Source organism: Caenorhabditis remanei, chromosome X, assembly GCF_010183535.1.
Source record: "Caenorhabditis remanei strain PX506 chromosome X, whole genome shotgun sequence".
NCBI classification, from domain to species: domain Eukaryota; kingdom Metazoa; phylum Nematoda; class Chromadorea; order Rhabditida; family Rhabditidae; genus Caenorhabditis; species Caenorhabditis remanei.
Window position 1 is genome coordinate 14,536,050 of NC_071333.1, and position 135,227 is coordinate 14,671,276.

Genomic DNA, 135,227 nt, shown 5'->3' on the forward strand with positions numbered 1-135,227 from the left:
TTTACATCAATTATTCCATAACCAAGCTGAATTCCAATGTCAAACTGTCTCATCAACTATTTGTTGGTTCACGTTTCTTATTCATTCGTTTTTATCTCTGTTTTCTTCATAATGATTGTTGCAGGAATGAATCCTTCTGTTGTTATTTTAATTATGTGATGTTAAATGAGAAGGCGAGAAAACGTTTAAGTTTATTTATTTATCTATCGCAGCCTCTCGAACCTTTACAAACTCCTTTTTTTGAAATTGGCTCTTGAATTTTCGTTTCTTCTCATGGCTGCTCACAGACTTTTCCTTTTTGAGTTGTTGGTTTTTTATCATTCATGTTTGGTCTAGTGAACATGAACAAAGATAAAGACCTTCCATGAGGTCACAAAATAATTTTCAGTTATAAATCTTAGTTAATTATATTCTGAACACAGCAGAATTGAAAAGGAAACCGTGATATGGCTCGCCAAACTGTGTTGTATCCAAAAAATCCCGAACGTTTTTCACCTCTCCATTTTTTAGGAATACATATCAAGTGGTTTTAACGCATCGTTGATAAGTTTCTGCTTCTAATTTATTAATCTGAACATCTAGAAGATTTCCAAACGCCTCCCCATTTCAGGTCTGCTCTCCTGCCACCATTTTATAATTATACCTTCTTTTTTGCATGCTGACTAATTTATTCACAAGGTTAACCTCCTGAGCCTCAAATTTCCAAATTCTGCGCCGCGATGTCTAATTCGTTCTCCAGGTGTCCGGTTCTTTCCATTCCACATATTGTTGCTCATCCATTCAGCATCTATCTGCTTCATATTATTGGGACTTTCTTTTCCTCCAAACTATTAATTCTTCTAAAAAACTCTACAACATGTCTTGCATATGCCACTTCATATCAATTATTCTATAACCAAGCTGAATTCTAATGTCAAATTGTCTCATCAATTATTTTTTTGGTTCTCGTTTCTTACCCATTCGTTTGCATCCATGTTTTCTTCATAAAAAGCATGTTATTTCTGAATTTATGTCTTTTTAGGGTTTTTCAAACAACCTTTTTTGGCAAATACTCATTTACTACCTACTCATTTACTACCGATTCCTCATTTACTACCTTACTCATTTACTACCATTACTCATTTACTACCATTTAGTCATTTACTACCGTATGCTCATTTACTACTTTTGCTCATTTACTACTTTTTACTCATTTGCTACTTTTTACTCATTTACTTCCTTTACTCATTTACTACCATTTGCTCATTTACTACTTTTTCCATTGCAATTGAGTAGTCGATGATGTTGAGTATTCCGGAGCATCGTTGGTAGTAAATGAGCAAACGGTAGTAAATGAGTAAAGGTAGTAAATGAGCAAACGGTAGTAAATGAGTAACACGGTAGTAAATGAGCAAAAGTAGTAAATGAGCATACGGTAGTAAATGAGTAAATGGTAGTAAATGAGTAATGGTAGTAAATGAGTAAGGTAGTAAATGAGGAATCGGTAGTAAATGAGTAGGTAGTAAATGAGTATTTGCCACCTTTTTGAATATTCAACTTTCTGATACCAATACAGATAAAGTATAACACTTTTTTCCAGTCCGTTTCATCTCAGTTGCTCCTTATTGTTCCTTTGGTTAGTCCCCTCATTTCCCCTTTTTGTTACTATTAGGTTGGCAAGAAAGTTTTTGTGCATGACTCAAGTTGTTTTTACTCAAACAGGAAGCATTCCAAATACCAAACATAGTAACCATCTTACTTATACATATGTCTCACTAGGGAAGGATCCTGAGGCGAGATGGAGTTACGGGTCGAGACCTATATGGTTGGAAAGCTTGAGTTTTGAAACTTCCAGAACAGTTTTCAAATTTTGCTGAACGCTTCTAGGAATCGAGAAAAATGAGCTCAAAGTTCAGCTCTGATCTCGATTCTTAACCATATGAATCGTCCGAGTAGAGGGTGAAGGAGAGCTACTTTCCTCACTCCCCAGATAATCCACGTTTTTCAACGGTTGGATGGTCGAGTGGGTAAGAGGTTGGGTTGGGAGGCAAGAGGTCGGGGTTCGGTTCCTCTGGACGCTATTTGTTTTTTTTGTTTTTTGTTTTTTTGATTTTTTCCTTTCTGGATATGGATTTTATCTATTTTCGATTTTCTTCATGAGATTTTAACAAAAATACACGAAAGTAATCTTCGCAAAATTATCAGCAAATTTCAGAAATAAGCTTTTTCGTATCTTTCACTGGTCAAAAAAGAGAAACAAACTTACTTTTTCACAAAGAACCATAAAAAATAGATAAAATCCATATCCAGAAAAGAAAAAATCAAAAAAGAAAAAAGAAAAAAAACAAATAGCGTCCAGAGGAACCGAACCCCGACCTCTTGCCTCCCAACCCAACCTCTTACCCACTCGACCATCCAACCGTTGAAAAACGTGGATTATCTGGGGAGTGAGGAAAGTAGCTCCCCTTCACCCTCTACTCGGACGATTCATATGGTTAAGTATCGAGATCAGAGCTGAACTTTGAGCTCATTTTTCTCCATTCCTAGAAGCGTTCAGCAAAATTTGAAAACTGTTTTGGAAGTTTCAAAACTCAAGCTTTCCAACCATATAGGTCTCGACCCGTAACTCCATCTCGCCTCAGGATCCTTCCCTAGTTAGTCCACAACTGTCTCCAATTTACTGGATAGGTTCCCGATATCGTCCTGGCAGATCTCCGGTTGTTTCAAAGCAAAATAGACTTCCACCCATTTTTCGACTTGACTTCAAGTATCGAAGTCCTGTTCAGCGGCAGAGCACTGAATTACCCCTAATTTATAGTAATTCGTTAGAAGAAGGTCCGAGCTCTAATTTGCATAATTAAAAACTATTTTCCAATAATAGGTGAGAAAATATTTTGTCGGGTATGCAACTAGCGGATATGCAACATTATGGAGGTGGCAGACTTTTTGACCGTGTGGAGCTGAAGACTCACGTATAGTTTTGATTTTTTGCACACAAAAAGAACAGAAGTAGACAATTATTTTTTCACATTTTCCAATCATATACGTTGTGTTGGGTCCTCCACATTAGGGTCATTATTTTCTTCGGGTATGATTCCCTTTTGATGATGTCTACCAGCGTTTGATCAACGACAAGTCGGTGGGTTTCCCTGGGGTAGTTTATGTGCAATACCCACTCTCTATCAGTGATACCCAAATGGTTAAGTCGATTGAAGTTTGAAAGAGGAGATAGAATTCGAAGCCGCATGTCTACCTTTCACTGAACGCGGATCTTAGCCAAAATATGACTGTTCAATGTCTCTTTTTTTATTGTTGCCGACACATTTCAAAAAGTTTCCAATTGTGTTATAAGTAGTAGTGATTATCATTGTTAATTCACAGGAAGATTGAGATGGAAACTCTCCTTCTACAGCTCACAGCATGTACAAATCCTATTCATATGCACTTTTAGTACGTGGAACTTCGACCACAGAAAAATCGCATTTCTCAAAGTTTGTAACTTAATTACTTATAGTGTGCCAAAAGAAGAATTCATCCTTGTAAACTTTTCCTGTTGGTTGCACAAATTTTGAAATTTTGGTATTAGATGGAAAGCGGAAATAAAATTATTGCTGTAAGAGTTGTCGGTCAAGAATAAAGATAGACATGCTCTTGCAGAAGAGAAGCGTCGGGGGGAATTCCTGACTGCTATCAGAATCACAGAGAGTTTATCTAACAAAGGGTATGCGTAGTTGGTTTTGATTCTTGTCGATTGACTGGCAGCATTCGAAACAAAACATGCACAAAAACTTTCTTGCCAACCTAATAGTTTCTATCTGACAAGAGGATTTCGGGCGGTTATAGTATAATTTCCGGAGTTCAAAATTTCAGTAGAATTCGAGAAACGGTTAGATGAAAAATGCTGAACGGAAGGATCTTGAGGGAATTAAGTATGCCAAACTGTTTCTCCTTATGAACTTTTTAATTCTTATCACAGAATGGAATATTTGTAGTCGTGTTATGTTTTTGAATTTGTGAAAAAATGCTAACTGTTACCTCTCTCAATCCATCTTGACGATTTTTCTTTTAAACCTCATATATTTCTTTCACTCCACTTTTGGATAGGTATAATTATACATTACACTCTTCTACTTTCCCCCAGTCTAGCTTATGTTGCTCCACATTTCCTCTACTTCATTTTTACGTTATCTCAGATTTTCCCCACTGTTGATTTCCTTTTTCAAACCATGTCGTGTATACTTCAACCTAACAGTGGAACTGTGCAGAATCAGATAATCTACTTTTGACTTAAGTCTAACAAGACACTATTTCAAACAAGAGGCTCCCATTTCCTGGTTTTAACATCTTAATGATCTTGATAGTGATACAGAGCCATACTCGGGAAAGTGCACTGCTGCGGACCGCTTGACTCCAGCTATCTTGCTCCTCTATCTTCATTACCTCACGTTTTTCCAATTCACAGTTGTTTCTTTTCGGAGGATGACGATATATTGTACTCCGCTGTATGAACAGAAAATGTGAAATACTATAAACTGCAGTTTGTTTTCGTGATGACAACCAAAGCAGCTTCTCATTCAATTTCATTTTTTGTGCAAGAAATTTTTGATTTTATGTTCAGGCTCCATTTCTACATTTTGGAAAAATAGAGCATTTCGCCCGAATAGAGTAGACGCAGACGCTAAAAAGTTGTGGCATTTTTCGCAGTAGCAAAAGTTCAGGGTTAGCTGGATTGGGCTTTTTTTCAGCCGTGTCACATTAAGTTTGACAAAAACTGAAAAGAAAAAAATGAAGAAGAATCATGTGACGAAAAAAAATAGTGCTTATTCGCACGGTATTTCTAGACTGAGCTAGACACCAATGTGCTAAAATTTATCTTATTTCAATAGTAAAAAGTTTCGACCACGGCAGGATTCGAACCTACAATCTTCTGCTCCGTAGGCAGACGCGTTATCCATTGCGCCACGCGGCCACGCAAAAGACGCAGAAGTCAGTCTAGTATATATATAGCAAGATGACGTCCTCCCTCTCTCTGTAGCAGTCGTTTTTTTTTCTGAATTCCCTTCTGCCATCTCTAAAAGGAGACGGAGAGACTTTCTCTTTGGGCTGAAAAGGGGCAAGGCTGAAAATGCACGAGATAATATGTGTATTTTCAGCAAATGCTTCATAAGAAACTATCAGATGGACTCTTGAAAACTTCCGCTGCAATACAAAATTAAAACAGTATGATAAGAAAAATGAACTCATAAATCTTTCAAATAAAAGTAGTTCCATATTTCAAAGAGCCGGCACAAGATTCGCGAAAGACCCTAAACTTTGCCCGTTATGTTTTTGTTACTTTTTTCCAACTTTTTAGAGTGTGTCAGGGTAATTCTGATTGTCACAGGTAGAAGTTTCTGATGCACTATACAGATCAAAAGTAGATATTAATTTTGTAGTTAACAACTTTTTGTACGGGCATTCCCTAGAGAGTTAAAGCGGCAAAAGTCATTTTCTGACCGGTACTCTACGATATTGTTTAAAAAATTGTGAACACTTGTTTTTTTCAAAACTTGAAATCGATTGACTTTGAGAGGGTGTGAGGACAATTTTAATACCCCCAATATGCTTGTTTCTTGGGAGTATGTAGACAAAAAATAGAGGTATATTTTTGTGGTTGACAACGTTTTGGCACAGACTCTTGTTGATCCGCTTCAGTCCAGCAAGGTATAAATTTGAAAAAGATTGCTTGTTTCATCTAAATAATTGAAGAGCGAGATAACCCTGCGGATCTATAACTTTTATGAGACACTTGTACAAAACAATTATCAACTACAAAAAGAAACTCTAAACTTGATCTGCATACCCTCTAACTTTTCCGATTTGTTGATGATTCACTTCTAAAGAACAGGCTCTCAAAGTTTGTAATTCATCAAAGTTAACCGGTATTACCTTAGAATTTCTTCAATTGCGATTTAGACTATTAGATTAATTTGAATCAAACCTTCAGAAGCCCGTAGCTCACCAATTGTTTCGAATACGGGGCACCATCTTCCAGGACCACCCACTAAGAAAACCCCCCTTCCCCCTTCTCACTCTCGGTCTCCTCGTTTCACAAACTATTTCTTTTCTTGTTTCGTTTCTCTCCTCTAAATCGAACACCTTCTATACTCTATTGTGATCGTTTGCACTTTAATTGTTTATTTTTTCAGTTCTTCGACAGTTACAGTATGAATGCTAATATAAAACTTTCAATTTATGAAAACCTGCAAAAAGGAGACCAGCTGCCTCCGTTTCAGTGAGTTACTAATGCTTGAGAATTGTATTCCAATTTATAAACTATTGCAGATGTATCGAGAAATTCAAAAATACCGGAAAATTAACTGGAACTGGAATGGCTCCGCACGTTTTAAACTTAGCTGAAATCAGCTGCTTGGTAAGTTTTTAAAAATGAGTAATTTTTATGAACACCTTTTTTCCAGTCCGTAAATAAGTTGTGCATTGCTAGCACACAAGTTCTCGATGATAAAGAACCACGAAACGCGAACGATCATGAAGTTTTGATAAATTATTATGATTGTACGGGAAGTACACGCGTTATGATCAATCAGCTTCTGGAAAAACTGCAGCTGAAGCATGTCTATACTATCTCAATCACTAACGAGGTGAGTCTTGAATTCCATACTTAAAACATTAAAACATGGTTTCATTTCAGAGAGACTACAATGGACAAATTGGACATTTCACGATGTTGGCAGCCATCTGGAAAAGTTTGTCGACTTTCGAAGAAGGCGGCGCTGTTGGAAATGATGAAGATAATATATGTAAGTTTGAAAACTAGTGAAACATTTTAAAATTATCAAAACTTCAGGGTTAAAGGACAACTTCCAAAGATATTTGATTCATAACGATTTCCAAATGCAATATAAGGAAATGGTGGTGTCTGCCATCTTCGACGGGAGCTCCACTGATGCGTTTTTGCTTCCGATCCCTGGCGTGGAAGAAACCGTCAGAAGGTATTTGTCAATTACCAAGAAAAATCGATGAACTAACGATTTTTACAGAACAAGCAGTGTGAACTTCTGGAAGAAATGCGATTTGATGTTCGCGAGCACCAACCTCCACAACGAATGCTTCCGCACCAACAGCCTGTTTTCTGGAAAGAATAAATGCGAAGAACAGTCCTCCACCATCAGGAGACAGCTCGGAGAGAGGAACAATCGGCTTGCTCTTGATGAAGATCTTGTTCCGAAGCTGATGATGTTGAATTCATCCTATCGCACATCTGGAAATTCTAGTGAGAAACACGAGCGGCGGTGCTATGAAACTATGAAAAATCTCGAGAAAAGACACCCCGAGAAAATTTGTGGATTCGAAATCGTTCAGGGAGGAATATTGATCGTTTTGAAGAAGGAAAACTTGAACAAGAAAGAGTTCGCAAAGACGATCATGGTTAGTTTTAGTTTTCAAATTTTAATATTTAGTATTCCAAAATATCGGTAATATCTAAAATCACAACTACTAAAGTTCAAACTGCTCCTAATAGAAACCAGCAGTTTTCTTTCAATCTTGCATATATTCGATGACTACAATATCAGCGAGCTGATTTTTATACAGATATTTTTTCAGACGAACATTATCCAAAACTTGAGTGGAATCACAGAAGTAAGAATTGATTACATCTATCCTTCTCGCGAACCTCGCTCTTTTTCGTTTGGAGGAGATATGGAATGGAACACCGATGTGGAAAGTGATTGTTCGGATATCGGAGAAGAATATGGCAAACGACGGAAGGCGGAGAAGCCCTCAAGAAATAAAAAATTGGTCCATGAGGACTCATCTGATGAAGGTTCCGTTGAGTTAAATTGAACGTGAAGTGTTAAATGTCTGGAAAACGCCAAATTTTTCTCATATAACGTGTTCTCGGTAAGCCTCGAGCAACGTTTGGCATAGGAACAGGTTTTTGAAGTAAAGTATTGGTTATCTATTATCATGGTGTCTACCTACCGGTCCCTGGGTTACTGTAGGTGCGCGAAGGTGCAGACCTTACATTTTTCTTTCAAGTCGTAAAGAGCTAATTTTTTAGTGCACTCTGTAAACGTTCATGATTGTTTTTCCAGAAAGTTTCAAAACTTTTTTTCAACTTTTTTGAAACCTTTGAGCACTTACTTAAAAGTTTGTGAAAAAAAACTATGATAAACGTTTATAAAGTGACTTAAAAATAGGGTCTCTACGACTTTAAAGAAAAATATAAGTTCTGCACCTTTGAGCACCTACAGTAACCCAGGGACCGGTAGGTGGATACCAGGAGTATGCACATGGATTAGCCAAGTTCCATTGAATATGCACTCAAACTGGGTGAACACTATCTTACCTGTAGGCTCTCTTCTCCTACATACATGTGTGTTGCTCGAGTCTTACGGAGAACGCGTAATATGCGTTTTGTTTTAAAAATTGCTTGTTCAGTTTATGTTGTGTTGTTTTATTTCCAAATTGTTGCTTTTCTAAAGTTCTAACCGTCCAGTTTTTGAACAATTTTAGAGTTTATTTCCTTTTTGCCTCAGTAATTTTTTCACCCCATACTCCAAAACTATGCAAATTCATTTTTCCTGAATAGAATAGAATTTTCAGGTTTTTACTTGCAGCCACTAGTAGATTAACTCAAAATCCTAGATTGTCATCCTTGTTTCGTTTGTTTGTGTGCCTGCATGTTTTAATTTGATAATATAGGACTTGTTATTTTTCATTTTTGTATATTTTTGTTTCCCTTTCATTGTGTTATTCAAAACCTTGAAACTTCATTTACCCCAAGAGATGATTAATGATCTCTTCCAATCATAAGCAGTATGTCATTATAGTTTCCGTTATGTACCCTCCACAAACCCAATTCTCATCTTTCTGCTGAAATTTGCCACAATTGTTCTTCTCACATGTTTCGAGTTCTACACTTTTCCATTTCGGTTGAATATTCTTCAAACTCCGTAAGCATTTTTATTTGATGGTCTCATTCCTTTTAATCCCGGCTTGTTTTATAACAGCGTGTGATTCTTTTCTTTTTTTCTTTTTGATACTTCGTTTTACAACTGTGTAGTCTAAATAACTTAAAGTTCACTAAATATCAGTGTTTCCTTTTTTAAATTCTGGGTTCTTGTCAACCCGCAACATGTACCTCAATAATGCTTTAAATTTTCATGATTTTTTGCATCCAAACTGTTTCACACGTATTTTTTCTGTCATTTCAATCTAACTTTTGAATTTCCTATCTCAAAATACAGTTCTCGAATTATTAACTTTTACAAAATACTATCCCATCAAACTCATCTTCTCACCTGCCAGTAACGTTTTTTATCTTCTTCTTTTGTCCTATTTTCATCAGTTCTCTTTCTTTCTTTGAATTCACACTCGTTTCATTAGATCATCAAAAGTTTATTCTTTTTTATTTTCAGATTCTTTCAAACCGAAATGGAAGCTGAACTGAAAGAATGGAGAAAAATATACATGGTAAAGGTTCTAAAGGACATCCGTCATCCAGAGAATAAGTGAGTTGAATTGCATTTCAATCAGATGTGCGACATTACTGGTAATTTTTTCAGTGTGTTTCCTGATTTTCAATTTACTAAGGATGTGGCAATTGGAGTGGCCCCACACGTTGTGGAATTGGCTGGTTGTAGTCGCCTGGTAAGTATTAGATTGTTAACTAAATGTTTTAAGTTCTTACTTTTAAGGCCGTTACCAGGAGTTGCCTTGTTTTATCGAAAGTGTTATTCAAACGGAAACCGAAAGATGTTCATGAACACAAGTGTCGTATACAACTAGGAGAAGAACCCCCTCTGTGTCGCCAATTGTTCGAAAGATTGAATTTGAAAAACAATGTATACGACATAGAGGTTTGCTGTGAGGTGAGACCTTTTTCACTCTTTATTAAGGACTCAACGGGTTTGGAAAACTGAATACCGCGGTATTTCCTGTCGAATATACAAAATTATGGGGAACATCGATAATATTGTCTTCCAAACTTTTTTTTGATCCTACAGGTATGTTTTCAACTCGAAAACAGATAGAATGAAAAATTTGACAAACTCTCAATTCATTTCTAACAAAAGCTATTTCCGGATAATTACGACGATCGAAAGGCCATCGTTCCAATGCTGACAGCAATATGGAAAAGCTTGTCATGTTTTGAGCAAGACAATCATCATAAAGAAGACTTTGAAAGTATATGTAAGAAATTGTGCAAAAATTTGAGTATATAGAATGCAACTTTACAGGAAATGCTGAGACCTTTGAAAAGTATTTGAATAGTATTGAACTCGATATCAAAGAGAAATCTTCAATGATTTCTGCCGTAATTTTTGGGAGCTTATCTGAGGCGCGTTTGCCAACGTTCACTAACGATGGAGAACAATGCAACTTGTAAGATCAGATAATCAGAGACATGTGGATAACGTATTTTTGCAGAGTTCGACTTACAGGCTTCAAAACAAACTACGACCTGGTCTATTTTCGTTTTTCCAATCATTTGAGGTGTTCAAGGTCGGAAAACAATGACGTTGTGAATTTTGAAATTGTATGAAAGGAATTCGATAAGTGCGAATCGTATGAAAAAGGAATTCGATAAGTTGGAGGCACCTGGAGACGTTGCGAGTCTCATGAAGAAAACTTCAGAAAAGCGCACTGAAGAGAAAGACAGCACTTTTTACGAGTTTGACCTTCAAGGTAAAAACGCTATGGTTGAATTTGATGAGATCTACCCTGGAATGATCAACGGATGGGAGATCCAACATGGAGGAGTTATGTTGGTCCTCAATAAAGGAGATTACAACAATAGTGAGTTATTAATGCTTATTTTCGTGAGTTTTTTTTGTAAAATGAAAAAAAAAACTTTGTGATGAAAGGCAGGAGCAATGTTCGTCAAACTAGCTTGAAGGAATTGAGATCAAATTTTTGTACATTTTACAGAAATACATATGGGATCAAGACAAGAAACCAGGTTATTACCCAGCATGGACCGATCTGATAGTGCCATCTGGTGGAGCTAGAAGCATCAGAAGTTTTGGAGAGATCACAGAAATGTTGCATAAAGGCATTATTTGCGACAATTTCAACAAAATACCAGGACGTCCTCAATTTCGTCCTTTGAGGTTTACTAACACACAAATGCCCAAATCAAGAAAAAGGAAACGGAGAAATAATTAGAAAGACGAGGAAAGCCTAATATTCTCTCAAAAATTGATTTTTCTGTTCTGTTGTTGTTCCAACATTAATTTTTCTTTTCACCAATCTACGCAATGCGTTCCTTTCTGACTGTCTGTTTCTTGCTTTTTTATATTCACAGAAGGTTTTTATTCACTGTTCACAACTTGTTTCTTACTTCCTATTAATAAACATTGACAATCAACTGGGTTTTAAATTTTGAAACTCGTGGTTTTGATTTACCCGCTATAATTACTTAATATTGTTTTCTTGCATTTCAATTCAAACCAACTCACATTCATTTTCCCCTAATAAATGGTTCATTTTCAGATATTCTTCAATATCAAAATGGCACGTGAAGGAAATCTCTGGGATTCACGTCTATCAAAAGAAATCACTTGTCCACGTTTAGAGTAAGTTGTGTTGCTTCACAATAGAATGTGAAATTTTGGTACAAATTTTTGTGTTTTCAGAAATATCTACGGAGAAAAAAACGACGAAAACACTGGAATTGGAATAGCCCCTCATGTTGTGCAACTGGCAGGATGTACTTATCTGGTATGTTATCGGATGCGTGTTAAAATAGTTTTAACTGGAAAAATTATTTTTCAAGGCTGTCACCAAAAGTTGTATCGCAAAAGCGACAGTGTTACATGATCGAGAGCCAGTACATGTCAACGAACATCAATTTCTGATCGGTTTGGATAAAAGAATCACCCCATATAGCGAATTCTTTTACCCATTACTCAATTTGTTGGAGTTGAAAAAGAGAGTGTACAAAATATGGGTTATTTATCAGGTAAGATTAAGGGATAAATACATAAACGCAAGCTTTGACCAGTTTAAGATATTTTTCTTTTTTATTTATACACTACTCAATTTCAACACAAATCATTGTATTCTTTTAGAAAGACCACAACGAGCAAGAATCGACATATTCTATGCTTGCCGCTATTTGGAAGAGCTTGTCGTACTTTGAGAGAGGAAATGTGTATCAAGAAAGCAAAGACAGCATCTGTAAGTAATTTTGAAAACCCATTTGTTACTGTGTAATCTACTCTACAGGGCGAATCGAAAATTTTGAGAAGCGTTTGAATGAATTTGAAACCGGAATCCATCGAAAGGAAGCAATTATTTTAGCAGTGTTGCATGGGAATTCAGTTTCAGTGCGAGTACCGAAACCCATTCACACTGGAGAGGGATACACCACGTAAAATCTGTTGATCGAAAACAAATAAGAAACAATATTTTCGCAGAATACCCTGTTCTGGATTCTACCACAGTTACGATTTGGTGTTTGCTCGCTCTTCTAACCACCAATCTCGAGCGGCTCGTTGTGAAAATTTTGAGTTGGATCCAATCTTGAGAGATGACCAAGAATTACATGCAAGAGTCGAGGAATTCGAAAACAGCATCGAGATTGAACATACCTCTAACTTGGCGATTGAAGAAGTGCCCAATATTATGAAGAAAACATCTGCGGAACGTATTCTGTCAGAGAAAAACGACGAGACTTATTATGAGCTGGATTCGAAGTGTGAACAGGCTATGATTCCCTCGACAGAAAAAACCCAGGAAACATTAAAGGATGGGAAGTTCAACGAGGAGGAATCTTGTTGGTCTTACAGAAAGGAGACTTCCACCGCGACCACAAATTGCTGACACTTGTTGCAGTAAGTAATTTCATCTCAACTGAAACATTTTGTGGTAAAAATAACTCTTTTAGAATCGGGGACCGTGATAAAAAACGATGGCCCAAAAAATCAGGGGTCAAAATTCAAGCTCGGAAAAAATAAAGGTACCTTTTTTTCTTCCGAACTCATCTAAAGTTTGATTATTCTCGTAGACATAACCGAATATGGCTTTTTCACCCAACTTTCATTTGGAAACAGGTGAAGAAGTTCATCACTTACGTTCCGATTTCGGATGAAAATAAAATAGTAAATTGTGAATAGAACATAGTTCATCGCGTCATTTGAAACTATATTCAGATGTTTCAAAAAGTTTAGATAGCAAGTAACATGCGGTAGAACTTGATTTTTATAGTTGTAAACTACTTTGTCGATATGTAACTTGCTAGGGAGTGCTTGTACAATAATGTTGTCCACTACAAAATAATGCTCTACCTTTGTTCTGTGTGATTTATCCATACTTTACTTTGTGGGACAATCATTGATACCGTAACACTCTCTCAAAGCTGGTTTCAACTGGAAGAGGTCAAATTGTATATCGTACTGTACGGTACTGTAATTGAAAAAAAACACTTGGATCCCTTTTTTCAACGTCTTATCCGGGCCCCAGATTTTTTGGCCACTGGATTTTTTAACTTCTGATTCTGCGACCCTAATTTTTTGCACTTGATTTCTCGGCTCCTTATTATTTTTGGTCCTCCCTATGTTTTTAGGTCGGCTGCTGAATCTAAAAGAGCAGTGTGCTTCACCGGGATTTTAAAACTAGTGAAACCCGGTTTTTCATGAAAAAACCGGTGAAAATATTCACCGGATTTCACTGAAATTCACCGGTGTTTCAACGGGGAAAACCCGGAGAAAATCGGTGATCACCGGTGTTTCCCCGGTTTCCACCGGTTTTCGCCGGAGTTTTTTTTTAATTGGTAACACACAACCAGACTTTTCAAAACTGGACATTTCGTAACCGGGCATTTTGAAGCCGGACATTTCGCAACCGGACGTTTTGCAACAGAAAACTTCGAAACCGGACGTTTCCCAACCGGGCACTTTGCGACCGGAGATTTCGCAATTGGACGTTTCGCAACCGAATGACACTTCGAAACAAAATAATGCCGGTTGCAAAACGTCCGGTTTTGAAGTGTCGGGTTTCGAAATGCCCTGTTTCAAAATGTCCGACTGCAAAATGGCCGGTTTCTTCACCGGTGGAGCACTGTAAAAGAGTGCCAAAAATTATCGAAAAATCAATGTTGAATTTCAAATTGAAATAATCCTTAATTCATAATACAGAATTACATCATGGTTCATGCAAGCTCAAAAACCGCGGAACGACTCAGGATTGATTACCAATTGATGGTGCCATCTGTTGGTGCTCGAAGCATCAGAACCGTCAATGAAATCACGGAAGTATTCTCTAAAACACTCCACTGTCGCCCTCGCAAAAGATCACCTAGCCCCCCACGAATTGAGTTCACCATGACGAATGTACCCGTACCAAAAAGTAGAACAAGAGACGTGCGTGAGAAAATAAAAATAAAAGGAAATGCACAAGCAGGAACCAGAAAAAGCGCAAGATTAAATGCTGGGAATCAAGCGCCTTCATTGTGAACAGTCTTTACTTGTTTCAGTGTTTCTTAATTCATATCATTCCTCTTCTCGTCTTGACATGTAAGAATTATCAAAAATTCATTTTTCTCTTCTGTTGTTGTCTCAATGTTGTTGTTTTAACCTATATATTCCATGGAGTTATTCATAGAGAAATAATTGTATTATGACTTTTCATGCACATTTTGCTAACTCACAACACTTCGCCTAATGTTTAAAACTTTGCCACTCATTTCAATACGTTCCTTTCTGACTGTCTGTTTCTTGCTTCTTTATCTTTGCAATTTCCATTTACTGTTCACAACGTGATTCTTTCGTCCAATTAATAAACTTTGATAATCAACTGATTTTTAAATTTTGTGACTCGTGGTTTTGATTTACCCGCTATAATTACTGATAAATTGCTTTCTTGCATATCAATTCGAACCAATTCATTTCTGACTAATAAATAATTCACTTTCAGATATTCTTCAATATCAAAATGAACGATCGATTAGAAGTTAAACATGTACAAAAAAGGGTCGCTTATTCAAGTTTAGAGTGAGTTGTGTTGTTTTTCAATAAGATGTGAAATTTTGGTACAAATTGTGTTTTCAGAAATATCAATGGAAAAAGAAGCGACGAGAACACTGGAATTGGAATAGCTCCTCATGTTGTGCAACTGGCAGGATGTACTTATCTGGTATGTTATCGGATGCGTATTAAAAGGTTTTTAACTGGAAAAATTATTTTTCAAGGCTGTCACCAAAAGTTGCATTGCAAAAGCGATAGTGTTACATGATCGAGAGCCAGTAAATATCAACGAACATCAATTTCTGATCGGTATGGATAAACGAATCACCCCATATAGCGAATTCTTTTACCCATTACTCAATATGTTGGAGTTGAAAAAAAGAGTGTACAAAATATGGATTAATGGTCAGGTAAAACTTGAATACAAACACACTTACGCTAATTTTGAACACTTTACATGATATTGTTAAGATAATTTATGATTAGTGAAGGAATTAGCATATAGCATATTATTCTCTTGAATAATTTTAGAGAGACCACAACCAGCAAGAATCAATATATACTACATATTCTATGCTTGCCGCTATTTGGAAGAGCTTGTCGTACTTTGAGAGAGGAAATGTGTATCAAGAAAGCAAAGACAGCATCTGTAAGTAATTTTGAAAACACATTTGTTACTGTGTAATCTACTCTACAGGGCGGATCGAAAATTTTGCGAAGCGTTTGAATGAATTTGAAACCGGAATCGATCGAAAGGAAGCAATTATTTCAGCAGTGTTGTGTGGAACCTCATTTTCACTGCAAGTACCGAATTTTCCGTGCGTGTACCACCTTAACACAGGAAGTCGATACACAACGTAAAATCTGTTGATCGAAAACAGAAAGAAACAATGTTTTTACAGAGTACCCTGTGCTGAATTTTACCACAATTACGATTTGGTTTTTGTTGCATCTATTTATCACTATCTTCGTGCCACTCGTTGTGATAATTTTGAGCCGAATCCAATCTTGAGTGATAGTCAACAATTACATGCAAGAGTCGTGGATTTTGAAAAAAGCATTTGGATGGAAAGTAACAACAGGACACCAACTGGTGCGATGGCCAGTTTAATGAAGAAAACATCTGCGGAACGTATTCTCTCAGAGAAAAACAATGAGACTTATTATGAGCTCGATTCGGAGTGTGAACAGGCTATGATTGATTTCGATAAAGAGAACCCAGGGAAGATTAAAGGATGGGAGGTTCAACGAGGAGGAATCTTGTTGGCGTTGCAAAAAGGAGACATCCAACGAAATAACGACGATTTCCTGGTACTTATTGCAGTGAGTACTTTATTGAAGAATACAACAACAATGATTAAAATACCCGTCAAAATTCAAAAAAATCAACGCTGCCAATGTCGAATTTCAAGACCTCCGCCCCAATTTTCTTCAGGCGTTTTAATAACTTTTCGACAAAATAAAAAATTCTTGAAGTATGAAAATGAACTCGCCGAAATGCGTGCATCGTAATATGAAAATATCATAACTGACAACAATACGCCATTAACCGACTGTATAATTTGAGAAAACATCTGGTTCTCTTTTGTTTATTCGGGTCCCCGGTTTTTTCTGGCAGCTGATTTTTTGAAACCTGACTTCTAGGCTTCTGATAACTTTTGAGCCGCCGATTTTTTTCGGCCAGCCGCTGATTCTAAAGGACTGCCAAAAAATTGGAAAAATCAACTCAGCTTTTAAATTGAAAGAATCCTAAATTCATATTACAGGAATACATGGTGAATCATATTAAGTCAATTGCCACTGAATCGATCAAGATACATTTCCACTTGATGGTGCCATCTGTTGGAGCTCGAAGCATCAGAAGCATCAATGAAATCATGGACGAATTCTCTAAATCGTGCGAATTCCGACGTCTAAGTCGAGCAAGGATGCATGATTTTCCTAGACCCGGACAAAAAAGAAACATACAAATGCGTGAACCCGTAGAAAGAAAAAAGAGCCCAAGATTAGATGCTGGAAAATAAGGAACTCAATTGTGAAATATTTTCCAATTCCCATGTTCAGATATTGTCTTAAATCTATGTTCCCCTCCTGTTTCTTCATACTGATTCTTCAGAAGCATTGATATCCTTTTGAAAAGTGCACAAGTCTATCCAACGTTTTTAATTTCACATCACTCTTTGAAAGTCTTCTTCAAATTCAGATTCTACATCCTATAACTTTTTCTGTTTTTCCCAATCAATTCCATATCTAATATGTACTGTTCTATCACCACCAGTAATGGTTCATGATAGTTATCCGTCTTACTCCAACCACACCTGTTTCCCAGTTTTTTTACGATTCTAATGTACAGAAGTTAACTAAAATTCGTACCCCTTTGTTATTTCATTGATTACAGTATCTATGTCATAAAGAGTAATAGGGTACCGTAACTGTTTTCATTTAAAAAAAATGTTGTTGTATGGCCACGTTCTCCATTGTTAAGTTTCGTCTGTACCTTCACGACTAAGGATTTTTTCTGCTGTTTTTTAACTTTTGCCATCACTTGCAATTTGATTTTTCTCAGGAATATGCTTTTCTTGCATTTCTCACACATGATTCCTACTCACGGTACATAACGTGTTTTATCTTACCCATGATTATGATTCGAACATTTGCAATCCATCTCAACATGTTTAATTTTTATTTTTTACAGTTATAATTAATGATACTCCCTGAACAAATAAAGATAAAGAATAACGGCTTTTTATTGTGGTTGTATTTATTAATATCATCTTTTTGAGATTGGAAAAATTTTATCTATATTGGAACCGAATCTTAAACTTACAGAGTTTTGAAAAATTTAGATGCGGTCGGAAGGTGTTTCGTGAATTGCAGTTTACGCTGGATCCGTTGACTTGTATGAAATACCAAGACAACCTCAATAAAGTGGTAAGTCAGTTAAAAAATAGTTGGAATAGAGAATAAACTGCCAAAATCGGATCTGAATTCCCGGAAATCAGCGTAGAAACAATAATAGAGGAATTCAAAATTTTATTTCGTTTGTTATTCGTACAGAAATTTTGAGATGCGCTGAAAACTTTTTTTAAAAAAAGTAATTAGACTACATAGAGCACTTCTGAAACAGGTTCTGTCTTTCATTAAATTTGCATAGAGGTGAGCAATGTAAGGATAACTTATCTCCATGTGAATTTTCTGAGAGTCCCGAGAGCGGCTTTAATACTCCCTGTCCTATTCTTTGCATATTTGCGGACATCAGACCTGACCGATACACAGAGTCCTCCAAACTGTTTGTTCGAACGCGGACCATCTCCTATATCACTGTGACTCCCTTATCATCTACATACATGAAAACTAATACTAGCAAGTGAAAAGACGTTTTTTGACTACGATAAACAAGAAGAGATCTGGCAACATTCCATGGGGCAACAGCCATTAATATTTCGTGACAATAATCCATAATTCCTAACTTATTTCAAACATCATCATGAATTTCTTTCATGAGTTGTTAAAGTACTGATCGGGTAATGAATCTGCGTCAGTTCCTTTCCGGTGATTTCTTTTTAAAACTGTTTCAAATATGCGTACGCTTATTATCCCCCTACTAGATCTTCTGTGAGTCAAGATTCTCTAATCATCGTGCATCCTCTGTTCCTCCAACCTTTTTTTCTTGACGTGAACTCCCTTTAACATCTCTAACCAAAATCTCTCACCCGCGGACCACCCAGTCGAAAACGGTCCTCCAATAGTATGGAGGGACTTTTGTGTGTACAATGCTTTCGCTATATGTGCGGGTTTTCCTGGGACTCACTATAACTCTTATATTTTCAGGTCCCTCTTATATAGTTCAGTTTCCCAACTCATACAAACATTTTTTCAATGATAATAAAACTAAAACACGTATAATACCGCCTGAATAGTTTTTATTAACATAGTGCCGCTATTATTCAAGATGATTTGAGTAGAGAAACCTAAAATACAGTTGGAATGAGCCAAATCGCCATTTTAACCGTTGCAAACCATTCGTTTTGTAATCGTGCTGCCATCCCACAAGACCAGCTAGACCACCCACGAAGAATACCCGGGACTCTGCGTGTCACCTTTTGTTGCGCTCTTTCCTTTGCTAGGGTGCATATTCGCCCGGGCGTGACATTTACCATAATCTCTATATATTTTTTACCATAATCGCAATTTGTTTTTGTCTACAAATTACATGAAAGTCTAATATTCCAGCTTGAATAAATAATATATTTAGCAAGTAGATTTTTAACAAGTCTAAAACTATCAATATACTTTGAATTGTAATAAAAGTTAACCGCTGTTTTCTGAGAAACTTCAGTAGATAAATCTAGTCAGTTTTAAATGGCTCACAGCTTCTTTATAACCGTTTCCTACCACTTTTTTTCCAATTCGCGCCACTATTCGAATAGACCACCCACGAAGATTACCCCGGCCTCGGTGTCTCTTCTTTCGCTAGACTATTTCTTCACTGCCGGTCTCCTTTCTTTGCACCCTCCACATTGAATACTCTCCAGCTCTTTGGTCTGTACGTTTAATTTGTCTTTTTCAGTTATTCGTTAAAAGCAGTATGGAGAAAAAGCTGCAACTAATCAACGGTGACTGGAACATTGAGAATGTAAGCAGTTGCACTGTTTTAGAGTAAGTTACCATAACTCGGAACCAGTAATTAACATCAATTTTATTTCAGATGCCTCAATGAACACGGAAATGCCGGAGAAAGAACTGGAACGGGATTTGCTCCGCATGTTGTGAATATAGCCAGATGTGGCTTTATGGTATGTTTTCAAAATTGCATATTCTAAAATAAAACTCTTATTTCAGGCCGTTAACAAAGTTTGTATTGTAAACTCGCATATTTTGCATGAGAGAGTCCCGCAAAACGTGTATAGTCATGAAATCCAAGTCGATGCAGAGAATTTCGGAAGAATATCTCTTCCAATCATTGATGACTTTCTTGAGAGAATGGAATTAAAGAACACGTATAAAATATCGATTTATAACGCGGTGAGAACAATTTTTTGACTATGTTGTTTGTTTCTACCTCACCAGCATATATACATGGATGAACTTATTACAGCTTGACTACAACGGTCGAATCGCTCCTTTTTCAATTCTGGCCGCGATCTGGAAAAGTTTATCAATATTTGAAAAACGTGAAACAACATATTTTGGAGATGATAGCATATGTGAGTTTTCAAAGTGTTTTACATCAATAAAAACAAAGTTTTAGGGGAAGATAAAGTGTTTTACAAGTATCTGCTTGATTCCAAGGTCGATATTGAAGGAAAAATGCCGTTGGCTTCATCGATAATCAATGGAAGTATGACACATGTATATCTGCCGCCTCTTGATGAAAATGATAACCAGATAAGATCGTAAGTATTGATTTTAACACGACATTGTAAGCATAATTAGGTTTTCAGAGTTAAAAGCACCGCATTCTATGAAAACTTTGATGTTATGTTTGTCCGAACAAATCTCCACAAATCTGACTTCGAACCAGCAGAGTTATTGGAAGGATCGAGGAGGAATGGACAAGTTGAGCGCTTCCGTAAATGTATGGCCGAAGAAAACTCTGATTTTTACGATGATACCGCTGGAGTGCCTTTCTTGATAATGTCAACTTCTGAAACACGCTTCGGTGTTGAGAACTCCAACCCGTCTGATGAGTTTGAACAGGACTGTCATGCTGGAGTACAGGTCGCTCGTGACCAGTACAAAGAGGAATTAAGAGGATTCGAAGTTCAACAAGGTGGTATAATGATTGTGTTGAAGAAAAATGAATTTTTCAACAACGAAGACTTGCTAAAGGTTATTTCGGTGAGTTCAAGTTTTACATACAAAAGCAGAAATAAAATATAAAGGACTAGTTTGTCAAGAATCAATAGCGCCCAAACAACAACTTGCGCAAAATCAATAAGGAAGTTTTGTAATGATTCTGACCTAGCAAAACGTGTTTCTTACGCAAAAAGGTGTATAGCAACTTTCAGAAGATGTGACTGATAGATTCCAATAGTTCAAACTGAAATGAGCTATTTTGGAAAAAAAAACATTGCTGATCTATAACTTACTATGGATGAACTATCAGTTAATTTGTGTAACACACCAAAATCTTTCAAGAACGAAACCAATATTACAAGGCTGAAATCAATCTGGAATAGCAATTCTCTGAAATCAATAGTTTTTTTTAGAATTCAATCGCTGAGCAGTCAAAAGGAGGAAAAATAACACAAATATCATTCAATCTTCTTCAACCATCACGTGGTGCTTATGGAAGAGAGCATGATCCAAAAACCGCCAAGTTCATCTCACCCATCTGTCGCCAAAAAGCAAAGAAAATACCGTCATCAGGTGGTGAACCAAACCGTACAGGAAAGTATGCAAAAATGATGAAGACGAAAGCTCCTGTCTTCAGAAGACAGCCAACCAACAGAGTAGCAACGTTAAGACATGATCTAGGAAACGATGAGTCTGAGGGTGATTTGTCCAATGACGACACAATCAGTGAAGTTTCGCATGGTGATTTTTTGGATAGAACGTTAGACGACTTTTGAAAGATCTCATATATCTGAAATACTAGAAAATCAAAATTATTGATTTTGTTACATTTGTATCCTTTTGTCCTACCCTCCGTTATACATCCTCCCCACACCGATTCCTTTCTGGTCTACTGAATTTTGCCAAACTTTTCCGCTTGAGTACTGTAATTATTTATTACCGTTGAACTTTTTTTCTAATCAGCTGAAAATTCAAACCTGATGTGTCATTTGATTTCCATCCGTTCTAGTCTCATGCTACATTTTGTCAACCAGTACTATTTGTTATTTTTGCTGTGCTGTTCTTAAACCATATATTCTAATAAAATTTTACCTTATTACTGTAATTTCAATGTTACGTATCCTCTTTTTGTGCAGTTTTTAAAAACAATAATTGTGTATGTAACAATTTTTATGTTGTGTGAAGTTGGTAATTTCCTTTTGAAAGTCGGTATTTTTTTTAAATATGTTTTTCCTCCTCTGATCAAACAAACCAATTTCTGTTAAATTATTTGCGATATAATTATTTCAGATACCGCCGAGTGGTTGCCTGAAATTGAAATCGTAAAATATCATGGCGCAAATACCAATCAGGACGCACCGGGAATCATCTATTGAAGAAATTTGATTGTTGTTTCTGAAACTTGTTTTAAAATCGCAAAAAATGTAGAAATATATAGTTTACATAACTGCCAAAACAATCAATAAGTTTTGCTACAGTTTTTCATGAACGGTTTGGAAAGACAACGATAAATCTCTCTGTCTCTCTCTCTCTCTATTCCAATGTTATTTTTTGCGTACATGCATAAAGGTGTTCCTCCTCCTACCAAATCTCGACCTAGTCTGGGTCCTCTGACTTTTGTATAGTCTTTCGCTACGGTCCGCCCCGTCGAGAACAACCCGCCAATAGTGTGCAGCGGTGACAACCACACCTACCCCACAACCGCATTTGCCGGGGTCAGTCGATTACCATACACCTTCTATTCCTAACTCATCGCAAAGAAACAACTATATGGTTCTCCAAACTCCAGTTCCAGAAAACTAAGTTCTCAAGAAAGAAGCTCTTCCATTTGAGCTACCCAAAATTCAAATTGGCTATGCTTGACGATGTAATAAACCGGACACAGATTACTATTCATAAATAACATAGATTGTTCCTCAGAGTTTCACTTGAAAAGAGCGTCTGATTCTTTACGAAACTTCAATTATACCCTCCCCCCTTAATTCACTTTAAAAATAATTCAGGATATTTTGTTAATTCAGATGTTCTACTAGGTGCCTTAGCTCAATATAATTTGATATAAATTATCTTTCAAATTTTTGTGTCAAAGTCGCTGCTCGGCAAATTTTCATAAAAATTATGTTAGTTGATAGTAAGACCTCTCCGAGATCTTTTGCTTCTCTGCGCGCTCTCGTCTATCGACACGACCCTTTTACTGTTGGCCCATGTGTGTCTCTAGATCTACCTCTCACCTTCAAAAAGTTCTCTGGTTGCCTAACTCTGACCTCCTCTTATGACGACCCGTCGAAGATGGCCCCTCCTCCAGATAGTGCGAGCCACTGTGTTTACGGTGACTAACTTTCTGCCAACCATGAGGATCTGGCCGGGGTCAATCGATGACCGTAACCCTTATTTTTTTTGACATCTGATTATAGATGATATAGCTGAAATTGTTTGTTACTTCAGAAGTTTCGACTAGATGTCTCACAAATAATTAAATAATAGTTTTTATTCAAAAAGTAGACATCACAGTAACAAAAATTAAACTATACTTTTGTAGTGGACATATTTCTCTTTCTGGTGTTTCTTACAACAACTCAGAGAGGCGCAGTGGCGCGTTCGCTTACTAAAAGCGGAATTGCGGAGCATCGTACACTCGGGCAAACGTCACTGGCGCGGCACTGCGCCTCTCTGAAAAGACAGAACTGAAGAATAGGCACCCGTAGGAACAAGTTTACATCAGTCTGATCGATTCAAAAATGACTATATATAAAAGAGGGCTCAGAAATGATTATGTACTGAATTATTACTGATAGCTTGAATTTTTCAGAAATAGTTTGAAAGTTTTTGTTACAGTAAGGTTCAAATGACTGTACTTTTCATATCGTAACCGTTGCCTACCATTTGTTTCCAATAAGCTACACTTATCGATTAGACCACCCACGAAGAATACCCCGTACTCTGCGTCTCTCTTTTTGTTGCCTTCTTTCCTTTGCTACGTATACATTTTTGCCCGGGCCTGGCATATACCATAACCCCTATACATATTTTTTTAAATATCGATGACTACGAAACTATATTAAAATCTAATATTCCAGCTTGAATAAATAATATATTTAGCAAGTAGATTTGGAACAAGTCTCAAACAATCAATATATTTTGAATTGTAATAACACTTAACCGCTGTTTTTTGATATACTTCACAAGATAAACTTACTCTGCTTTAAATGGCTCACATCTTCATTTTAACCGTTCCTTACCATTTTTTTCCAATTCGCGCCACCATTCGAATAGACCACCCACGAAGAATACCCTAAACTCTGCGTCTCCTCCTTTGCTGCCCTTCCTCCTTTTCTGCCGGTCCTTTTTCTTTGCACCCTCCACATTGAATGCCCTCCAGCTTTTCTGCCTGTACGTTAAATTTGTCTTTTTTCAGTTATTCATCAAGTTCAAAATGAAAAAAGAGTTCATAAAATCCGGCGACGGTTGGATTATTGACGATGTTGAAAAGTTCAAAGCGTTAGAGTAAGTTGACATTAATCGTGACCAGTTTTAACATAATTTTAATTGTAGGAACATTATAAACGAAAATGGTGAGGTAATAACCACTGGAACGGGATTTGCTCCACACGTTGTGAGTATTGGCCAATGTGGATACATGGTATGATTTCAAAATTGAATATTCTGAGAAAATTTTTTTTATTTCAGGCAGTTAACAAGTTTTGTGTAGTTAGCTCCCATATTTTGGATGAAAGAATCCACAAATATCACAAGATCGAAGTCGTTGGTGCAGTTATTGGAACTATTACACGTCCACTCATCTATGATTTGCTTGAGGAGATGGAATTGAGAAACACTTACAAAATAACGATCTATAACGCGGTAAGAACAATGTTTTAAATATAATGTCTGCTGTTATCTCACCAGTCATATTTACATAGATCAAATCATTACAGATGGACTTCAACGAACAAATTGCTCCATTCTCTATTCTAGCCGCAATCTGGAAGAGTTTATCGATATTTGAAAAACCCGCGGCAACACACATGGAAGAGGACAGTATTTGTAAGTTTTGAGAGTGTTTGACTTCAATAAAAACAACAGTTTAGGGGGAAAGCTAGCATTTTTCAATTATCTGCTCAACTCCAAAGCGAAGGTCGAAGGAAAAGTTCCTGTGGCCATAGCGGTCATATTTGGAAGTATTGGAAATGTTCATTTGCCTTCACTTGATGGAGTGGATAAACAGATCAGAAAGTGAGTTTTGATTTTTTTACTAAAGTTATTACCATAATACAATTTACAGAGTTAAAAGTGGTCCTTTCTCGGATAATTATGACTTATTATTCGTCCGCACGAATTGCCACACATCCGACTACGAGCCAAAGCAGTTGCGATCAAGATTGAATGAAAGAGTGAAAATTCTTGTGGAATGTATGAATTCGGAGAGTGATAAACGTCTCGCCGATACCGAAAAAGTACCTGCATTCATGACTTTTGTATCTGAAAGAGAGTACGGCTCTGTAACCTTCAACGAACTCCAGTCTAAAAATTTTGAGCAGGAGTGCTATGCTGCCCTGGAAAATGTTCGGAACAAGAGGGAGAACTTTAGAGTCTTCAAAGGCTTTGAAATTCAGCAAGGAGGAATACTGTTGGCTCTGAAGAAACATGCATTTGAGAAGAACGAAAACTTGTTGAAGGAAATTTCAGTGAGTTTTAATATGCTTTTTTAAAACTTCGAACGGAAGATAGAGTATGAAAAACATTGTTGCCTAGAATTACTGTCTTCTAAATAATAACTCATACAAATCGCTGCCGGATTGGATTTTGACAATCGGGTGGTTATAACATGGAAACATCCTGATGCGTATGTGTTTGCTTGTACAACATCTCAAACCTGTCCAGAACGTCATAGATTAGGATAGTATCCAATCAAAACTGATTTAAAAAATGAGCGTTTTCTATAGTGTCACTGGATTGGCTAGGATGGGATGATTTGGTCAAAACTACAACCTCAATTAAGACGAAGATGAAACTAGATCGAGAGTGTGAAATTGATTTTTAGCCTCAATAAATGTATTTTCAGAACTCCATTGTTGAGCACTCAAGAAGAATCAAAAACGTCACCCAAATATCATTCAATCTTCTTCAACCTGCACGTGGTGCTTTTCTAAGGGAGTATGATCCAACAGCTCCTAAGTTCCGTATGCCCACCAATCTTAAACGAGGAAACAATGGATTGAGATCAAATGTTGAGTCGAACGACGCCAAGAGAATGAGGATGGAAGCTTCTGCTACTGAGAGAAGACTGAGAACGGAAATATGGAGAAGACAGCGAATTGAAAGAGCAAGAAACCAGAATCTGAGAAACGATGATGAATTGTCCAATGACGACACATACAGTGAAATCTCAACTGACGACGAAAGGGACAGAAGTTTTGATGAGATTTGATACAAGATGTCTTATGTCTGACATATCAGAAATTCAATTCTCAGTCTCAATATGTGAAACTCTGAGATTCCTTTTGACATTATTAGTCTTCCTTATCCAACTTCTATTCAACTGTTAAAATTAAAATTCTCTCCTAATGTGAATCTTGTACCATGTAGGCTTTTACTTACCTTGTATCTCAAAATCCTGCAGTTTTATCAACCCCGAGAAAAGATATACTCTCTTTTCCAGCCGTAAGTAATGTGTCAACGTACTTTCCGTGCTTTACTCTTTCCGAACCCATTTCTCATTTCTCAGCTGAAATTCGCCACATTTTTCATTCATCCTGTTATATATATATTCGTTTTGGGTGAATACTTTCTCGAATTCTTACAAGTGTCTCATGCAATGTTCCCTTCTACTTCAATTCTTCCAAATAGTTATATTTTCCTCTAATCCATGGAATGTTATCAACCCCGAGAGGTGATTCACATTTCTCTCCAGCCGTAAGCTATGTGTCATTGTTCTTTTTGTTTTTATTCTTTAGAAACCCAATTCTTATCTCTCTACTGAAATTTGCCACAGTTTCCTCTTCTTATCTTTCGATCTTTCTAGTTTTTTTTCAAGATTCCTCGAATCCTGTAAACATTCTCATATAATGTTCTATTCAATTTCAATCCGTTCAGGTCTTATTTTTATTGTACTATTTCCAAATTATTCAATTTTTTTTCATTCCCACTCATGCGATTTTATCCCCCTCAAAAACAGTTATGGCTTTCCTCAATTTTGAGAAATGTGTCATTGTATTTTCCGCTTTAAATTCTCCAAAAACCCGATCCTTATCGATCTGCTGAAGTTTGCCTTTTTGAATGTTACGAAATCTATTTATTTTTCTGGTTAATGATTATTTTTGAATCCTGTAAACTTTCTCATACCATTTTCTCTTTGATTTCAATCCGTTTCAGTTCTGTTTTGTTTGTGCTTTTTTCGAATTGTTCAATTTGTTCTCACTTGTCTATTTCCCTCTTAACCATGCGTTTTATTTATTGTTAATCAGATGCATTGTGTCATCGTAATTCCCATTATCTATCCCCCTCAGACCGATACCTTTCTAACCTATTGTTTTGCCACAACTGCTTTCAATTCCTGTAGACATTCTCATCTGATGTTCTCTTCTGTTCCAATCCGTTTCAAATTTATTTTACATGTGCAACTATGAAAACTGGTTCGTATTTTTTTTAAACTTTATGTTCTAATAAATCAAAAATACAACAATCACTTGTACTCTTCTGTTTTTTTATTCATCGCAGTGTCCAACAGTAAGAATTTTGATAATAATGATCATGTACTCAGCCAATCAAAAAATGTTGTAATACTAATAGAAACTTAACAAGAACGAGCACGGGACTATTAAAATGAAATAGTAAAATGAAAATAAGTAAATCGGATGAGCTCTGAAAAATGTGCCACTCTACTAAAATTGTAACTAAGAACTAATAATTTTTAATGACATCACACGTTACACAGTAAAACATGTAACGGAGGCGCATCCGCTAGCAAGCGTTTGGAGCATCCTATCTCGGCTGTCTTTGAAATTATAAAAAAGTTTACAACTAAAACAATGTTCTATGAATACTAAGCTATGTTTTGTCAGTTAACAGCTTTTTGATATTTTCATTGGGAACCGAGATATAACACTGCAAACAGTCACCGTTAGGTTACGGTAGTTAACTGTGCTTTTCAGATAAGTATCATTAAGGACCGAAGTGAAAAAATGAGTTTTCTTTTCAATATCGCGATAAACAACAGAAATCTATGACCAGTCATTATACTCGCTGATTATAAAGATGTCTGTGCGCTATGTGTTCAAACACATTGGCGAATGTTATTAGGACATTATGTATTGAGCTTGTGAGCAAATTTAATTCTTTCTATGTTTCTATCAACCTGTTGTCCTTCAATTAGTATGGAACCTTAAGTTATGTTCAGACATTTTTTGAATCATGACAAAAAACCCTTTTTATCGAAATACTTCGCAACAGTTTTCGTTTGAAAAGATTCATCTTCATACGAAAAAGAGTAAATGGCCATGACCCCGCATCAATCAAAAAATTGACGGCGCCATTAGACTTATCTACTAGTTTCGGTTTAGTAAACAAGAAGAGACATGCGTTCTCATCGTTCTCTAAACAAGTAATTGTAATTCTTGTCTCTTTTCTCGAATGCAATAGCGTGCCATTTCGCTGCCGTTTTGACCGAGCGCGTCATGATAAGAGAAAAAGCGGAGCAATTCATCGAAATGGCGGACAGGGCGGAGTTAAAAAAGGAACAGAAAAATTAATTTTATGAGAACGATTCATTGAAGAATTGTTCTTCAGTGAATAATGTTTAAGGCTACTATTAATGACTGGTTGATTCGGTTGAAGTTGAAAAGGTAAGCTAGAAAATTTATTGAAAACAAGAAAATAGAACCATCAGAGGTTGCAGAACTGATACTGAGCCCTCTAATATCGAGCAGGAATACTGCTTTACATATATAAAAACAAGATATGCTTTCAGCGCCCACGTCATATTCGACAATGAAGAGGAGGAGAATATTGGGAAGCCAAGAGGCCCTATCGGACATCCGGACTATTGGGATAAGGCTCTTTGCGAAGAAGGAAAAGGAGGAAGAGCAGGCTTCACTCTGGTAAAAGTTGGCAGTAAAGAATGGAACAAAGAAATGAAAAAGATAGAGTTGAAAGCTGAATTCCACTTCTACACTGGTAAAACATTGGCTGGTTTTGAACAAAATAACTTTTTACAATTACAGATGCTTACAAAAAGAAGGATTTGGATCAAGATTGGCTTCATGATGGGAAAAAAGTCTGTGAAGCGGAAATCCTCATCCTTCTTCGAAATCAACCTGGAACTTTTCTGGTTACACGAAGAAAAGGAGTTGGTTCAGAGTACATGCTGCACTCCTGTGGCGAAAATGGGAGGGTATATGTAAGAAAAATTGCAACTGGTCCTCACAAAAACAGATGGTGCTATACTGTCAGAGAAGCAATTGTCTATAGTGTGTAAGTTTAGGAACGTGGTTCAAATGGAAGCAAAAACGAAAATTTCAGATCAATTTCGGGCCTCATCGACTACTTGAAAGAGAAAGAAATCAAGTTGAATGGAGCTGTTCTTGATAAACACGTCGCTCGCACTCCCTGTTATGAGTGCAAAGAGATCTTTTGTCAATGCCCATCTACTTAAATTTTCTCAGATCTAATTTTACACTTTCTACCTCATCAACTGTCAGGTCTATAATTATTCGTACTTTATCTTCAATATCGTTTCTATTTTTTCTAAATGAATAAATTTCTTATTGAATATGAGAAACAAAAGTTGTTTTCAGTAAAGATCTAGAAGCAAGAGTATAAAAATAGTGCTGAAAGAGCCTTCGGGTCAAGAAATGAAAGATATGTTATTGTAGAAGAAAACGTTAAGGTTTAAATGATAGATTTATCAATGAAGGTAGAAAACAATTGAGCGAGAAGCCATGTGTTAAAAAACGAGAAGAATCACAATATCCTGTTATCAAAATACGGTCCAGAATCTTCACAAAACTTGTTTTCGTGTTAACCCAATGCACTTTAAATAAGTGCAACTAGCTAACGGGAAAAAAATTGCAAGTTTGGCAAAATTTGGGTTGACAATAAAAAAAGTGTCGATTCGCAACATTTTTTGCTGATAATTTCCACTAGAAGAGCGGTTTATGATTTAATACGTTTATTTACATTACGGTCGTTATCAAGTGGAAAGAAATGTTCCAGTTTTATTGTTGGAAGATATTGAAATTTTCATGTTTGGGGTTCAGAAGCACCCATTAGTAACAATCAAATAGGGCTCCGTGAAAAAACAAGATTGATGCTCCTCCGCAATGCTCTGATATACTAAAATCAATTTCCACTACATACTGCTGCTCAAAACTTGTAGCAAAAGTTCGAACTTCCCTCGAAATCTCGCCACTTTTCTGAACATTGAACTTTGTTCGCATCATCTCTTTTTACGGCAAACGTGACATACCATTTGATACGATTTATGTAGTCAGAAGATGCCAGTACTCGGTCTTTAACGAGCTCAACCTGTCAATCAGGTAGACATTTATTGAAGGCATCATCGATAAGACGATAGCAAAAAACGCCTGGCACCGACGTATTCGTACAGTTGAGCACAAAAGAGTACTAGTTGATCAAAATGGAGGAACATCATGTGACACTGGAGGTACATCATGAGACAATGACTCGGGGAAACTGTGATGAATTCGATTAAGTTGTAGAAAGTCAGGGTGATAAAGGGAATGCTGAAACTGCACAACTGTTGTTTATAAAAAAATCTGGATGATAGAAGCCGCTGGTTCCCAACTTTTCCAGTACAAGTTGAAACTTTGAAATTATAGTTTGAACTATGAAAATTGTATTTAATACAGTCACCTGGTAAACATTTGTATTTCCTCTCCCCCTACCTCTTTTAAGTTTTCTATTATCACCCAGCTATTTTCTCGCCTGACTTTTCCACAAATTTGATGATAAGGTCTGGTACGGCCATTTCAACGAAAGCACAGGCTGACCCGAAGGAAAAGATAGTGGGCACTGCGAAGGTTTTAGGCTCCTTAATCACTACTGATAATCAGAAAAAATGGCACGGGAAACAGGTGCTGATTATCGAATCATTTTTAATCATTTTTTACTTATTTCTTTTGGCTACGAGTTCAGTAGGTATCGAAGCTTACGGAACTTATTTTTTGAACTGTTCCAAACTTTCATCTTTTATCTATTTTCAGCACGAAAGTCCTTCTTCAAACTTGATTTGAAAAGTAAGTTAAGTTTCTCATAGCAGGGACAAATAGTTTGGATTACAGAATGATTTACCAAATCCTGGAAACTTTTTTGGTTTCAATAGCTGTAGTTCTCCTCTTAGCACTTGTTCTGGTTATGCTAATTCAGATTAATTGCGCACACGATCGAGAACCTCTCGCTTCAGGTAAGGTTTATCCTATTCATAATCAATATTCATGTATCTTTTGCAGGTTCTCCTCTCTCCGCACATACACAATCGAACGATTCTTGTGGCAATGAGTAGGTTATATTAACACTGAATACCAAAAATCAACTGTTTATTACAGAGAAGTCGAAGTTCTGGAAATGCAGCGAGTCGACTCAGAGCAAAGCTTCGAGATCGTATGAACTATTTGTTCAAATCCAATTTTCATATCTTTCATACATTTATTTAGTGTTTTTCATTCATAGTCTATACAAATGTATATTCCAAAATAAATATATTTCCCTCAAGTATCAGAAATCAGAATGTGTTCATGTAAAGAGAGAAGCTGATTGGATAACCTCAAGTAAAAACCATCTCCAAAATGACAGAGTTTTCAGAAATCTATTGATAATCAGCGTTTGCATTCCAAAAATTGGTTATCGTGTAGATTGCTCTTCCGAAAATTTCAAAGTTGAAACAGTCAGTATTTCGAATCCACGTGATCATCGGATATTCCTTTCGATAAGTGTTTTCCGAGAACTCCTGTCATAACATTTCTGCAAATTACTGTTAATCTAGTCTTTCTTGAGATATAATGTTCCCCTAGCTTATAGTTCTTTTGATGTTCTTAGAGGCAATGTAGTTCGCTCGTATGCTCTGCTACTATTCCTTTGCAATGAGCCCATAATGTCAACCCGTCTCTTCCAATAAGGTTCTCTCTGAACCCCACAGCGCTCTTTTTTTATGACACAACCCGATTGCGAAAGCACACGCTGCGCAACAGCCGATGGAAACGGACCACCTGCTTATGTGTGTCGTCCTCCTTTTCTCTGATCCTACAACTATTGTATTGTCTTTCGGATGGTCCGAATGAGATCTCGGAGAGGCGAAGAGTAGTCGATTCCTGCGCGCGCAGGTCACCTCTCCTCATTTCTCTGGTCGCTTCTCTAATTATCATGATATTGCGTAGTCTTTTGAGAGTGGGCCACCGGGAGAAGAAACGATATTGTTCTCTGTTCTGAGCAAATAGAGCCCCTCGATGCCGAACGTCGGTTACCTCACCTATTTATATTCTCAATCAAGTTGTGAGGGGTCACTGAGGAAATGAAAAGTAAAATTAAGAAAAAACACTTATAGTGGAAAGCATAGCATGGAAAAATGAGGAGAAAACATTTCAGGAAACAGGAAATGAAAATGCATGAAAAAGCAGCATGCTGCCTATACAAAAAATTACATATACTGTGGTACATCTGCATCAAAACACTTTTCCAGAAACCTCTTTATACGAAAAAGAATTCGCAGTCCCTTATACCGTGGTGAATTTTTAACTCCATGTATTTCGAGGGCATCACAGGCAAAAATTCCCCACGAAAAGTTATGGTTCTAAAATGGAGTAATTAGTTAACAAAAACTTCCTTGTGATTGGTGTCATGACAAAAATTTCTTGTGACTAACTAATTAACAACATTTTTACAGGTAGTGTTAAATTGGAACTGGTTCACAGCTTAATTAGTTTGTTTTTTGATTTTTAGAGCCAAATTGACTGAAAAATAACGGCGAATGGAGGAAACCAGTTGTGCATCTGTTTTTTGCATCTTTCGCTACAAATTACAATTATCGTTGGTTTCAAATTAGTGCCATAATTCTTCTTGAAGACCTCCCACGGTGAAAACGGCATCTTTTCTTCCCGCAATCTCTTATCGTCGCTCATCTTCCGCCTGCTTTGCACCTACTTTTGATTTGACACTGTTGGCAGCTTATGAATTTGTATTTTTAACTATAAACAATTATGTCATACATCTAGCTACTGTAATAATATGGGAACCCATTTCTGCAAGGCATTCAAACAGAAGCAGAACTCGAAGCTGCTCCGCAAGATACTTATATAATCTTCAAAGAGCTGATAACCCACAGTCACTTTCTTAAACCCAATCTCCAAATTCCTAATTATACAAAGTTTTCCCTAAAATGTGATTCACATTTTTTAACAAGTAGACACATCCTATTCAATAACCACACGGCAGTGCCGACCATTTTTCAGGTCATTCACGAAAAGAGAAGATGCAGACGTTCTCCCTACTCTATCGTCAAGTAGGTGAAAGTTTCTATCATCTTTTTTTCGGGTATTATACCTTGCCATCGGCCGCCTAATTTTTTCGGAGTTTTGCGATAAGGAGAAACCGTTTGAGAAATCAGGGAAACGGTAGAAATAGGTGGAGTCAAAACACATCTGAACACTGAACACAAGGGACTCATTTATTCGCAGAAAATACTCCGATTGTTGAGCGATGCTTCTCAATTGCTTTCTCATTATCGACAATATCAAATGGAAACCGTAAGTTTCATTGCAATGTACTAGTGCTAGCCGAAAATCAAATCACCCAATTTAAATTCGGCATGAATAAGAATTTTCAGAATTCCGTACGACAGAATGCTGGAAGCCGATGAAGGCCTGTTCGACATGCCGAGAATTCAAATCAACCACCCCGACTACTCGGATAGATGCTTAGGCGAGATCAAGGAGAACCAACCAGTCAAGTTGATCAAGACAAACAGTAAAGAATGGAGAAAACATCAGAGAAAAATCGAATTCCAGTTGGAGTACGTGCTCAGCAAATGTGAGTTTTCCACTAACTGTATGCTATGTTACAACGTTAACCTTTAGGTCACTACGCTTATGTGGATTGGTCCCAACAGTGGTATTTTGAGAACAAGGATCAATACGATTCTGAAATACTGTTGAAAACCCACAAAAAAAACGCAATTCGGAGCTTTTATGATCACGAAAAATATAATGAATGGTGATATTTTCTACTTTCTCCGTTTTATTGGAGTTCGCGGTCAAATGGAAACAAAAGTGATTCTGCATGGACATCATGAGAAGAAGAACCGATTTTGTTTTAAAATCCAAGACTCTGAGACCTATTATGAGTGAGTTGAGCATCTCACACTGGAACCGATAATCTTTTTCCATTTCAGATGCCTGAAGTTCATGATAAGTGATTTAAAAGAAAAGAAGATCCAGCTGGATGGTATGGTGCTGACACTTGGAATCAAAAGAATGGTGGCTCCATGATTTATACGTTTGTTCCGAAATTCCAGACAATTTCCAAACGTCTCATTTACTGGATATGAACCGTTACTACTTCTACCTCTTCTTGAATTCCGGTTTTCTTGATATTGTAGTGAATTCTCGCAACGCAATTTAACTCTTGTCTTCTTTTTTCTATTAAATATCTTTTCCAATAAATCTTTAGTTCCTTTATCTGTTCCGAAGCAATATGTCACAGGATATTATGTTAACTCGACAGTAATGTAAAGGGAACATTCATTGGCGAAACGAAATTTGCGCAAAAAGACCTTGAGTCACATTTTTCGGAACAGTGCAGCGGTTTACTCGTTTTTCAATACATGGTTCGACGGGGAACCTATGCCGTCAAAGATTGAGCGATAATTCACAATTATCACGCACCCCTAGTTTTTATGAAAAATTAACTGGGTGCACAGAAACTGTTAGATATGTTTGAAAAGAGTATTACTGTAGAGGGTTGATAAGAAATTAGACAAGACTCGGCGATAACAGACTTGCAACGGGACGGGCCGGGTCGGGCCGATTTGAGAATTTTCACTGGCCCGGGTCACAGTAGAAAAATTTGAAATTTTGAGTTTTTTGAAATTTTTCGATTCGATTTTTCTGCAAAAAATTCAATTTTTCGACTATGTTTTTACATATCGATAAAACACAAGCATATATAGGATGTTTGACCATTTTTGATGAAAATTTCGAAAAATTTTGTGAAAAAATAGTGCACATTTTTTGGCTGCGGGCCGACCGGGCCGGGCCGGCCGGCAAATTTCTCTACTCCTTACAGAAACAAGTGGAGCACTTGCAAGAAAATCGTTTTTCATCTTTGCCCATCAACTCAAGCAGCCTAGATAATGAATCAGTGGGACAAACTGGAATAGACCTCACGAATTCTTCATTTTAAACTTGTGAGCAGTTACGTTATAGTTTGAAACTCAAGCTATGATTATCTTGCTCTATGTATTTCCTTTGATGTCATACCCCGAGAACCAACTCTTCCTTTTCTCTCTAAACCAATTTTCCCCATTTTTAACAAGACGAAACATCAAATTTGATGAGAAAAACGGCATTGCCGGCGGTTTTTCAGGTCATTCACTGTGGAGAAAAAGATGCAGACGTTCTCCATGATTTACCGACTAGTAGGTGAAAGTATTCTATCTTCTTTTTTCGGGTATAATATGTTGCCATTTCACCGCCGTCTAATTTCTCTTGGTGGAAGATAAGGGAAACGGTCGGGAAATTCATTGAACCGTTCGGAAGGGGCGGAGTTAAGAATGAGAATATAAATTGAGTTTAATTTCAATTTTCAACTCATTCAGACCGCCGAAGCTGATCAATCATGCTGTCCCTTCAAAAAATTGTGAATGTTCTTCTCCCGCTGAGAGAGTAAGTACCCTTCACGTTTTCTAAGCCAACCGAATTCTAAAAACTTACAAATTGCAGAATCCGATATGAGGCCCTCCCCGACTACGACGAGGACGTGTATGAGCCTCTGAGACCTCCTATCGTCCATCCGGACTACGCAGACCGTTGTCTGGCTGAGGTGAAATTTAATGAAAGTTTTCGGATGATCAAGACTGGAACCAAGGAATGGATAAAGGAAACGGAAAAGAAAGAATCAGAGATGAACGCCAGCAAAAGCAGAGGTGAGAAGAAGCATTGATCAGTTTTTCTCACTATCTCACAGTTTCAGAAGATTATACAAAGAAAGATTATGAACAAGACTGGTTCTTTGCTCAAAAAACTATCAATAACGCAGAACCTTTGTTGTTCATATGGAGCAAAGAGCCATCGGGAGGGTTCATGGTCATTCGGAATGAAAAAGAAAATGTAATCAGTTATAAGTTGTACTTTATTGATACAAGGGACCGAGTGAAATCAAGACCAATTTTTGCTCAAGTAGACGAGAAGACCAAACAGATGTCTTATGCCATTTGGGAATCCAAGAAGTTCGAAAAGTGAGATTTCATTTTTATTTTCTGAAACTAACCAAACCGCTTTTTTTTAGATCGATCACTCTGTTGATCAAGAAGTTGAAAAAGAAAAAGACACTTCTCGATGGCACCGTGCTTACCGTAGGTATTAAGAGAATGGAACCAGTCCGTCGACATGAGCCCCAGTACTTCCCATAAGGGTTTTCTGACTTTTTCGATTTCTGCAAATCTCATTTTCCTCTACCTCATCAGTTCACTGCTTCTCTTTACTTTTTCATTGTTCTCCTTTTTCTTAATAATTTGTTATATGTTGTTTTTTATCGTTCTCAATAAATTTTACTCATTCAAGTTGGGTTTCTTCGAAAAGATATAAATCTTGCTAACTATTTCTCGCTCGACGAAAAACGTAATCGGAACATGTACATGGCAAGCAAAATTGCGCAAAAAGACCTTGAATGAAATTTTTTCGGAAAAGTGCAACGGTTTACTCGTTTTCGAGACGAGTTTCTGTCAAAAAAGAAAAACCGATTGGAGAGATTGATAGTTAACAAACAAGATTGATGGTTACACAACCGACAAAAATGAGTTGGGAAACTATAAAAATGTATGTACTTTAAGCTTATGAAAAACGTAGAGCAGTAAATGAAAAGACTGGCTTGGGAACGCCTCAAAGTGGCCGTGCAGTTACAGTACGTGACCTATACCGTTGAAATGCTGAGAAACCGGTGGTTACATATATATATATATATTCAGTTTTTGCCCTCGAGTGCCAATACATATTCGAGAAAAACGAGGTTAGAGTGCCACGGAGGCTTTTCCTAGTGAGTGAAAAATTACTTGAGTTCTGACAACATAAAACATTTTGCAAGTTCAGCATATATAACTGATATACTAATATTGCAAAAAACCAAGTAGATAAATCATTGAAATGTATTTGGGTGCCAATCAAAATATAAATATAATGTAAAGAAAAACACATCTCAAGTAGCGTATGAGTCTACAATATGTTTCCATTTTTAGATGTGGTACTCTATAGAGTCCGTTTCATATATAACTTGTATTTTGCACATTACATATTGTGCTTTCTATTCGAAACTTAAAAAAGAGTGAACAGAAACTCTTGGTAATAAATTATTTCTTAAAACAACCGATGTTTGACTACACAAAAACCCAGACTTACCAGCTGCACTAGAAATATAAGGAATAGTGGAAGAAGGAATCATATTCTGAAGGACAAGAAGTCCATAAAACGAATGGAGTAACAGAGAAGGTGTGATTTGAAAAAAGAAGACGATATCTTATTAGAAAATTTTCTAAAAAGGATCAGTCCATCTTAAATATATTTCCCTGTCTTAAATAACTTAGCTTTTCGTGTTTTCGTTAGAGTTTTGTATCTTTTTTATAATTTTCCGAACGTGGTACCGTAATAAAAAACGGTAGTTGTTCCAGTTTTCCGATTTTGATTGTTTGATTCCCAAAGCTAGAAATGTTCAGCTCAATCATTTGTTATTTTTTTCAAAACTAATAAACAGATACCCGGAACTATTAAACTCGTTGATAACATCTTTAAAAAAAGTCAGTTATGGCACAATGTATTCATAAAAAGGGCATGTCAATCAAAACTGCAAATCGATGATCATGACACCAACAGAATCTCTTCACTCTTTTGTACGTTGAACTATGCACATAAATTCTACGTGTCAAACACTTCTGATATAACTACAGTAAAAAAAGTTGGGAAAACTGTTTTCTAGCCAGAAAAGGCAGCAGCTGTCAATTAGACAAGCATAAATCGGACGTATCAGCAGACAGTTGATAAGGTGATAACGAAAAAATGCCTGGCACCGACATGCACGTTGGTTTGAGCACAGAAGTTTATTTTATGGTGGTTTTATGAGCTATTGGAAAAAAAAGGAAATAGGGGTTGAAAAGGTTGTAGAGCTGGAAATTAAGACACCTGGTACGATTATATGAATGAAGAGATTATTCACGCAAGGAGATAAGAAAAACAGTAGCTTCGAATAACTTGGAACAAAAATAACATTTTGAATTTGTTTTAGACGGAAATCGTATGGTCCAGACGGCAAAGACGAGAACACAAATTGACAACTGCTATTAACATTAAGCAATTCTGAAAATATCTAACTGTGTATTTCTTTCAATTGGTTGTCTTTTTTGACTGATATATTTTTGTAAAAGCCTAGTTTTTTGAAAGACATGAAAATGATTCAAGTCTCAAAATGTTCATTATAGACATTAAAAAAATACTAAACATGAGCAGTAAAACTTGAGGATTCAAAACACTATGTAATGTGGAAAATCGGGATTTTCTTTCAGAATAGAAAACATTAAATGAGAATCGGATGCTGAAAATGCTGTCTGTTCAGTGTTTCATTTTGTTAAAGCAATCGTAGTGCCTTGCAACACCAACAAAATAAGAAGGTGTGCAGAATTTTATAAGTATAAAAGAAACGTGACAATAAAACAGTTTCCAATGAAAAAAAAACATATATTGGAGCAGGGTGGTGGGATGACGTGTCTTTGGGGGGCGTGAATACGAACAAAAAAAAAGAATCGGTGTTTTGTTTGATGGAAATAGAAATTGAAAAATGAAAATAGAAAGAGGGTATGGTTACACAATGGTATGGCAAACGGAAAGATGTTCGTGAGGCAAATGATGTCATGAAAACAATGTGATTCGCTTAGTTCTCGCTGTCATCGGCGTAGTCATCGAGTGGTCCCTCGATGTTCAACGTCAGCTCGACATTAGCTTCTCCGGCGTCATTCTTGATGTTGCAAGTGTAGGTACCCGAATCCTTGGCTTTGTAGTTCTGAAAATAGAGGTTATGTTGGAAATGTAAAAGTATTTCAATTCGGCCTGAATCGGAAACAAAATACTAACTGTAAGCTCCAATTGAGCAGTGAAGTTTCCATTTCCTTCATCGTTGGTCTTGAACTTGATGCGGGAGGACTCCTTCATCTTCTTAGATTTTGGTGAGATCCAGGTGACTTGTGGGTTCATTCTGGCGGAGTATCCAATATCGAAGCAGATAGCTGGTTCACCTCCGGATGAAGTTTGTTGGAGGATTTGTGGTTTTCTGGTGAAGGATGGGGCTCCCTCTGGCACCTCGAACTTAACGGTGAAGGTGGCGGTAAGCTTTCCAGACTCGTTCTTGACGGTACAGATGAACTGTCCGGCGTCCTTGTCCTTGGTTGGCTCCTTGATCTCAAGAGCGGAGTAGTAGACGTTTCCGGCTTCAAGTTTCTTCACGGCCTTGATGCGGTCAGAGTTGGCGATGATTTCCTCCTGAAAAAACACAAATTTTAGGTAAATTAAACACTAGTGTGATTGATTTGACGTACAGCTCCTCCTCCAACAAGTTTCTGCCAGACGAAGGTTGGCTCAAGGATTGACTTGGCACGGAACTCCATAACCATCACTTGTCCGTCGTCTCTGGATGAGATTTGTGGCTTCTCGACGAAGGTTGGGGAAGAGAATCCTGAAAAAGATACCTTAATGATTGAAATGGTTTTAAAACGACAAAAAATTACTTAAAATCGTAAAATTTTTAAGAAAACTGTATTATTTATCAAATTCGGTTGTTAATTCCAGATCCAATTAGTTACCTGTGAGCTTCAAGTTGAAGTTGGCATTTCCCTTTCCGTGTGGGTTGACAATGGCGCATCTGTATGCTCCGGCGTCGGCGTCGGCGAGCTCCTAAAAATTTATGCGATTTTTCTTTCCGTGTTTTTTTTCTGTTTATAAAAAAGAAACCCTCGTTAACATAATCATTCATTCTTATTTTAGTGGTGGCACTCGTTGCTAAAGATGATCTGTCACTGCTAGAGACATCGCATTAGAACGAGAGTGTGTAACGGAATCAACGACGACACTTTACACACCCTGGGATGCTCAGTCTTGAGCAGATGCCATCTAACAGAAACGAGGGGTTGGGATGTCCCCCCGCAGTTCAAAACCTATGAACTATGACAAATAGTGTCAGAAACCATACATACCTTGATGGTAAGAATGGCGGAGTAGCTGTCGCTTCCCTTGTTGGCAAGGTTGGCGCTGAAACGGCCAGAGTTTTCGACCTCCTTCTGTAATATTACAAAGATTAATAAAAGGGAAAGTGAGTCAGCTAAATGCAACTTTTAATAAAAATCGTTGTTACTCACGTTGTCGTAATACCACTTGACTTGTGGTGTTGGGTTGGCATCGACGAAGCATTCAAGCTCCAAGGAGCCATCGTCGTTTTGGCGAGCCACTGGCTGTTGTGGGAAATGTGGAGCCTTTCCGTCTGGCATAACTGAAAAGAAACACAGTTTATGTTGAGAAATGATTTTCAGATGTGAAAAGAAACAAGAAACAAAAACGAAGGAATCGGAAATATTCTCATATGTTTTGTCTATTGTTTGACAGTTTTTTTGCTATTCTTTCTTATTAGAACGTCAAACAAGTGACGCTGAAAGACACGGAACACTAAAAATAAATACGAGAGTCTAAAGATAGTCAGAAGACTAGAGAGCAAGAAAAAGTTTGGACTGGTCAAGACCGAGAACAAAATGTTAAGTGATAGGAGGTGGACGCGGATGGCAAGTGGGATATGCGGCAAGTGTTGGAAGAGAAAGGAAGAGCACATCTCTTCGAGCATCCCAAGTCTCAGTACTAGCGGGAATCCGCCACCGCTGCTCTGCTCCCACTGCTGCTGCCGATCCAGAGCACAGTGTGACAAGAGGCGCGTTTCGGGCGTTACACAAAAATCGGCTCCCCCTCCCCTTTCTATCTCTTTCCCGTGGCTGTGTACTAGAGGCGAGAGGATAAAGGGGAAAAAGATGGGGGCCTCGGAGCAGGAGCGCGCCCCCGCGGGAGTCCTTGCCAACAAGATATGATGGTTCGAATTGGATGGACCAGAGAAAAAGAGAGGGAAGCAGAGCCTATCACTATCAATGATTATCAACATGCCTTGGCTCTCTTTTCTTTTTCGAGAGACACTTTGGCAGGACCACTGTTGCTTCTGCTGCCTGATCACCTATCGATTTGCGAAGTTTACTGCGTGGGAGGACGCGAGCCACCCAACCACTGATACTGATAGGGGGAGAGCCCCCCGAGAGCAATAGGTCCCGGGAACAGAAAAAAGATGTTATCAACGTTGTGGGTTTTTGCTAAATTTAAAATAAACTTTCTTCAAGTGGGGGTACGTACTACCGCTAGAAAACATGAAAGTGCAATTCTAGTTTTTTTTTCTGGTTTTTATGTATCCAAGAAGAATTCCTAAAGTTTATATTAGTCCAAAAGAAAAATGACTCTATAAATCATCTGATTCAAAAAGACAACCCAAAAAAACCCACATTGAAGACACATGTTCCCCGAATAAAACTCATAGTCTGAACCACATCAAAAATCGAATCCATGAGGAAAAAACCCAACACATCTGGTGTCAGTGAACTATTCAGAATTGACAAAAATCACAAGAAACGTGCAATTTTCATTTTTCAAACAAATAAATGAGCGAGTTTAGGCGGATAGGTAGGAGGTAGATATGATTGAGCCTAGTGCAGTGCATTGAAAATCGAAATCGGCACTTATCTCAACAGTATCTTTTTTTAATAGCTCAAGTTGACAAACAAAGGCTCGCACCCCCATGGAGTAGGAGGGAAGAAAAGGAACTCTCGCTTTCTCGTCGACAAATAAAATTTCAGTTGGCGGAAACTTTTTTTATTTTACTCAATCTCAATCTCAGACTCAATTCCAATTGATCATATCACGGTGGATGGGGAAAAGAGGGATACGCTGCAGAAAGCGGAAATACTCAAGTGAACAAACCTAGCCTATTGTACTTTTGAAGTGGATGCAACATTGATGAACATATCTGATATCATTGAAGTTGTAGGTCAATAATGTCTGTGGTAGTAAACTGCCACGGATGGAAAATGCGTGATATTGAGAAAGTAGGAAAGTTAGTAAGTTAGTCCGAAATAAGATTGAGTTCGGTATAAACAATAGGTTATAACTCAAATTAAAAAGTTCCTTGAGTGAACAACTAGTAGACTGCTGTCTCTCAGATACCATCTGACCTTTATACTACTACGCCTACTCTTTCTTGATGATTGGAACAAAAACACTTCAAAAATTCGAGAAAAAATTCCGAGAAAGCGATAAAATCAGTAAGAGTATGTCCTACATCAATATGCAGTCAGACAAACAGCGTATGATCCCATCATCACCACCCTCATCTTCCGAACTTCTCCTTAGTTTTCCCACCCACGTTTCCTCAATTTTGTCTTCGTGTTAGACGAGCAGATAAACGTAATACGAATCGCGTTGGCATATGTCGTGAAGATATTTGCTCATTTAACCGACCGAGCGGGACCTCCTCATCAGCATCAGTGCTCAGGAAAGATAGGGGGTTGCGGATCTTTCTTTTCTCCTACACTTTCATATCACAACTGTTCGATTCGACTACTGTTCATTTGACTTGAGCTATTGACAGTGTTGTGAAGAATTATGGGTGATGACACAAAAAATTCTATGAGAGAAATAATGACGACAATTTGATTAGATACTTTCAACTCATCAATGTAAACAAATTAAAAATAGATTTAGAAGGATAAACACAGATTGATTACTGGAATAGTGGATCAAATTTGGTTTACATATGGTTCAAGTGAGCATACCACAAGGAGGACCGCTCCGGGAAGATAAAAATTCAATTTTCAAATGAATTTCCACCAATAATCTGATAATGAAAAAATGAGAACTATGTAATACTATTTTAAACGTTTTGTTGTCAAGAGGAACAGAACCGGTGGCGAGTGGAAGGAAAGAGTACACAAGAATGTGGTGCACAGTCACAAAAAGATCTTTTTTCGAGACGAAGCAGCACAAATCGGTGCGCGCAGTATGAAAAAGTAAACGAAAAAGTGCAAAAAAACGGTAAATTTGGAATGGGATCTGCGTAATAAGTTCATAGCATAAAATGGAACTGTTTTTTATTTCTCTACCCGAGATTACCAAAAAGGTGGAGAGGATTTGAGTAAAAAACAAAACAAACAGTTTTGCAAAGAAGTGTACTACGAGAACAGTACTAAACGTCGTAAACTACGCTAATTGCAAGCAAAAAACGAGATTTTCGGATGTTGCCTCAAAGAATTCAAAGATGGGAATTACTTGGCTAGGGAAATTGAAATTCAACTGAAGAATGCTTCTTTTGAATCTGGAAGGAGCTTCTATCAGGACAAAAAAAGTAGAGGGGGGGGGGGGGGGGTCAGTTACTAAACACCCTTGAGAAAGTCGATACATAATAGTAACTTCCGAAGAATGATGCAGTGATGCATAAAAAGACAGGACACTTTTTGTGGTGTCTTTCTCTCTACTGAAAAAATTGTATGAAAGCAAATCCTGCGTCAGTCGCCGTCACTTCAATAAATATACGTACAAGCAGAAACCTCCCCCTCCCGACAACCGATAGTGTTGACTATTCTTTACAACTTGTTGCTTTTTGCCCTCCTCTTTTCACATTTTCTTTTCTAACAAGTACTATATTTCTCTGTTTGTCGGAAGGAGTGCACAAGGTAATCCCTGGCTCATTTGTTTGTTTCTTAGCTCGTGTGCTCTGAAGATAGTTCTCAGAAAACTAGAATAGCAGCTATTTGTGATTGTTTTTTGTCTACAAATAGTTTTTATAAGTTTCGTGATGTTCAAAACATCTTTTTAAGAAACACATGATATGAAAACTGACCATTGCATAAATCTGTTTCTGTTGTTGTCGCAATACTGCATTTAAGTAGTCTTTCTAGATACGACGATTCGATTTTGGACTGGATTTGTTTCCGTTGCAACCGAAATTTCTTTTCTTCGAATTCATATCGCGGCACTTTTGGTAAGATGTCTGAGGCATCCTGAAATGTGTTCACTGATTATATTGATCGAAGCACAATCTTGTTTTTGATATTGCTGTTTTAACTTAAAACTTTAAAGTTTCGAGTATCAAAATATTTCAGACTTTTCAATATTTGAATTTTTTTTCAAAAACCTATATAACAGAACTTACCTGTGTAGAATTGCACCGTTTCGCTGCCTTCATTACCATTTTGTCGTCACCCACTGCAACTGCGTCTGCTTCCAAAACAGGAGATGATTCGACAGTCTCTGTTGTTGTGACAGTCCTGCGTCTCTTCATCATTTCCTCTTCTCCAAATTTCTCGGTCACACTATCCGGGTGGTTGGAGATTAGAAGCGGAGATTGATCATCTGTTGAATGTCGTCTTGTTTCCAAAATCATACATGCTCTCTTTCGTTGATCGATAATCTGATTTTGTCGATTCTCTGTGCACTTAGTGTTGAATATGTTTAACACAGTGATACTTTGTCTTGCATTCGATGTCGGATCACGTGAAATGTCGTCCGCCAGTTCGGAATGCTGAATTTTGACATCCAACGTTTCACATTCATCATCCATTTGAAGGTATGTATTGCCACCATATCGTTTGACCACAATCCGCGTGAAGCTTCCGGACTGTTCCATATGATCATCTGACTGTGCATAAGCTGAAAATTATTTTGTTCGAACGGAACATGTTGCTTATTTTCTAAAAACTTTGAGCAAATTTGTCATTTTCCCATTCTGGAGAAATTCTTCAAAATTAAATTTTTGAAATGATATATCTATATGCCAAATGTTTGATAAGCAAGGTTTGAAAACGGAAATGCAAATTGTTGTTGTACTTTCATTGATTACAACAGATTTTGGTGTGGAACCGCCCTGATTGCTTCCGGACAATTACAGATTGAAAGCTGCTAATGTTTATCATTGATTGCACCAAATTTTTAAGATTTCGTGAAGAATTCAGAGTAAAGGCAATCCAGCAAATTTTCAAAAAATAATCGCGTTCACACTTACTGCATTAATGTTCAATTAGAATTTTTTCATCGCTATTTTTGCAAAAAACTACCTGTCAATTGCTGCTTTTCTACTCCAGATTCTCTAGTGCTTGAACGAACCACTTGTGAGCAATCGGCATCTGAAAATCAGCTAATAACCCTATTTTCTCAACATTAATACTCACCAAAACAATCAGAAGTGCTCGGCACGTTATATGTTGACGTTTGTGGGAAATCATACAGTTCTGAAACAAACAATCGCGTGAAATGCAAAATATAACAAGCTCTCACTGTTATTACGCTCGTTTCCGTTATTTTCGACCTTCGATTCGGTTTCACGGCTAACATCACTCTCATCTTCAGAAAACTGCAATAAAATTATTGTTCAATTTATTTTTCCAAACTTTCAAAACAAAATTTACATAGATGCTTCTCTGAAAATGGTTATTTCGGAAAAGCGACCAGGAAATAAATTATATATAAAAAATGAGTCCGCAATGCGCGTCAGGGTGTCTACACCATTGTGTATTGCGGACTCTGGCCTTAATACTACTGCATTTTCTTTCATTTTAGTTCCGTTTTCTAGATGGCCAAAAGCCTTTTCTTGAAAACAACTACTAGAAAAAATGTTTTGCATTCTCAACCCTCTACACAAATTTGGTTTCTCTAAAGTTTTTATTGAGTAGTTTGTTCTCTTCTACCTTCCGAAAATTATCAATTGAAAGTCAAAACGTACTCACCTCTACAAATGAACAATTGTTTGATTCTGAATAACTTGGAAGATCTTTCATCGTAGGGGTAAAGCTGAAAAAGATGTTCAGTTCTTTGATAAAGCTGCGAGGCTACACAAGAAGTAAGCAAAGAATGCGTGACGCGTCTCTGAACGAAAACAGAGCTTCATGGCGGAACGGATAGGAAAAACACGGAATATTTACTGGAACAACAACAGGAAATAAAAGATGAGATGTGGCAAAGAATTGGAAGAATCGACCCAGAAACTATATTCAGAAGTCAAAAAACCTTTGATACAACAGGAAATTTGACAAATTTGGGAAAAATTTGAACTAATTACAAGGATGAGAGTTACTCAGACTCAAAACATCGCATGGTCAGATTTAGTAAGATTATCCTTAAATTGAGAAAGAAATAAAAACAGGAGTTCAGTCTAGGGCATTGAATCAAAAATGGCTGAGAAAAATAGTGACTAATAACGACATGAGGAAGGAATGAAGTATCAATGTTAGTGACTCAAAAAAATGCGTAGGACTATCAGTGGCTGCTATTATTAGTAATGGAGAAAAACAAAAAAGTATCTATTCAACTTCTGCGATAAAATGAAAATTATCAATTATCCTGAGGGACATTAGAATCGGACTGTTATGCACAATCTGGCAGTTCTTTATTCACGATTAATGATCTCCTCAGACAAACGAGAGGATGAGTAGACCAATGGCGGATTACTACCTCAGCATTGACCAACCAATAAACAAAGGGCACCATTGAGAGGGTGTCTTGTGATCGGGTCAAGAAGGATATCGAATTGATCGCTCTATTACTGCATTTTAGTAGGAAGGCAACTCTGTGTGTTTTGTTGTTGTTGGATACTATCAATACTTTGAAGAGGATACATGACTGAATATTAAAGAAGAGTTTGTTATGTGGAAGTTCACTGGAGATGAGGAAAAAATAGAAAAAATGGTTGTACAAAGACGTATTACTATTTTTACAGCGGGGTGCCAGCGGGGTATTCCTTTTTTACCTCATAGTTCTAAAGTTGTAACAATAAGAACAGAAAGATTTCACAGACAAGTCACTGACTTTCAATTTTTTGTTTAGGTAAAGAAAAAATGGGAAAAAGTTCAGACCTCGTTCAGAAAAGGAACGTTTTTTGCTATTCGACCACACGATCCAGTTTCAAAAGAAGTTGTCAGATGTGCAAACACAAATATGGCTTGATAGCTGCATATATAATAAATTTTTTGGGATTGAATCCTAAAAAGAAGACACTGACCAAAACAAGTTATTATTTTGATTTGAAGAGAATCTAGAACTTATTCATTTCATTATTGTGGTCAGCTTTTGATTTTAATAAAAAAGGATAACACTAGATGATACGAGATGCACATTTTGAAAAGAATTAAACGTGGATTTTTTGTTGCTATAATCGTCAAAAAAAGGGTTAAAGCGAGAAAAGCAATAATGGAAAGGACTTGAGTGGAGGTATATAGTTCTTGCTTTGACAGCCCGAAAAGATGGTGACCGCACAGATAGTGTGCGCAAATATGTGGTTCACTGCCACATGTTGTGTTTTCTCTGCGGAAAGAGTCGATTTTCGTGTTACTTGGGAGGCCACCTGATAAGCAGGCGGAAGACGAATGATGCACTAATTAGGAAAAGAGAGGAAATGAGTTTTTGAAAACATGAATTTGTTTTTGTACTGAGGTTAATCACACTTATATATATATATTATAAATACACACTCTGTTTTGTACTGTTTCATAGAAAAACAGAGAACTCAATACATCAAAATGCAGGAATGGCAATAGGCTTTCAGGTTTTTAAGGGTTAGTTGAGAAAACTAAATGAAATTGAGGTTATGTGTTTACGCATTCCACAAAAGACAAAAATAATATTGCTTATAGAATACCACCGCAATAAAAGGCGGAATCTACTGAAAACAACGTAACAAGTTTTCATCAAAATAAAAGAAATGGGAAATTTGTCAATAGATTCCAGAGCCTTTGAATTACTAAATTTTCAAAAACAGTGAAATTTTTAGTATTACCGTAGCTTATAATATGGACATACATTTTTTGAGGTAATGCATCAACTTTTTTTAACTATGTGCAGGTGACTAAAATTGAAATATTTTACAAAAAGTTTCGAGCACATTTTTCCACGAATTTCTCGAAACTTGAATAAGGTTTGTGCGCAGCGATATCAGTACATGTTGAGTGCATTTAGGACATAACTGTCAAAATCTGTGTATTCTTTCATAGCTATATCGATATTCCAACTTTCCCAATCTTCTATTATAGATCACGGTTTGATTTGTGCACAACATCTTATCACTCCTTGTGACGCATGGTTTTTGTGTTTCTGCTACTGTACTGATTACATTATAACATAATTCAACTTATTTTGGTCACCTGTGCTTTAATTCTTGATTCTAATGCGCAGTTCTTCTATGTTTTTCTATAATCTCATTATCATGCGTCTATTTCGGAATTTATGACACCGATGCTCTCATACTCTCTACACTAAAAACCGCCACTGATAAATCTTCCATTGCCCAACATTTATTACCCTCCACGTAACGTTTAGAGCAATTATTGCCTTTTTCATATTTGATAATGTCTTTCTTCTTTTTCCGGTTTCACCATAATATGAACATGTACTAACGTTTTTCATTCTTCTGTTCAATGACTTCTGTCTAGTGTTTTTGTGTTTCAGGTATGAGTAAAGCCGGTTCATTGCCGAGATTCGTAGATGAATATGAAGATGACGAGGAGGTTGAACTCGTAGATGAACCGGATTGTGGAAAAAAGTGAGTGGTTTGTACTTTGGAAGTTCTCAAACTAAATTTTTTTACAGCTTGCGCAGTTTCCTCATTCGCTTGACGATTTCCCTGTTTCTGATCGCGTGTGTCTCCGGAGCTGTGATATGGTCTTTTGTTAATGGTTAGTTTGATTTGAGACACTATTCGTCGTAATAATTGTTCCAACAATCAGGTGAGAGTGGAACCGGTGGTGGAACTGAGCATCATCGTGATGCTTCCAAAAACTTCTCGATCTTCATTGATCAGTATTCTAAGAAAGAAGGATTATACATAACTACATACCGACTACCGGAAGGATCGAGTGATCAGGAGCCAGTGAGTTTTTATAATTCAGTATTGAATACTAAGTGGACGTTCTTTAGAAACAAGAAGAATATCAATCGTTCTGGTTCCAAAGCGATACCAATAAGACACTTGTTCATCAAATCACGCCGACAGTCACCATCTACGCATTCGAGCACCATTCATACTGGTATGATACTTCTGCTGCCAAACCGGTAATTCAAAATTTCATTGTAGAGAAAACGGATTACTTTGTGCTTTCAGAAATGCACATTCGACCCAAACATGAATTATTTGACATACATCAAAAATCTGGGAATGACCAATTTGGAAAGACATCATTCGGAATATGTGAGTAGTCCGGAAACAAAGGAAACTCAAAACCAATTTTCTTAACAGGAAGAAACACATAATGGAGAGAAAGTATTTGTGTATCAAGGAAATCCAAATGAAGTTTTGTTGACAAACGTGAATCAAACTGCATTCTTGGTGACAGCTTATGCAGATGCTACAACTGGTGAGAAGCGGTTTTTTGATTGTTTCTATCTTGACTTGTAAAAAAAGAATATCACAGCGGGGTACCTATAGTTTTTTTGTTTCTAGTCGGCTCGTGGTCAGTCATGTCCATTAGAGCATTGTGAGGGACCACTTCTTGAATGTAAAAATGTGGTTTTTATGTGACATTTGACTTTTGTGTCGGAAGTATGAAGATTGGTCCACAGTAAGAGTGACGGATTTCCTAGGTAGAGAACATTATGGAATACTTATCATTCTTTTTTATTTATTTTGTGCCATGTGCGAATTCGTATGAAGATCATGATCTACTATTGATATTTTACTAAAAGAATTTGAATTAAAACCATAATTTCCCAATTTTAATGTTTTGAACAAACACTTAAAAAAATAAGCTAAACGCAGTTGGATTCATAAAACTTTTACGAATTCTATTGTTCTATTGTTTTGAATTTTCTCGGAAAATGTTTTCTCAATTATCACGATTTTCTCTGAACATCTTCACAGAATTTTCGTAGAAAAGGACCCACGCTCGATCCTTTTTCTCCATTGAAATTCATACCCAACTTCTATTCAACACACGGCATTGACCCCCTCCCTCTCCTCCACAAATTGAATTGAGAACCCATTTCTCCCCCTCTTTTCAAGTTGCCTTTCTTGCAGTAAATAAAAAAAAAATTGAATTTTTCTATTTTCAGGAGCTCTACTCGCCTGGGACACCTATTTCACATCTGAAACGGATAGCAGTGAGATGGTTTTCAAGGCTTCTTACGAGTACCCAAACATGACACCAGCGAAGCCAGATCCATCCTATTTTGTAACTCCCACTGAATGCTCCCCATAGTTATTTTTGTGAATTTTGAGATTTTAGAAAAGAAAATAATAAACTAAAGGTTATTATAAAAAGTGCTTGCTCTGCTTTATACGTAAATTGTTGTTAGTACATACCATTTCCATTTCAAACTTCATTTCCTCTCTCTGCAATATATGCCTATTGAAATCGTATATCCATCAAAAGCGTCTTCCTCTATTTTTGGCATTTATAAACATGTAGGAGTGAGTGGCTCTTTTTTCGAAAAACAATTTGATTGGGGGATATGTCTTCAGTGGATTTTATTGTTAATCGAACACTTCAGAATTCTATTTCCTACTTCAAAGAAAATGTTATTCCCTTTCTAACCAAATCAAACATCGGGTCAAGTTTTGTTGTGGAAATTCACTTTTCTTGGAAGTCTTAAAAAAGATATGGGTCCTTCGAAGAAGTCAAGAAGACACTTTAATTTTCCCATGGCCACAATGGTCTTCCAAACTCACTCGACCGCTTAACGAAACCAAACCTCAACTTGAAATGAAAAACCATCACTTTCCGCTTTTTGACCACCAAAATGTCGCCGCGTCACTAAAAAGTCTATAAAGTGCTTCCCTGCTTTAAAATTCTTCACTTCTGAGGACCAATTCACGAGCATATTCCAATTTGTATTAAGCACGTGGACCCGTTAACTTTTCTTGTTGCTCAATCGCACTAATGGGGTTTTATGTGTTGTTTTTTTTGAAAGCGGTAGAAATAGAAGAAAAAAAAGATGTCACTTTTCATTTGCAAGGTCTTCTTTTCATTTCTCAACTCGTCTTCTGTATTGGCTCGCCATAGGCCTTGTTTTTATTTTTGGGTCTATTTTTACGAATGAAAAATTGAAAAAAGGTGGGCACCGGTATCCAGCCCCCACGCTAATTGTCTGAGGCTAATGTGATCTGAGGTCTTTGATTGTTTTTTGTGAGATTAGTTGTTAAGGTTTGAGGATTGAGTTACAGATCCTGATACCAAAAAACTGTATTCGTATGTAGGAAGTGCCGTGCTATAACAGGTACTGTTTTAATGCAGTTTTTACGGAATGTAATTTTAATGTTGAGATTCTATATTCAACTAGGGATGTTGACTTTATGTTCCAGCTTTACCACCCACATGATATCATTTCCTATAGACCTTCACCCTCATAACCACTTCAGTGTCACTTGAGAACTCATTCCTTTTTACTGAATTTTTTGTTCCGTTGGTTCATATTATTTTCCGCCTCACTTCTTCTTCGGCAGCTCAACATTTAAGGTTGAAAACATCAAACCCCATTTTATAGAGCCGCTCTGTCGAAATGTTCAACTTCAAACTTCTTCTCGCTATTTTCTTGTTTTTCATGGTTGCCGAGTCTACTGGCAAGGTTGTTAAGGTAAAATAGTCAAATTTAGATAATATAAACGAAATTACTGTTTTTAGTGGCACTCGGTTTCTTTCAACCAACCGTCATGGAGAACTTCTCAACGCTCGAGACAGGTAACACTATTTTCAGGGTGGACATGATATGATATTCACAGAGTCACAATTTTCAGATTCAAGGCTACGGCCCAATGTCGGCATTTGCTGAGAGCGGCTCTTCTCGTCCACTCTTTTTCGGTTCTTGGCGCAAACGTTTTGATGAGGAATAAGATTTCATCTTTTGTTCTCTCAAATTTTCAGGTTTCCTGTTCGTTTGCTTTGAGTATAAATAAAGTGTTGTTTTGTGAAATGGCGCTTTTTGCAAAAAAAAAACAATTTTTCATCAAGACCAGTCTATTCTTTCTAGATGTCTAGCCTTTTTAATTTTCTCTCATAATTTATTAGCAAGCTGAATCTTTGAATGACAACATTTCGTATTGACAATAATTAGTAGCGTGCAAACGATGAATTGTGTGGGAGCAGAAGCATGCAAAAGGTCAGAAGATAAATGTCAAAGTTGAAGTGAAGGATGATATTTGATCATGATCACATTTCAATATTTGAGAATAGTAAATGAGAAGAATGAGGCTGGAAAAAAAAAATAAATGGAGGTATGCGTGGAGATTAGTTTGTAGGGAGATCAAATTCAGAATGGAAATAAAATATTCAACGTATATTATGCAATGCTACAACTAGAAATATTCAAACAACCCAATCAGAAGTAACTGTCACATCGGCCGGGTACATGCTTTTGATGGTTTCGCTTCGATGAAGATACTGTTGAACGAATAGAAGTTTTTCGAACTTTGTCTTATTCAGCACTGCTGGAATACACCAATGATATAATATTTTTCAATGAGAACCATTGAATCAGACATGAGAAATTCTAAAAAAATTAAATCAAACTTACGTAATGTAACTCTGTTCCACAACAACTTGACGCGATCTTGTGGTAAGTTTGAAGGTTTCCAATAAATCACACTTGTTCCGCCATTCCTTGACTTTCTTTTTCTGACCAACTCAAATGCAGCAATATTGTTCTGAAAGATTTACCACGATTATGAAATTCTAGAATTTCAAATAAAGTATCACCTTTAAAACCAGAAGACAGATTTGTATAGTTCGTCCGTTTTTTGTTGCATTCCGAACTCGAAAGTATTCACAAGCATGTAGAAAAGGCCACATCAAAGAAATTCCGTCGGTCAGTTTGTAGTCAGGAATACGGAGTTGTGGTCTGCAGTTTTAGTGTTGGTATAGGCTTTACCTAGTTATTAGAACAAACTTTCTGATTTGAATTCCAGTCATGAAACATCTTTGAGAGATTGTTACCACCAGAGTTATGTCGCAATTTTCATCCGAACTGTGGTTGACTACTTGCCAGTAATAATTTTTTTGAAGAGACTCATACTGGAGAACCCAGCAAATGTCATCTTTGATTTTCTGTATATCAAAAGATATAAAATATTCAAATAGTATCAAAAACTAACATTTGATTGTGGGCAAACTTCACCCAAGAAGCAATGAACTCGAACTCCGACACGCATACATTTGTAATTAAGATGACCGAACAGTTGTTTATCTTGGAACTTGGACTTAATTGCATCGAAGTATTTCTGCTCATATACAGCGTTGCGGTAGAGACCTGCAAATTAAATAGTTTGAATAGCTGTATTTAGCAACTACAAACTTTCTGAAGCGATAACTGAAGAATCAATTCTAGAGTGCCATCTTTTCAAGACGAAAGGGAGAAAAATGAACTGAACGTATTGATGGTTGACAATATCAAAGAGGTTGGTGACCGATTTGTCTCTCCAAAAGAGTCCAGTGTAGTTGAGGTCGGTTTCGATAAGGGTGTGCTGGAAATAGGTATTCGTTATTTTTGACAAATAAAAAAATCCTTACCTCAGTATTCCTAAACAAGTTTGTGAACAATTCCTTGGCGCTAGAATCATGCTGGATAACAACATATGGCTTCTGTGATACATCTTCTCTGTACGCAGCTCTTGTCTTCACAAAAACTACGGGAACAATTTCATTCGTTGTAGGAATGAAGTCTCTTATACTTTGTTGAAACCTATTTGGGATATTGTCAGTGGTCTTCTTTTTAGTTGGCATGATTTTTTTTGCATTCGAATAGTTTTTGTCAAAGTATGGAATAACTTTGACAGCGTCGATAAGATAGGCATTCAATCTGGCTGATTGTTGAACGATATGCTTATCTCCAGCTTCTTCGTTTTCCTGAGCGTTTTGTACTCCATGGTCGTTTACTGGGTTTTCTTGGAATACTCTGATTTGACCTCCTTCAAAATGAAAAGGAGCCTTCGGTTCCCCATTTGGAGCAGCGGCGGGTAACATTGTGTTCATACGATAGGAATCCGTATAGATCTAAAAAAAATTTGATTTGCATGAAAATTTGTGAGGATTTCAAATTGGAAGAGTGGTTTTTTGTTTTTTTTTAATGTATAGAAGTTTTGATACGGATATTATTACGTTTGCGGCCGAAGGGTGCCAAAGGCGCATTTTATTTGTTTGAAAAAATCTCGAAGCGAAAAACATGATTTGCAGATCTTTTCAAACTTGCAATGATCAAAAATACGGTATTTGATCTTTTCAACTACGATACCATTTCGCGAAATCTTCAATAAATTAGATGCGCCTATGACACCCTCCGACAACAGATCGTAAGTTTATAATATGGCACATTCTATTCCGATACGAGTTCTTTACTTGTACTTTTTTCCTGTCTATTAAACACATCATTGTTCTTTCATTATAGATCACGTAGCCGCAATCAACTAACGTAAGCACGCTCAAAAGACACAGAGCAAAACATTCTGCTTTTGTTATCGTCGCTTTTTTCTCACTTGCAGCTGGTCTCGAATATTTCGCAATAAGTCGTGACCAAAGTAAAGGTAAACACGTTTGCCGCCCATCACGAGTAAGTATTATACGGAACCAACGTTATCGAGAACGGAATCGGCTGGTTGTCTATATGAAATATATTTTAGTTTCGTCATTCTTGTCACTTTTGCCGATTGGGTTGGCACGTATCGAAGAAATGGCGAAAGCTCCGATTGATTTTGAAGAAGAGTGGAGTAAGGTGAGTTACCTTTTTGTAATTCTACTCTAAGAGCTCATTTTATGATTCCTTGAGTTCCATCACGAAAAATCCATAAAAAAATTTATTCAGATTTCGAATGGAACGCTTGAAATTAAATGGTTCTACTTTCCAACTACTCAGAGTTTGAAAGTGGATATTGATAAAATCAAGCAAGTGAAAATTATGAGACAAGACAAGAGTTATGCTAAAAACTGGGGATCCGGTGACTTTACCACGTGGTGGGCTTGTGATATGAAGCGGTAAGAAGAAATACTAAATATGTAGATAAAAATCACGTAACTTTTAGCAACTTCCGTTCTCATCCAGAACGATTTTACAACGTGAAAGTGGATATTGGGGAAACGTTCAAAAAAGGATTCACTGTGAATGAACTTGACAAGTTCCTTGTGGCTATCAGAAAATGGCTTAAAGTTCAAAATATTGAGTTTGAGTGAGACGGTTTTCTTTATTTTTGGAATGTATATAATAAAGTTTTATTGTATGAGTCAGCGCATTGTGTTTTAAAAACCTTTGAATAAAGAGTGAACATCATTTTTGTTAAACAACCTGTTAATTGAATCTAGTTTGTTACTGTATATGACAATAGTGTGAATCATTCCGAAAGGTGGTTTACTAAAAAAGGCAATGTTTACTTATCCAAAGTCAGATATATATTTTTCGAACTATTTTCTCTCCATCGTTTTTTCAAGGTAGACTGATGTCAGTGAGCAGAGCACAGACAATTCCCAGCCTTTAGTTTTAAATCGTTTTCTGGTGATAAGAAACTGGAAGAAAAGGAAAGATACTTTGATTTTCATTAAGCGTGTATAGATTCAGGGTACATGTTCGAGAAAAAACAAAAGAAAGCGCATGAAGCCCTAGAAATATTTTGAAAAAACTGGTTGATCTTATAACTAGTTTTAAGAGGTTTAGTTTTATGAACTATTATATCATACGGCATAACAAAAAGACTATGTCAAACATTTTCTACTTTTCGGGTGAATGATGTTAGAATCATGAATGCTCATTAGTTCTACATGAAAACGTAAAGAATCAAATAACATTTTGTTATGGTAGATATCTCAGACAATGACGACAATGGATGCGCATCGTAGACTTTCACAGCATGAAATGACATTCGAAAAATACAAAAAATGTATATTCAAGTACAAAACGTTTCGCTCAGCTTGATGCCTCCATGACGTTGTGAAACTAGGAGTCATGACGACAGAGTCGGAATATTGACAAGTACGTCGAAGAAAGAAAAACATTAGAAGAAATTGATACATCTCGAAAATAAAGCAGAAAGAAATGGATATGTATACTAAACGGAAGAACATAAAACAGGTATCGCATGTGGGTATTATAGAATTAATCCACCATGTGCCTTACTTATCCTCCATTGTCCGGAAAGGAAGTCCTGAGGTAATCTGAGGGAGACAAAAGGTGTGGGAAAATGGCACTAATATAGCCGCATATAGACTTATCACGTTTTCATGTGGGAAGAAGCCTTAGGTGTTGAAACTAAAATCTTACGTATGTCATGAAATTATTTTTAGATAAAACGAGAAAAACGAAATTTCGAGATTATGAGGTCAGCAGATTCGAGGTAGCATGCACCGGAACCCTGATTCAAATTGTTGAAAATCAATAAAGCCAGAATAAAAAATCCGACAAGAAAGAAATGAAAATCGTTGTAGAATAAAAATCCACTGTCAGAAGCAAGTCTGATGTTTGATTGTCACCATCTCGAGACGACTCGGTAAACAACTCGTCTCTACCGATTCCTTGCGTTGCTAAGACATCGATCAAAAATGCCAGCTACAAAAAACTCGATTCCAGTTGAGAAAAAGTCAAAAAATCTCATCAAAACTACATTTTAAAATCTAAACAGGAGTGCGTTTGAGCTGCCAATGCGAAAAAACAAGAAGCGCGTGACTTGACAATCTCGACACCAGTCTACGGATGATGATGGGTTGGTAGGAGAAAAGAAGCATAATGTGTGAAATTGGGAAGAAATGGAGCCGTCTCGACGTAACACCGCCCACAGAATCGTTTTTATGGGAGAGTGATGTGTAAACGCAAAACGTACTACATTTGTTTCGTACATTTGACTCCCAAAAATAAGTGGACCAATTTGACATTTAGCTTTCTTCAGATGAAAGGAACAAATTGTGAAAAGATTTATTGCATGAAATAAAAACGAAAATTGAAAACGTCATCTGAAATGGGCGGCTAAGAGGTCCTGAATCGGAGAATTGGAAGGATGGTTGTATGACCAATTTTTTCAGAACCTTTCAGTTTTTAAAGCGTTTTTCTTTCTTTTAAAAATTTATTGAAAATAGTACTGATAAACATTTAGATGTGTATAAGAATAACAAACATGTTTGAATTTTTGAATTTTTGAGAAACCATACATTTGAAATGTTTTTTAAACATCTCTGAAATTTTCCTTGTTCTAGACAAACCCTTGGATTTTGATTAGAATCTGAAACCAACTTTCCTAAAACTTGGAAATTAAAACTTACTGTACCTTGACAATTTTCTGATCTGAAACTGGACATACAGAACTCATTTGAGTAACTTTGCAAGAATACCGGATGGCTCAATAGATGTATGTAGATCATAAACTTCACGTCTACATGCAAGTATTGTGCCATACGGTAAGGCAAAGTATAGTGTGGGGAATAATAAGGCACAAAAGTGAACAGAAATGGAAAAAAGTGTATTGCTTTCAACGTTTCATGCGTCCATTTATGAGATGCAGCGTGGAAGCGCTTCAACCAGCACGGGACTTCATTTCATTCGCAGCAATAATAGAGCTCTTTATGTCCATGGAAACTCGGAAAACGTTATTTTCAATAGATGGCAGGCACGCTTACCATTCATTGCACAATTGCAAGAGAAAAGGGGGTCATCACATCATATTTGAAATGCAATATGCAAAAATGAAACAGAGACAGGAGGATGATGGATCTGAAGAATTAAAGAAACGAGAAACGTAAAAAGATGAGCGAAACAGAACGTCATTTTTTATTGACACTTGATCCTCAAAAAAAACGGATTGCTGACCTTCTCACCATCAGATCTTTTGGTCTGATATAATCTGGTGTACTGAACGTTTTTAAAATTGCTAGAAAACCAATTACCAGTACCCATAGAGTTTTTGGAAGTAATATCAGTTTCAATGTTTTTTCCTCCAGAAAATACTTTTTGCGTGTTGACCCAAAAATATAATCATTATCCTTGGCAGTCATGTGATATATTCTGAATCTCCAATTAGGCTGAAATTCAAAAATAGACCATCTGGAAAATATCTGTAACTATTAGTTCGGTTCCCCATGTAACAGAGCTGTAAACTTTGAAATGTCTCGGTATTTTCAGTACAGTAAACAATTTTTTTGAGTGCTCCTGTTCGGAACGAATTCTCATCCCTTTTCTCAATTGGATACAAACACATTCGCTTTAACAACCAACAATCAGAACCCTAATCTAAAATCAGGGTAAATAATAGGTTATGTGAGTTTTGAAGTTCATTTACATAAATGCAGACAGATTTTTAGAATGATGTTGGTTTTTTTTATTTATCTAATTCACTTGACTAAACACTCAAATTTTCTCAAATTATACAGTTGAACTGATATATTTCTAAAGTTTCAAACGTGCGTTCATAAATGATCTCGAGTCTCCGGTTTTCCCATACTTGTAGATTCATGTAGCTCGGTTCCGATTGTTTTCTCACAGCAAAAAAAAACCAGAATTGCCACTTTGTCCTCCTATTTTTGTTGGTTGCATCTTTTCTTTTTTTATAAATTGAAAAATAAAAAGAATCTTGGCTCTCAATAAAACATTACAGCCAGACATGTACGATTATTAAACTCCGCCCCTTTCGGAGGTTAAAAGCATCTTCTTGTCTACAACAGACAAGACTTGTGTTTTGTACTTTTTCCTTCTGATTCTTATAATGGTTTGGTATAAACATTTTATTCAGAAAAAACTCATAACCAGTAATGCAAGGTCACATTTTGCTCTCCATACTCCTGCTTTGGGTATACACCGCCAACTGCCAGTGGTCGTTCGAAGAAATTTCACCGAGAGATAAACAAGGTGCTTGGCAGTTTCAACTGCATGAATCAAGTCGACAGATGATGGATCTTGAGGTGAGAGCATGGTAGACGTATTAGATGTTAGAGGTACAGTGCCATTCAGTAAGGATATCTAATTTTGCTTTTTTCAGTTGAAAATTTCCAATTTCAAAAGTGTGCCTCGGTCATATTTTTGTTCCAGAAAAAAAATTTAATAAATAATAGAGATCAAAAATACAGCTCTATTTTTGTAGTTGTAAACGTTTTTGTACTGACATTCCTTTTCAGAAAGTTATAGTTATTTTAGGGGAAACAGCTCACGAATTCTATTACTTTGTACTTATTTTTGCACTTTCAACTGGAAACATTTCTTTTTGGCCAGTACTGTATATCAGGCTGCTGGAAAACCGAATTCTCATTCTCTTAGACCTGGGTGGCCAAGAAAACCTCTTATCGTTTCAATAGACATAGTATTTCACTATCATGTAGACAAATGCTAATTGCTGTCGAGTCTACTTTTGAAGAGTAGTGCATTGATCTTTTAGACTGATAGCAGACCTAATATAAACAAATCAAGTTGATCAGTCTGATTGCAAATAATGCGGAATTGCTACTTTTGATTAACAACCAAAACAATATTATTTATCATACCTGCTCTAGATCTGCTTTTGAGAATATAGAATATTTAGAGAGCACACCGAAAAGATTTCCGGCGAATGCGTGAAGAGAACCGTACTCCAATACAAGAATGGAGTAATGGAGAGTTCAAAGTTAGTGATGTGATTGCACAAGGAGAACTTTTCTGTCGCTACTACATTTCCTTTGCTGACGATCCGGTGAACACTGTGAGAGGATTCGAGGTGGATCTCAAAATCATAGATGTTCAAGTTATTGATGTGCTCAGTAAGCGAATTGCAACGTTAAGCTCAAAATAAAGAACATTGTTTTTTCAGCTGGCGAGGAATATCCGGTTATCATACGAGGTCATAACTTTGTTTCCTACTACACAGGAGACGACATCAAAGGAACGAGATATGTCACAGTCAGAGTAAAACACACAGGATGTATCCCTCACCCAGTAAGTTTCTGTTTTCAATAAGCCAGTTACATTCTTCCCGTCTTTTCAGAAAACTTGTTATGCGGAAACCTACATTGCTACTTCCTTCGGACGCTACAACCAGGATAATCGTTTTCCGACGTTTGCCACAAACCTCGCAACAGCCTCATACGAAAAACACTGTTCCTGGATGAGACGCCTATTCAACTTCTGGCCGCTATCCCACTTCTTCTGAATCATTTTGTGTTGCCACCAGTTTACAAAATAAGTTGTCTTGACCTTCAGAACAAGTATTTCTGTGAATCCATCAGATTTTTGATTTCCTGTAGTTGTCTATCCGTCCCTATACCACTTTTCTTCAAATCGAATGAACTTTTCTTGATTAAAATCATTGACGAATGAAAAACTGATTTTAGTGCTTTATTGAATTCCTGTAAAGCTCCAGACCGGAAATACTGCACTCAGATAGATGCCATTTTTCTGAAAACAATATTGTCAAAAGTATCTGCAGACACGAAAATGGACAGCACAACATGAACTTTTCATCTTCAGAGCTTTCTCGATCAAGTTTATTTATTTATTTACAAACTACAATCAAAAACGTTATTCATAAAAATCACATCCATATAAAATCACATAACTGGATTAAAAGAAAGAACAGATGATCATTTAGAAGAGTCCATCGATAATTTCAGTGACTGGGTCAATAGTGATATCATAGAAGCATGGACGAGTGTTGAGTCCTGGCATTGTGGTCATCTCTCCGACAAGTGGGTAGATGAAACCGGCTCCGACAGAAGCGCGGACGTCGCGGATTGGGAGTGTGAAGCCTGAAAAGTGAATATTTGAAAGATGTATTCATTTTAAGGTAGCTGTTTTGTTAACAAAAATTAACAATGTTCGTATAACTTACCGGTTGGAGCTCCCTTCTTTGTTGGGTCCGAAGACAACGACAAATGAGTTTTGGCCATACAGATTGGTAGCTTGGAGAATCCTTGTCTGGTGTATCTCTCCAATTTCTCTTTTGCCTCATCGGAAAGTTCGATTCCATCAGCACCATAGATTTCCTTGGCGATTGTAGCAATCTTGTCTTCTAAGGACATTTCCAGGTTATAAAGGAACTTGAAATCCTTTGCAGGTCCTTCAGTAGCATGTACCAAGGACTCGGCAAGAGCAACTGCTCCGGCCCCTCCTTGAGACCAATGTTCGGAGACAACAGCGTCGAAAGCTCCGTATGATTTCGCCTTGGAGCAGACAAGTTCCAATTCCTTATCAGTGTCAGTTGCAAACTTGTTGACGCAGACAATGACTGGGATTCCAAATTTGTTAGCGTTCTCGATTTGTTTTCTCAAATTAGAGTCGCATCCTCCTTCAACGAGTGGAATGTTCTCGTCGAGGTATTCGTGTTTCAATGGTGCTCCAGCCACCACTGCTGGTCCACCTCCGTGCATTTTGAGTGCCCGCACAGTGGCCACTAGAACTACTGCGGATGGTTGAAGTCCGGAATAACGACATTTGATGTTGAAAAACTTCTCCATTCCAATGTCAGCTCCAAATCCAGCTTCAGTGATGACAAATCCGTCTTGTCCGACAAGTTTCAAGGCCACTTTGTCTGCGAGAATACTGCTTTGTCCATGAGCAATGTTGGCGAATGGTCCTGCATGAACGAAAACTGGTGTTCCTTCCAAAGTTTGCATAAGATTTGGACGGACGGTATCCCTCATGAGAACAGTCAACGCATCAGTGACTCCGATATCATCGGCAGTGACTGGGTTTCCTGCTTTGTCTGATCCAATTACAATTCGAGCGATTCTTTGTTGCATGTCGGCTAGAGATGTGGTTAAGGCGAGGATAGCCATGAGCTGGAAACAATATTTAGGTATTATCTACATTTTCTAGAACAGTATACGTACCTCACTAGCAACAGTGATATCGAATTGAGTAGTACGAGTATGTCCCTTCTCATTTGGTCCCAATCCAATCTCAATTTTTCTCAGGAATCTGTCATTTGTATCCATGACACGGTTCCAGGTGATCGTTGGTGGGTCAATGTTCAGACGGGCGAAGCTAACTCTTTGTTCTTCACTGAGGTGCTCGGCATCAGCAACACGTGGAATTCCAAGACGGTCGAGACGGCGGAGTTGGATTTCGGAGAGTGGGCGAACACCTGCAAATGATTATTAGTGTTTTTCCGTTCGCAGAGGTGTGGAATCTGAACCTGATTTCTATGCGTACCTTGTTTGTTCTTTGGAGCCAATCTGTTGAAAAGAGCATCAGTTGGTTGTGTTGACTCATGGAACATTCTAGCGTCAATTGCAGCAGCAAGAAGGTTGTTGGCAGCAGTGATTGCATGGATATCTCCGGTCAAGTGAAGGTTGAACTCCTCCATTGGAATGACTTGAGAGTATCCACCACCGGCAGCTCCTCCCTTGATTCCAAATGTTGGTCCTTGAGATGGCTGACGCACGCATGCGAACACATTTTTGTGGAGATGAGCTCCAAGAGCTTGGACTAATCCGATTGTTGTAGTAGACTTTCCTTCTCCAAGTGGCGTTGGAGTAATTCCGGCGACAACCACATATTTTCCGTTTTTCACATCGTTAAGTCTTTCGAGAATGTCGAGGGAGACTTTTGCTTTCTTGCGACCGTAGAGGTCCAGTTCATCTGGATGGATTCCAACTTCTCCGGCAACCTGAAATGTGATTATTCAGCTGCCAGCAAAATTTATAATTATTTAGTAATTATACCTTCTCAATGTCCTTTGGTGGTTGAGCTCTAGAAATTGCGATGTCCGATGGGACGGGTTGGAGAAGAGTTGGTTTCAAGTACTCGACATTCCAGGTGCTCTGAAAATAAATAATTAGAACTTTTCGCCTTCTTTTTTTAAAGTGATTTTTAGTTTTTGATCACCCAATTTTAGATTTAATCTGATTACCATTTTGTCGAATTTTCGACGCAAACAACGAAACAAATTAAGAATACGAGTAGGAGGAAAGATTGGAATCGCAATTTAGAAGTTGATTTTGAAGTTGATTTTCAATTTGTTTCTTATCATTCGAAAAGATTGCAGACGTTTTCTGATTCTAAAACTTGTCGGGAAACAGAAACAAAAACGATAAAATTCGAAGACCGCGTGGTCATTTTGGAGAATGAAATATGAAGGGGCGCACAAAAAATGTAAAATCGAAAATAAGACCGCAAAAATCGGAAAGTGTAGTTTTTAATCCTTTGTTTTTTTTTTCGTTTGGAAGGAAACACTACAGCTTTGAGAATTTCATTTTCAACACCTTTGAGTTCAAATTTGAACTATTCGACTATTTACACTTACCATGATTCAGTAGCCAAGAAAAAAAAGTTCACTTGGTGATGACACAAACAAAAGCGAATGATGCAAACAACTGCGATGGGATGGCAACTAAATACAAATACCTTGATAAGGCGGTGGGCAGAGCGTGTAGTCGAGACACACCGAGATATATGTAGACGCAGTAAAAACGTGCACGGGGCCCCCGCCGTCCTACCTTATTGATCGCGTTGCCCGATTATTCTTTGGTGGTGTGTCTCAACTTAACGAACCACGTGAACCTCGAAGACCACGATCTTTCTACGAATCAGGGCTGATTGAGTCCTAGGTCACCCAGATAAGATTGTTTATTTCAGTGAAAAGAAAGGAAAAAGCAAAAAACAACATCACAGTACAATAAGATAAGATTAATATGATGGCAATCCCAGATACAGAAAAAAAACACTTGAAAGGGAATGTTGAAAGGCACAATAAATAAATCACACGCAAAAATTGTGATTCTGGAAGCAAGTGATCAGCGGAAACACATTCAGTTGTCAAATTCCTCCTGAAATAAAGCAATTTGTGAATTTAAATTTTGTTGTGAACGTTGTGAAAGCAAACTGCTCAATGATGCCTAATAGTTCTTTGACTTTGCAACGTGCTATTCTTGAGTACTCCACAATAATTGTTGATAAGCCATTAGCACAAACAACTTTCAGAATTCAATTCATTCCCTAATAATATCCAACCAGAAACTTACATTTGCTTCCTTCCCGGCGAGACGTCTTCTTTTCGCTTGTTCGTAAGTGTTGCGAATAAGCATCGCCACGGTCATCGGTCCGACACCTCCTGGAACTGGAGTCAAGTACCCGGCGACTTCCTTGGCGGCCTCCGTGTCAACATCTCCGTAGATTTTGCGAGATGTTGGATCTTCACCAACGTTGATTCCGCAGTCAATAACGAATGCCCCTGGTTTAATCCAATCGGCTGGAATATTTGAGAATTGATAGTTAATAAACAATTGTTCAGTCTTGAAAACTGGATCTGGTCAAAATTAAACCCTAACCTTTGACAAAATGTTTCTTTCCAATGGCAACGATCAGAATATCAGCTCTCAAGCACTTCTCCTTGATGTTTGGAGTCTTTGAGTGACAAATTGTCACAGTTCCATGGTGCCACAAGAACAGAGCGGCTGCTGGTGACCCAACAATTTTCGACCGTCCCAACACAACCACTTCCTTTCCAGAAACAAAGTTTGGGTTCCCCGTGGCTTGTTGAACTAGGTACAGACATCCGAATGGAGTGCAAGGGAAGATTGTTCGCTGAAGCTCTCCACGAGCAAGTCGGCCAGCATTGATACGGGTAAGACCATCCACATCTTTCAGTGGGTCGATAAGGTCAATGATGTAGTCGGCGTCGATTTCGTGTTTGCAGTCTAGTGGGAGCTGAAAACAACTTTCATAAGAGTTTACAGTCACTTTTTTGTTTGTACCTGAACAATGATTCCGTCGATATTGTTGTCATGGTTCAATGCCATAATCTCGCGCTTCAAATCTCCTTGTGTAATAGTGTCTGGAAGTTTGATGAGCTTTCCGTGAGCTCCGATTTCCTGAGCTTTTTTGAGTTTTGCGTTGATGTACACATTGGAGTCTGAACGGTTGCCGACCTGCAAATTGGGAATTCTTTGTTTTCATGACCGTTGAATTTAAAATGTCATGAAAAACTAGTTGCTGGGGGCTGTAAAACATGCAGTGATTTCTGATAGTAAATTAGACTACAAAATACCGAAAAGCAAAAATATTGAATCATTTTTTCTATTGAAGCTTGTTTTTTGGACAAAACGATGCTTGATAACACTTTCTTATCAATTTTTACCTGTACAATAGCCAAAACCGCCTCGAAATGTGGATGGTGTTCACGTGTCTTTGCAATTTTCTCGCCAACATCATGAAGAACTTTCTTCGAGTATTCGAGTCCACTGACGATCTCCGCGACCATTCTGAAAACATAAAAAATATAGCAATTCAAGTTCAAAAACTATTCCAAGAAAAGAGACGAGTAGACGAGAAAGTACGAAACTCCAGTTGTACTTCACTATTCATGAGAAGAGACTAGTGCAAGAGATAGAGGGCAAGCTGATTGGAAGCTAAGCACATATTCACATTTCAAAAGAAGAGGGGCAACCAAAAAAATAAAACAGCAAGAAAAAGTTGAATATGCATAGCGGCCTGTGTTGTTTGTAAGGGAGTGTAAAAGTGGAGTTTGAAAACGGCTTGCCTTGTTATCTTATGCTGAAGATCGCTATGATTTTATGTGTCAACTGACTAGTGATGCTTGTCATCGACATTCGAATAAAAAGACATGTTCCTTGGTTAGGGTGTCAAATCTTCCGCATTGAAACAAGATTTAGTAGGGAAGAAGCAAAAATTAAAATAGACAAGGAACTTTATGGAAAATTATGAGGTGCGACAAATTTACACTAAAAAAAACCGAAGAAACCTAGCAGCTATGAATTAAAGTGCCGAATTTATTACTTATCGCTACTGATCGAAGCACTATGTTTGCAGTTCTTGCGCAGGGGGACCATAATAATCAATAAGCGGTGTGTTCTGTTGGTCGGTGTCTAGGTTACACGCGCACACACCGAAAATCGCAACCCTTCTACCCGAATCTTATCGTCCTCTCAATCCCATTGTGTTCTCCGCTTTATATCGTCAGATTGAGATCCATTTCTGTATAAGATCGCTGCGTCTAGGAAAAACGATAAGAAAACAATCAGAATCTTATCTCTTAAAAAGACAGTATCTTCTGCCGAACCACTAATTAATGTCATAAATCACTCTCAGCAAAAAGTAAAGATTACCTTGAGAATCTTTGTATCACGGATAGAACCATTGGCTTGCAAAGTTGTCTTTTGTGATAATTTGTGGCAGTATTGAATTTTATACTGATCGCTAAGAGAACAGCGGAGAACAACAACGCGTTCTTGGTTTGAAAACATGTTGTTGGAAAACTATTGATTAAGAGTTTCTGGCAGTGAATACACTATTTTGAATCGAAATGTTAAAACTAAAGAATAACACGCTCACTTGTATTAAACAAATCTACACAATAAGAATTAAAACAGAGAAATTTAAAATTTGCATTTATTTGCGGTTTTTCAGTTTAAATTATTCAAAAAAATAATCAATCAAAACTAAATCACAGTACGTAGAAATTGTTGTTTAAATCTGAGTGGTATGGAACCATTTCGTATTATACAAAGTTATTTTCAAGTAATAAGGTGTGTAACCGTTTGTAAAGAGACGATCAAATGGAAAACATAAGATGTGAACAATTGAAATTCAGTTATCCTTCTTGGACCCTTCTTCTCCGCCGTCATTGATAATTGAATCCAACGACTCGGCGCCACGAACAAACGCCTTTCGGTTACCGTAGTCGGCCTTCTCCGAGCTGTTCTTCACAAGACGTCCGACAGTAAGATACTTGAATTTGAATTGTGTCTCCCATTCATTGGCGGTTTCCTGAAAATTTTATAGAAATGTTGCTTTTTTGAGAAATCACGCAATGGGCATGAAATCAAGTTTGACAAGTGTTCAAAACCTTTGGACAATGTTGCGAAAGTGTCTCGTTTTATAGGCTGGTCATTTCAAAATGTTGCGAATCGAATTGTACTGATGTTTGAAATGAGAGGAAATGTACATGTCAATCAGACAGTTCTGTTGGACAAACGGATAGTAGAGTTTATGATTTGTTGCGTTCCGAACACAAAGTTGATAACGTCGAAATAGAATCTTTCACAAAACGTTTTACCTAAGAAATCAAAAGATCAACATGGAATATTGCGTTCCTACAGTAACTATCTCATATGTGAATCTTGTACAAACCTTATACAAGATATAACCATCTTCCGAGAAACCAACGACTAACTAGATAACTAGACTGTTTCGGATAGTATGCCAGACATGACGTGAAAACCTGATTCGTTTTTTCGAGATTACACAACATTTTGACCGGCAACAAAACAACCAGCAACTATATGAACTGTTGAATACATGTCTTACCTGTTCGTCTGCCGTGAGTCCTGCGTGATCGTCCCATTCAGCAGAAACAGCATTCTGGTCCATTGTTCCAAGAGCGCGGGTCGCATCGTGTCCGGCAAGAGTTCCATAAGCTTTTCCAGGTCCGTAGAATCCCTTTCCGCGAGTCACGTCGTAGATGGTTCCGTTCAGTCCGAAGAGAATGTGCTCGTTCTTGACACCGTCGTACTTGCGGAGCTCTTCAACTGTCATATCGGTCATTGTCAGAGGAGCAAGCTGAAATTGAGGGATTAGTTTGATATGGTAAATGGATGTTTACCTCCTTTGGTGGAGATGGAAGTGGCTGCTCAGATCTGGTAAGCCAGTAGAAGAAGAATCCAAGCACTACGACAAGGAAGACGGCATCGTAGACAGTGAATTCGAACCACGAGCTCAAGTCCATTGTTCAGCTGAAAAAGGGAATAAATAATTGAAATGTAAAGTGGAACAGATGATAGACTTTGGTAGATCAGACTATTAGTCCGAAAGTACCGTTAAAAGGACAAAATATTCGAGACAACAAGGCTGAACTTGGTTAAATGATCGCGATATGGTTAGAGTATCCGCCTCCTACCCAGTAGTCGATTTAGCGGATTTATTTTATAGTTCTCATGCGATTCAAGCGGTAAACCGTAAGCGAAATGGATCAAAAGTTCAAACGTGATATTTTGCAACTTTTGTCACGAATTCAGTGAATCGACACGTGATGTTGCGAATGGAACTGTTGCGATTTTATATGAAGTGAAGTGGGTCCTCGAAATAGAAGGAAAACGCACTCATAACCGAAAAAGTGTAGTTTTAATCTTTGTCAAAACACAAAGTCTCGAAAGATGATTTGTGATGGGTGCAGGGGTGAAGACACACCTTGTCTGAGGGTACATTCGATACGGTTCTCGAGGATGGGAGGTGACCGGTCAAGGACCATGAGATTTGGCAGAACGCGCGGTAGCAAAACAGTATTTCTGGTGATACCTGGCTTTTGGTGGATGTTTATGAGAGGCAGTGCTGTATCCCACAAATTTCCCACTTATATGACCTGATTTACCTAGATTTCAAGAAAAAACTGGGAAATTTACCAATTTTTTTAGGCTCTAGGTTGAATTAAACAGCTAATATTTTTGAAGGAAATTATAAACAGCCCTCCAGAAGTCCTAAAATTAAAGAAAACTACAGAAAAACATTAGACAAAGGGAAAAGACTGTCGAAGAAAATCAAAAACAGTATTGAGGCGGGAAAACACCTTGAGGTCCGCAATGTGTCGTCAGTTACGGTGCAATTGCACACTCGTCTCGTAGAGGACAGTCGCAGCAATGAGAACTAGAATTCGTGCCGAAAAAGAAGATAGAAAGTCAAAATATTCTAAAATTGAAAGTGAAAAATGGGGAAAAACATGTTTTTTCTTGTCCCAAAGCATTTTTTCCCACAAATTTTTCTTCTAGTAAACAATTATTCAATCAACAGGTGACTATAGAAAAAAAGGGACGAATATGTCTTTCGCTTGCCTTATCGTTTCTTATTTATATTTGCCGTTGTCTCAATTCTCTCTCACTTTCAACACAGGGAACACACACGCCATGAGAGTAGTATTTGTAGCGACTTTTCTGTGGTTAGTGCCATAGGTCACAACTTTTTTATCAGACAGAAAAAGAAAAAAACTATAGAGTAGGTACCCCGAAAAGTTGAATGAACCAGAAGAGGACAAAAAAAAGGAGAATAAAGATTGTAAAATACGAAGAAAAGGAGAGGAAACCCGTGTGCGGGCCGTTTTGGGATGGGAAATTGAGAAAATTGCAACAACAAGGAAAAGCGGAGAAGTGGATTGTGAAAAAAACGAAGTGAAGGAAAGAAAAATTGAGTCAAGTCACAAAGCGTAGAAATAAAAATGCGTGGTTTGTAGGCTAAAAAGTATGGAATTGAGTGAAGACACAAACATGACGTGTCCTTGCGAAAGATGTATATCTAGTAGTGGGAGTGGAAGGAAATTGACAAGTTAGAGACATTGGAGTGGGGTATTTATAGAGAACTCGCATCAGATACGGATTAAAAGTTCAGATGGGATAACACGGGGGTGATTGACGTATAAGAAATTGGATTAGTTTGTTAGGAGCTGCTCAATTTTTACACATAAGAATGTAATATGCATATATGCATGTAGCCATGCAGAAGACACAAAAACTAGAAACTGCTGGGAGTGTAATGCTGAGAAAATTTAGAGTTGGCTCTCCATCGTCTCCTTTCTGTTCATTGACCTGGAGACATTGACCTCTTGCTCGAACCATGCAGGGCTGCCTCCAATATCAGCTAAAATTCTTTCATAGGCAGGAATCGATGTATCTCCTCTCCTGAGACGACGTTTGCGGAGCCAACTGAAAATCAAAAAAGTTAATCTGTGAGTTTTCTATTAGTATGACTTACTTTTCAAAGTAGACTGCAACTATTCTGTCCACGAAGAAATGCTCGTAAATTATAGAGATAAATACGCCGCACCAAGAGATGGCCAGAATGATGAAGAGCATCGATAATTTTGGAATGTGTACAAATCCCATAGCACTGTTCACAAATTCAATGTTGGTGAAGATCATGAACAAATTTATCTGAATTACAAAAATAAAGTACTACTGCCCATAGAATTTTCCAACTTACCACAGTGAGAATGGCAACAGTAAGGCACAGTGGCCAGTTGGTGAAAACCGAACGACGGAAAGGCCATCCCCTTGAGTAGACAAATGCATAGCCGAGGTACATGGAGCAAGCGGTGAAAAATACAGTGGTTCCAATCATAGTGGTAGTGTTATCGAGAGCCTCCGGGTTGGGAATGTACCAAGGTTGTGCACGGACCAAAACGTATGCGGCAGTCTGTATCAAGGATGTAATGTTCAATAATCATTTCTTAGTGCGTACCTGAGTAACAATGTTGATGACTAATTGTCCGAAAACACTGAAGTAGAAGGAACTGGTAGCTAAGCGACCGGGCGGTGGTAATGGGCTGAGCTTATTTGCGGCTGCGGTATTTCCAAGGAACAATGCTACGATTGTGATTAAGATCAAGTCGATGTACAGAAACTGAAAATTAAAAAATTAATGAAAATTTAAAAAAATACCAGCGTTCACAACTTACTTGTCCATCAGAAATGTTTGTTCCATCGTTGTATAGCAACATGACAGAGAGGAACTCATTCAATGAATACGCGGCCATGTATTTGGAAACTGCGTAGGACGTCACCACTGCACATCTTCCTTCCTTGATTACCTCCACAACACAACTGATATCTGGGACATTTGATGTGAATGGTGCAGCGATGGAGGCTTCAGCTTCGGAAAGGGAAATTCCTGCATGGGCTGCTTTCAGAGCTGCACAATCATTCGCACCATCTCCGCACATCAATACTTTGGCGCCGATCTGAAAACCGATTCGTCTCTTGAAAAGTTTCATTTTACAGTGCTTACCGATTGATTTGCCGAAATCATTTGTGCCTTTTGATCAGGAGCCATTCTTGCATAAACATCGCAAACGGCTGTGACTCTCTCTACCAGTTCTGGGTACTCATTGTTGATCACTGCATATGTTGGACCAGAAATTGCCAACTGGTATTTGGATTTCTCAATTGAATCTTTCAAATCGAATTCTCGGACTTCTGAATCAGTGTCAATGTCACTCTCAGAACTAGTTTGGCTTTGTTCAATGAAAAGTTTGGTCCTTCCCAACGGATCTTTCTCATCTTTATGGTGGTTGATAATGAACGCCTTCTTGGTCGGTCGAATAATTCCACACTCTCTGGCAACGCTCATAGCGGTGAGAATATTGTCTCCAGTGACCATAACGCATCGGATGTTTGCAACAGACAACTCGTTGATAATACTCAAAGTCACATCTTTCAGTCGGTTTTCCATGATAATTAGACCAAGAAACTCGAGGTCAGATTCCATCTATAAAAGTGTAACGTGTAGATCTTTCCTGTCTTAATTAATTTACCTGTGCTCTTGGTGTCTTCAGTGCTTTTGCGAAATTCATATGAACGGATTTTGAGGCAACAGCAATCAGACGGAAACCACGTCTAGCATACAAATTCACGATATCCTAAAATTATTGCTTATTTTTTCTAAACAGAGATGTTTATTGTTACCATGTAATCTTCTGGGAGAGTTTCAGACAAACAAAGCGATGCAATCATTTCGGGTGAACCTTTTGAGAACACGATCATTTCATGAGCGCTATGTTCCGATGGTGTTGATACGATTACCGACATTCTTTGGAGAACAGAACTGAAATTTCGGTTTTCAGTTTTCGTTTTATTTTTAATATAACTCACTTGAAGGGGTGTTGCTTGATGACCGAATACTCATGGTTTTCCGGATGGAAAGAGGCATGCTCTGGTGGTGGGCGGAGCACAGTTGGCTGCACATTGTCAAAATCTTCAGTCTCTTCACCTGAGTCAACTGCTTCTTCGATACTCCAATTACTCTTCTCTACCAAAATCAGTTCCAATGGGTCGCCGTGAAGTTTTCCGTCAATTCTTGTGAGAGAATGACAACTAGCCGCTGCGATAACAATGTTCAGATTAGCATTGTCTTCACTGAGTGTTGCTGGGTCCAGATTGTTGAACTCTTTTGTAAATTGAACCTTTCCATTTTTGTCTTTCTTGACACCTTTCAAACTGTTGAAATCCAGACCTTCTGCAGTTAATGTTCCGGTTTTGTCAAAGCAAGCCTGAAAACAGAAGAAGATGTATTCAACTGAAATAGTTTTTTTTAAACATACGACATTGATCAGTCCACAAACATTGATAGCAGTTGGCGATGTGCAATAGATCAGTTTCTTTTTAAGTCTACTAATAGCATTGATCATTCCTACAGACATTGCAGCAGGAAGAGCTGGAGGTACGACAATAGTGATGATGTCAAGTGACCGGATGATGATGTGTGCTGGAGTCTCTCTTCGCGAAACCATCAATCCAACTGTATACCCAAATCCGAGAAGTGCAATACAACCAAGAACCGAAATAAACACGAAGATATCATTGAGAGCCTCTTTGTCTGCTGGTTTCGGGTACATGATTGATCTTACTAGTTGTCCCTTCAAAGTCGAGAAACCTGTGCGAAGAACTCTTGCCTGAAAATTTTTCATTTTCGAAAACGTTTAATTCTTACTCTTACCAAAACAGGCTGGTTTTTGTAGTTTCTGGTTTGCAAGACACTGGTTCCGCAGAAAAGAGTGTGACGGTTGTGCTCTGAAGACAATCTAACTTCCGGACCACATTCATCAGCTTCCTTCAGTGATGCTTTCGTCACTGGCACACTTTCTCCGGTAAGCATGGCTTCATTTACAATCACTGTTCCATTGAGTAGTAACATATCACAGGGAAGAACGAATGTGTCCGTTGGAAGGACGACAATGTCATCTGGCACAAGCTGCAACAGAAATTTGAGTTTTTTGGCCCACAAATTTGGATGTTATGTACCTCAGAGGCATTTACAACAATATCTTCTTTGTTTCGTCGAACAGTCACAGTACCAGACTCTCCAACCATATTTCTCACTTTTCTTTCCTGCTTTCGAGCGGAACGAACAGAAAGCCCGGCGCTCACCACAGTGATCAATACGATAACACTCGCATAATACGCATAGTTATCGACGTACCACAAAGTGACACTGAAATATTTATTGAAATTGTGAATATTGAAATGAAACTCAGAAACTCACGAAAAGACTTGAAACAGATAGAACGGTCCAAGCACTTCTTTGAAGAGAATTTTTAGAAGAGGTGTCAATGGGAGGTAGAGCACATTTTGGTTGTAGACGTGTCTTCTGGCGTCCGCTTCTTCATTCGTCAAACCAGTCAAGTACGTCATGGAGCTTTTGATAGTGTTGAATGGGGCCTAAAACAATGTTTCCTATTCAGTGCATCCTAAAAATCTACCAACCGTGCTATCCAAATCCGCTGGATTGAGCCACTCATTATCTTTCTCATACCAAATATAGCGGATCTTTCGATAAGTGAAGAAACGAATGGAGTCCACCTTTTCCAGAGTTCCGTACCGCTGAAATTTTGAAAATATAACTGTTTTTGAATTTAACAACAAATAACTTACAGTACGTCTAACCAGACTTCCAATTTCTCCTTCGTTATGTGTTCCAAATATTTCCTTCAAAGTCTGGGTTCCGTGAGCATCTTCAATGAGGAGATAATCCGATTCTTCGTGGGAACTTGGTTTGAACCTGACGGACATCATCAGAGCGGGATACCAATAACAGACCAACATGTAGATTCCACAAGTGACAACACAGAGAGTATAATGGAGAATCTGAAATGTTTAACTTCAATTTTCTTGTTTTTCTAATCCAATCAAACTCACCGTTCTCGAAGTTGTCTTCTTATAGGCGAAAATATCACATGATTCCTCACCGATATTCAGTCTTGCCTGGTTGAACGAGGAAGTCGGTTTTGGATTATCTTTCTCTTTTTTCATTTCGATGGAGTTGTATCCTATACAAAATTTAGATTACTAAATTTTACGAGAATTCAAAAGTTTTATATATGACTGAAAGTTGAAAAACAAACAGATGTTTTTGAAATAGAGTTTTTTCTTCCGGTTCTAACATCATTCCTAAATTTTTTTACACCAACATTTTTAGTATCATTTAGTTTGAGAAATTAAAATATCATTTTTTTATCTAGAACAGACTGCAACTTTTGAAAGTACATTTTGCTAAAATTCACCTACATAATTAATTTTGAGCACTTACTAATAGCTTCTCAATATTTTTTTCAATTTGAGAAAACTAACCTCGTTGAGTGGTGGTGTCAAGAAGCGAAGCTCGCTCGGTTGGCTGAAAAGTTGAAAGTATTATATAATACTTCGATATAAGAAAATATGATTTTTTTTCTGTTTGACACATATTTTAATGAACTTACCATTATTCTACTCATCATTATTTAAACCTCTAACGTGAGAATCAATTAAAAGTTCATGAATAGTATAATTTAGAGTATCAAGGGAGTTTTAGACGTCAGACATGTACACAAAAGTGTAACAATGATAATAGTAATGTATCTCCGGCGCATTGATTAGCAGCTCATGTTGAAAAGGCCATGCTGATAAGGAGAGAGCCACCAGGATGGCGGGATGCTCTCTTTCTCTTTTTGCGCGTTGCTAGGTCAACTAATTCTTTTGTTTTACTGGTTTTGCTATATTTGTTATTTTGATTCTTTGTGAAGAAGGAGATTACTTAACTGGAAAATGTGAAAAAAAAACTTTTGTTGTGAGATAACAGAGTGAATTCAAAAGACTAATCCGTTACCTCAAACTGACGTTGTGAATTCCAGGAAAAATGTAGTTTTGTCTTTTTATCAGTTTACTCATTGAAAACAGAAAACTTCAAAATCACCCTGATAAAACCAAAAAGTTGTTGAATCTCAGGTACTCTAATAAGTAATGATATAAAGTTTTCAGGATTATCAAGAAAAATAAGCAAAGCTATCTAACTTTGAAAAATAATAGATGAACTGAGAGCTACATGAATTCCGAAATTAGTTGTTTCTAGAGTTCAAAAACTTGAACCTATCTTTTCTTTTTCAAAACTCTTCTTCACTTCTTCCGTGATACAAAAATTCCTAGTATCCACCGATCGGATATCGAATATAAATTCACCTAAAGTTGCAAGCATAAATTTGGCCAAATCAGAGAACATGTGCACAAAATGAACAGATATCTTTGATTTTGTAGCTCTATATGCCTTTTGAATATTCAAAAATTGATGAACTAATTTGCACTGTGGCAAATATGCATCTAATTAAAGAAAAAAAGAGCTAAAACCAAACATCAACAGTACATGGAACCATCGAGCGTTAACTGTGAAATGAATCTATCTGAAAACTGATAAAACAATAAAATTGAGGACAAAATTCGAGTGATTATAAACTTTTTTCTCCGATCGAATGTTCAATAAAGATAAGGGATCCAGCTATAGTCGTTTTTATGGGTTCTTCTCAACCCATTTTTTGATTTCTGAATTGAGTTTTTCCTACAATCTACTTTCTGCTTCCAACACTGACCAATTCCAATTGATTACGTTCGTGAAAAGCAATGAAAATGGAAAAAGGGCTATTTATGCGTTTTATATGACTTGAGATAAGACACATTCCTTACCTCTGAAATTTGGTCTCTTCAAGTCGCACAAAATTGTTTTCATTCACTAAATTGGTCCCAGAAGTTTGCGATGTGAATCTAAAAGTGGACGGAATAGAATTCCAGGATCAATAAAATAGAGGAACGCGGTAGTAGAGAATACTGCGGTTCTAAGAATAAATGATTTTCAGAAGTTTATGGTTATCGCTCAATTACTTCATCAGAAACTATCAGAAACTACCGAAAAGTCATCTGAAAATAAAATACGATTAAATTAAGAGTCTACAAATATCAATGATCGGTTTGTGGAATCGACTTTAGAACTTAACTCCGGTCACTTATCTACTGCTTCGTGCATTAAATATAATCAGTAGAAGCATAAACTTAATTGAACGGTGCTATATGTTTTTATGGCGAATTTTTAACTCAGAAATTTCAAAAACGAGTGGAAAAGTGCAGTCCGGATTTGATAGATAAGATATCTTCTGATTCCATAGTTAGGCTTAGAAAATGAATGAAATAGACTTGATTCCAAAAAACTATATAATCTTTGCACCCAGTCTAGTACTATGGTCTAGATGTATGAATTTAAAAGTGCAAAAAAGAAATAAAGTTGGAATGGAATTAAACATTTTCTATCGGTTTGGCTGGTTTGAAGCGCTACCTTCAAACCTATCGAAAAAGGGCGCCGGTCGGCAACTAAATGAGATGTACTCTCACGGAGAAATTTATCAAAAAAAGCAAAAAAAGATAACAAACTGACTCTAAGTGAAACTCAAATTTCTTGCCGCAAAATGTCTCGACTGGCACCGACAGTTTGGAAAACGGAATCGGAAAATGTTGAATTGAAAGAATAACTATTCAAATAAAGGTGATGTGATGAGAAGAGAAGTGAGAAAAAGATTGATAGTCTTCATCTAAACAGTGATTTTTTAGTGGAAAACAAAAAGCAACGTTCGAGAAGAGAAAGTGGTGGAAAATGACAATGAAATTTTGGAAAATGAGAAAAGAAGGAATGAAAATATGATTCATAGAAATTGTGAGAAAAATCAAAAATAAAACAATGAACCGAAACAAGCGTTTTTTTCTAAACTAAAATTTGAATGTTGGTCTGTTTGTACCAAAATATAATCTATGGTTCATATAGTTTATATCAAAACAAGTCAAAATGATTCATCTCTTGTTTGGGTGTATATTTCTACTAAAAAACACTGATTCAGGTGTTATCATATATTAAAAGGTTGCCGACACGGAAGACTCAAACTTTTACCGCACAAGTAGAAACAGAAATCTAGTAAACGACATGTGTCTGTATATTTAAAAAAAAGTTTTTCTCCGTCTGGTCGATAGACATGAAAATGAAACACGGGCATTGTCAAAAAAGTGGCAAAGTTGAACATGAAAGAGACAGTGAATACAGCTGTTATTGTTAGAACGGAAATCTCTGTTACTTTCGCCTCTGTTGCGGTCTCTGTTCAATTTTTGTATTCTCTTCGTACCGAAAGAAGAAATAATCAGAACATTGGTTAGAGATAATATCAGAAAGATACTTTTCTGATGTTCAAGTTCGTAACACACTTCTACTAAAACAGAAATCACACTTTTAAACTATCGACGAAAAATAGTTGCAATCGTTAGCAATGAGACCTTTCATTTAAAAAATGCTTGTTCCAGTAATTCTTGTTTTGCCTCTCCATGCAAAGAAAACAATATGACAATATTTTGCCGTAGAGAACAGTCCTGAAGAGAAAAGTAAACAGAAAATAAGAATGATAAGAGGAAAGTGTTCCGTTCTTTATTTTTTAACACACTTTTTTCAGTTCAAAAAGATGAATAGTTAGAAAAACTTCTAATTGAAAAGAACCCAGGAAAACTTTGAAGAAACATGAAGCTGAAACCACTAATCTAGCATCTCAAGAATCACACAAAAATTACAACGAAAAACCAGTTAGTATATCTTCGATAAGCGATCATGTAACGCTTAGGTTTGATATATGTATTCTAAAGGTCATCAATTATGAAAAATTGCTTCCTGGAGAATCGAGATTGAATTGTTCATCTGATCTTACTAAACTTCCTTGTGCAGATAAGATAAACAAACGGGAAAAAACTTACCAAGAAGATTCTTGAGAGTCTTGTTATTGAGAAAATACAGTCGTTCCTGTCGTAAACAGGACTAAAAACGGAGATAAAGCCGGAAAGAGGAGAAAGCACGTAATGCAAGGCGGGGCTGCGACGACGCGCGGACTCCGCTGCCAAATTCCTCGGCCCCGGTGCAGCGGCGGTGCGAAATTCAAACGCCAATTTTTCTGGCTTTTCACGTTTTCTAACAAGTATTGGTTATATTCAACACAATACAGATTATATCAACTCAAACAAACATTTTTTGAATGTTGGAAATTGTGGAATAACTAAAAATCTCAATAATAATTACGTTTTTATCAAAGAAAACGAGTATTTTGAAAAAAAAAAGTTTCGTTTTCTCAAATACTGGACTGGATTTTTTCCTGCAACAGTTTTCTATAGTAAAATAAGGGTCTCAAACTCAATAAAAACATCAGTTTCAGTCTATTGAAACATTTTGAAGGCCTTTTCAGTTAATTTATCGCATCAGCACACACTTCCAAGCCTTTGCTCTGAATTAGAGTTATTGTCATCTTTTCGAAGAAATTTTTTGCCAATAATGTTTTTTTCTCACAAAATTTTTTTTTCTAGGCCACGCGTCGCGGAGATGAAGAATTAGGTGAATAAATAGTTGACAATAAATTCATTTGAACCTGACCTTTCGGTGTCTAAAAAATAATGTTCATTGGAACTCAGTACCGGTGAGAACTAACTAAACGACGATTTCACTTTTTGAACTGAAAAAGAATCAGGTGAAATATATATTGAATAGAAGTCGAAACATAGGCGTAGTTCTTCCAATTCAAGCCCGTAATAAGAAAGTCGTCCTTCCGCTGGAAACGGCCCCTCTCAGGTGTTTTCAACTGAAAGGAGTTTGAGAACAAAACAGAGCTTTCTAAAATCTTAAAATTCAAAAAGCAGCCACAGATTCCTAAACTCTCTCGGTATACTCGTTCAACTTTCTGCAGCATGTCTGCCGACTCTCTGCAGCATCTCTGGCGACAGTATGTAAACCATCTACAGAGAGTTGCCAGAGATGTTGCAGAAAGTCGGCAGACATGCTGCAGAAAGTGAAGCCAATCCTTCATTAAACCCTCCCAATATTACGAAACACTGAAATGAAAAACAATTTTATTAAATTAAAGAGTTTTATTAAATTAAATTTAATAGACAATTAAAAAATGAAATATACGAGTCATCAGAGTGATTTCATCTATGAGAAAACCCCGTCTTTCTGTGAGATATCTGTAACTTTGCTAGCTTTATCTGAAATATTTCGATCTTCGTAACGTCAAATTGTGTATGTTTCGCCCAAACGATATATATTTTCCTGGGATAGATTTTTAAAGAAAATGCAATTATAAACTTGTAAAAATGACTATATCGTTGTGTACTTTTTTCTTTTATTACTCCGTATGTTTGTAAACCGTGATATTCTCACATCCCTTTTGAATATTTACCTCATTTTCCTGTGACTAACAGTTACAGCTCTATTCGATGACTTTCCTTGTGCTGAAAACAAGATCCGTTTAAGTTAAAGTCAGAAAACCAACAAAAAAATAACGAAATCGGTTTAAAACGGAAAAAAATTAGAAAAATCTCGTGAAAAAAAAAGCTCAGAAGAACGCAAGGCGGGCACGCTTCGCTTGAAAATTGCTCCAGACAGTTGGGGGCATCCTCCAATTTGCTACAGAAGTCGGGGGCGCCCACACGATATCTCTAAAAGAGAGGAGAGGTTGCAAGTTGCTGCAGAAAGTTGCGAGTATATGGACCGAAAGTTAGGTCGTACGCCAATGTAATCCAACTAGCTGCAGAAAGTCAGAGGTTCAGGTAATTTTTCTCCAGTAAGTCGGCAGAACCTCCATCTTTCTGCAGAAAGTTGCCAAAACCTCTAACTTTGAAACGAGTTTACCGAGGATGTATATTCCCACCGATTATTTTTCCGTATACAAAACTATCAAAAAATAAAAAATGAGAGCTATCGTATGACAAAAAAGGTACCAAAAGATTTTATGATGGCTTTGCCCTATCGTGAGATAGATTTCTTTTGTTCGACTTCCTTCTTCAGATCGAAAGTCAAAAAATCGGGTGAAGAAAAGAAGAAAGAGAATAATACCGTATTCCAAATGTGAGCAAAGGCGTTGTTCAGGAAAATGCTCCATGTTTTTGCATATTTGTAACGAAAGCATAACACAGAATACTGTAGGGAAAGTGTAGTGAAGCAACTTTCAAGCAAGTCTTTCTTAGTTAGATATTGATTAAGAAGAGTAACATATTCTTTAAAAGAATCCGATGGGAGACTGAACATTCTCCATACAGAAAAACCGAAAAAAATCTACAATTGTGTCCGAATACCTCAGGTTTAATATCACTAATGGTGGAATGCCATCAAGTTTTTTTTTGCAAAGTTGAATTCAAGGAGTTTTTGCAGTTTTATTAGCTTACATTATCGATATTAGTAAAACTGAACTTTAAACTCAAAATCTAATGAAACATTATACAGGAAAATGCGAAACAAATAAAATGGTTTGTAATATTCATTAGTCTATGATTTTGAACAAATAATACGTTTGAGAGCTAATGATCATGATGAACAAGCAATGAACACCAGATTGCTTAGGAAATTGGCTTCGAATCTGTCATTGGCTTGTGTATCTGAATTCACATAACTGATCTGAAAACATACGTTGTTTTACAAGTATTCAGGAAATCGTTGTCAATGCGATCTCCGGGTAATTTGATTCCGAAAATCAATATCTGACCTGAATGCATTTTTCACGTGAGCAAGAATAAGTTTGTTTTACTATAAAAGGTAATGATCGTTCCGTGACGATTCGTTTAACAACTTGGCGCTGTGAAACTTAGTTGCTGAGGTTTCTGGAACTGAACTTAGAAACCTAATCATTCGGTTCTAGAAGTTTGTAGAAATTATTATCTCTTTCTTCATTTCCTTCATTTGATTTCATTCCGCTTCCGACCAATATCGTTCATTTCCACGGTTTTTGTGTTCATGGATCCATTATTGACATATGTTATCTACACACCAATCTTATGTCAAGTCTCGTTGGATTTGTGTGTGTGAATATGCACATGAACATATTTGCAGTGGCCCTCTAAATCTCTCTATCCATTGCACCCTTCATATGCATTTTTTTGTGTGACACGTTTCTCCCGTATTGATTCTGGTGTATTTTTGTTTCATTTTTGATTCTTTTCTCTTCTGATTTTTAGCTCTTTTCCTTTTTTTTTTAATTCTTCTGATTGTATTGTGACTGATATTGGTTGCAAGCTAGTTTACATGTATTGGATTTTTCGTCCAATCACTGTCTCCCTCTGTTACAAACCCCTTACTGTTTTTGCTGATGCTACAAGTTCTCAAACTTTGAAAAAGTCATTGTTTCAATTTTAATTTCATGTTTTCCTTTGTCCATCCTTTCCGCTCAGTTTCCATAAATCACTCATACGTCATTCACCCGCTTCATCGAATCGTACGTCTACATGTAAATGTCCTTCGTTAGACGCGCAGGCTCTCTTTCACCCTTTCACACTTACACACCCAACCCGATTCTCCTCTTCTCAACGAGATGACTGCCAACGCTAACCAAGCAGCGGCCACATCTTACTAACCCTGTGTCTCTTATTGCCCCATTGTCTCTCGCTGTTCCTCTACATTATCTCTACTCTTTCTTACAAAGTCTTCCATCTCCTACACTGCTCTTCGCTCTCTCGTGTTAGGCGTACACCGTTGAATGCATTTATCGATCTGACAACAATGTAAAGAACCATTTTTCCAGAATGCTGACAAGGCAACCTGACTTGGACCTCATGTCGACTTATGAGATTAGGAATTGGAGAAAGGAAGAGGTAAAACGAATACGGCTTTTGCCACCAGAGGATAACGAAGATAAAACTGCGGAAATAAGAGTGATGACAGCAGCAGGTAGAAACGCAAAACACAATAAAGGACAAACTCAGGGTATAATCATTTTCAGAAGTACAAGACTATCTTGTCACCAACTGCAAAACTCTCGTTATGCTCCAATCCAGACTATTGAAGATGTCAGCTCTGCAGAAGATCGAGACCGGGTACGTCCAGTTGCTTCAAATCCATGCATACGTCAAGCTGAATGAAACGGGAAAACTGAAGCCGTTTCTGAAGGAATGTATGAATCAGAATGGGCCAAATTTCATCAACCGCCTCATCAAATACATCTCACAAGTCTGTTATGATGTTTCGGATAGTAAGCAGATCAGAAAATGGAGCAGTGAGTTTTATTCCCAGATTATAAGGAAAATAATGTGCTGTTTATGTTTCAGATATGATGGCTAACCTTACTATGGAATATGATTGGTTGCGTGCATTCAACGGTTCAGTGCTTGCTTCTCCAGATAAAGAAGCTTCTATCCTTGGCACTTGCATTCTGCTCCTTCCAAATCCATCCTCCAAACATGCTGTGAGTTTTTTTTAGTTTTCAGAAAAACCTTTCGACCTACCAATCATCCTACAGGGGAAGTGGTTTGAGGCGAGGCTATCAAACGGTCTATAAATTTGCTTGAAGGTACTTTTACGAGGAGTGCATTTCTGGCATCAAATCCGGCTACATGTCTCTGTGAGCCAAGTTATAGGATCTTAAACTTTTCATATGGTTAAGCTTTTTTACACGGAATTCCAAACCGGCAAATAGTATTCGCTAAGATTTTCTTATTTTGTCTCGTACGCACGAATAAACCGCTGGAAAACACATGGAGCTGCGGGGAGGCGTAAATGCGGCTGATTTGGAATTCCATATGTAAAAGCAAAACATGAAAAGTTTGAGAGCTTGTAACTACATAGGCTCACAGAGACATGAAGCCGATTTTGATGGCAGGAATGAACTCCCAGTAGTCTAAAGTACCTGTAAAAAAGTGTTCCCTTGTAAGAGCGTTGTTCTGCAATTCTGTAAATAAATTTGTCGAATTTCAGACTCGCGTGTTTGCTTCAATGGCTAAGGAGGAGAAATTGCCGGGATGTTTTGAGCTGTTGACAAAGCGTGCTTTCAAATATATCAGTAGCTCGGCATTCGTCGCATCTGATATCGAAATTGTGGCCGCAAAGTATCTCAAGGAACGATATGCTGAATGTTGGGAGTGGAAACGAAAAAACAAAAGAAAGTTCAATTCTGGACAAGCTGGGCAGCAAATGCTAATTGAGAGGACTTTCCAAATTGCAAAGAAAGCATTCGGAATTATAAAATCATCGTGCGTTTTAAATTTTATAGTTATTTTGAGTCTCACCAGGAAAAGTTGGTTATAGATAGGCTCGACAAGCCCGCGAAATGCAATTTAACTAATGTTCAGCGTGTTAAATAAGTTATGAACTTTTCAGAGACACAGATGCTGCTCAAAAGCTTCTCGATAACCCACATGTCCAATTGGAACGACCATCCGACTTGTTCATCGAGTACTTCCTCCAATACACCAAACTCGGAATGTTCAATTTTGAGAATGGTGACAAGTTGATGGCCTGGAACTACTACTACGACGACCGCTGGTGTGGGTACGACAGGAGTGATCTGTTTGGTGTGAAACCCTACATCACTGAAGGATTCCACTGGTTCGCTGACTTTAAATACGCTGGTACAATCAAACAACACCCTCACACCACGAATTTGTACATCTGTGCAAAAGTATACGAGTGGATGACTGGTGACGAGGAATTATATGAAAGATTGATGAACGAGTATGTGAATGAAGACCTGGTTCAGTCATTTGCCATCTCACTATCGTTTGCTGGATATTTCAAGTTGATGATCAGACTCTACGATGAATTCAACGATAGAATAAAGTCTCCTCATGGAAAACTGTGTCTCGCACTGTGTTACATGTACAGTTGTGCAAAAGTGAGTTGACACCTATCCATGACTTTGTGTTCAAAAAACCGTAATTTTCAGGAAGCAATGGCGACCGAAGCACTCAAAACATGGGTCACAGTCATGGAAATCGCAGTCAACTTCGAGTTCTTGCATACCCTCGAATTCCCAACAAACAGCTTCCCACTCCCATATTTTGTTGGAATGAAAAATGCTGGCCAGTTTGCATGCCGTCTTCTTCGTAACTGCTTGTGGACGTCAGCCATGAAGCTTGGAACCGAAGGATGGAAAAAGTATGGGCTCATCATCCTGCATCTGTGTGATTCTCTCGAGACCTCATTCCTCAACCACAACATGATGCGGATCATGTTTCAGAAAATAGACTTGAAAGATGTAAGAACTAATTTTTGAGATTTTGAGACTTTTTAATCCCCATTTTCTCAGATGCACCTCATTGTTCAACCAGCGCTTGCCAAATGCTTACGCCAGCATCATAACTATTGGGACTGTCTCCAGATTGCCAGAAGTCGGGAATTCGAAATTCCAGAAAGTTGCCTGTAAGTTTTCTTTTAATCTTTACCTTATAATTCTAACTGTCATCATTTCAGAAAAGTGAACCTTCTGCCCGAAAGGAAAAGAAAAATTTCCCCGAAACTAAAAGAAGAAAACGAAGAAGAGACGGTTGGGTTCTTGGTGGTCTACAACAAACTCAGAGAACTCGACGAGATCTTCTATGGCATTGTGCCAGACGTTCCAATGAACTTCTTCAGAGATGTTCAGGAGGAAAAGATGAATGCCATCCCTGACTTGCCAGCAGAATCTCAAGAATACTTCAAACAAGTTGTGGAGTACAATCTGGAGGAAGCTCGAGTGTTGGAGAACAAGAAGAGAGAGATGGAACAAATGGAAAGCGACGAGTTGAAAGAGCTTCTCGAGAAACTTGCCAAGTACTATGACGGAGGAGAGCCGGATTATGAGAGTTCCGACAACGAGAGCGAGAAGGACGACAGCGAGCCGGAGCCGGAGGTTGATTCAGATGTTTTCGATGAAGAAGAAGAAGAAGAATATGACTATGCGAGAACTTATAGTGCGTATAAGAAAGGAAGTGGCAGCGAGAGTGATGGAGAAACGGATGAAGACTCTGTTAGCTCTGAATGTTCTTCACCGGATTACAAGAGAGAAGTGCAATATGACTATAACTATAGAATAGAAGCAAGCAATCCAACGGACCTCAGTGATGCATTTGGATTGGCGGAGTTCAGAAAGTATCAGCCGGTGCGCTTTCAAACTGTGCAGCAACTTCTAAAAGTGGTTGACAAAGAAAATGAGGAGAAAGAAGAAACGGATGGTCAAAAGGATGAAGATCAAAAGGATCAAAAAGAAGAAAAAGAAGACCAAGAAGTCGAAGAAGACCACAAAATGGAAGAAAGTCCGGAAGAACGAGTAGGAATTGAACAAAAGGCAGCTGAAGAAAGTTTTTCAAGAAAGTTTGCTCAATACCTAGCCAGAGATGCATTGCCATTCGTGATTCTACCTAAAAGCGAGGATGATGATGACGACGTTTTTGACATGGATGACATAGATGAGCAGTTTGCTGGGGAAAGAGAAGAAAATAAAAGAAGATATAAAAGAAAACGACGATATGTGGCGGAAGAGGACGATGACGATTCTGATGAATGTTATGATGATGATGATGATGTGGCGGCAGAAGTTGATATAGTCAAACATGAAAAATCGTTTGACAATAAATCTTTGGCAAGTGAGATTTTTGGAGATAATCTGGAAGATTTCTCAGGTGAAAACTTGGAAGATGTCTCGTTTGAAGAGCAACCGTCCGAAGATATTCGAACTGAGCAGGACCAAGAGTACTCGTATGACCAGCAGGAGGACTACTCGGAAGCAAATTTGGAAGACCTCTCGGAAACTTTGGAGGGAGAAGATGAAGAGCAGGAGGATGAGGCTGAAGCTCAAGAAGAGGAAATGGAAACGAGTGAAAATTGATTTATTTAAAATGTGTTATGTGTTTTATTGTAATCTGGTGTCATTTTAAATTGCGTTAAGCAACTGGTTTTAATATTTAAGTATTATATTCAAGTTTTCTTTAACTGTGATGGGTAATAAAGTAATATTACTGAAACAGACTTGTTTTTTCAGAGTTTTTTCCAGACTTATCAAGCGGGAGTAAGTTTTAGTCGCTCAAGTGATTCATAATATAGTTTTCTATCACATAATAGAAAACTGTACGATTGATACAATAGCACTACGAGACACATTTTGTTCCAATTTTCAAAAGACTTTCCACTCTTTTCATAAAGTTATGAATCATTATGGGCCCTTTTGAGACCTCATTTCCCATTTTCTGTTGTACCGGACAACATGGCGAGGTGTCACCGGTCTTCAACTGGTAGCCATTATGGTAAGCGTAACTTTTTTAAAGGATATGATTTTTCTTAACAATTTGACATATGACTTCAGAAGTGCAAGAATCCGAAATGCGGCAGGAGCGTATTCGTCCTTGTAGAATTATTGTAAATGATGACCATAGAGAAAGTTGCTCAAAGAGATGTTTCCAAGTTGAAATTGTCCGTCCATTATGCTGTTATGCAGATTGCCATGTGAGTTTAGATTCATTATTTTTTCAATTTTAAATTTTAAACTACAGCAACTTCTGGTCATCTTGGCGTCAATGGCACTCCTCTATTCAATTGTCGCTTTGGTACTAACTTGTATATGCTCCACATCCATATTTTATCGTCACGTTGGCGTTTTCGGTTGGTTTTCCAGGTTTTCCATAAATATTTTACGTTTCTCGTGTTATTTTGCAGATTTTCACCATGATTGTCATTCTAGTGGCCACATTTGTTGGGAAGAGCATCCTTCTGAAAATTGCATTCATGCTGACCGCCATTCTAGCAATTCTTGTAGCTGGAGGCGCAGTGTTTTGCATTCTGTATCTTGTTGCCAGTAAGTTTCGAGCTGAATTCTTAATTAAATGTCTTCGTATTTATTTCAGATTTCAATTTGCATTACGAATGGAAATGGAAGTTTTATTTGGTAACCATGCTGATGGCGCAAGTCCTCATGATCTTCTGTATGTTACTTCTTTGACGTCTCCGTCGAAACCAGTTTCAATTTCATTTTTACAGACGTGATCACTCTTCTCTGCCTTATCGTCGAAATCATAGCCCATGACCGTCGCGTTCGAGAAGATGAGAGACGCGCCCAAAATATACCGACATGGAGAAGATACTAAAACTTTTCAATTTGTTATGTATTCTTGATCTTTGGAATGATTTATCTATTTTATTGCCCTCAATAATTCTTTTCCTTGATGGGTTTTTTGATGGAATGAAGTACGCGAAGAGAGTCCGCTTATCAGAGGATCAGCGTTCCGAGAACTGTTTCGGGACACAAAGACACAATTTTTGCAGCGAGAAGAATAGATTTCTGACTGATAAGACAACAAAGAGTTTTAATATGATACACCAAAAGCATATCACCCGGTGGATTTAAATGTGATAATCAATTACTCCTCCGACCATGTTAACATTTTGAGAAAACTATCATAAATCATTCCCAATTGTTATTTTCGAATTTCCCTATGCTCTAGAATATTCCTCGCCTCCGAACAACCGTGCCGCACTTTGCCTTCTTTTCTGTGCCAAAGTCCGCAAACACCGCCACGCGCAAACCCACTGTGCCCTCGCAGACATTTCGACACATACATATGCCCAAAAATTTTTAGGGCATCTAGAACATTCAGTGTTCTTCGTGGCGAGAACCTCTTGCAGTTTGTCATCGCTGCCTAATCGGTTTTTGGTCGTTTTTGGCGCCGATCAATTCTCGCAGTTCTTTTTCAAATTGTTTTGTGATTTTTATTTTCTTTTCTATCATCGTCGAGAAAAAAAATCAACGGTTTCGTCGTCAACGTCGCCGCCGCCGATAGATTTAGGAGAAAAGAAAAAAGAAAAGAAAAACCAATTCGCCCACAAAAAATTGCGTGTTCTCCTCCCATTTTGTTTTCTCCTTTAGTACACTTTCAGTCGTTATTCCTTTTTTTCTCCTGGCGTTTGCTGCCGAAAAATGCCGCCATTCGCCTCGAGGCCCCTTTTTCACCTGCTTGCACTAGTGTCTTGCGCGTCGCTGTTGAGGACGTGAAGTGCAATGTGTGTATATTCACCACCAATACATCCAGAATGCAACGCACAATTACACTAATGCATATTGATCTCATCCCCCTTACCTTATGCCCCTACCGTTAACTTCGCCCCGACATCTGCAGGAAAATCCGATTAGCGGATTTCCTACAAAACATGTAGACGTCCATATTTTCCCGTTGGGAACGCTTTCCCTATTTTATAACCGTTCATCGAATTTCTTCGTTTTTTCTTGATACTCATTCTATTATCAATATGTTTTCAGCTAGGGTAACAATGTCGGATCGACCACCAGGTGAAGAGCAGGTGGGTTTCGCATATTATTGGCTATGGATGATCAAGGATAAATCACAACCAGACTCGTATCGTCTTGTCCGGTCAACTCCAGGATTGCCCGATATGGGATATATGGTCGAAGATGTTGAGAGTAAGAGTTCTTTTGTTAAGAAACCTCACACAAATTTTAAATGTTGCAGAAACCGTAAAATCGTTGATGAGGGCACGAATAGATCAGCTGAAGGATCTTGTGGACGGATGGGAGCGAATGGAGTCTGGTGTCAATAGAGAGGTTGCGAACAGACTTCTCAACGAGATCTGCTCTGGCAGCAGAACTTTGACTGACTTCGAGCATCGCAACTTCTCGAAGAAGTCGAACGAGTAAGAATTGAGATTTCTGGTAGGCAAAACTGACGAGCATCGGAAAACTAGCTCTAGAGAAATGGGAAAATTTTTGGAATAGCTTTTTAATGTAAAAAATTGTGACGCATCGATACTAAGCTAATTAATCGATTAAATCCATATCTTCATTTCAGCGTGAACATGGACAAACCACGTGAGCAGTTCCCAGACGTTCTGAGTGGCAACCCGATGATGACCGGAGTTCCGGTTAGCGAATACTCTTATGGGAAGGGATTGCCAACAACTGGAATTATCTACTCACCACAATCAGAAGAGTTCTACACGCCAGAGGCCACCACGTATTTTTACGATATGATGTTCGGAGACGCCAATATTTTCTATGACATCATAAAAGAAAACTCCAGGTCAGCTTGGTTGCTCATTACTAAAAATTCTGAATATGTGTGTTTTCCAGAACTCCCAGTATGCCGGCGAAAGTTCATCCGATGCCATATCATCCCCAGATGAATCTTCCAGGGAAGACAGGCAACTTCCAGAACTTTCCACAGGTGCAAGAGATGATCGCCGCACCGGTTTTCATTCCGCAGCAAGCGATGAATTTTGTGCCAGCTCCACCACCACAGATGCCTCCACAAATGGCGTACCCGTTCCAATACGCCCAGTTTGTTCCAGTGATGCCAATGGTGCCGGCAATGCCAGAAAATGGTTATGTTGCTCAAGGCTTCCAGCAAGGATTTGACCCAAACATGCAGCCACCGCAACAACAACAGCAGCAGCCACAACAGCCACCACAGCAGTACCAGCCGCAACGTCAGCCTCAGCAACAGCAGTATCAGCCACAACAGCATCCGAATCAGTTTCAGCCACGTGCCTACAACCACCGAAACAACAACCAACGTAACCAGAGGCCAAGAAACAACGGATACCAAAATGAGCAGTATGGAAGAGTCCAAAATGGATATGGAAACAATGGGGCGTCCTCCTCATCGTCATCTGCAGCAGCTCATAAGGCGCAATCAGCATCGAGCTCGGAGGAAGCAAAGCCACCAATCCCACCACCAAATGTGACATTGGAAGAAGTTTTCCCGAAGTTGAATGGTACCGATACAACGGCTTCTTTGGAAGTGGAGGTGCCAGCTACTGAAGCAGTTTCAACGACTGAAACTGCAAGCGCCGTGCTCTCAACACCAAGAAAGTTCAGTGATGTTGTCAGCCATACTGCTTCTTCTCCAGCGGCTACCGCAAATGTTCCATCGACTCCAACAGTCAAGGAGGATCCTGTTCCGCCTGTTGTAGTAGAACCTGTTGCTGAATCTGTTGTCGAAAACGCTGCCGTCCCGGTTGCCGATACTGCTCCTATTGCTCCAACTGCTCCAGCTGCCACTGATGTTAAGGAATTGTTGCCAGCAGAAAAAGAGGCAGCTCCAGGTGCAGTCTTCGAGAAGGCTGAATCGACAACTGCCTCTTCTGACCCTGCTCGCTCAACATCGGACTCTCCACCGACTACCGAAAGCTCACAGCCAGCAACATTGGAATCTGAGCGTACATCTGAGGAGAGATCTGAGGAGAGCGCTGCACTTCCAGCAACAGCTGAACTCGTCGTTGACACCACTGAGCACCATGCTCCACCTGTTGCCCCGCCAACACCTCATCGCACTATTGCTGAAGTGGTTCAACAAAGCATTTCGTCAACTCCATCGCCAACTGGAGCACGTGTCAATGGTACCAGTTCCAATCACCAATCTCCAGCTGTGAAACCAAACAAAGCTGCTGCTGCATCACCGGCTACAAATGGTCAACGTTCTACTCAGAACAGTCAGTCTCGCAACAGAAATAGAACGGATAATCGTAAGAAGTCAATGGAGTCTCAACACAGACCATCGATTTCCTATGCTCAAATGCTTTATCCAAAGAAAGATGAGAAGAAGGCCCCTACGGCTTCATCATCTCCTGCATCCCAGTCTCAGACTACCACCAAGCCGCATTCCGCCGCCAAATCCTCATCCGCACCTAACTCAGCTTCTACTCCAACTGACTGGCATACTGTCAAACTCAAAAAAGCTGCGGAATCAGCTGTCGTATCTCCTGCTCTCACGGATTGCTCTCCTCCACGCTCGACAACTCCAAAAAAGCAACCAAAAGCTCCGGAGCCAGTAGAATCTGAAGAAGATGATGTTGCTTTGGAAGATCCGGAAGCCGAGAAGAAGCGTCAAAAACGACGCCGTCAAAGACAAAAGTTGAAGGAAGATAACCGCCAGAAGAAGCAGCAGGAAAAAGAATTGGCTCGTCAGGAGTCTCTTGCTAGAGTAGAGTTAATGAATGGCAAAAGCAATGGAGATATCAAGGAAAACGGGGATACCAATGGAACAGGTAAAACTTGGTTGACAGGAATTTGTTTATTTAAATATATTTTTTCAGTTCCAGTTGTCGCACCACCTCCAGCATTTGACCGAAACAATCTTGCTGCTCGTCGAAAGAAGCGATTGGAATTGCAGAAGAAATCTGAAATGGCCAGTTCAGCTGGCTCATCAAACAACGGCAACACCGAATCGTTAGCATCCCAACTCCCAAACCTCCCAATGATCCCTACTGGAATGGGTTCTAACCCAATGGGTGCTTCTATTGCTGGAGGACAAACCGCAATGTCGGCTTACGGAATTTCAAACTTGCCACACCAGTTCCGTGGCCGTAATAGTCCATTCGCTGTGGACAGAGACGGCATTCAGACTCTTCCACTGTTCCTCCCTCCACAAGAAGGACTTCGAACCAATAAACCAAGCGGTGGACCAGTTACCTACATGTTGGAGCCAGGAACCGAAGCGAACCCGATGTTTATTCCTGTCTTGGCAAGACAGTTGGACCCACAAGCTCCGCCACCGGCAAGAACTGAAATGGACGAAAATGCCCTGATGATTGAACAGCTTCTCATTTTTGACGCAAAAGAAGAGATTCAACATGTAAGTTCAATTTAAAATCCTGATTACGTAATATTCTATTCTTTCAGCTTGATGTTCCTGAAGCGGAACGAGCGATAATCTTGATAGGTTTGGAAGAAGTCAAAAAGATGTACGTGCGTGTTGAGAAAGCCGGACAACTCATCTCCTACAGAACCGGAAGCTCAAAGATATCCGATGAAACCGAAGCGAAGATTCTCAATATGATGATAAAGCTGCTCAACAATCGTGTGGATTTGAGTGAGGCAGATGAGTTGCTTGTCAATCAGATTGGGAATAAAGTTGCCCACTGCTCTCAAAGTTTCAATTATACTAGTATGTCACTCCGACTAGCGTATAAATTCCAATATATCATATTCAGATTACCTTACTGCTCTCGTTGACTTCTCCCAGGAACGTGCCGACAGTCTGCCTGATGGATCCCTTCGAAACAACTACGAGCAAAGTGTCGTTCTCACCAGAGTCTTCCTTCGAAGAACTCGAACTGTCTATGAAACAATCTCCAAGCACTTCGACTTCTCGAAGCTGGAGGATCCCGACAAATAATTTCTCTTTTGTATTCCCACTACTTGTAATAGATCATAATCAAATTTATTACTCTTTCCTCCGCCTCCTCCCACCAAAAAAATAGTAAAACTAGAAAATCCAAAAAAATCATTCCCCCTTCCCCACCCCTGTTACCATTTTCACATATTTGTCAACCATTTCATTTCACATCCCCCACAATTGTTTTATATGCATCGAGTTTAGAATAGTATTGTCACGTCGTAAGGTTAGTGACACTGTTAATAGATCTGATCGTTCTAGCTCTTATTCTAGCCCGTTGTGATGTTCTTCACTTGACTATCCATTGCATTTTACTAGATTATCTTCTGAAAAACTGCTCATGCGTCGTTGACTTTAAACTCGTGTAGTACAATCCCCGTTCAAACCTTTTCTGTCCTGTTACAATCTTAATATCCCAGTTTTGTCCTCATTCTTTCCCCCCATAAGTTGCCTTCATCTTTCTCATCACAAATTCATGCGGTCTATTTTCCAATGGAATCTCTTAAAGAACTCTATCAAACTTGATCCCGTGCTGACTGTATCTTGCTGAACTTCTTTTTAATTTGATTCTCTATTGTCTACTGACTGGATATATTTGAAATTAGGGCTTTATTACAGTGGTCGGTAATGAACTCCAAATTTTACATATATCTTATTAATAATTGAAAAAATCACTCGGGAGCCCCAAATTTCTCTTATTGCTTGTAACTTCCAGACTTTGAAAAATCTAGAATTCGTTTACTGTAGTTTCTGCTGTGGCCTGTAGAAATCGCTTCTAATGTTTTAATGATCTTCACTGTCTTTTTGCGCTAATAAAGTTACACAAAATATAATTGATCTCTTTTTTTTGCAGACACAATTGGTTGAACTGGCTAAGGAAAGTGAAACTGATCAATGTAGGCAACGCTGATAAGTTGATAGATCACTAATTCCGTTTTTCCTTGACAGAATTAGCAGAACGATATTTCATAGTTCATCTTCCGGGTACACGTGGCCATTGCGGACGAGGCACGACATTTGACGCACAAAAAGACAACGAGGCGTTTCTGTGTCTATTGAAATATGCAAAGCTTCAAATGAAAGATGAAAGCTAATGAAGTGTGGCCGAATGGTCTAGTGGTATGATTCTCGCTTTGGGTGCGAGAGGTCCCGGGTTCAATCCCCGGTTCGGCCCATTCCTTTTTGTTTAGTTTTTGAGAAAAATATTCACCAATATCAGGAGTATTGTAAAACAGAAACGACGCGAAAACATATTTTTTCAGAAAACCAGAAAGGTTCTGAGTTTCCTCGCAATCTCGTCGTGAACAGATCGAAAACACACTGAATATGAGTTTTGAAAGCCGTAACATAAAGAGAAAAAAACTTTGTAATGATTGACTCGAGAAACTCTTTTAAATTTGTGTTAAAAAAAACACTTTGGGAATGAACAGATTTATTCAAGAATCGACGATATCAGTCAGTAGTCGACGCACATGTCCTTGAGGCAGATGCTCTTGCAGTCGATGCAGCCGATTTGTACCTTAGCAGAGCCCATGGTGGCGATGGTCAAGACGACGAATACACAGACGAAGAAGGTGATAGCAGAAAAGAATTTCATGTTGGTTTCACTTTGTGATTTTTCTGGATTTCAGGCCGGCTTATATAGGCTGAAATCATGGGGGATGTGGGGGCATTTTATGGGAATATGCAAATTCATGGTTCTTTTCTGGAATCTTCGCATGACTCACAACATGAAACTTTCTGAAAATCATGTGAAAAGCGTCTTGAAACACAAAAGGTCTAACGGTTTAGTGATGAACTGAAATGCAAAGAAAATTCTGAATAAAAATTATAGAACAAGGGTTTTTCAGGGAATTATGTACAGTACTGGGCAAAATGATACTGACTTTGGCTGTTTTCAGTTGAAATCGTCTAGTTTTGAGAGTGTGTCATAGTAATTCTGATTGTCACGCCCAAGAGGTTTTTAATCAAACATCTAGATTAAGAGTAGATCTCTATTTTTGTAGTAGACGACTTTTTTGTACGGACATCCCCTAAAACGTTTTAGTCTTCTCGAGACGACAGCTCATAAATTGCGGTATTTCACAGAAATCGGTCGATTTGTGGAAGAAATTGCTTTATCGATACGTAATTTGCTGGCAATCTTAAACAAATTGAAGCTTCCGGTCCACCACGAATTCCTTTGAGTTGTTGTTTCTTCCTAAAATTGAGCACAAAGAATCAAATAAAATACGTTTAATACCCCTTTCTTCTTTGTTGGTGTAGGTTGTTTGATACCTCCATTCACAAACTTTCCTTTATTTTAGTTTGGTGATTTTTCAACTATTGAAACAAAGGAAGGGCCATGATTAACTGTCCGTGTAGTCCGTGCACCTCCGCTTCCTCCTTCCCCCCTCTTCTCCGTTGAGCAGTCACGGGAAAGAGCCAGTGAAGACAGAGATTCTTCTTGGTTAACTAGCCACGCCCCACTCTCAGCTAGCAGCCATTCTGAATCATCTTTTTTCTAACAATTAACGTGTTCTCCTACTTTCCTTGAATGTTCTAGATTATAGTTTTCATATGTGTCAAGATCAAATAATAAAAAACTCTCAATATTTCTTTTTGGCAGATGGTGGCCCGTAGAAAAGGAGAACGTGTGGTTCGCAAAAACGAAGTGGAAAATGTGCAGCAAAGAGCATGTGCCAACCGGCGTGAACGTCAACGTACAAAGGTAAGTGACACTTTGAGATTCATTCCTATAATTTTCGTGTCCTCTATTTCTTTCCGCTGTTTTATTCGAGCCATCTGGATTTTTTCTACACCCCTGCCAAATATTTTCATGAAGGGAATAGAAATCAGAAATCTAACTTTCAACTGGCCCATATTTTTTTGGAAGTTTACATTTTTGAATTGACGCATAGTAAGTAGGATTTTCCAGTGTCTGGGATGGTTTCTCCCGGTTCAAAAACCCTGTCAAAAACTATCCCAACAATAAATCTTATACCAATTAGAAAATGAGTCGCCTCTGTTCATCTCCAATATCATCATTCTCGAGCTTCCGTTCCCAAGCCATATAGCTCACACTTTCCCGTCACCACAATAACTTGTTTCTCACATTCTACCACGCCGCCAAGCTCGAAGACACACTTTATTGTTCTTCCGCGCAATGTTTATGGCTCATCATCTGGCAAGCGTCAGCCACGTTCCAAAACTCCTAACGTCGTCGTCCTCGTTTATCGCTAACATTAAACCACTGCTTGTCCTCTTTCTCTTCCTTTCTTTTGAAAGGGATACGGTAGACGGAAAAAAATGTCGGAAAGAGTGAGAAGCAAGAGTAATAAAGTGAAAGGTCCCTCCAGAATCCTGGTAACATCTGGAGACAATTTGAAAATATTATCTGGATAGGAGAGACGGATGACGGAAAACTTATTTTTCTTCAATTCTCCGCCGACGTTTCTGAAGGAAGACGCTAGCTAAACAAAACGTTTTGACTTGGAGAAGACATGATCTATAGATCTATAGTGAGGGGGTCCTAGAGAATTTCATAATCATCTGTAAGCACATGTACTGTATTATTGTTCATCACATCTTCTACATAAACATTCAAGACACTCTATATCCGAATTGTTTATGCGCGAAAAACCACTATCCGGCTAATGAGATCTGATTTGTTTACAGGAACTAAATGACGCCTTCACACTTTTGCGTAAACTGATCCCATCGATGCCATCGGACAAGATGAGCAAAATCCACACACTGCGCATTGCAACAGATTACATTTCTTTTCTGGATGAGGTAAAAAGACAGTTTATGTGAGGTCAACTTGTAATCCTATACTTTTAGATGCAGAAAACCGGTTGCAAGTTGTACGGTCATTCGATTTTTGATGAGAAGAGGGGATATAATCTGCAGACGGCTTTCAATATGTGGCGAGGCAACAACGGGTACACACCAATAAGCGGACCACCTCAACTGCCTCCAATACAGTCTGGTAGGCACTCCTAGCTACTCGATCCAAAAATTTTCGCTATGTCTTCTATAATTTTAGCTCATATTCCACCACCACCTCCGCCACCCAACATGCCTCCACATTGTATCATGCCACAACCTTGGTACCTACCGTGCCCCGGTAAACGTTAGTTTTTTGTCAAACGTTTACAAATTGATGATCATTGTAACAAACTGTATTAATCTGCAAGCATAACCCATAATCTCTACTAAACTATGATTCTATAATCCGTGGGATCGGAAGTACAAAATTATACAGTTGAGAACGTCACCTACTCATAGAAACAAAAATTTATTTTCAGAAGAATACCACGATCTCACCAATAGCTCGATTCAAAATATCAACCCAAATCCAAATCAGCTCACTCCGATCCATTGGCAATAGACTTCGAGGGCATTGTCTTCTCAAAGAATTGTAATTTATTCCAAACTGCCCCTACTTGAAATTTCAAAACTCCTTGATTCACCGTGCCTTACCTTCTGTAATCTCAATATCCATACGAACGCTCATATATGAATATCATTTATTAAAATGTATCGAAATCTAGCAAAACTCATCACACACGCATATTTTTTTGTAATCATGAAAGTTCTACATATAATACAAACACAAAAATCGAAAAATTTCAATTATCATTTGACCACCAATCCGTGCAAGGACGATCCAATTTCGACTTGACACTCACACGCCGTTGTGGTGTCAATTGACTCCTTCACCCATTCCTCACCCTTTTTTCTCATCACATTGATCGTCCTCATTATTGGCTTGCATTCCCCGAATCCTGAAAAAAAAACCGGTGGAGTGATTGATGGAAACGTGTGGGAGGAGAGAGAGAGCGCTGAGCCGAAATGTCGAAAAACGAATACCTGAGAGGCATCCATCGTCGTTGTGGTCGCAATTGACCTCATTCAAATAGTTTGGATAGTAGTCGGAGGGAAGCTTCCGCCACTGCCAACACAAATTGCACAATCCACACCATTCAGAGTTGGTTTCAAGCGCTTCCCCACGGCGGTATTGGCATCCAAGGCTGGTGACGACTCCTAGCACTGAAAAATTTGGAAAATTTAGTTTGTGAGCAGTAACCGGTGGAGGTTGTGAAAAGTTTACCTGGCGGTTTATTTTTAGGTCCATTCTGATCAGAATTCGATGAGTCAATGGTTTCGTTGTCGTCTACGGTGTTATCATCTACTCCATTATCGTTCATTGGATCAGGTGTAGTATTCATGATTACGAAACGTTTGGCAAGGCGCTGGAAGATTGAAAAATTTAACTTCAACTCTTTTTAATTCTAATTAACTAACCTTCTTGACTTTGTGTCGGTTGACTTTTGAGAACTGTTCAGCGAATCTTCTCTTCCTTGTTTGTTGGTCACATGACCCTTGTGTTGTACCTGAAACATTTAAAATCATACCATACAAACCATATTTTCCTGTCTGTGTAGACTTACCCAATTTCAATGCCAATTCGTTTCTCTGAGCTGTCAGTGTTGCATTATCAGCGGCCCCAATATTAGGATTTGCCAGGAACCCATTTAGAAGTGACATTTTACAACTCATACACGCATAAGTAGGGCATTCTCCGTTTAATGATGAGTCCTGAATACAAATTGGTGATTAGTATTTGAAAGAACATGTTTTTTGAAAGAGAAAAGAAAACAACTGACTAGAGGGGTGCCGGCACCAAACGCTGCAATGGAGACCTTTGTTGTCATAACAGATGGACCAACAGCCTATAACCATTTTATGTATTCAGAATTGGGCACCAATCGACTTACCGCTGAACTCATAGGCGTCAAGCCATCTGGTGGTGGTGGTTCATTATGATCTCCAGCCATGGATTCCGTACTTTCTCCTCCTGCAGCACCACCACTGTATCCACCCATTGGTTTAAAAAGTGTTGCTTGATCGGGACTAGCCAAATTCGGAAAAGTGAACATAGCCTCGTCAAGGGACTCAGCCATCATCGAACTGTCGTAGGAGATACATGGTTGGTTGGAATTAGGGTTTCTTTGGTTACAACACTGGAATGTAAGAGTATTTCGTAACTTTTTTGGTTGCTAAACTGAAGATAAAACCGTAGTTTCTTTAGGGACACACCAATGTCAACAAAATTGCAAGTGCAAGACAAAGAGTTGGATTCCAATTGTTAAAACCTCAAACTATGTATATTTAATTGATAAGGTGATTTTCTGAACGCACCATTGGAAAAGTTAGTCAATTGGAGAGATTGAAGTTTATCAAAAAAGATAAGTGGCATTAAGTTCAAAAGTTCTCACTCTAAACCTTTGTTTGTCTGATTCTCGCTGCTTTCGGTACTTGGGTAGTAGGTTAAACAACAAATGTGTAGTTTGAAGAAAATTTCACGCTTGTTTCAACATTCGTTAGCTACAGTATGAAAATTTTCAATAATTGATAATGGATTGACCATCAAAATCATCCAACCACCGAAAACTAGGAATTTTCAGTTAACTGAAGTTCATCGACCACATGACTCACCTTTGTCACAATTGCCGAGTATTGACAATTAAATAACAGACAAATATAGAAAATTACAGCTAACCACCAATTACTCATGGCTTCAGAATACACTTTAGTAGAAGTGCAACAGGTCGAATTGTTCTGTTAGGTTATCCAAAACCTGAACAGTGAAAAGAAAAGAAAACAGAGATTTGACAACCTGAGTCTACTCTCTATCCAAACTGCCGAACCGACGATTCTTCTCGCCACCTCTTTGTTTGATTTCTACTCTTTTTCGTCCTGCCTTGTTTATCTGCCAGTCTCTTACCCATTTTTCTCTAACTCTTTTAACCTTCCAGATATTGAAGAACTCTTTTTACCGGAGAAAATATTTGATTTACATTTCAAAAGATGTCTTAAATCTATTGTGTTGATCGTTTTTTGTGAGTTCGGTAATGTTTCGAAACTTTATTCAGATACAAAAAGATGTGAAGAACATGAATCATGAAGTCTTGGGAAAAAAATAAAATCGGGAAAATTGAGAATGACAAGATCAAGGAAACCCACAGGGCGTAATATCGAAAATTCAGAGACGGTGGATGAAAGGATGAAAAAAAAGTTGAAATTGTTGTTGGATGAGAAGAAACGGGAAAATTTGGTGAAAAGTAATTTGTACGGATTGCTAAAATTATTTAAACGTTTTTCAAATCCCAATACAAATAATTAGACAAATTTTAAAGACAAATCAATCACAATAAACTTCCAATTTTTTTTTCAAAAACTTTAGATCAAAACTTCAGTTGGTGGAAGACACAGTTTCACTCTTGGTGGTGTTCGGTTGTTTGTAACTTGAGCAGGTGCCCGTCGGAATAGAGCATTGCGTACATAATGACGAAGAGTACGTCGGAAGTTAGAACCAAAAGTGTAGTAGATCAAAAAGTTGCAGGACGAGTTGACGACCACCATCAGATTGGACAAGTCAATTAGATAGCTGTTGATTATGCCGAAGAGCAGTTCCAAGAAGTTGACAGTCAGTGGCTGAAAAAGTTCGGTTCACACATCATACAAATGTTTGATCTATTATGAACATTGTTTGCTGGTGTAAAAACTGATTCCTATTGCAAACTAAATTCTACTCAATTCAATTCAATTCAATTCACGTTGAATTTTTTAACGCGTATGTTTTACACGGTGACAGTAAACAAAGAGTACAGAACAGTGAGAAAAATCACGGGAAGATCATGTTTGTAAACGAAAGTTTACAAATTACAGTAGCTGGTCGTAGTATTCAATATATTTTTTAGGGGTTACATATATTCTAAAAATTCAATAAACTTACCAAAACATTGCACGAAATAAAGAGACACACCACCAAAACCAACGTGATGATATCAGATTCACTATTCGGTGACGAGGACCGTTTCATGCTAATCACAATCGCAGTGTTGATTATAATGAGTAAGAACACTGGACCAACAGCCATCACAATAGTGTACATGTAGACGTAGTAGATACGCACGTAATCCTGCAAGAGCATTAGATCATTCGGTTACGGGAACAGAGCAAAAAAGTGGGAAAAGGGAGATGTCTGTTTTCGCTTTTCTGTGTGAGCTCTCCTAATTTGAAATTTCATTTTGGGTGGTAGTGGGGGTAGTGGATTATTTTGGACACCCATCTAACTAGAATTTGAGGGTTACATGAAATGAAAATGGAGAAACCACTCTTCAGTTCTAAGGAATCTGAGTTAGTTCTTGATTTCAAAATCTCACCTCATTTGCTCGAAGAGCCGTGGGACACACATCCTTGGAAGCCGTGTTGTACATTGTACTCCAGCAGTCAATGACGAAAATCTCATACATGTGTGGCGAGTTGTAAAACGTTCCCAGTAGGAAGATTTTCACTATTATCTGAATCAAAATACTCAATGATGTCCTGTATACACTGACTCACCAATATTGACGTGTTAACCGAGCAGAATTTGCTTTTAAACTTCTCACTGGCGGCTACTAGAACCAAACAGTCAAATGCAGATGCCACTGTGATGAATACAGACATTGTCTGAGCAGTGAGACCCAGTGGGAACATCACAGGTGACAAAACGGCAAAGTAATACGTTGCCCATTCTGACCGTTTCCTCATATTCTCCAGGAAAAAGAGGAAGAAGGCTGTCAGAATGATTACGATGTCTGAACAGGCCAAGGCGAACAGGTAACTGAAAAAAGAGATAACTTCTTATTATTTTACTAAAATATGTTCTTGGTTCTAAGTTAGACTTCTAACCCCTATTTCTAGTTTTACTACCACTGAACAAAGATCTCCGGAATTGTTTTCTTCTGGGATCTTATCTGAAACCCCGCATACTCGTCATCGTCTTCCCTTCCAGACAAAAACATTTTCAACACTTTGACCTGTGTAAATATTTGTTCATATAGAATTGTATCTTCCCTTGTTTCCAAAAAACCTTGCTACAAAAAATCGGTCCATGTTGAAAAAAGATCTAATGTCTCCTTTTCCACATGTTTCCTGCCTTCCCACAAAAGAACAAAAATCATAGAGAGAGCCGGTGTATGTGTGTGTGTGTGATTGTCCTCTTTCTGGTGCTTCTTTGTTAGTTGCTCCATGCTCAACAAACATTTGATACGTGACACCACATTTTGGGATGTCTCTCTCTTTCTTTCAACGCACCCCGGGCTATTTGAAATGGAAAGTAAGACATTGAAGAGAGAAAACCGATGGAAAGAAGAAACTTGAAACAAGGAACCACCAAAAGACTTAATTTCCGTTCTGTTCAGTTTTCTGTCAAGGAGCATTCCAGGAAAAAAGTACATCAAAGTTCTGGTGTTTATCGAACTGAATTTAAACTTTTTTGTTGGATTATTTCCACTAGTTAATTAGAAATTAGAAATCATCCCTGAGTCACATCTGTCAGATTTTGAAAGAAGTCCCTCCCAACTTTCCAATTTTTCTTAATTTTCTCGAGTGCTTCGAATCCATTCCAATTTTTATTGTTTTATTTCAAACTTACACATTCAGACTAGAAATCATCTCTCTTCTCGAATAAGTAAAAGCCGAAAGAGCATTTCCAATCAACCCAAGACATCCGATAAAAGGGAGCATTAGTCCGATGACGACCTGCAAGAAAAAAACCGTCGACAGGGATTACTGGTACGATCTCATTTCCTAAAGGGTGCTCTCTCTAATCACTTTCACCTCTTCACCTCTTTTTTCCTGAACACTCTTCAAATTCTTTATTTTTTTGCTTGCCTGCTCCCCTGGGGCTGTGAAACGGACCAGAAAGAGGTTGGAAGAAGGCGTGCGCGTGTCAAGCGTCCTGCAGAGGAAAAAGCAAGCACCTCTTTCGTTTTTCGTCATTAGAGAATGAGTTGAACTAATCAGTCTTGGACGAAGTGTGCGGGGCTCCTTGAAAGAGAGCAACAACATGATGAGAAGACATGAGGGTTCATGTTGCCATTAACCCTCGGAGTGAATTATGAAATGGAGCACAAAAATGTGTGAAGACGTTAAAAAGAGACTTGTTCTAATTCGCGCAGCTCACTCAACTAGAAAATTCGTAATTTGCGCCTGGTAAGTGTTGCGAAAAAGAAAAAATGAAACAATGTGGCTAGATAAAAGTCTAGAAGATCCACAGAACTTAGTGAACATTATCACTGTCATGAAATATTTTTCATATATGTGTTTCTGTTTTTCTCAAAATTTCCCTTTTTTGGTAATACATTTTTCTTCAAAACGGACAACCAAAGCTCATTAGCTGAAGTGAGCTCTTCACGTTCCAGACGACTGAAACTGCGTCTGAAACTTCAATTTTTGCTCTGTGTTCCCCCACTCAACGTCGTCTGTTCAGTTTTAGCGCGGCGGGTTGGTTGAAAGACTTGCTAACCGAACTGAATTGTGAGCTGAATAACAATAAGGAAACCGACGAAAAAAAGAGCATCCGTGTTTTTCTGAGCCTATTCTTTTTTGATCGGCTACAGACCAAGAAGGTCATTTGGAGGTTGAATTTCAAGTTCTTAGAATTTCTCGGGTGGTCCGGTTTAAAGGACATGTCAAGATACCATGGAAATTTTCTAGATATCTAGTAGCCAACGTTTTCATTCGACTCACCAAATTAAACTGCTCATACTCTTTGGACACCTGTCGAGTCTCCGCAAAATCATAACAGAACCCGCAGACAGCCAATCCATAACATGTCCCATTTGATCGGCTCTCTCGCGTACATTCTAAGCTCATATTCAGACCCTCCATTATCTGTAATTTTTAACGATATAGATTAAGGCTGAAGAGGGGTCACACGACACGAAGGTAAGAAAATGAAGGATATAACTATACAATCCGTATATCCGATTCGAACAACAAATTTAAATCTTTGGAGACATAATTAAATTGTCTATATCTAGAAACGAGACAAGTTCGTTTAACAATAACATACGACAATTCCCAGGAGTGTAGATCATAAGTTTAGACAAATAGTTTGGAGTAAATAATACAAAAAGATGTATGATTGAATAAAACGGTTAAGATAGCTGGCTGAAACGAGGAACACAAAATTCAGATTCATAAATCAATACTGTTTTCGGAATAGTATGTGAAAATCGAAATAAGAATCAACAAAGCCAAAAACCGAAACAAAATTAAGACCTTCGCTGGATTTGTCCAAAATTAGAAAATGTATGGAGACGGGAGGGGTGGAGCTGGAGACAAGAAGGACTCAACAAAGAAAATGGAGAAAAGTGGGCGGAGACTTTTCCTCTAGAAGCTGTCCCGTTTCTGCTTTCTGTTTGAGGAGAAAAGGTCTTGAAAAAAGGTTTGGAGCTTCTTTTGCTACGTTTGATATTCATTTCAACCAAACAACTAAAATGGAAATAATTTTGAAAGATGCGGCGGTCTGGCACCAATCCAGGAAGCAAGGTGTCTATTTGGTGAATCACTTTATCCTTCAGGCGGTTTAGAGCGTTTGTCTCATTGTAATTATATTTTGTAAAAAAAAAACAAACAGAGACCCACAGAATGGACATCAATTCGGGGAATTATGGAAAAATCCACATGCAATATGAAACAAAATTAATCTAAATGTTAAAGTTATTGTGGACAGTGTGGTTAGGTAAGATACCAACTTCAGGCCTACTGTTTTCAAATTAGCGACGTGGAGCATTGTTTTGGTTTTGGTTTAGAACTTATTTTTCCGTTTCTATCAAAACAAGTTACATTTAGAACAAAAAAGTACATCCTTGGTATAGAAAATTAGAACATGATTTATTACAAAAACGTGATGGTAACAAGTTTTTCAATTCTAAGTTGGTTCTCTATAATTCAAGAAAAACTCAAATTAGATGCAAAAAAATCGGGTAAATCAAATTTAATATTGACGCAGAAGCTTGAAATTTGATACTATTAACTTTCAAAAACGTCAAGATTTGATTCAATAAATATATTATTCTGTTTTTTTTTAAACTTTTGGAAACCCCTGTCGTTCATAAGTGATTCTGACCAGCACACACGAAATATTTTTTTGTTTCAATCTGTAAAACAAATGTAAATGAACAAACGACACATACACTTTTCGGAAACTGAAACGAAACGCTTTAATTGTCGCTCTATGAAAGATGAGATGCTCTGGTGAGCACACTGAAATATCAAACTGACACTAAGAATGCTCCCGTAGGTCACAGAGTCTCGGAGAATTTATAAAGAAAAAAAAATGAATGTGTGGGCGGTGTTTCATGCGGCGTGAAGAGGTTCGAATATTTTGTTTTGTTACAATTTAGTCTCTTGATAGACTCCTATGAATAATATGGTAATTAAAAAATGAAGAAAAAAATGAAATGGATACTGTTGTCAATTACCGTTCAAACACCAAGCCTGCCCACAAAATCATCTCAACTATTATGGACTCAAGAAGACTATTACCAAAATTTAGGCTATTCGAATAAACAAAATTAGAAAACCCATGTAAATTCTGGTAGCTTCAACAGAAACACTTTACACTCTGAATACGATACCAAAGAGTTATAGCTATACGATGAAGAAAAAATTTAATGGAGACACATTAAAACGTTGAAATGAAAAAAGAATGCCGTAGTTCGAGTTCTGAGCCAAAGAACAGTGAAAGTTTAATTATCTATTTTCAATTATCTGCTTGCTGAATTTCTAGCACCCTCACTTGAAACAATTTTCCATTTATTTTTCAAGTTCATTGCATGACGCCACCAGTTTTTAGCCTGCGGCAAAAAGAACGGAGACTAAAAAAAGGAATGGATCTGAACTTGTATTCTTATCACGAATAACTTTTTCTCTGAAATCTGGGTTATTTTGAGTTATACTGAAAACGAGAATATTTCAGCTGTTAGTATTTTGATGTAATGATATCATTTGCAAAAAATATATTTCTTGGTACTAACATATTTTGCTTGGAAAATAAAACATCATTCTTATATATAAAAGACAATTGGGCGTTGTCTGTTTGTCTGAGGCGATGTCCGCAACGGTTTTGGAAAGAGAAGAGGAACTAAGCCAGCGGGCAAAACCGAACTGGCGTGATTTGGACACGACCGCCGCTTTAGACCACTCGGTCAAGTGGGCACATTTGAAAAAGGGTTGCAACGTAAATGAGAAGAGGCCAGCCGGCTTAACCGCCGAAGGCGGGGAAGACAGGCTGGTCACTAATAAAAAAGCTTGGGTTGTTATGTCTAGAACGTGTGTTTTGCAGTTAATGCAGATCACGAGCTAGTGACCTGATGATATGCTAGCTTATTCAATTCAAAGCTACTAATCATACTTTTGAAAATTCGAAATTCGGGTACTGCTACTGAAACGTAATCGGCGGTTGGTTGTAGAACGTTACACGGTCGGTGATTTTTACTTAGAATTCTAGAAATCGGGCAAATGACACACATATTCCAGCTGTCCGAGTTTTGGCGAACGTCTGAACAAAATCTTTCACTAAAACCAGTTTTTGTTCCACTCTTTAGTAAATTATCTATAAAAATCATATGTTATGGTTATAAGAACTGCGAGTCTTCAATATACAATAAATTGTGTACGCGGTTGATCCAATCCTGATGAAACTTTCTTATTAATCTCTTTCGCTCAAACTCTGGCGAATGAGTGTGGTGAAATTGGAAAACGCATATTTTTTGTGTATCACTCATTTTCCAAAACACTCACAACTAATGAACTTATTTGCTAAGTAACAAAAAAGCAAAAACAACTATTTTTTACAAATAGCAAACTCGCAAAAACAGTTTTTCTTTACTTTTTTTGCTACCTTGTAAATAGGTCCTTAAGAATCCTGCATTTCTTATCAACGGCCCATAATTTCCACTGTCCCATGAGTCCAAGAAAAGGTGTGTCTGTTATAAGAAATCCCTCGTATTGGAGGTATCCAAATATAATCAATCAGAAAACAGTAATCATGGTTGTCAAATGTTTATTTGAACCACGTCGTCCTTTTACAAAAAATTTCACATTACAAAAATCAAAAATATTAAAGCACTTGGAATAGAGAGCAAGATACAATTCTGGGACGATGAAAAAAAAAAATTATTTTTTGTGGAGCAGCAGTGCACAATTGAATGTGCTGGGATTCGGTGATTCATCTGATACAGCAAGTTTGATTCCTTTTTCCTCTCAGGCTATCACATTGCTATTCCATCTGCTGTCGGTATTTGAGTCTTCACTGAAATGTAGTGATTGATTTTATATAGTGTTATTCACTTGGAACTTACTTATTGAATTGAATGTTATCAGGTGTTGAATTGAGACCAATAGAAGAGAAGTGTCTGAAATCAGGAAAAAATTAATGGGATCTGTCTGTTTCTGATTTGAATCTTACTGTTTCTCCAGTTATTAATGAGACGACATGTGTCCCATACCGAAAAGGACAAGGTGTTCACCGATGTATTTCTGGTGCTACAAATTATCTTGGTTGTTGCGATCAACGTCTCCAAGCCAGGGACGGAGGAGGGCGACTTTGCATTGTTGTAGCTTTTTTCTGAAAAAATAGTTGTATGACATGTAATTCAATAAGCAGCTAACTTTTTGTTGTTTTTGGTCAATAATAGAACGTTTTCCGTCTTGTTGGACTCCCTTAGGAAAAACGAGCACATTGACAATTATCTCGATTACTGGAAAAAATTTCGTGAATTTCTACTCACTGATTCTTGAAACTCACTATTTTCGAGAGGAGAGTTCCCGGGAGCATTGGCCGGAATTTTTTTCTGAAATTAGAAATTTAGAACCTGCAAGTACATGCTTATTCTTACTTTTGGGTTTTTTGAATTAATTGTTATGAGTGCGCTCCACACTGGGCCACCTGAGAGTCGAGAATCCGATTCGATTTGATGATTACTTTCCAACATGTGGCGAATCATCCACGCGTCTATTCAAGACTCAGCAAGCTACCTACTAGGGAGTATATTTTTATTTTTTTTGTTTATGTTTTTGGTATTGAAGCATTTTTCATCGGAAGACATTCACTTCAGCCGAGAGGGGAGCAAAAGTAAAATTTGAAACAATGGTCGCGATCCATTGAATCCATTTTCCAGTCCATACTCCACAAACCGCTTTCTTGCAAAGTCTTCTCCGATTTCCTGCTCCAATTTCCATCAGGTTATTTCCCACTGGGCCACTTGAGAGTAAGACTTCAGAGCATTTCGATGATGTGAGTTCATGAAGATGCAGCCTATTCGAAACTCTTTGAGCTACCTGCTAGATTGATTTCCCGATGGTTTTTTTGGTTTTATGTTTTGATCCTTTTTTATCGATTGATCTTCCTCTGGGCCACTTGAGAGTAAGAAACCGAATCAAGTTGAAAGACACATCCCATCAAAAGTGGAATACGAAATCTCCAACTAGTTCTATTCAAGACTGCACAAGCTACCAACCTGGTTGATCTTCGATTTTTTTTAAAGTTTCGACGTCTCACTTCTTCGAAACCCTGCCGGGAGCATTAGCCGGATCTTTTTTTAGGATTCTGAAAACAAATGAGTGGAATGATGAAAGTTCTGAAAAATTAGTCCTACCTTTTTATTTTTTTTCGACCAACACACGTCTGCGTTGGGGTTTTGTAGTTATACTGTTTTCGACTGAAATAATAAGTTTGGAACTAAAACCTTTGAAATATTTAGTCACTTACCCCTTTTGAATTGGCAGGGAAGCGCCATGAATTGGGGGGTGAATTGTTGGAACTGGGGACTATGAAGACACCTGAATCCTAGAGTTATGTTTTTTCCTTGTTTCGCTTCCTTACCCAGTCAATATTAATTGAAAAAACACAATCAAAAGATTAAATGGAGGATTGCAGGGACCATGCTCAATTCTTAAATTATAATAAAAATTTATAAGGTCTACCGAATTTCGCAAATCTTACAATAATCGGTCCGAGCAAAGATATTTGATAATCTTTGGTGAGTAGTGGGCATATGGATACCTAAAATTAAATTAATTAAACCGCTATTATAAATTTCATGTTGAAACATACAAAGCAATCGTTTTTGCTTGAACAGTTTGTACTGTGGGCCAGAGATCTAAAACAAAACAATTAGTGAAAACCCTGAAGTAATTAATTCACTTACTCATCCATCACGGCAATACATTTGCAACGTATGGTTTTGATTATTTGAAAAACTAAAAAATGAGTGGCGGCGGGTGATCAAAATTCCAGCGAACGCTTCGAACTATCAAGCTCACTCATACTCCAAGGTCGTGATTCACGACTTTCATGGAGAACTCCAGAATAACTATTTGATACACTGAAAACCTCTGATTATTGACATTACTTCCCACTTGGTAACTTACATTCATAATTATAACAACCGTTGCTTGATGGATCAGGTCCAGCTTTTATGCGACATTTTGCAGATGACAGAGGGCGGCTATGACATTGACGGCCGGCAGCAGGTCACCCTAAAACATAGACTCTGGCGTATTTCTACTGTACTACATGAAACTTACGTTCTGACCCGCCACCTTTGTCTTGGATCATGTTAGATTCTTACTCAACATGTATTCTGAAAAAAAATTGGTTGATGATTGCCAGATTCTTTTTTTGTAAACGTACTTTTCCACAAGAGAACGGCACTCGCATCTTGGGTTTTTTGATTTTTTATTTTTCTGGCAAGAAGGAATATTGATTAGTAGTATGTAGGACATTGGCTCACTTTTTGATTTTCCGTTTTTGATTATATAAAGTTTGATTTTTTTCTCTTTTTTGTTGATTATATGAGATAATCTGAAAAAAAAACCAGTATATTGATGTCTATCCACAGACTTGTCCCCCCAGTTGCCTACTCAATTCTATTGAATTATATTATTTTGGTTTGTGTGGGTAGGTGGACGAGCTAGAGAATTAATTTTCAATATCATAAACAGTTTGAAAAATATGAAAGCGAAATCTGATACTTCAACATAAAAACCAAACTTACTTTTTTATCCGACAAGAAAGAGTAAACTTGGGTTTTGAGTATTTTATATTTTCTGAAACAACTTTATTTTTAATCAGACTTCTGGCCTCAAGCGACTCACTTTTCCATCAAGAAGACGTTTTCGAAAACTTGAGGTTTTTTGTTCGATTTTTTATTTTTCTGAAAGAAATTGCTATAATTGATAATACTTATTAGGGTGAGTTTCTTACTTTATGGGTTTTACGGGTTGAATGCCTTGTTTTGGGAGAGAAAAGAAGTGCAGTGAAAACACATGACAGATCATTTAGTCATGAAGGTCATTTTTATCTGGAAGATATAATTTTATGTTAATTAATCGAAAAAGTGTTAATCGTATCAGCTAAACAAGAACTTGACGCGTCGAATGACATCTATTATCGTATTCCCACACTCTACACAACATTTTCATCAAATTCTGAATTTTTTCCAAAAACAAAATAATTGTACTTTTGACACTATAGCTGTTGGCGCTGGTTACCATGAACTTGAATGCCTATATACCATCTAAGTGGCATCGATTTGAGTATGTGTATGTAAAATCATGAAAACGTCTACGCATTTAACTACTAGCATTAGATCGTTTTCCCGTTAAATAAGCCCAATTTGAAGTTGGCCTTTAGGCATACACTATAGAAAACGTTCATGCGAAAGAAGGCAGGATATCCTTTGACATTTTTCATTTTTCCATTTGAAAAAGACACCGAGAATTTGAGAGATCAAAAGCCCAAGAGTTCAGAATGAAAAGAAAACGGATCAAGGCATTTAGAATTCTGTGTCCTTTAGAAAAGCTTGTAGCGAATGACATTTATTCGGATAGAAAAGAGCGAAACATGATTTCCCCGTTCTTCAAATGGATAGTCCGTAACGCAATCTTAACTGAATATCCAGATGCGTCACTTGGCTACAATACTTGTTAATCAAAAGCAAAAAGGAAGCCTCTAGCGTTAATTTCCACTTCCGTCGGAGTTTCCGTCAGGCATGTTATTCCACCGCTGGATAGACAAATTTTATAGACTATATGAATAGCTTTTTCATGAGGTGAACCATTTTCTTATTTCACTCCGCATTCGCGATAAGTTTATAGAATCGAAGTCACCTTATTGCATCCCTATTGCAAAGTTATTATTCATTTCATCTTCGGTGGAGAGTGCTCCATAAGTCAGAATGTTAATTTTGTGAATGTCAGAAAAGCGTATGTCGAATGACATTAAAATGGATACAAAATGATGTTTTTCTTTGTTTGGAAGACGTCTTACAGCTACACGACTACAAAGAAGATTTGACGTGGCTGAATACTAGATCCAGATGCGTCAAAGATGAACATGATAAATGAACATAGACAAAACTTCGCTAGTTGCTATTTCAACTCTAGTTCAAGTCCCCGTTTTGCATGTTATCATATTGCTTCACAGTCGATCTTGATGGAAGGTATGAAAAGCAGTTTGATGAGGTCGTACATTCGTACATTTTATTGCTCCACTGCTCCTCGCAAAACGTTAGAAGAACTAGAGTCGCATCATCACCACTGTAGTCATCCAAAAATCATCTGCCGTGCATTTCAAAAGGTCCTACCCCAATCTCATCCCTTTTGAAAAGTTACTCTTTTCTCCATCTTCAATGAAGAATGCTCTCGCCAGAATTCGCTCGTGTCCGAGGGATTTGAAAATTCTGTGAATGTCAGAAAAGCGTATAACGAATAAAATTTATCCGGATACAAAATGATTTTTTCTTTGATTGGATGACGTCTAAAGCTAAATGGCTACAAATAAGACGTAATCTTGGTTGAATAGTATATGCAGATACGTCACATGACTACAAAATGATGACTGAACATACGAAGAATTCGCGGATACTTCAACTATCATTCCAGCTTCCGTATTGAATGTTATCATACCGTTTTACTGTCGATCTTGAAAAAAAGTATGACGAATTTCGTGATCAAGTGGACCATGTTCTCATTCACCTCATCGACAAGTCGTTCAAACCATTGGTCGAACCGTACAAGTAGTCCGGTCCTCACCCCATTAATATTCCAAAGTTGCTCTCCATCCCAACTTGAATGCTCTATCCCACTAAATACTAACCATTTCAAGGTCTGTGTCAGCGCTAAGTGGCACCCATTTATCTTTACTATGAATCTTGCAAAATCTTGCCGACGCACTTTTCTAACTGCCTCCGATTCATTTTTTGTAATGGTGCTAATTATAGTATACACTAATATATATAAGCTAGTATTGTGAATGGGAGAGATGAGATCAAAGAAGAAAGAGAAGAAAAGAGAAGTGACATTGAAATGAGGACTCGAGTAATGAAATATGAATTTGAATATTAGAGCCTCAAAATTCAAAAAACCAGTAATGTCATCCCAACCCAAAAATTGTATCCCACGGCAGACCCAGAGAAACAACGTGAATTGAGGTCGTGAGTCAAAGCTTTGCGTCTTTTGCCTAGTCTCTAAATGATCCCATTTGATGCGAACATATTCCCCCTTGCTTCTCCAGCAGCTTCACCTCCAGATGGTGTTCAACTTTAACGACCGCCCGACTCATTTTCAAATGTGAATGCGTATCCGACCTAATTCTCCACCTGTTCCCCATAAAGAAGGCTATAACTTGTGTCTCACTCACGGGTTTTTTTGTATCCTGCGAAGCTGCTGGAATGGACCAAATAGATTCGTAGAACACTTTTTTTATTTCTGAAATTTATTTTAGGGCTAATGAAATGATGTCATTTTTTAACTCACTTTTTGATTAATTAGTATTTTTGATTATATGAAGAAAACTCCTTGATACATTTCTTGGTTAGAACTCCGATGTAATTCTGGTTATATGAATTTCTGAAAAAGAGGAATGAGTTTGGCACTAACAAGTATGCTAGAATCTTACTTTTTGGATTTTTTGTTTTTTGTGGTCAAACGAGAACCCGGCCAGATGGAACAACCATTGGAACTCAATTCGACGCAGGTGGCAAAATTACTGAAAATTTATAAGTTATGGAAATTTCAAAGCGGGAGTGAGCAAAGCGAAAAAAAGAAAGAACGGAGTAATCAAGCTGAGACGGCGAGAGAAAATCGATGGGAGAGCCGGAGAGAGCGGCCAGCGGGCGTTTATGCAAAATGTGCGAGTGCCAGGGTGTATAAGGGGACATGGAGGAAAAAGAGGAGGAGGGTGGAAGAGAGAGAGATTGAAAAATGGAAATATGCTCCGCCTCTTTTGCCCGTATTCTTCTAGAGCCTTCTTTGAGAATATACGGAAATTGGATTCATTAGATATAGGAGGGATTAGAGAAAGGATTATGAGAGAGTGGGAAGTGAAAATCAGGAGGAAAAATTGAATAGTACTGTTGAGAAGCAAGAAGAAGCGTTTTGAAAAATAGTACATGGAGAAAAGGAAATTCTGGTAGAAATACTATGAAAAGAAAAACAAATTGTTTGACTCACCGCCGGTAGTATTCGTCTTCGGTTTAAAACATTTCGAAGAACAAGAAAATGCGAAAGGACCGAATGGCTCCCAGATCTGGTGCCCACTATAGTGTCGAAAGATACTCAACCCATTTAAGTCTGTGTCGGTTACATCGAAGCAGTCAATCTTTGTTGAGTGCTCAAAGATCACGGCTCACATTGGGCTCACATTCGAGTATCGACGGCGAAACGTGCTAATCCAATTCGGCCTTGAGCGGTTTTTGTGAGCGTCTGTCACTTAGAATGCGTTGTCAGGAGACGCTAGAGAAAGCAGAGAGCCTTTTCTGGAGCCGGCAGCCGGCGAAAACAAAGTTTGCCGTGTGTCAGGTGCCAGCCATACAAGTAAATATCAAGATATCAGATTAAAAGATTAAAAGACAAATGGGATTCAAACTAAGACACCTGGAGTAAACAAATTTTTGAATAAAAATATTGGTTGACGAAAGGTTCAGATTGAAAAAAAGGATGCAAAGATTGGCAGTTTATAAGATTGAAAAGGAGATAAAATTGGTTACCGTCTCAGTTTAAAACTCGAAAACAACATTCATCATGATTTGAACAACCTTCAAATGTTGAAAATTCAAATAGTAGATGCAAGGGTTTTTCGATCACTACATAAAGAAGTTAGAGGTTTGAAAAAATGGAATGCAGGAGATGTACAGAAAAATTACATATACAAACTATCGACAGGCAATTAGAAGGGTATCAATTACAGAAACTGGAAATTGTTAATCTCTATATTCTTCATTCAATTTCATTGGAAATTAACGAATATTCATTTGATAGAATTTACAAATAAAGAAAGGCTGATATCTTAACGCCTTTAACAGTCTATTTTCTATTTCTTATTTCTGAAGTTTTGGAAACATGGTATTCAAATTAATGCGGCAGAAATTATTCGCGCTCAACCAACACATTGGCACAATTTACTAGATTTCGAACTAGACTTGTTATTCTTAGTTTATGCAAAGAAATTCAGTGACTTGAATGCAAATGTCCACTGTTAGACGATTTGAAAAAAATAGACTCTAACCTGTTCATGAAGGAGAAGATATTGAGATTAGAACGGAGTAGTCAGGCTACTGGCAGAAAATGCGTTTGACGTTAAAAATCGGAAGAAGATTGACAGTTACTCAGATACAAATAGCGATAACGTAGTTTCTTTTCAGTTACCGCTTGGGTTTGAAACTCGAAAACAACATTCATCAACATTAAAATTTTCAAAAAAAAAATGTATCGAAAGTTGTAGTAGTTTGTAGCAAGAATAATCAGAAAGATGTTCAGATTAGTTTAAGAAAAAAGAGAAACTATCCACCGTTGAGGATGAGAAATCTTGAAAATGTAGAAAAAGTTAGAGCAGGATAACTACTTAATCTTCCAAGAAAACTAGCAGTACAATAACAACCATGACACCCAGATTTTTAAAACTTGAAAGTTGTTCAGTATTTTTACGAGGGAAGTTGCCCTAGTCGTTGAATCATTTTTCTTCTTTTCTTCTTTTTAGTCTGCCCAACACGGAATACACGAATTGACCTTGCCCTAGTAGTCTATGCAATTTCTTTGTCTCTGCAAACTTTTCACAACAAGCTAACGACAGAAATCTGTTCATCTTATTACAAACAGTGATTTCATTTATTTTTTCATTATTCAAGAGTTTATATTTCGATTCATTTGTCTGAATACAGTTGACATTTAGCCATCGTGCCATTTATCTATTGAAAAATCTTCCCACTTACCTCATCCAATTTGAACCGAGGAACATTGCCAGAGTAACGAATTAAAAGGCGGAAAGAAAAATTTGGCAGCTGCGCTTGGAATATTCCGGATTACGCAAATTTTAGGCCCGGAGGAGGCATTAGTTAGATCTGCAGGTGTCCACGCAGCAACGCGCTTGCCGGGGTCTCTTTCCTTCTCGTCCTCTCTGCCATCTCATTTGTTGAGGGATGAATTGTGTTGAAGAAATCTAACCTCTGGCTACACAGAAATGCGTATGAGTGGACAAAGAGACGGACAGCTAGCGAGTAATGAAGAGAGAAATGGGATGAGATAGGCCGATCAAACAAAACATGTTGATTTGAGCAACTAACTTGATGAGATTGAAGATGATGTTTAGCACAACTCGAACTAGTTTTTAGTATGAAAGTTTTCAGAAAAACGATTGAATCTAGATTTCATATAATTGAGAAGCTAAGTGGGAAATTGGTGCTTGGCTGGATAACAATAACACAATTTCTAAATAATGGATCGTGTGAAGGCAATCAATCAAAATAAAAAAACACTAATCTTTAAAACGACACAAATGATCTTTGAAGAACAAGGTTTTTACAAAATGTATCGAGAGAACATGAACAAAAACAGCAGCATTCTCAATAAATGGGAAATGAATCTTGGCTGAGAACTCACATGGAATGACTCCCGACTGGCTCCACAAAATTTGTGATTTTTTTGGCTCATTTGATAGATTCTGCGAGAAAAATGACCAATCTAAGAGCTTTTCCGGTGACTGGACCTAATTTTCGAGATTTTCAGATTTTTAGAAAATCAATTTTTTTCGATTTTTTTTCAAAAAAATTTTTTTATCATTTTTTTTCTCAATGTTCTCCTATCTGGCAAACAAAGCAAAAACAAGCGAAAAGTAGAAAATTTCATAGGCTTTTTGATAGGCTATGAAAATTTTTTGTTCATGTCCCTACTTTGACCAGACCCCCGAAAACTGAGATTTTGTCATCATAAGTTAGACAAGAACTATAATTAATCTAATGCGCGAAGTACTAGCGAGCGCGCGACTAATGAGACTGCAATATTATTAAAGAGAGACAGAATTAATCCTACATTGAGTGAAATGTGTGTGAGAACAATCTGAAATAGGAAAGAAAGAGAACAAGACACAAGTAATCTTTTATTACCGTAAAAGGGATAAAAAGGAGAAAATATAAACTCCCAAACCGGAAACAAAGGGAGGCCTAAAATAAGTCCGGATCTCTGCCGGAGTGAGAACGATGCTCGACAATCTAAATGTGGGAAATTAGTGACCTTCGGCTGAAGCGGTCATTCTGATATGTTTTACTAATATGGGACTAATTTACTACGAGTTTTAGCAAGCCAAATTACATCAAATCCATGGGAGAAAAGGGAATATATAAAAGGTGAGCAATCTCTTCGCTCGACGCCCCCGCAGCGGGTCTCGCAGCGACCGATGAAGAGAACCGCCCGCCACTCGAGAGACGCAGGCAGTAGCGTGTAGATTTACGGAGAGCAAGACCAAAATGAGACGGCGAAGCGAAGGGAGGACCAAACGAGTGAATCTGAAAGGGAATTAATCTGAAAGGGGGAATTAAATTCTTATGACTGATTGTCTTCACAATATAAACATTTCATTGTAGGTTACATGTCCTTTCACACGTCATATTATTTCAGAGTGTATTATAATCTTTGTTCTCATCAAGAGTGCCAGTTCAACTTGTGGAAACGATAGTTTCCACAACATGAGAGTCAAAAAAAATAATTTTTTCTGTGAAGTCATTGCGTTGTTTTAAAATGCTTAAAAAAATAGAAGAACTCATGCAAACAAATTTTTTTTAAAAAAATTTGGGGGTAATCGCGAAAAAAAAAAGAAATAAAATTTGTTGAAAATTTTGGTTTTTCAAGATTTTGATGGGTATAGGGAATATGTCATTTCTTCTGTTTATGCTCTGAAAACGTTAGTATATTCAAAGAAATTAATAACCACAAACTTTTTGAACCTGTATCAAAAAGTTTGAATGTTTCCTGATCAGTTTCCAATTCGTAGCAGAGGCTCAAAAAATGCATTCTTTTGAGGTGGTGAAAATTTCAAAAGCTTGCAACGTGCTTTAAACGTCAGATAAACAACTGTTGCTGTGAAAACATACTCAAAATAGAAGATTCAACAAATTCGAACACTTTAAACGAAAATTTAAATTTTTAATTTTTTTGAAAATTTCAAAAGGGGGGACCACATGAAATTTTCATGAAAAATGAAATTTTTAAATTTTCGTTTAAAGTGACCGAATTTGTAAATTCTTCTATTTTGAGTATGTTTTCACAGCAACAGTTGTTTATCTGACGTTTAAAGCACGTTGCAAGCTTTTGAAATTTTCACCACCTCAAAAGAATGCATTTTTTGAGCCTCTGCTACGAATTGGAAACTGATCAGGAAACATTCAAACTTCTTGATACAGGTTTTAAAAGTTTGTGGTTATTAATTTCTTCCAATATACTAACGTTTTCAGAGCTTAAACAGAAGAAATGGCATATTCCCTATACCCATCAAAATCTTGAAAAACCAAAATTTTCAACAAAATTTATTTCTTTTTTTTTCGCGATTACCCCCAAATTTTTTTTTGAAAAATTTGTTTGCATGAGTTCTTCTACTTTTTTAAGCATTTTAAAACAGCCCAACGACATCACAGAAAAAATTATTTTTTTGACTCTCAGTTTTCGGGGGTCTGGTCAAAGTAGGAACATGACCAAAAAATTTTTTATAGCCTATCAAAAAGCCTATGAAATTTTCTACTTTTTACTTGTTTTTGCTTTGTTCGTCAAATGGGAGAACATTGAGAAAAAAAATGATGAAAAAAAAATTTTGAAAAAAAATTGAAAAATATTGATTTTCTAAAAATCTGAAAATTTCGAAAATTAGGTCCAGTCACCGGAAAAGCTCTTAGATTGATCTTTTTTTTTGCAGAATCTATCGAATGAGCCAAAAAAAATCACAAATTTTGTGGAGCCAGTCGGGAGTCATTCCATGTCAGGCATAATCTTATCAAATGAAATCAGGAAATGTCCTGGAAATATGATAAACGACTAACAGGGCCCAAAGGACTTGGAAGGATTTTAACTTCCGACATTGTAGTTTTCGAACAGAAAAAATAAACATCAGATCCGTACTCTAAAATTGGCATTACATAAATGCAGTAACATTTCATTATAGTCTGAAATTGTGACAGCTGGAGGATGCTGAAAATTATATGATACAGAAGTGATGGATAAACGTTAGATTATTAGAAATGATAATTTCTAAATATCTTTAACGCTTTTTACGGTTGCCAATAGTACTACAAATATAAATGTTTTTGTTGGAGTTTGCATGATATTTCCTGGAGTGTGAAAACGGACCATTTCACATTTTTGTTAATGACTGCTTCCATTTGCCAATATTGACACCATTATGATCTTTTTTCATCATTTCCATTATTCTACCAGTGTTGTGTTTTGCCATGAGAATATATTACGAGGATAAAAGGAGGCATACGGCTTCTCAATACGGATTTTTTGTGATGTTTGTTGTCTTTTTCAGGTCAAAAACATGCATATACTTTCTGCGCTTTTGATGTACTACTGTTCTTTGAATTAGAAGAAGGATTTCTTGGTCCCAGATGTTTTACTAATAAATCCTTCAAGAAATGAATTTTCCATACGCACAATAGTTATGTCTGTTGATTATTGCGACAATCTGTCAGTTTTGAAATTCAGGCGCAGAATTTTAGTAATTTGTTTATGTTAATCGTCATCAGATGTTCAGTTTTAAGATTCTTTCAATAACATTTCAAGTTTTTTTTTCTCAGAATTTGATTGAACTTTTCATTTTCTGAGAGAAGTTATGAAAATCATAATGGTACTAAAACTTAAGTGAGAAATTGAATATTGAATACACTTTCCGAGCGTCTTTATCTCATATTAACAATCCAATTGTTCAACCATCAGATTTTTTTTTGTGAAACTGCTATAGTTTTATTGCGGGCCAACTTTACTGGTATAAAGAGGTGCTCAATACTAGATGTCACTATATCATTTATTGAAGCACACATGGTGACGATAGGATGTCTCACTCAATAAATTCTCTAGAGAAAATTCTCATCAGAGAAGTAACTGTCTAGACCAGGCAGTCACCATTGTCATCAAGTTTCAATCATCAGAATACCCAGTTTATAAGAAACTTCAAGAACTATAACACCCACTGATTGTTAGCTTCATAATTGGTTTTGTTTCGTTTTTTTTAGTTTTAAATTATCCACGATTTGCTCTAAAATTGTACTGAAAAGCAATCACATCTTGATTATTTAGTTGAATTATCAGTTCTTATTCACTACCATTGTGTCTTTCAAAAAAAGTCGCTTCCCTTTCCATTTCTTCTACTTGTTTGCCCCCCGAGGGGTCGTTGACGCAGCGATTCGATTGTGTTGTCTTTTCGACGAGAGCGATGGTCTCTCACCGCCGTTCTGGCCGAGTGGTCTAAGGCGCTGCGTTCAGGTCGCAGTCCTCTCAGGAGGGCGCAGGTTCGAACCCTGCGGACGGCAAATCTTTTTTGTTTCTTTTGTTTTTATTGGGTTGGCGATATAAATCTTGAAAATATTTCTAAAATTTTGTTCAGTTATTTTTATTTCCTACACAATGTAAGAAGGAGAATTTGATATATAATATTGGTTTGGATGAAATTATCGTGTTTGATCTCATATTGCCGTTGTGAGATTCAGTCGTCTATAGCTATTTTGAGATCTATTATTATTTTGTAATGTGAACACCCATTAGCAAGAAACCCTATAACGCAGCCATTCATCAATTTAGAGATACTTGATGCTCTTTTTCTTTGACTAAAGTTTTCCTATATAGATGTTACATCATAACATTTTCAGCTTTCTTGTCTTCCAGTCACTAATATTTTGTGCTTTCCCTCGGAGGAGTAAGTGAAAGCAATTCATTTTATAAATCGCCAAACAAAACACCCTTGACCAGAAGATTCTAGTTTTCTCACAGTTCAAACATCGTGGATATTATCAAGGAGGTGTCATTTTTCCATTAAAATGAGAGGATTCAGATTTCATAAAAATGGGACGGTGACTGTTACAAACATCACGCAGAAGCCAACAAAATATTACTTGATTCAATGAATTTTTGATCAAAAGTCAATTTGACAAGCCGACCAAAAAAGTATGAGAGTTTTGTCTCACTTGAACGCTTTCGTACTTTTTTGCATCTTATTCTATTTTGGTTAGTGTAGATAAACTAGAATAGTAACACATTATTATAAAAATTTCTTGAGCACGGCTAATCGTTTTACTGTAGCCGAGAAATTAAATGGTTCTGGTACGTCTTTAGTTTCAAAAGTAGACATTTTTAAAGTATAGTTGGCTAGGCAGATGTAAAAAACAATTTAATAGCTGTTTTTATTGATTATCTGTTTAAATTGTAACCACTTTTTGCGATTTTTCCAAATTCTTAATTTCTGAGATCACTCTTGCCGTGAGACATTTGCCTCTGACTCACGACTGAATCTGTAAGTAACTTCCTTCCGTGAAATCTGTTCCCTGTCATTTGAAACTTTTTTCCATTCTTGTTGTTTCTCTGGAAGTACATTTTTAGCCTTTCCCTGTCTTCCTAACTAAATTCCTGTGGTACACTCGAAATTTGAACCCATTCTAGCAGAGGGGCGAATCTGACCCAAAAAGGCAGACAAATCTGTGCGAAGCGTTGGGAATTAATGTATTCTTCGGTCCCATGTTTCTATCATATTTCATTCGGTTTTTTCTTTTTTTTCAGCTTGTGTTTTGACTCGCCTTTCTCACCCTTTTTCTTCCTTCCGCCCCCACTTCTCAATTTATCTGCTCATCGCCTATTTGCGCAGGACGTCCTGGAAAAAAGTCAACAAATCAACGTTTATGTGTGTGCAGTGTAGCACAAAAAGAGATGCAACCTATGAACTATGTGCTGGAATCCAACAAGCTCAAAGACGAATAAAACATAAAGCCCATAGAACAGTTTTATACATTCGGGAATTTCATCTGTCTGGAGCTGAGATCCTAAGCAATTGAGATGGCTAATCAAATTTCGAGTTGACGTAATGGAGGAGACTAAGGCATCCGCTTTGGGTGTGTGAATTGTTTACTTGAAACATGCACCTCCTGATCAGATCCATTCTCAATTTCTTCACTAGTTTTCTTGTTTTCTTGATGAGACATTTCTTAGAAATTTGAGGAAAAGGCCAGAGAACTAAACGCATTTATAGCTTCTTTCAGAAATCTCTAAGAAAACATTTGTGGCTTATTTAATTTCGAAAAAGTGAGTATTTTCATAGATCCCATTAGACCTTAACATCATATTTATCAACTGGAAATCCGGTGGAGCTATACATTTCTTATTTGCATAAATTCTCTATTTTGGATAACGGAATATACAGTTGGCCTTTTCAACAAAACTTTAATGCATTCCATAAAGTTAATAAGCGTGCAAAGTTTTAAGTAATCCTTCAGCAACATATAATAGAAGAATTATAACCAGTTTTCTAAAACAACCAGTTTTCTGTTTTAACTATCACATAACCACCACGTTGTTCCTGTTTCTGATGAGATTGCAGTTTTTGAATTCTTCGCACTTCCTCTAAATTTACTCACAGACTAAAGACTATGCACATCCGTGCAGACAACCTCAGCCGATTAGCTTCATTTCTTAACCTCCTACAAAATTTTTCTACCTCCCTTCAGATATTGTGTATTTATGTGTTTGTCCTTTTGCACTCCTCTTTTTTTCTCCAGGACGTCATATTGCTAACGAAAGCAATATATCATAAAGCTATGAAACATCCGCTTCTTTTATGTTATGTTCCTGTGTTTTTTTTTTCTGGAACCCCTATCAAAACCCATTTTACCAGAATGCATACATTTTGAATCGAATTGGTTCTGTCGACGAAAAAAAAATCTCATCTCATTTTTCCATTTTCCACATTTTTCTTCCAGTTTGACGTTTAAACAAACATTTTCATGAGAGCCATTCAGTTTTTTTTGTTGAAATGGGCCAACGAGATTGAAACCAGACTGACGTTCGGGTACATCTGGTCTCCAATGATGTTTGATAATACAAAATGAGTGTTAGTACAGTCTGAACTGATATACGTGTTTTGTCGGTACTTAAACCCAAGAGAAATGACGTTAGTTACTCTTTTTTTGTTCTCTCCCAGATTTTTAATCGTTGATCGTTCCAGTTATTATGGCTTCGTATTTTGGTTGCAAATCCTTTTTGAAATTCGGAAATTTGAAATTATTGCATTAAAATTTTAAGGATAAAACCGAACTAAAAGTTGCTCAAACATTATATTATCTAATGTTGAAATCCTTTGAGCTAATTTTATATAGTTGTTTGATGATAAAAAGTTTATATGGCCTCAGAACACCAATATCCCGAACCCGAAACCAAAAATGTTTTCTATTTTTCATTTTTCATACTGTTTTTCAAATACTTCCCATCTTTTCACGTTCGCACTATTCTAAGAACCTCGAATTCTCTAAATGCTCTTTTCCTGGCTCACTATCATCATGTTATAAAAACGGATAGAATTCCGAAATCCATTGAATTCGCATGAAGAGTCTATCAACTAGACCCGGAAGTTGACCTTTTCCATTCAACTCTTTTTTTAACGTCTGCTGACCAAGAGGTCCTCCTACTTTCCGTTTTCTAATCCTTATCCCCCCGTAAGAACCAAAACCAAAATGAAAACCAATTTCGTCCCATCCGCGTTGAAAAAGAACGAAAGAAGAAGATTGGTGTGTATGTAGTGCTGAGATCCTATCGAATAAAGACTGACTGAAAGATAAATTATAGTATTCCTGGGTCCCCTTTTTGTGTGTCTCAATTGCTTTTCTTCTTTCTTTTTCATGTTTTCTTCTCCTATTCCCGATTTTCTTCCTTACCCCCACTCATCCAATTCATCTTGGGGTCTATTTTCTATTCTCTGTTTTTAGACGGGTCTCTTTCAAAACAAAAGAAACTTTTCTAGTAATGAGTAGCTCGGTTTGTGTGTACAAAGAACAGAAATCCAAAATAGAAATGAGGAGAGAATACCAGTTCCTTGTCATTACATTATTCACTTTAAATGTTTAATTTCCTTATTTTTCTGGATGTTTTTCAGTCTTAGCGGGTGTATTATTTAACCATTATAAACAGAGTCACTAACCTTTCTTTTTTCCAGCTATTCCGTAGAACGTGAGAGCCCATAAGTTCTTCTCAATTATCCCCTCAATGTGTTTTAGTTAGTACACAAGCATCATCACACACGTGGATTAATGAAAAAGAGAAACGTGTGCTTTGTTTGTTTTATTGGTACTACGTGAATGTCTTACGGTAGTTTTGATGATAGTGTTGTGATCCTGCATATTGGCTGATAGATTAAGATTTCTGATTTTCCGTCTTGCAGAGAATTAAATTAAAATTCAATCGAATCAAAACGTGAAATTGACCGTAATACATTTTTTGTCTCCAGAGAACTCTGTGGCAATCTTCTTGTCACCGGGAAAATCCTGTAATTTTTATTCTTGTGGTTTTTGGTATTGAATTTGGTGAGGGAACTGCTGTTTGAAATGTTATAGTTAAATCTCAGAAATTAGCGGTATTTCAGTGACAGCTAATATAATCTTAATAGTTTCCTGACCTATTATGAGCTACTATTTCTATTTCTATAGACCACAGTCTGAACCACTAGATTTCTGAACATCTAACTTCTCTAGAACCGTGAAATTGACCGTAAACTCTTCTCAATCGTTTTTAGAATCTTGGGTCGATTATCTTGTCACTCGGAGAATCCTATAATTATTTTTTCCCGTTGTGTTTTTTGGTATCGAAAAAAATTTTGTCATGCTTTGCGAAGCGTTGTTGTAGATATTCGTAATTCTTGGTTTTTTCAGTTTCTTTTTTTATCATACCTTTCCGCCACATGATTCTCAACTATAGTTTTATCAGTGATCCGTTAACGTACTTGTTTGTTTCAGAGTGAATATGAATCACTCAAGCGACTTCAACTCTACTGACGCTGCGGAAGCACTCATCAACGATACTTAGTAAGTTAATGTGACCTCTCTGAAAAGTGATATCGTTTTCCGGATACACATGTCCTCCTAATGAGCGTATGATTTATGTGCACATTGGATGAGCAGCACAAACTAGAGACATGACAAATTGGGTGCAAAAAAAGATGCAAAAATTGTTGATGTACTTGCGTTCTGTTTAGAAATGCATGATGTGTGACGCGTTGAGAGTTCAGAGTTGAAAACTGCTGATTTTTGAAAATTGAAACGTTTTGATGTTTCATGGCTCTGAAAATTGCGTATTTCAGATTGATTCTATATGCAGAAAGTATTAAAGTTGCAGAAGTCACTTTCTCGTTGAATACTTCATGAAAGAGCTACTATGCAGATCTACCAAGTTGTTTTTTTCAAGAATTCTTGTTCTTTCATGTCTTCATTCTTGCACCTCGGGACCCTCTTATTGTTGCTTATTGGAGAATATTTAAAAAGAGTTCTTATCACGTGGAGGACTCTGCTCGACAAAACAAAACAGGAAATATTCTGAAGAGCTCTTCATTCTGTACAACATTGCGTCAAGTAACACGCATGATTTTCAATCATTCGTGTTTCTTCCTTTTTTGATTGAAGAGTATTCCTTATAACGAAAAACTCTTTTAAAAAGTTCATTTTCAAAATAAGATTATCCGGGTAGAGAAAATCAAAAATCTTAAAAATTGTTCCAAAATTTCCTTCTATAAATTTTATTTGGTGTAATACTTTTTCCTGATCATCAGAACTGAACACCATGTTCACGGAAGCCAAACTCAATCAGAGAAAAAGAATCCCTGGGTTTTCAGAGGAAAAAAAACAACAAACACAGAACGTTATGCAAATTCTAACCAAAAAAGTACACTTTCAAACACAATATTGGCAGAATGCTCACTGTGTACGTTGGCTATGAGAATATTTAGAAAATCGCAGTATTTTCGAAGAGTCAATTGACTTTTCCATTTTCTCACACTTGAGACATCTGAAGCTATTTATATATCGTTCTTATTTTGTTCTAAATTCATTTTCTATTATTTCAAAAGTTATCTGATCTCTGAAGAAGTGAAATTCCTTGTACTTTGTTTCTACCTAAAAAGTTCACTGCGTAGGCAAACGTTTTTTTGAAGTTGTATTTGTTTAACGAAACAATTTTTTATGTACAAAAACTTTCAATAAACCCTCAGGAAATAATGCACTCATTTTTTTTCGTGTTTTTCTCTGTCTGGACAAAATTTTGTGCTTTAAGCTTTTTGAAGCGGATATCAATCTTAAAAAAATTCTGTATAATAAGGTTGAGTCTATATAAAGTGTAGCTGTTAAAGAACCTGCACTTCAAAAAAAAGTTGTTATAAATAGTTGAGGTTTAGTAATTTGTTCACTGTGAACTCCCAAAATAAAAATAAAAATTCGATGCCTGAACCTCTATTCATTTTTCAATGGAATTCACCTCTTCTTCAACACTTTTTCTTTTTTTTTTGAATGAAAAAGAAACACTTTGCTCTTTCGTCAACCTTTACAACAATTCTCTATGTAGCGAAGGTTGACGCCTATTCGCTCCGAACATTTTGTTATTTTCTTCCTCTTCATTTTTTTCGTCTACACATTTGTTCTTTACATCTCTTTAGCAAAAGATATGAGGGGTATAAAGCATAAAACACTTGAGAACACTGTCTTTTGTGACTAACCTTGTCCCTTAACCGATCCAAACTCACAACTCGACCAACAGCTGAGCTGAGCAGACGCCAACTTGAAATGACAGAAAAAAAACGAGTTGAACAAAGAGAAATTGTATTATTTTCACCCTGCGAACCACACAGAACGAATCACTTTCCGTCTGAAAGTGAAGCAACAAAGTCCAGCTGAAATTCCTCGTTTACTTCTAAAAATCCGTCAAACTTTGCGGAGTCTGTGTGTAGTTCTCTCGACCGTTTTTTCTTCTTTGTTCATTTTGTGCTTTCCCTTCCTCTCTCTTAGCGGAGTGATTTCTGTATTGTTGGAAGTGGTGGCGAGTGCAAGAACAAGAAAAAAGAAATTCGACACATGTTCACTTATTTATTTGTCGGTGAACTGTCAAACCGTAAACTGTACACTTTTGTCGATGATCAGTCATAATGACCAAAAATCTTGTCCACCCACTTCTCGAGGAAGGGTATTCAAAAAGGCGCGATTTTCATGACAAACTGAAACATGCGAACTTGTGCAAGATTCATAAGATTTTAAATTTTTTTTGAATTTTTTGACCGCGGAAAACTTTGGAAGTTCCTGGAAGGTGAGGTATTTCTATTTTTCTATTTTCCATTTTTGAATACTTCAATCTTTGACTTTTATGAAATTTTAAAACTAGAAAACTAGGAAGGGTAAAAAAGTGCAGTCTTTCTGGAATATGCTAATTCCCACCACAACTAGTAAAAAGCTAAACAACACTGAATGAGAGATATTATTTTTTATTTTTAGTCACCAATCTAACTCTTCTCTTTAGTGTTCATTTTTGTAAATAACTATTCTCGGATACATATACATATTATTGGTTGGCTCAAGCACAAATGAATATCCAAATCTTCTCTTCTTTCCTTTTTTCTTTTGTTTTTCATTTTATCCTTTCACTCGTTTTCTATGGTCCAGTTACTTCATGCTAGTGTTTTTCTTTTTCAGCCGGTTTGTTTCGTTCGTTAAATTTGATTTGTCTCAAGATTTTCTCTTTTTTTCTATATACCTTTCTCTCAAGACGCTTAGTAAGGAGTATAAAAAATAGAAAAATAGAGGAAAATCTCTACCGATATCCTGTTTACCTCTCACTTCTCGAAGTGCGTTCCCCCCTTCGGAAACGTGGTGCGTTGCTCCAGAAAGCGTTCAAAATATGGTTCCTTTCTCACTTTTTTCATTCCACTATTCTATTTTTTACTTTTTCCTCTCATTCTCGAAACTTTTCCTACTTGCTTTTTCCACTGGCCGCACAAACTCACTATGCTTATTTTTAATTCACGATTTGAGTAGTTAGAACAAAAAAGATCAACGTACTCTACTTTGTCTTCACTGTTGCTGCAGACGCTCCATTTGTACCTACTTTTGGTATGTAGGTGGAATTGTTAAAGCTTATTCATGTTTTCCTGTTTTTTTTTCACAGTCAGTTCCTCGGAATGATATTTCATATGAAGAACATTTCTGGAAATCAGATATTTATCTTAATACTAGAAATCCGATCAGTATCCCTATAAACAAGTCTTGACATTATCTGTTTGGATCACATTGAAAGCGTAATTGGATATAAATGGATAGAAGTGAATTACTCACATGATGTTGAGACCGGAACAATGAGATAAGCTTGACTCATTGAAAAGTGCATTGCCTTTCCGGCTAGAAATTGATTTCCCAACAGTTTTTATTTGACATCAAGCGCTGGGACACCTCCGCTTTGATGATAATGAATCACTTCACAGTCTAGAATTCTATTATTTTAATGGCTTCTTTTGAGAATGAAACCTACCATATATGTACTTGCAATCCCTTTATCCCTTTCTTTTCCTGAATTCAGATATCTAACCAAACGCAAAGATCATAGCTATCTCAAGTGTTTTCTTAGGCTTTCAAATGTGGTTAGAAGGTTATAAATTTTCAAATTTGTCATTCTGTTTTCTTTTCTCACTGAAGGAGACAACTTTTTCTCTGAAATTTTCAGACCTAAAATAAAGATCCTACCAGAGTGGTTTTTCTTCTTGAAAACACTAAACGTGAGAAGTAGTCATTTTTCAAGTTCTGCATATAGAATTCGAGAATAAAAAGTAGATACGCAATGAGTTTTTTTTGTGTTCACATAGTGGAAACATTCATTACTCACTTCTTTTCTTTTATTTCCCTTTCGGAGAACGAGATTTGAAAATGTGTTAGTCTCTGGAAATTGAATATTTCGTTTTATTTTTTGCCTTGAATGTGATTCTTAGATGAAATTCAAGATTTCATCGCTCATTCATTTTACTTCTTCTTTCTCTTCTTGTTTTCCATCTTAGAGCTAATTTACTGTCATTCAAGAAGTATTCTGTTTTTGGCTCTGACCCGAAAAAGTGCGTCAAGGCTTATTCTGGAAGAGAAAATTGGAAAGAAGCACTCCGTTTGTTATTTCGTTTTTAAATTGCCATCTGAAAACGCACTTTTTATATTGGCCGTCTACATTTGAATTTTCAGCCAATTCAATATGAATTTTGAAAGGACAAGCAACTTTTTGGAGCAAAACCCCATGCTTTTTGAATTCTTGCAGCAAAACACACTTCCAACCAATTGACCTTTTTTGACTTGTCTGGAACAGTTTTCAAAGAATTTTCATTCATTGGAAAACTGCAAAAAACTCGATGTGATGCAGTATTTCTAAGAAGAAATTTATTAGTTTTCCTTCCTGAAAAAATGAAAACATGCTTTCAGAATTGAACGGGATAAAATGAAATTAAGAATATATAGCCGGTCAGTTTACAAATTATTTACCATAATTTTGTTTTCCGTTTGTCCTGTTTCAAGAAAGGTCTTATTGATTCTTAAAATCAGGCTTTCCGGCTAATTATGAACAGGAAAGGTTGACAAATATTTTAAATCATGAAACTGAAATAAAAACGTTTTCAGCATAATAGGGCGTAGGAGTTGGGAAAAAAAAGAAGTTTGTGTTTTGAAAAGCCGAAAAAAGACCATCAAATACTAATTGGTGTGAACTTGAGGGTCTTGGACTTCCACTCTCATCAACATGTTTTTCATTTTCTGTTCCATTTTCACTTTTCCAACTATTTTTGTAAAATTCAAGAAGTTTCTGAAATATATTTTATAAACACGGAGCTCTTATACAGGGACAATAAACACAACAGGAGTGCTACCAAGTTACTGACTATTCTATGATATAAGACATTTCTAGGATTTTCTAGTTTTTAAACTAGAAATCTGAGTTACCAACCCACTCTGTTTTTTGATGCGATTCTTTGACCCAAGACTAAACTTTCTTCAAACAATGAGGTATTTTCGGATGAGCGAGTTCTCCTGTTTCCAAAGAGTTACTCTTCTCCACCCTCTCTTTTTGATTGAATCCAATCTTTTTATTCAATAGGTTTCTCAAAATTTTTGCTATTTTAATATCCACTGTGACATCATGTCTGCCTGAACATTTTTTTGAGTGAGTGACAAAGGAGTTTCGAAAAGTTGAAACTTTTTGTTTCTTGTTCTACTTTTTACGCCTTTCATGTTTTGATCTTTGCGTTTCAGGACTCTCTCTTATTCAACAAGTTTTTTGTTTCTGTGAGTTCTCATTAATATAATTAAAACTTAATAATTATGTCTGGCTGATGTCACTTAAAAAGTTCATTTGTTACTATTATATGTGTTCTTTTTTTGGAATATAAGTTAGAAGAGTTATTAAAAATTTGATATCAAATGATCCAATTATAAAAAAGCCGGAAGTTTTGGTTCATAAGGAACACCATTTCCTGCGGTTAAGTCAAATGGTGGAGAGAAATTTTGATGGCACTTCCTGGTGGCAATTTCACGGCAAAGATAATAAATTAGAATCTGAACAGTGATCAAGAAAGTTCACAATGTTTTGCAATTAACGTTATCTGAATACGCCTTCGACTATTAATCATAGAAGTGTGTTCCATAAAACCTTTTCAATTTTTCCCCGTCATTTACTTGTTCGTGTCTTCTTTTGGACCGCCTCCAAAAAATTGAAGGAGAAAAGACGAATGTGAAGAAAAAAATTACGTCCCCGCCCATTTGGTGCTCTTCTCCTCTTTTACTATTTTTCTCCTATTCTCGTTTCTTTTTGTTTCTCTGCAGTGGAATTTCAGACCTCATCTCTAGTTTTCTTGTAATTGTTCTGTTTTCCACAAGAATCAGTAATGTTCGTTTTTTTCTATTTCTTTTTTCCTATTGACGGGAGGCCAAAGGGCAGTTGTTTGGTTTTGTGTGGTTCCCACACAGGTCTTTGTCATTTTTGAAATAAATTTATGAGCTTTTATATGTAAGTGACATCATTCTTTTTTGAAGTGTTAAAAACATACTCCTGCGTTTTTGAACACTGAGAAGATGCATGTAACATTATTACCTCACTTCCTTCCCGCTTGTCTATTTCCAGATTTAAAAATGTTTGCAAATGACATAAAGGTCAATAACTTAATCAAACTCCATCCCACACTCCCATGTACTGTACTGTTATAACGAAAAAATATTCAAAACACCAACTGTTCCAATTTCAGCTCGGATCCCACAATGTCACCTTCAAATCACTGTATCGACATCCGCGCCTTCTTGTGGCAGACAAAACATGACTTGACTCTCCATCCAGTCCCAATTGCAATTCTGGCAACAATCTACACATTTATCGTTGTGTGAGTTTCATATGTGTGATGAAATTGAATACGAGTGCTCTTAGAGCATTTCCCTCTGAAACAATGAATACGAAGATCTATGTCATCATGTGGGGTGTGGAAGACCTCACTCTGTATTCAATGTCAACATAACATTGCTCATTCATCGAGTAGCCGACCACCAATTGTTCGGTATTCTATTAGGATCCATTTGGGTGTTTCACGAGTTCCTCGAAAATTTTTTTTTGAAGAATTGAATTAACTTAACAGTAGGTCTTGAGAGAGGAGATAACTTAATTATGAAAGAAAGGGTTGCTGCCAGATGAGTAACTCAAGCAGCCAGTGTTCCCGGTGTTTGATGCTCATAGTGAAAACGAAATGAGTGTCGTCGTGAGCCTTAGACAGACAAAGTTTGATGGCTATTAAAAAATAAAGGAAGGAAATTTTGAACTATGTTTACTTTTCATTGAATATTTCAAAGTGCTCAATGAAACTTCTAGATACCAAAATCAATTCCTAAAAAGTTGATTTTTTTTCCGATTGAGTCCTATCCAAGAGATACATGCTTAGCGATTATACCATTATTGTTTCTAACAAAGCCATCAGACATAAATGACTCTATCGGACGTAAAGTGTAATGTCAGACGACTACGAAATCCAATTAGTCCAACGAGACGTAACTCTAGAAGCTATACTCTTAATGTTTGTTTTTGCTCAATTGGTTTTCCGGAAACAGAGGCGAGGTCAAACGGAAAACCGAATTTTCAAATTTTCCGGTCGGTTTTTGGCAGAGGATCATAGATGAGAGATGAGTGGAAGATCTCTTGAAAAAAAGATTCCAAGTGTTTTTTTCAGAGCGTTTTAAGGCTTTCTGAAGGAGTTTTGAAAGAAAACATGAGAACGTCTAGAAGAACAAATAAAGAAGCGTTGTTTTTTTTCAGAATTGGATGTACTGGTAATCTGTTGGTGGTCATTTCGGTATATCAGTTCAAAGCACTACAATCTGTACGGAATATGTTTATTGTGTCGTTGTCAGTGTCAGATTTATGTGTTGCAATTGTCAGTGGTTCTGTCACACCGATAACTGCATTTGCGAAAGTTTGGTTGTTCGGGTCAAATCTATGTTTCTTACTCCCATTATTACAGGTAACGAATTATATATTTTTTGAATTTTCAAACCAAAGATTTTTCAGGGAATCACACTAAGTTTCTCTACGTTGACCCTTACTGCAATTGCCATTGACAGATATATACTTATTTGTCATCCAACAAGAGAGTGAGGAATTAATTGAAATATAGTCAAATAATCGTGACATTTTAATTTTCAGGCCGATAAGAAGAGAGCGAGCATTCAAAATGATTCTTCTTATTATTTCTGTGTCCACTTTACTATCATTCCCATTGTTCTTGAAACAGGAGCTTGTGGAATATCGTAACTTTTGTGGACAGTATTGTACGGAGAACTGGGGAGCCGATACGTATTTGAGGAGTCTTTATGGTTTGTACAATAGAAGGTGTTATTTTGTTTTACTACAGTATTTTTCAGGCACTTCTGTGCTCGCTATTCAATTTGGGATTCCTCTTATCACTATCACATTTTGCTACGCATCCATTTCTATCAAACTCCGACGTGGCGTCTTCGTCAGAGGAAGCCAAAAAGAGCTGATGTCGGAAGCACGTCGTCAGCTCACACAACGGCGTCTCCGAACGAATCGAATGCTTATCATAATGGTTAGTCACATGCTTCTCTGCAGACCAATAAATTTAAGGAGGGTTTTCCATAAAATGTCTGGCAATAACATTTTTTAAATTGGAAATAAAAATGGGGAAAATTTATAATCTGACGCAGTGAGAGTTGGAATAAAAAATATGTGATTATATTAATCTGATATTTTTTACAGACTGTCACATTTGCGTTATCATGGTTGCCAGCTGTCGGGTTCAACGTCCTCAGGGACTACTCTGCACTTCCAGGAATAATTGCTGACCAGGATTATCTGTTTGGAATAATTTTCCACTGCATTTCAATGACGTGAGTTACAGTTTTCCAACTCGGAAATTGTGTTTTGCTCTCGAGGGTTCAAAGGAGCTAAAAGTCATTTCAAGTAGCAAAAAATATGCAATTGTTGAATGAGTAGAATGATCAAAAAGATGAGAAGTTGTTGATGAATTTTGAATGACTGAGCAGATGACAAGGGCACTACATACAAGACAAAATAATGAAAGACAGAATATCAATTTCTTTTCACGGTGTACACGAGCAATTTTCTAGGTCAACTGTTGTGAACCCATTCCTCTACGGTTACTGTAACGAACACTTCCGAGCGGCTTTTGTGGCATTGTTGGATTCGACGAAAGCTGCCTGTGGAATGAAACGAGTGAGTCCGGTACGATTATCTGATGAAATAAAACATCTGAATATAAATTAACAATGTTAGTATTGGTTCATTTCAGAGCAATAACCCAGCCTGCTCTCAATTGCTCAGTAATCACTTTGAGAGCACGACGAGACGGTCAGTGACCACAGTGCCCAGTTCAATTTAAATACGGAATACAATTTCTACAATGTGTCGACATGTTGTGATGAATAATGTTACTTGTACATCAAAAACAAAAGTGCCACCTACCATTGCTCTGTAAAAAACAGAAAAGTGCTTCAAGCTAGTCTTTATTTGGGTATTGACGCTTTTTTTCTGCTATTTTTAAGAGGCACTATCTGTAAGAGTGAGAATGTTTGTGTTGGGTCTTGGCACAGTTGCAAAAAGTTGTTTCAATCTGAACTCTTTTTATAGCATAAGTACCCCTATGGTAGTAATTTACAAAAAATATGTCACCAGTACCCTATGACGTCATCCTAGGAAAATATGCCCAATAATTGACTTTTCACCCAAAAATTCAGAAAAATTTCAATTTTCGAGATAACTCTGCGAAACTTTTGGAAGATGTTAGGAGTGTTTTTGACTACCCCTACACAAATTTTCAGCCCCCCAGACACTCCAGAAACCGTTCAAGTAAATTTCACTTTCATGTTTTTTCAACTTTTCTCAAAAATTCCCTCTAGAAGCCATAAAATTTTAAATCGTATTCATATTCCCCGCAAAGTGTTCCATTAAATCCAATTAAAATCATCAAAAAGTAGGGGGACCATTTTGAGATATGTCGATTTTTTCAAAAAACACATAAGGGTCCCCCCTTATGAAAAAAAATTTTTCACGAAAAATTCGAAAAAAAAAATTGTTGCGAAAATAATCAGAATATTGATAAAACACATAAAATAAACCAATTCCAACATTTTACACTTCAGAAATTGGTTTGAACAGATTTCGTCTTTTTCTTTATCAAAATTTTTTCCCATTTTTTGACGTTTTCATCAATAATTTGTACAGAAGCCATGAAATTTCAACTGATGTACTAAATTCCCACAATATTTAACATTTGATCCAATTAAAATCATCAACAAACAAGGGGACCATTTTGAGATATTTTCATTTATTTCGAAAATCACATAAGGGTCCCCCTCATGGAAAAATTTTTTTATCGAAAAAATAATTCGACAGTATTTTGATGCAAAAACGTTCAAAACTTTTATACAAATAATTTTGTAATATTTTAACAAAGCTCTGAACGTTTTTGAATCAAAATAATGTCGAATTATTTTTTCGATAAAAAATTTTTTCCATGGGGGGGACCCTTATGTGATTTTCGAAATAAATGAAAATATCTCAAAATGGTCCCCTTGTTTGTTGATGATTTTAATTGGATCAAATGTTAAATATTGTGGGAATTCAGTACATCAGTTGAAATTTTATGGCTTCTGTACAAATTATTGATGAAAACGTCAAAAAATGGGAAAAAATTTTGATAAAGAAAAAGACGAAATCTGTTCAAACCAATTTCTGAAGTGTAAAATGTTGGAATTGGTTTATTTTATGTGTTTTATCAATATTCTGATTATTTTCGCAACAATTTTTTTTTTCGAATTTTTCGTGAAAAAATTTTTTTCATAAGGGGGGACCCTTATGTGTTTTTTGAAAAAATCGACATATCTCAAAATGGTCCCCCTACTTTTTGATGATTTTAATTGGATTTAATAAAACACCTTGCGGGGAACATGAATACGATTTAAAATTTTATGGCTTCTAGAGGGAATTTTTGAGAAAAGTTGAAAAAACATGAAAGTGAAATTCACTTGAACTGTTTCTGGGATGTCTGAGCGGCTGAAAATTTGTGTAGAAGTAGTCAAAAACACTCCTAACATGTACCGAGAGTTTCGAAGAGTTATCTGGAAAATTGAAATTTTTATGAATTTTTGGGTGAAAAGTCGATTATTGGGCATATATTCCTATGATGACGTCATAGGGGACTGGCGACATATTTTTTGTAAACCACTACCATAGGGGTACATATACTGTAAAAAGAGTTTGGATTGAAACAACTTTTTGCAACTGTGCCAAGAGGAATCCTCATCTTACAGACAACGCCTCTTAAATATACATTTTGTTGATCGTGGTATGACACCACAATTAACTAGAATACGGTATTGTTTTACTGCTTTATGTAAATGTGATTGCTGTAGAATTATGTTTCTTGTCTCATTCAATTAGTACAAAATGTAGATTTTGTACGTTTCAAAATGTGTACGCTGGATTTTGTGTATTTTAACGCATGATATTGTCTAGCCTTTTTCATGTTGCCTTTGAACTCAATGAATTTTTATGTTTTGAAAACAATTTACTTTCTTTCTCGGCACCAAAAACAGACAGTCGCTGTTGTGATGATGATGGTTCAAATACTTTCAGTGTAACACTCAGACAAGAGCCACGCGATGTGTCTCTCATTATTTCTTCAAACAAATCACTACTACCCAGTAAATATGTTACACGACACATTCATCCCAAACAACAATACAACCTATGAATGAATGGGTACGTAAGAGGTCAAAACAGTGCGCGGTGGTGGCGATAATTACAGAGCACGAGTCACTCGAACTCGGCAGAGGACAGAGAGCTGGGATGAGCTCATATGAAGTGCGAACCTGTGAAAGAGGCCTCTTGAGATATGTGAAACCTTTGAGTAGAGATTTGCACAGGTTTGAATTTATGAGTGTTTTTGATCTACCTGGAATATATGTTGACTTGACTCATGAAGTCCAACTTTTCATATTCCCACATAAATTTCATTGCAATGTTCCCATGAAGTGCGGGTATGATTACTGCCTACCAAACATGACTAATCTTGTGTTCAGGTCTTTGTTAGTCCAAATAGAATTCTAATTTACAGCCTCATTTGCATCTCAATTCCCGTTCTTGCCTTCCTCCCTTTTTTGATTACCCCCCCCCCCCCCCCCCCCACTTTTTTTGTCCAATATCAAACAAAAATGGTTCCCATTGTCATAAAAAAACATCTTGTTGTAAGAAATGCAAACTGTCAGTCCGTTTCGGTTTGACTTCTTCCAATTTTCCGAAAAGCGATTAAGAATTTGATGATGAGGTCGGCAGGTCTTTTGGTAAAAAAGGGAGGAAGAAATAAGAGAAAGCGGTATGTATATGCATGAGAAATTCCGTTACTCTTCTTGCTGTCACCCGACTGGATCAAGGCGGCAGGTGGCATCGGCACGGCACACCGGTTACGGTAGAAGGAAGAGAGAAGACAATAAAATTTTTGGTTTAGGAAACTGTTTTATGATGAACAGAACATTGGTTGGGAAGTGTGAAGTGCGATTCGAATATCTGGGATGGTATGCATATGTACTGAATCTGAATTAGTAAAATTGCTCCATTTCATCAGATGACTCAAAAAGATCAGAATTTTTTTTATCAAACTATTAGTACTTCCATTTTTCATCTGCTTCAAGGTACCAATGATAGATATGAACTAATGAAATCTGATATTTCTGTTCCGTTGGTCCCCCTTTTCAAGTATTCCCAATTGTTGGTTGTTCCACCCAAGTTTACACTTTACAGAATCTAAACCCTTCACAACATAATCGATTTGCCAATTTTGATGACATTTTCGTTTT

At 37.3% G+C, this 135,227-nt stretch overlaps 30 protein-coding genes across 30 annotated transcripts; 17 read left to right on the forward strand and 13 right to left on the reverse strand.

Moving 5' to 3' along the window:
• Positions 1-6,185: 6,185 nt before the first annotated feature.
• Positions 6,186-7,824, forward strand: GCK72_024882 (uncharacterized protein; the record flags this gene model as incomplete). Its single annotated transcript, XM_053736096.1, has 7 exons — positions 6,186-6,253; positions 6,304-6,391; positions 6,438-6,620; positions 6,671-6,779; positions 6,827-6,971; positions 7,020-7,407; positions 7,585-7,824. The coding sequence occupies 7 exons, from the start codon at positions 6,186-6,188 to the stop codon at positions 7,822-7,824; spliced, it is 1,221 nt and encodes a 406-aa protein (XP_053579662.1).
• Positions 7,825-9,453: 1,629 nt separating this feature from the next.
• GCK72_024883 (uncharacterized protein) lies at positions 9,454-10,372 on the forward strand (the record flags this gene model as incomplete). The annotated part of the gene is made up of 5 exons (XM_053736097.1): positions 9,454-9,494; positions 9,549-9,633; positions 9,681-9,854; positions 10,059-10,170; positions 10,224-10,372. The coding sequence occupies 5 exons, from the start codon at positions 9,454-9,456 to the stop codon at positions 10,370-10,372; spliced, it is 561 nt and encodes a 186-aa protein (XP_053579663.1).
• Positions 10,373-10,553: 181 nt separating this feature from the next.
• GCK72_024884 (uncharacterized protein) lies at positions 10,554-12,810 on the forward strand (the record flags this gene model as incomplete). Its single annotated transcript, XM_053736098.1, has 7 exons — positions 10,554-10,805; positions 11,479-11,561; positions 11,622-11,706; positions 11,762-11,947; positions 12,057-12,165; positions 12,214-12,358; positions 12,405-12,810. The coding sequence occupies 7 exons, from the start codon at positions 10,554-10,556 to the stop codon at positions 12,808-12,810; spliced, it is 1,266 nt and encodes a 421-aa protein (XP_053579664.1).
• A 2,109-nt stretch (positions 12,811-14,919) lies between these two features.
• GCK72_024885 (uncharacterized protein) lies at positions 14,920-16,975 on the forward strand (the record flags this gene model as incomplete). The annotated part of the gene is made up of 7 exons (XM_053736099.1): positions 14,920-14,978; positions 15,036-15,120; positions 15,176-15,361; positions 15,483-15,600; positions 15,649-15,808; positions 15,854-16,274; positions 16,718-16,975. The coding sequence occupies 7 exons, from the start codon at positions 14,920-14,922 to the stop codon at positions 16,973-16,975; spliced, it is 1,287 nt and encodes a 428-aa protein (XP_053579665.1).
• Positions 16,976-19,539: 2,564 nt separating this feature from the next.
• On the forward strand, positions 19,540-22,126 carry GCK72_024886 (uncharacterized protein; the record flags this gene model as incomplete). Its single annotated transcript, XM_053736100.1, has 8 exons — positions 19,540-19,610; positions 19,660-19,747; positions 19,794-19,976; positions 20,050-20,158; positions 20,203-20,347; positions 20,396-20,792; positions 21,164-21,491; positions 22,041-22,126. The coding sequence occupies 8 exons, from the start codon at positions 19,540-19,542 to the stop codon at positions 22,124-22,126; spliced, it is 1,407 nt and encodes a 468-aa protein (XP_053579666.1).
• Positions 22,127-24,183: 2,057 nt separating this feature from the next.
• Positions 24,184-26,178, forward strand: GCK72_024887 (uncharacterized protein; the record flags this gene model as incomplete). The annotated part of the gene is made up of 7 exons (XM_003117739.2): positions 24,184-24,254; positions 24,303-24,390; positions 24,438-24,611; positions 24,686-24,794; positions 24,839-24,983; positions 25,033-25,435; positions 25,813-26,178. 7 exons carry the CDS (start codon positions 24,184-24,186, stop codon positions 26,176-26,178), a joined length of 1,356 nt encoding a protein of 451 aa, XP_003117787.2.
• Positions 26,179-28,541: 2,363 nt separating this feature from the next.
• GCK72_024888 (uncharacterized protein) lies at positions 28,542-29,400 on the forward strand (the record flags this gene model as incomplete). Its single annotated transcript, XM_003117720.2, has 4 exons — positions 28,542-28,591; positions 28,717-28,922; positions 28,970-29,219; positions 29,268-29,400. The coding sequence occupies 4 exons, from the start codon at positions 28,542-28,544 to the stop codon at positions 29,398-29,400; spliced, it is 639 nt and encodes a 212-aa protein (XP_003117768.2).
• Positions 29,401-33,458: 4,058 nt separating this feature from the next.
• GCK72_024889 (uncharacterized protein) lies at positions 33,459-33,975 on the forward strand (the record flags this gene model as incomplete). Its single annotated transcript, XM_003118300.2, has 3 exons — positions 33,459-33,505; positions 33,586-33,788; positions 33,836-33,975. The coding sequence occupies 3 exons, from the start codon at positions 33,459-33,461 to the stop codon at positions 33,973-33,975; spliced, it is 390 nt and encodes a 129-aa protein (XP_003118348.2).
• Positions 33,976-35,594: 1,619 nt separating this feature from the next.
• GCK72_024890 (uncharacterized protein) lies at positions 35,595-36,387 on the forward strand (the record flags this gene model as incomplete). The annotated part of the gene is made up of 4 exons (XM_003118418.2): positions 35,595-35,641; positions 35,699-35,901; positions 35,949-36,213; positions 36,264-36,387. 4 exons carry the CDS (start codon positions 35,595-35,597, stop codon positions 36,385-36,387), a joined length of 639 nt encoding a protein of 212 aa, XP_003118466.2.
• A 2,504-nt stretch (positions 36,388-38,891) lies between these two features.
• GCK72_024891 (uncharacterized protein) lies at positions 38,892-40,497 on the reverse strand (the record flags this gene model as incomplete). The annotated part of the gene is made up of 6 exons (XM_003118414.2): positions 38,892-39,020; positions 39,092-39,496; positions 39,553-39,689; positions 39,817-39,907; positions 40,207-40,290; positions 40,369-40,497. The coding sequence occupies 6 exons, from the start codon at positions 40,495-40,497 to the stop codon at positions 38,892-38,894; spliced, it is 975 nt and encodes a 324-aa protein (XP_003118462.1).
• A 3,170-nt stretch (positions 40,498-43,667) lies between these two features.
• GCK72_024892 (uncharacterized protein) lies at positions 43,668-45,864 on the reverse strand (the record flags this gene model as incomplete). Its single annotated transcript, XM_003118313.2, has 6 exons — positions 43,668-43,805; positions 44,244-44,740; positions 45,145-45,213; positions 45,259-45,318; positions 45,365-45,440; positions 45,814-45,864. 6 exons carry the CDS (start codon positions 45,862-45,864, stop codon positions 43,668-43,670), a joined length of 891 nt encoding a protein of 296 aa, XP_003118361.2.
• A 2,664-nt stretch (positions 45,865-48,528) lies between these two features.
• Positions 48,529-50,271, forward strand: GCK72_024893 (uncharacterized protein; the record flags this gene model as incomplete). The annotated part of the gene is made up of 7 exons (XM_053736101.1): positions 48,529-48,620; positions 48,668-48,753; positions 48,805-48,947; positions 48,995-49,129; positions 49,179-49,265; positions 49,314-49,431; positions 50,126-50,271. The coding sequence occupies 7 exons, from the start codon at positions 48,529-48,531 to the stop codon at positions 50,269-50,271; spliced, it is 807 nt and encodes a 268-aa protein (XP_053579667.1).
• A 1,300-nt stretch (positions 50,272-51,571) lies between these two features.
• GCK72_024894 (uncharacterized protein) lies at positions 51,572-51,902 on the forward strand (the record flags this gene model as incomplete). Its single annotated transcript, XM_003099789.2, has 3 exons — positions 51,572-51,646; positions 51,694-51,750; positions 51,807-51,902. 3 exons carry the CDS (start codon positions 51,572-51,574, stop codon positions 51,900-51,902), a joined length of 228 nt encoding a protein of 75 aa, XP_003099837.1.
• A 472-nt stretch (positions 51,903-52,374) lies between these two features.
• On the reverse strand, positions 52,375-54,027 carry GCK72_024895 (uncharacterized protein; the record flags this gene model as incomplete). Its single annotated transcript, XM_053736102.1, has 7 exons — positions 52,375-52,496; positions 52,583-52,712; positions 52,765-52,906; positions 52,955-53,112; positions 53,160-53,314; positions 53,360-53,528; positions 53,575-54,027. 7 exons carry the CDS (start codon positions 54,025-54,027, stop codon positions 52,375-52,377), a joined length of 1,329 nt encoding a protein of 442 aa, XP_053579668.1.
• Positions 54,028-54,664: 637 nt separating this feature from the next.
• On the forward strand, positions 54,665-55,227 carry GCK72_024896 (uncharacterized protein; the record flags this gene model as incomplete). Its single annotated transcript, XM_003099787.2, has 3 exons — positions 54,665-54,772; positions 54,863-55,032; positions 55,080-55,227. 3 exons carry the CDS (start codon positions 54,665-54,667, stop codon positions 55,225-55,227), a joined length of 426 nt encoding a protein of 141 aa, XP_003099835.2.
• Positions 55,228-59,573: 4,346 nt separating this feature from the next.
• GCK72_024897 (uncharacterized protein) lies at positions 59,574-60,149 on the forward strand (the record flags this gene model as incomplete). Its single annotated transcript, XM_003099794.2, has 3 exons — positions 59,574-59,760; positions 59,811-59,935; positions 59,985-60,149. 3 exons carry the CDS (start codon positions 59,574-59,576, stop codon positions 60,147-60,149), a joined length of 477 nt encoding a protein of 158 aa, XP_003099842.2.
• Positions 60,150-60,583: 434 nt separating this feature from the next.
• GCK72_024898 (uncharacterized protein) lies at positions 60,584-65,198 on the reverse strand (the record flags this gene model as incomplete). The annotated part of the gene is made up of 9 exons (XM_053736103.1): positions 60,584-60,744; positions 60,828-61,776; positions 61,828-62,081; positions 62,150-62,606; positions 62,662-62,760; positions 63,961-64,187; positions 64,267-64,645; positions 64,693-64,866; positions 65,076-65,198. The coding sequence occupies 9 exons, from the start codon at positions 65,196-65,198 to the stop codon at positions 60,584-60,586; spliced, it is 2,823 nt and encodes a 940-aa protein (XP_053579669.1).
• GCK72_024899 (uncharacterized protein) lies at positions 63,748-66,119 on the reverse strand (the record flags this gene model as incomplete). Its single annotated transcript, XM_003099754.2, has 6 exons — positions 63,748-63,765; positions 63,961-64,187; positions 64,267-64,645; positions 64,693-64,866; positions 65,076-65,199; positions 66,064-66,119. Coding segments are annotated over 6 exons (978 nt in total), but the record flags the coding sequence as incomplete, so codon positions are not given.
• A 425-nt stretch (positions 66,120-66,544) lies between these two features.
• On the reverse strand, positions 66,545-67,682 carry GCK72_024900 (uncharacterized protein; the record flags this gene model as incomplete). Its single annotated transcript, XM_053736104.1, has 3 exons — positions 66,545-66,724; positions 67,265-67,516; positions 67,560-67,682. The coding sequence occupies 3 exons, from the start codon at positions 67,680-67,682 to the stop codon at positions 66,545-66,547; spliced, it is 555 nt and encodes a 184-aa protein (XP_053579670.1).
• A 1,806-nt stretch (positions 67,683-69,488) lies between these two features.
• GCK72_024901 (uncharacterized protein) lies at positions 69,489-74,210 on the reverse strand (the record flags this gene model as incomplete). Its single annotated transcript, XM_053736105.1, has 18 exons — positions 69,489-69,645; positions 69,695-69,873; positions 69,923-70,135; positions 70,181-70,342; positions 70,398-70,679; positions 70,727-71,206; positions 71,253-71,357; positions 71,404-71,542; positions 71,590-71,987; positions 72,039-72,389; positions 72,434-72,688; positions 72,739-72,928; positions 72,980-73,155; positions 73,201-73,317; positions 73,369-73,581; positions 73,633-73,763; positions 74,065-74,107; positions 74,193-74,210. 18 exons carry the CDS (start codon positions 74,208-74,210, stop codon positions 69,489-69,491), a joined length of 3,609 nt encoding a protein of 1,202 aa, XP_053579671.1.
• A 7,114-nt stretch (positions 74,211-81,324) lies between these two features.
• GCK72_024902 (uncharacterized protein) lies at positions 81,325-85,379 on the forward strand (the record flags this gene model as incomplete). Its single annotated transcript, XM_003099739.2, has 8 exons — positions 81,325-81,469; positions 81,522-81,794; positions 81,847-81,983; positions 82,493-82,767; positions 82,895-83,408; positions 83,460-83,771; positions 83,823-83,935; positions 83,987-85,379. The coding sequence occupies 8 exons, from the start codon at positions 81,325-81,327 to the stop codon at positions 85,377-85,379; spliced, it is 3,162 nt and encodes a 1,053-aa protein (XP_003099787.2).
• A 375-nt stretch (positions 85,380-85,754) lies between these two features.
• On the forward strand, positions 85,755-86,631 carry GCK72_024903 (uncharacterized protein; the record flags this gene model as incomplete). Its single annotated transcript, XM_053736106.1, has 6 exons — positions 85,755-85,794; positions 85,854-85,993; positions 86,041-86,094; positions 86,204-86,342; positions 86,392-86,469; positions 86,525-86,631. 6 exons carry the CDS (start codon positions 85,755-85,757, stop codon positions 86,629-86,631), a joined length of 558 nt encoding a protein of 185 aa, XP_053579672.1.
• Positions 86,632-89,177: 2,546 nt separating this feature from the next.
• Positions 89,178-93,271, reverse strand: GCK72_024904 (uncharacterized protein; the record flags this gene model as incomplete). Its single annotated transcript, XM_053736107.1, has 4 exons — positions 89,178-89,764; positions 90,185-90,334; positions 91,500-91,653; positions 93,194-93,271. The coding sequence occupies 4 exons, from the start codon at positions 93,269-93,271 to the stop codon at positions 89,178-89,180; spliced, it is 969 nt and encodes a 322-aa protein (XP_053579673.1).
• Positions 93,272-94,282: 1,011 nt separating this feature from the next.
• GCK72_024905 (uncharacterized protein) lies at positions 94,283-96,046 on the forward strand (the record flags this gene model as incomplete). Its single annotated transcript, XM_053736108.1, has 5 exons — positions 94,283-94,384; positions 95,332-95,448; positions 95,497-95,644; positions 95,702-95,788; positions 95,964-96,046. 5 exons carry the CDS (start codon positions 94,283-94,285, stop codon positions 96,044-96,046), a joined length of 537 nt encoding a protein of 178 aa, XP_053579674.1.
• A 248-nt stretch (positions 96,047-96,294) lies between these two features.
• Positions 96,295-97,625, reverse strand: GCK72_024906 (uncharacterized protein; the record flags this gene model as incomplete). The annotated part of the gene is made up of 7 exons (XM_053736109.1): positions 96,295-96,443; positions 96,529-96,708; positions 96,770-96,911; positions 96,964-97,052; positions 97,110-97,257; positions 97,326-97,391; positions 97,437-97,625. 7 exons carry the CDS (start codon positions 97,623-97,625, stop codon positions 96,295-96,297), a joined length of 963 nt encoding a protein of 320 aa, XP_053579675.1.
• Positions 97,626-98,901: 1,276 nt separating this feature from the next.
• GCK72_024907 (uncharacterized protein) lies at positions 98,902-102,381 on the reverse strand (the record flags this gene model as incomplete). Its single annotated transcript, XM_053736110.1, has 6 exons — positions 98,902-99,156; positions 99,458-99,643; positions 99,888-100,025; positions 100,069-100,330; positions 101,144-101,250; positions 102,241-102,381. The coding sequence occupies 6 exons, from the start codon at positions 102,379-102,381 to the stop codon at positions 98,902-98,904; spliced, it is 1,089 nt and encodes a 362-aa protein (XP_053579676.1).
• Positions 102,382-105,770: 3,389 nt separating this feature from the next.
• On the reverse strand, positions 105,771-106,505 carry GCK72_024908 (uncharacterized protein; the record flags this gene model as incomplete). The annotated part of the gene is made up of 7 exons (XM_053736111.1): positions 105,771-105,811; positions 105,861-105,914; positions 105,968-106,044; positions 106,092-106,126; positions 106,171-106,259; positions 106,307-106,352; positions 106,398-106,505. The coding sequence occupies 7 exons, from the start codon at positions 106,503-106,505 to the stop codon at positions 105,771-105,773; spliced, it is 450 nt and encodes a 149-aa protein (XP_053579677.1).
• A 756-nt stretch (positions 106,506-107,261) lies between these two features.
• GCK72_024909 (uncharacterized protein) lies at positions 107,262-107,712 on the reverse strand (the record flags this gene model as incomplete). The annotated part of the gene is made up of 5 exons (XM_053736112.1): positions 107,262-107,340; positions 107,384-107,452; positions 107,504-107,563; positions 107,615-107,660; positions 107,709-107,712. 5 exons carry the CDS (start codon positions 107,710-107,712, stop codon positions 107,262-107,264), a joined length of 258 nt encoding a protein of 85 aa, XP_053579678.1.
• A 402-nt stretch (positions 107,713-108,114) lies between these two features.
• Positions 108,115-108,665, reverse strand: GCK72_024910 (uncharacterized protein; the record flags this gene model as incomplete). The annotated part of the gene is made up of 5 exons (XM_053736113.1): positions 108,115-108,143; positions 108,194-108,246; positions 108,294-108,364; positions 108,558-108,609; positions 108,658-108,665. The coding sequence occupies 5 exons, from the start codon at positions 108,663-108,665 to the stop codon at positions 108,115-108,117; spliced, it is 213 nt and encodes a 70-aa protein (XP_053579679.1).
• A 20,445-nt stretch (positions 108,666-129,110) lies between these two features.
• GCK72_024911 (uncharacterized protein) lies at positions 129,111-131,752 on the forward strand (the record flags this gene model as incomplete). The annotated part of the gene is made up of 8 exons (XM_003099783.2): positions 129,111-129,229; positions 130,150-130,354; positions 130,402-130,484; positions 130,537-130,706; positions 130,755-130,939; positions 131,110-131,240; positions 131,481-131,586; positions 131,663-131,752. 8 exons carry the CDS (start codon positions 129,111-129,113, stop codon positions 131,750-131,752), a joined length of 1,089 nt encoding a protein of 362 aa, XP_003099831.2.
• Between the last annotated feature and the right edge of the window lie 3,475 nt (positions 131,753-135,227).